The sequence below is a fragment of the Helicoverpa armigera genome, chromosome 25, assembly GCF_030705265.1.
Source record: "Helicoverpa armigera isolate CAAS_96S chromosome 25, ASM3070526v1, whole genome shotgun sequence".
Classification (NCBI taxonomy): Eukaryota; Metazoa; Arthropoda; class Insecta; order Lepidoptera; family Noctuidae; genus Helicoverpa; species Helicoverpa armigera.
Genome location: NC_087144.1, coordinates 1 through 128,385, shown reverse-complemented (window position 1 = coordinate 128,385; position 128,385 = coordinate 1). Strand labels below are relative to the sequence as shown.

Here is a 128,385-nt window from a genome sequence, read left to right as displayed (position 1 = left end):
AGGTATCAGGATCAGTACTGACCTCTGAAGAGCTACATAGTTAATAGCAGAACTAAACTGCAAGTATTACAAAATAACCCGGAAATTAGATCATAACTTTATTAAACAAAGTTGCAATGTTTCCTTCTCTTATACATAGTCATATACATACATACAAACTAAACACAAAGTAGACCGCACAAAATTTTTCTAGCCTGAACTTCTATTATAGGAAAATACTGAGAATTGTAGAGCATTTGATAGTGCTTACTCACTCACGTTGATCCTAATTTAATTGCCTGAAATGTCTTCCTGAAAGAAGATCTCTTATCTCTCTTATCTCTTGTGAAATAATAAGGGTAGGTCTTTCGATAACTAGTTACCAATGTTTAACTAACTTTTTCAGTGGCATGTAAGGCCTATATTTCCCCGTAAATTCCCCGTTAGCTTACCTGAAAATAATTTGGAAGAAAAACAACATGAATGAAAAAAATTTAAACACTGAATAGAACATTTTGAGATTATGATACCAGGGTTTCATGATGTCGCATAACATACCAGAAACCTTGCAAGAAGTGGCTATATCTCCTAGCACCAGGCCATCATCATGCAAGCAGCGATAAGTCAAATTGGTTCACAGCCTGTAAAACCAACCGGTATAGATTAAGTTTTATTTTTATTGCGAATTGTTTTATTGGCTGGCATCTCATTACACTGCTCGCTACTTGTCAAAATTTTATTGCTATCGATCTAGTTTTTCAATCGGGAAAATACAAGAATTTAAATCGAAATATATGTAAATCAAGATAATGGCTGTTATGCGCTATTTGCATAAGCCTTGAAATTTTCAGTACATTTTACAGCCTCGGTTCTAACTTTACAGACATCCAAGAGTATTAGAAATGAGGACAGACATTCTACGATTTGGAGTGAGGTTGTCCTTCCATACTGAAAGCGGTTAACTATATTAGAAGTTGATAGATGAAAATATCAGCTAAAACTGAAAGTGATGCAGACGGGTTAGTTTCCGTCTAACCGCACGTTGTCGTATAACTGGGCCAGTTAAAAATACCGGCTAACATTCCCGTCTCAGTTAGCGCGCCGCTTTTGCCAAATGGTTAACCCTGATCGGTTCAGGGTGTAGAATGTAGCGTCGTTGGTCATCTGGCGACCTTTTGTCGAGAGGGCGAGTTGTGGACCACCTCGTATGTTATGCTCTCCTGGTACTTGTGGGTCTATGATGTGCTGGCCATGTATGTTGGGATTTATTTGAATAAAAAGACTTCTTCTGATTCTTCTTTTTCTGAAGATTATTAGAAAATCACATTCTATGCATGCTTTCCATATTTATACAGGTATTACATTAGCACTTCATTTTGGAAATACTTTCTAAATTTTTATAAAAAAGATCTAAAATGATTTTATGACGCGAGATTGTTTATTGCTTAGGCTGGCGGCTTAATGTAATTTAGGCACAAATATAACCGCAAAAACTGAGTTTCACTTTAATCTCCAACACGTGAATTGTCTGTACCTTTTACATTTTTTTCTGTGTGTGTAGACTGTGTAGGCTGGTCCACGGTAAGATAGTAGGCCCTGGGCAATTTTCCCATAGTTTTGTGAGCAAAATCAGCCGGTCATCTAAACGGCCATTACATATAATAATATGATATAATGTCAATAATATAATGGAGCTGTTATAAGTATTACGATCGGCACGGTTGTGCACGCGTAACGTCCGGCCTCATGCCCACTAGGGCTGACAACAAGTGAAATTGTGTATTGCAAGGGAGAACATTTTTACTTCCTGAAACTACTGAAGGGTCCAATATTAGCGTGTATTATTTACACACTTTTTTAGCTTTGCAGAGGTTATTTACTCACAAGAGTTCTTTTGAAGACAGAGTTCAAAATTATATTTGAAGAATCTCTTTTAGTATTTTAAAAGACCAAATTAAAATTATTTTTATACTAACTAGTGTTAAAATATAGTTCAAAATGGAGTCGCCAATACATATAGGCAGTAAGATTTTATAAAGGATAAACTTCCCTGTAATGCCAGCCCTACCTGACGCGACGGTGCAAGTGCAGTGCGTATTTATATCGGCCCAAATTCTAAAGTGGGATGCGTTTGTGGGCCAGCCCTGCGTATCCCTCGTATACATCTCTCCGCCTTATGTACTCCTGGTACCTGGCGACCATTTATCGATAGATTGCTACGATTCGAGTCGTATCTATCGATTGCTCGGTTCTTTCGAATTGAAAGAACCAATTGAGTTGAAATTCGATAATAACAAACATTACTTGATTGCACATGATTAATTTTTCTACCGATCGATAGATTGTTCTACTTGAAGGCTTCCCTTATTGATAAGATGACTTATTTCTGGCAGAGATTACACTATGTTCGCAGTTTCTAAGATAGGTTTATTAAGACATCATTTATAAGGTATAAAACCAGGTACCTCATTCATGTCAAGAGTAGATAGAATGATGAAGTGAGCGACGTTTCAGTAGGTCACGCAACAGGAAGGCTCATAGCACCCGGAAGACGAACAGCCTTGCTTCTACATTAATTGTAATAACGCCCTATAAATTATTGAATGCTGCTAAAACAATGGAAACTACAGTTTTTTTCCTACGTTCGTCACGCGATGCAAATGTCGTTGTAAGGTTAACTAGAAAAATATGGAAATAATAAACGGAGTTTCTGTGTTGTAGTGCATCTTCGTGCTGAACCGTGCCATGCTTTTTAGTTCCAGTCCGAAATCATCAAGTTGTATGGGATATTTTTTGGTTCAAAAATCATTCAATGCTGTATGTAACAAGTTTTTCCAAACAAATTCTCCAGGTTTCAACTACAATAAAGGAAGAGTTAATGTTAGTTGGAAAGTTTTTCTTCTGTGCTAGGAAAATCGTGGAAAAATCACTACTCATACTTGTTTAGTATAATATTTTCAGTAGGCTGTATGGAAATGGTTTTTGTGACCTTTTCTTAATCCTATATTTTGACCACAGAAGTCATTAGCCTCAAACAGACGTTTTATTTAATACATTCGGAGTGGCTCCACAGTGCTGACGTGAGCCACAGGTGTCGGCCCTACGATATCGTCGATGTTGGCAATCCGCGGAAATCGCTGCTCTTGCGCATCATTTGACACCAAACGTCGGTCGGTGTCAACTTACGAGACAATCGATTGGAGTTAGTATTTTTTGGTTTTAATGTCAATATAAATATTTAATTAGAAACTTTTTTGTTAAAATAGAATTGTGAATACAGTGATTCTCCATTTTGGTAACTTGGGGTTACCATTGTTATTCATTCTTTTTAACATATTTATAACATACCACTTATATTTCTCCATCGCACTTTTATGCCATTATCATCATACGGCTGTGCGAAGGCCTTTTCTAATGTGACCCTTATCAGTCACCCTTAATAATTGTCAACTTGACGTATCCAACTGCTATCCTACCCTATATAGCTGTCACAAGACGGTCTACAGTTTGCTGGACATAAGTTCTGCACTTCACAAAGAAAACTAAATGCGCAGAAATGGAAATACGTAGACAGATACTTACCTTGTATAGATACGCGTAATCAATTAGTCAACATACAAGAAAGTATCGCTTTCTATAATTACGAGTGGCTCTAATTGACAGTATAAATAAATGTCTGTCAAGGTGATCAGGGAGCGCAGTATTTCGGGAGCAGTCTACTGCCAACAGTTGACGCCAGGTGTGCCGCCAATGTTGGCCCAACGTTGCATAAGACTGATGATTGGGATCCCCGCCCATATGGCCTGGACTGCGGTGACACATTGACGGTTTGAACACCAGGAGAGCTTGAGGATTCGTAACCCTGTTTGTCCTAGGTATGATGAAGGTCTTGCTGTCCTAAAGCCAGCCACTTCTCAAGTCGTCATCATAGATTCATAGAGTAAGTATACCTTATAAGTTTCATTCCTGTAAAGGAAAACGGCTAGAGGAAACATGGAAGTTTTTGCAAACTTGAGCAAGTAATCAGTACTCTTGTATCCATTATGCGTACATTGATAATTCCGTCTAACTAATAGGAGGACAAAAAGTTTAACTCATTTAAGATACTACTATAAAGAAAAGTTATATTAACGTATACTCCAAAACTACAGGACATTCCACAGGTAGCAATCTGAAGTTTTTTTTTTATCAATTAATGAATCTTGACCTACCTTGGATGATCACATTTATCAGGCTGCCACGCCTTTATTTACAAATATAGAATAGAAAATTATCCCCCAACCCGCGGCCAATATTGGCCAGCCTATTGGCGTGTTGGGCCAGCCTGCAATTGGCACCGGATATGCCAAGGCATTCGACACATCTAGACAGGTCTTATTCATTGCTGAGCTATGCACACTATTGCAGTCCAAGCTGACTTGGGACACAATTGATTTATGGATATAATAGTTCCTATTAGTTTTAGGGTACTTACGCTAGTTTCCTAGTTTCGAAGATTACTTGAGAATAGACCCGTTGTGGTCAAGAAATCTTCTGGGTTGATCCACAGTCAGAATTTAAAATTTTGGCTCTCACAGTTTTTTTTCTTTTCGGTCTTTTTAACAGTTCATCCTTCCTTAATTGCAATGCCTACATAGAAAAGAAGACAATACTTACTAACACATTTTGATACCACATAACCGGCTGTGCAGAGCCGACGGTTGGATCACCTGTTGAATCTGCTTTCCTTGCAGATAGGGGTCGTCAATGTGAAGGTATTGTATAGTCACTGTATATAATATTCTATGCAGGTTGTTCAGAGGGGTTTTTAGGAACAACGTTGCTGAAGTAATAAAGAACAGTCACATGCGAAATATTTAACTAAATCATTTCACGGTGACTGTACAAGATAGGGTTGTCAAAGAAAGAAAACGAATATTTTTCTATTAAATAGGTATATATTAAATTTAATTGCACCTATAACATCGAAGTTACGTGGTTTTATAACCACTAGCATTATTGTCAGAGAAATATACCAAGGCCTCATTCCTTCCAAATAGGACTTTAAAGCGACATGTACAGTAGGATCCAAATCATATACATATTCGAAAATCATTCCAAAATTATATAAAAAATATTCGTTATTTGTTGATAGAAATATAACTTGTAAAATATATTCAACTCTGTACTTCTGTTTGTGCAATAATTGCTTGCATTGATATCATATTTACATTTCTATCGACATATAACATTGTCGGGCACAATAACAAAATATTAAGGAAAAACAATAGTCTTTGGCTCTAGAAGTATAGAAAGATTTGATCATGTAGCACCATCTGGACGAGACGTAGAAAAAAACTTTAAAAATAAAAACAACATTTTTTTTAACATCAAGCATAAGAAAACAAGTGAAACTAGCGGCCCTCCGCGCGCCCACTGCGAGCTGTCGTACTTACGAACTGAAGCCAATGTCTAGTACATATAGTTTCTTAATTTACACAAGTATTTGAAAGATATTTCGTGCATAGGCTTATTTTACATTTATTTTAAATAAAAGCAGGTAAAAACGGGACGGACTATAGTGTATCATGACGTCTACACACAACATTCTTACCTACAACATATAAATATACATTTTGTAAAAATAATTGTGAAAAATAAATATATTATTCAAAATTGTTATAATAAATAGGTTGGTTTTGCAAAATTTTATGAAAAGTTAGTTTAAAAAAATACGCATGTGTATAGAAATAGCGATTATATTAAAATACGGTTTAATAAAATATGAAATGTACAAACTTGACGTGTGTAGATGCCATTTCTCTTATATTCATTATTACATGTAGGATTCAATCTGGTAACTATCTGTTTCGAGACCCGTTTGACAATGACTGCCATCCCCGACCTCAGCTAAAATCACATTACAAAATATCCGTTTACTTAGTTCGCTGCGTGAGGGTTGGCACTCAGTGTTGTTGTTTGCGTTTGTCGTATAATTAGTATACTGTGAGCAGCAGCCTGTAACCCGTGCTTGTAGCTACCGTTAAACAATATTAAGTAGCGCAACATTTACATCAATAAGTATGTTAACATAAATAACTCCTTGTACTTGCCTCCAGGCGACGCCGTCGTAGATCATGATTTTATCATTTAAACATCACTTAAACTTAAAGTAAGTAGACAAGAAACATATCTAACAAAAAAGAAGTTAAAGGTACTTTAATAGGAATAAAAATTTTAGACTCAACAAATAATATTAACCCAAAGAAACATTAAACCTAAACGCTTAGCGCTACGCCTACTACACATTATGTACACATTAAATATTTTAATAAGAAAAATAGTTGTTTTTCTCAACAATCAATAAAATTTAGCGTCAGAACAGGCGAATACGAACCAACAGTAACCAGTACTCAGCTAGCACAGCGCAGTACTCGCCTGTCCCGAGCACGCGCTCAAGGAGTTATGGAAAACAATTACAATTATGTATAACTATATATTTGATTACTCATTCAAAATTATATACAACCAATTTACATTAAAACTCTATACTATTCTATATATTACAGTAAACTATCATAATTGTTAACGAAACGTAAGAAAAACATCAAATAATTATTGTCTTCAAGGTATACAATCTGATCAGTCGTATTTGTATGAGTTTAATGAATGTCTTCAGATGTCGTTCACCTCCAGGGCACCAAATGTGTAGGATAAGGAATAACCACAGTTAACAAGTTAATATTCATGCGTGAAATCAACAGGATTTTTTAACATCCTTCACATTTCATGAACATTTTTTGGAAACGACATCTTCATTAATGGGGTGTCATGTTAACAGAAGTCGATGAAAAGTGATGGAATATCATGACAATGAACAAACGAAAACTATGATGCAGCCTTTAAGTAAACTTAGACTTTACTGTAATGATTTTAGAGTACATTTTCGAGACAACAATGGCAGTGATCGTGTTCGCTGAGCGCCCCTGCCTACGTTTGAGATCACTTCTTGGCGGCCGGGACGCGCCACTAACGTCAGATGATAGGTATTGCACGTAAGACTATAACAACACGTAAGCACATAGATATACTATACTTCAATAAATAATAAAACATTTTAAATTATACACGTAAACAAGTTCCACTGACAACCCTACCGGCGGTACTGTTGTCAAAAAATCTCCAGCGGCAAAAGTCACCGCGATACAAAACTCGTATTTATTTGAAAACTTTCCACAAAAATAAAGTTAAAACCGTAAGTTAATTAAATATTTAGGTGTACGCGTTACGCCACGAGTCGACTGTATCTAGTACAATCGTATGCATCTATGTTTTGTTACGTATTCTTCTAATCTTACGTTATTTAGCTTAAAATCTAAACTATCCGTGTATATTTATAAAAAAGTAAACTGTAAAAATCACATAGTAATTCTGCTAACTAAACTTAGTAAATAGAGGCGTCACATTTTTGTTAAGTTTAGTTAATGCACAGTATCACACGGGCCGGTTTGCCGATTTTTACACCATCTGCAACAAACAGAAAGAAACACATTAGTACAAAATACAAATAATTATGTAAGGAAAGTATCTCTTTTAAATAAACGTATAATTTTCCTCATAGGTCGAAAAAATCTGTCCAATCACGTTTCAACCTGAAGTATAGACTCCTAACCCAAAAACAACTTTCAATGTTCACATGACCGCAACCAAATCGTTTAAAAACGGTTTCATGGTCCAGACAAGTGTGCCACCACTTGAGAAGCATTGCATCACCACGGAAGCTTGCCGACCGACTTTCACAGGTTATGCAACGCCAAATTCAGCTTACATAAGACCCCAAGACCCAATGTCCCACTAATATTGTTACGTCACACTCATTTTTGAAGTTGAATGTTAGTAGAAAGTGGGACGTGCGAAATGTCAACACTAATAACACTATTCAACATTGGCACGGATTCTTGTAGATCATCATCACTCCGGATCATCATTATGTGGTATTGTTCTGACTTGGGTGACAGCACTATGGAATCTACCAAAAACATCAACTCTTATGCGAGTATAAGGACAGAAGGACCAACAAAATTAAACAAGGACCATAATAATTAAATTGTGTATGCCAACCCTATCTTTGTCGAAACTAGCTCGAATGGGATAGAAAGCTCGAATTTCATTGTTTCGTGATGTTAATAGACAGGGCTGATACTTGGTCTTTATGACTCACAAAGATAAGAACTTCATAAGAGTGTCAAGCACCCAGTGTAAAAAAGAAAGAAAGATAGAAATAAGTTTTTCTAGAGGATGTATAGCTTTGCCTCAAGCAATTTCCTTCTCCAAAATGGTAAAAGGTTCGTTCGCTAAGATAGAATAGGTGTTCGACATTTTCGTACACCAGGCAACGGCTCGGTTACTTAATATTGTAAACTAGGCAACGGATGAGCATCGACTCGAGGAAGCTTATGTCATAGGAAAAGGTTACCGACGTTCACAACTGCTATAACTTATATATAACTAATGTAGGTAAGCCTATATACAATATATTCTACAGAGCGATTATTACCTAACTGACCTTCAGTGCAGTTACTGAGTTTTCATACTTTTCATTTTCAACACACACGTGGAAAGTTAATGGAACATTATGCATTATTTGTATGTGTTCCTCAGTACTTTACATAGAATATACTATTATTTACTTTATAACATTTAAAGTAGAACAAGAAGTAAAGCAATCAATTCTGGATCACTTGGATGGATGGACCATCGGTGCAGTCGATTTAAATCTCATAGGAAATCTCATTAATGGAAAAGACGTGTCACAGACAACTGCTCTTAGAATTTAGAATTCATTATGGTTACATGTAGGCACCAACGGATGTTTTAAATTCTTATAGTAAGTGACCATATATTTAGTTAGTTGACCTATTGAACAAACTGCGTCTTATTTATTAACATTAAATATTGTCTCTTCATTAAAGAATTCCACACGAAGTACCAGGAACACAAAGAGCCCAACAGTTCAATTCGATCATAAAAAGATTAAAGCAATCAAAAGTCAAAGTAGCAAGTAGTACCGTGGTATCCCGCGCCGGCGAGTGCATTACCCGATGCGTTTCGGCGGCCGGGTCGTTGACCTCACTGTGTGATTTTTTTATGATACTAGCTTGGGACTCATGTGACCTCGGAAATAGATTGTGAGTTTTTTGTGTTTGGTGAAGTCGTGAAGTGCGCCAGTGTGTGTGACGCACACATCAATTAATTTAGGTCGACATAGTACTGTATTTAGTTGCTCCTGGTTAGACTGAATGTCGGCGTTGCAAGTTAAATAGGTTGATTCACTAAATAGATGCAAACATATTGAATTTTCAGTTACCTAGTTAGTAGCCCTGAGTCTCGACATAATAAAATATTTACCGAATGTCGACGATAGTTGCTGAAAAACGGCAGACATGCAAATATTTTATCCTCCTTATCATTCGCATAAGCTTACCAGGATAACATACACCAGAACATGTACACCCCATAGAACAATCAGTGACAGCTTCTTTTTAAGTGAATTAAGTAGAAAGTATCCCATAGACCAAAGATAAAACTTCTAGTAGTACCTACTTAAGTATAGAAAATCCGGGAACTAGTTATCAAACACATCATCGTGACATGTTTCCCCGGTACTCCCACAAGCCGAGTAGAATGGTAAGCAGCAGATAACATCTGGCTTGCTTTCAACTACAGCATATTAACAACACTACTACTACTCGATATAAAACTAGTTTCAAAACAAACAAAACGAAAATGGTTATATTTACTACTAAGCGATTACAAAGAACGAGAATTATTTTTGATGTCAATGCATTCAACTCCATAACGTAGAATAAATAAGGTAAGCGATAGAAATGGAGGTGGTAATGTGCATAGAGTGATCAAGTCTGCGGATCAAAGGACCAAATAAGTTTTTTGTTTAAGTGAAGTTTAGGTACTAATAACATAAATTATTTAATGCTTCAGTAGGAAAGGACTGGCCTAAACTGAAACAGGAAGGAAAGTTAAGTCAATCTCAACGTTTAATGTTAAAGATAAGTAGCACATGCGCGTGAAATAAATCGAATGCAGCGGCGATCTGAATCAACGAGAAAGAATATTACATAGGATAAATGCAGTTTTACTAGAACATCATAAACAAAAGGAGCACAAGATGCATGCATTTCAGAAAGTAAACAAACAAGCATGCGACGCTACGAGTCTTACAGCACATTACGTTACTTATACAATAATGACATTGGGTGCGCGCGCGCATTCGCGTGACGCTTCCTACATCCAGTTCGATGCAAGTGCGATGCACGCTGACGTAACAGAATCCCAAATGTGGGCCAAATTAATAAAAAAACATGGCCCCGCCCACTCCGGTAGCTCACGCACACGAACCCGCAGTGAAAGTGCGTCCGACCGGCGCTTGCGCAGCTCAAACCGAGCCGATTGTCATTTTGAATGCGGCCGGCCACGCGGACGCACGCTCGTTATGATTTGAGAGGTCAATGTTTTGGGGGAACAAAAGTATGCTGCTCAAATTATATAAGTAATTGCTGTTTTATAATCTTTGTTACCTAACGCATTTGAATTGGTTAAAATATCGAAACTTGATCATTCGAATCTATTTTTAAATAAACATGACAAGAAAAAAATAACTAAAAACACTTGAACAAAATACTACGATACAAACATAGTGATTCATAAATAAACAATGTATGTACATGATCTTCTGCTATCCAATGACAAATTCCTTAAAATCATTGATAACATATCGTTGAATGGAACAAAAACAGCGCATATCAAATCAACTGCATATCTTAGTACGTAACGTGTACTGTCCACTGATGCATTTCTAACTACGGCGTTTGACCTTTTATATAAGAATAGCAAAGCATAATACATTCTGTGTAAACAGACCTCATATGAGAAATACCTTCAGAAAAGCAGGAAAATTGCAAAAAAAGGAAACTCTGAAAACGCAAAAGATACCAAATTTTAAGTCAAACAAACCGCTTTTAAAAGAATTGAATCGACAGATACAAGTAAGAGTAATCTAAAGATAGTACCGAAGATAAACGGATGGAATTCTCACACTCTGACTAATACAACACAATATTTGCCTCTTGGAATGTGTTGGACAATACTTTACAATGACTTTTAAAAAATTGGTGTTCTGCCGACAAGTACGAATGACCACTACTCACTCACTACACACATACGAAAAGCATAGTAAACAAACACAGAAGTAGGTATTCATACAGTATCTGAGTACCAGGGCGTCATAGCTAAGAACAGACTAGTTCATGTGAGAACAAATAAGCAGGTGAGTAGTTAGCCTCTATTACGCATGCCATATCATCGCTTCTGCTATTAGATATCTCATATCATTTATACACTCCTAGTACCTAGAGGTTCGCTATGATAAAGTTTTTTTTCTATGTATAACTATTTTGTAGACCGGTCCTTCTAGTCGCAATCTACTTGTACGTTACTGAACCCAAATATCTATCGGCGATCTATCAGATATGTTTGTTTGTTTGTTTAGTGATTTGATAAGGAATGTGTGTCATTATTATCTGCGTGCCCTAAATACTCAACTAGCTATGAATGAGTGCGTACTTACAATTGTAGTAAAGGTTTTCAATTTGTTGACACAGCGAATACTTCTTAAGATAGTTGGTGTCTTACATATAAAAGGCTAACAAGTACCAGTTCAATTGTATTAAAATTTATTAACCCTTAGTTACAAAATAAATGAAATAAATAACACAATGTTGACGAAACTAACAACCCCTTTTCAATATAATTGCAGTAACAATCACCGAATAAAATCAAAAATAGGAACACTGAAACTTTCATACGTAAATAAACAAAAGTGAAAACTCAAAGAGAATTAAAGTTTAACAGAACTGTTTGTGATGAAGTTACCTCACAGGAATGATCTAATAATGTTACAGTTTTGCCCACCTGTCCTCAACTTCCTCAAGCTTGCCGTAATTCGGCATTTGTTGCCCAAACTCGGAACAAATTGAAAAGCCTATTGTTTCCAAAACATTAAAAAATAATAATATCTTAAACGTGCACCTTCGACCCCTCGGTCCCACAGCGAGGAACATGTGACTCGCAGGAGCGGAGCGTGGTGCGCCCAAACAAAGCCACGTGACTCGAAATGTGCAAAAAAACGTGGCTCGAGGGGAGAAAATTCTTTTGGGCAGCCCACAAAGAGAAGCCCAGCAAAGAGTTTGCGAGCAAAAAGCTAAAATTTCAAAACATTTGTGCCCTTGTTGATTTCATTTCGTAAATACTGGATTATTCGAGAATTATTTGCGTATTTTTGTTGATTTATTATGTGGGATCGATTGCTTATATAGGATTAATAGGATTTTCTCGGCGTTACCGGAACACATTTCACTTTAGCAATATAGGTCTTTGTTTATTTTTCGGAAGACTTTCGATCTGATCTTGCATTATTAAATAAACAGGATGGAAAAAATAAAACTAATTCCTTAGTTCCTACCTAGTTCTTCCAGGTAGATGATCAAAGAGCTTAAATTTGCTCAAGCATCCAAAAAGCATACCCTCTAAAGAAAGCGGTTACGAAATACTGAGTCCAGAACAACAATAACAGTTAGGGGGAAGGAAGGCGGGTCGGCTCACGTGACCAGTGCTCGGGAACTCCTCAAAGGAATCGTGTGACGCGAACAGGTGGGCGAATGTTACGACCTTTTGTAAGCTCAGCTCGCTTTGTTTTAGCGACCAGCTGCATGGGGGCAAAAGGAACAAGCAAAAATATAAAGAGTAGCTCGTAGGAACCGTTTCAAGTAATTTTTTTTAGGGAGCTCGGTCATAAATGTGAATTTAAAGTAAGAAATATTGCAACTGTACTAATTTGCAGTAAATTGCAGTTTGTAATAAGAAGAATTCTTCTTTAGAAGAAGGTTAGCTCATAAGGAAAAATCTCGTAACGTCGAGACTTGATCAATATTTCCAGTTTCCTCGTAGCTGAAAGTCACCGCTGAACCCACGTGAATACTTGCAAACTCGACTGCGTAAGGTTTTACTTACCTAACATTTTTTCTCGATTCGTTTCAACTGTTTATGTTTTGCGGAAACTTCTATCGATTTTCGCTTACAAAATTCTACGTAATATTTTAATAGCAAAACTAGTTGGTTCAGTTCCGGAATACTGAGGAACACTTAAAATTCCTAAGACTTCGAAATAAATCTAAGGATCTAAGTATCTCAGGAAGTAGCCTTTAAAAAATGGTTTAAAATCTAGTTACATCAATTTTTGACAAAAGAGCTAAGAAAGGTAAAAAAACAATCCTGAACACTGAAGCAACGATGATAAAAAGCCCATCAGGCCTATTGTAAGCGCTGATTACATGACACAGGCATGTACTGGGAAGCGGCCAGTTGATAGCCTATCGCATTCAATCTCGCGACCTATTTTACTACATTAAGTGGCCTTGAAAGGGCTCGGAGTCAATTGCTTTTCCACCACGGCATATGAACTCTCTTTGACTGTAAAATAAAATAAGTATCTGCACGAAACTACACTGGTCTATTTTATTATCTACTTCAACAACACAAACTGATAACTTGACAAGGAATTTTCTCAGTAAAAACACGTGGCCAGCAGCGGGTCGGCCATTTATCTGGAGATTTTAGTTACCAGGCTTGCAGCAATGTAAAGAAGGTATACCTAAAGGTTGGAGAAGTACAATAAGAGTTTTTAGGTTACAGATGTGGGTCACATTGAAATTGTAATTACGCTTTGTTGTTTTATCATCGTGAACTATTTTAACTATGACAATGATATTTAATTAATAGGGCCATTGAAATTCGCGTGTGACGGAATTATTTCATACTGTAACTAATATTATCGTCCTTCCTGTTCCTTATCAGTGGTTCATTGAAGCGTGGAATGTATAATTAGTCGTGAATCATCTTGTTTTAACATTGTTCACTTGGACTTATTGATTTTACTTTAATAGGATTTCCCATAGTAAAATCTCTGTTTTCCCTAAGGTGTTCATGAATGGAGTATTGACTAATTTATTTTGCTGTAGTGTAATGGGAGCTATGTATTACATTGAATAACTAAAAATATTTCTGGCTGCTTAACCCAATTCTATCTTACTCTTTACGTTTTGTTTGGAAGCTAGGACCAGATGCTAAGCTCTGAGATTAAAGCTCCTATATCCAATGTACTCCTGATACAATTAACAGGTTAGAGACCAAGCTTTTAATGTCTAGTATCTTTATTTCCTCTTCTGATCTACTTAAAGCTAAAACTTCAAATTGGTAATTTTGCCAAAATTCAAATTGTTAATTTTAGGAAAAGAAGTAGGCAAGTTCGGCAAATTAAAGGCGTATACAAATATAATCGTATAGTGCGCGTCACAGATTTCCCCGGACATTGCCGAAAACTTTCCAACATGGCGGCCGCTCCTGCGCCTGAGTGACGCGTCATGCAATACCTGAACCACGACGCTACAATATATTTTTATCCGATTTGAATTTTTGTGATTTATTTTTGTGGTCAATTAAGTTACTGTTGTGTTTCTGCAAAGTAGGACAGTGTTAATTAGAGTACAAAGATTTATTGTTTGAATATTAATTGTTTCGTTCGTATAAATTGATTGTAAGCTAAACAATACATTTCTGAATAAACAGACAATGTAAAGACAGTGAATTTGACACTATTCTTGTTAGACGTCAAAGTAAATTTAATTCGAGAATAAGATATTACTCAGTCGTGGTAAGTCGTAGGCGATACTCGTAAACCAACCGCTTGTCAATATCTTATACATCCGATAACATAACCTACTAACATATAGAAACTGAAATCAATATTAGTCATTTCAAGTGAACCTATGAACCTTAAAAATGGTGTCAAAAACGTTTTGTTTATGCTTGATTTGAGGGAAAAATATCCATTAATAATAGAAAAACAATGAAAACAAATAAAGGCAACATTCTCTTGCATGACATAAGTCGTTCGTCGATCGTTTGACACACATACGGCGGGTTGCGCAAAGCGGCGCGCGCGCCGGTTGGCACCGCGGGGCTCTGTTCTGCTTAGCCATTTTGTAAGTTGCAAACGGATGTCTGGTGGATTCTAGAATCTAAATTGGCTTGAAAAAATCATAACTTGACAGCCCATAGTCATGTTAAAAGTTATTGCAAGTTTATATTGGTAAATTAAGTTGTCGTTACACGTAATTTAGCTACTGCGGAGAACATAACTTATAGATGAAAAGACCATTCAAAACTACATCTTATATTAGCCCAAGAATAAGTTGGTGCATGATGATTCTTTACAGCATAACATCATCCAAAAACACAAAAGGCATATTAACGAAAAAAAGTGAAAGTGAAGCGAGCTCACGCACACACGCACAGCGCACGCCCACATGCGCAGCGCGTTAATCTCCCGTTGATTCATCGCGGTGTAGGCAGTAGGCTGGCTGCTCACAAATATTATATGTCAATGCAAATGTTCGAATCTGTTCGTCTAATCAACCCAACATTATGTGAGAAAATCCATTACTGAGCTACTGTAAGCCGAGGAAATCCAAGCTTTTAAGTTGGTGTTTGTTAATCACTATAATAATTAATTAATTGTGCTTGTTGACTTTATTTAATTATTCAAATTACGTACTTTCTGATCTCAGGTCCATTTTATTCCGCACATTTCAATTTATGGAAACATTCAAAATAAGATTCCAGATTTTTTATACTCCAGCACAGTTATGATGACAATCGAAATTTATTCAATGGTCACATTTTGGAAATCGTGAACATCAAAAATCAAAACTAAATACGAAAGCGATATCTTGAATGCATAGTCGAAAGTAGAGCTTGTTGAGATTCGCCCACGCAAATGTTTTTATATTACAACTGAGTGATATTTCGGCAATACTCAGTGTTTACAAGATGTTTTGCTCGTTGCCGACCTACCACAACAATTCTGTTATTAAACTCGCGAAACATAAACCTTCACTTTAATTACGTGAATCTTGCTTTGGAACTTCTTGACTGGTTTATGCTTTTAGAGCTTTCAAGGATTCCTGTCCAAAATTGAAGAATTTACTTAAAGACTGTCGAGGTCTATCCAAATGCACCCGTTATAGGAAAGTGAAAACAGCAAAAATACTACGTGGAAGGTCATTATTGTCTAAAGCACTAGGAATACATAAATCATCATAAGTTGAAGAAAGTGCCTCTAGAACTTATCCGATGATCTTTTAACATCGTTAACTGAAATATGTGGGTCAGCAACATAAAATACCATTGAATATTTGAAACTGAAAATGTGAACTTTTGAACTTAATAAAGGATCAAAGGCCATGCACAGAAAAGAAGGCTTCGTAGCGAATCGAGCCATGTACCAGGAGCGCACAACGACAACAGAGTTTCGCCGACACCGGAGGGAAACCGGTTCGCCGAAATTTTACACGGAGTTTATCAAGTAGAAGCTACGTAATTAGCGTCTACGCCTGAACTCTGCTACTAGTGTTCAGTTTCTAAATTTCAAATACATTGAAAACCTCGCGAACTATTGTTCCATAAGCGTGCAAACATAAAATAGTTAAAATCAACAAGTCAAACCGACGGAAGCCGTTAAGTAGGGCACGAGAGGCGAAAATTTCAACTTTGACAGCCCAAAAAGTGACTTAATTTGTCGGCGATAAGGTAGAGTTTCCTGCGGCGATGACGCATCGGTGAAAACGAAAGTCGCCGTCAGACAACGTTTTGCACAAACGAATTTGAATACTAAATATTTCGATCCGGCAAAAAGAGTTATGCTCCTTTTCCAAGAGGCCTGCTGACTACTGTTCACGCTGCTTCACTATATCCTGAACACACATGCTGGTGAGATTCCTTCTTCCTATTACTTCCTGAATTTCAAGGACAAAGATCACTTATCAAAGCAATGTAAACTAAATAAAACTATGATGTGTGTTCTCTTTATAGGTATAAATAAAGGCACTGAAACACGTAAACTCACAAAAAACATTAGAACCTTCGACTTTTAAATGTTGTCCTTTAAATCTTGCAATGTGATGGCTTAAATAAAATCGGATCAATTAAAAAAAATCCTTAAGTTTATCAGCCTCAAGGGATAAAAATGTCGGTTTTAGTTCAGTTAAACTTAAGTGAAACTATACGATAGCAACAAAAATAGCAAACGCGACGGTGAGAAGCAAACAAACAAATGTATTTAGTAACCTAGATAGTTTGTTAGCAACCGCATGCATTAACTACGACGCTCTCAGATACACGGCTTTTGTCCACTTCTTGTAACAAACACAAATTCGTTTGCTCACTGTTTTAAGAGTAGGCTATCCCTTTTAATGACGATTTTTTGCCTGATCTTACTAAGCATGATGTAAAATGCCTCAAATATTGAATAAAGTGAGTAAAACAAAAGGTACTGGTGATCTATAATTAGCCGGCAATTAGGCTTATTCACACAAAACACATAATCGGCACACTCTTGACGTCACTCAGGCACAACGCGGTCAATATTAGAAAATCGTTAATTAAGCACATCTAGCACAGAAATAATGTCAACTTTACATTACATAAATATTAAACATTTCAATATAAGTTTTAAACAGTCATTAAGGTTTAACTAAAGTACCTATTGAAAATCTTACAGGAAAACTTACTAAAGGTCAGAAAGAAAATTATTAATATTGCAAGATAATTATAAACTCGTTAATTACGTAACATTTAGGTACTAACTTTTATTAGAATTCTAAACACCTGCTGTGTTAGATCGAAAAAGATCCCTTGGGGATACTAAGCGACTTTTTAATATACTGTAAAATTGCCGAAAGATAAGCATTACATTAATAAAAATCTTCTTGCTTTTTGAACTTTTGGTACACAACATAAAACAGGTTTTAGTGCAGTTAGTACCCAAGTATAATGCCTAAGTACCAGGACAATATAGGCAGCAAGGAACTGAAGTTAGAATTCAAATTGGCTAGAACCGGAATACATTAAAATTCGTATAATTTACAATGTTAATGTTAAAAGCCAAAGGTCTCCGTGGCAGCAGCTTATGATAAATTAATTATTGATATCTGTATCGCGTATGCTACACAATTACCATATTTTGAAGAAAATTGAGTAATCAAAATATTTTATTTTTTGGAATATTTTTTTCTTAATTAGATTAGGGAGTTATCAGCGATGGTGTCAAAGATCACCTAATTCTAGTTCTCAAAAAAGGCAGTCCTAAGCATGATTAGAATAAGTGAGACTGTTATTGTACAGTTTCAGTCCGTATTTGAGCATTGGCTATTTTTACATTATCTTTGAGCAAACAAACGTAACTTTCCTCGGCTTTAGTTGAGTTTCCGCAGTTATCTGAAAGCAATCATTCGGCCATTGCCATTTAAGTAAAGATAATCTTTTTTGCAAATATTCACGTTATCATTTATGTAATACCGCGAAACTTATCTATGTAGGGTTAAGGCCACTTCTGAAGGAAGTGCGATTATTTTTGTATCAGCTACCGATTACGGATACTATGTACCTACGTCAATTTATTATGTTTTGTGCACGGTCATACACGACGATATTTTGTTAAACGATTGAGCATTCCTTATATGTCGAGGAAAATACTTTTTCTACTATCTCTGCCAAGCCAACTAAAATTTCAAGAGATAGCAAACCTCTGCCGAATGGCCGGAGTTTTGCGAAGTGTGGTTATACAGGGTGTTCATTATGTCTCACACTGATAATCATCTAATGGACGTATATCGTAACCCAATCACATACACTGACATATGGTCGCTTCGAAAGTGACAGTAACTTCATTTGGTTAGCAAAGCGCGTACTACACAACGTACAAGTTAATATTCAACCTTAATCCATTATAATAAGAACCAAAATAAATAATTAAAAGGGCGCGTGATTTTCATCACATCGTAAGATTGGAAAAATAAACACTCGAAGTGGGTCGCGCGGTCCTTTCACAAAATGAATGCGGTCCTTTTTCTCTCTATGCAGTTAGATAAGGATGCAAACTTTTCTCTTGAACCTTTCATCATTTTTGACAATATTCTAACTAAATAGAAGTATCTGAGGGCACGGCAGTGCCCCAGCCAAGTTTTGAATTTTCTTAATTCCAGTTTAGTCATTTCAGCAACAATTTTATTAACTTTGATAGTATTCTGTCAGACATGAATACTAAGTCTGCATGAATGGATCTGGCAACACCAACGTAAACTGGCTACCGTTAGGAAACATACCAGGCTGTCATAAATTTTATAGAGATTTGAATCCAGCACGGTACTGCAAAAGCCAGAGATCGTAATCTGCAGTAAAGTTCAAAGACGTCTTCTAAGAAGTGATGCGACCCTAGTACCTCATGATACGAATATTATGCAAGAGACAAGTTGATCCGCCGCTGTAAATAAATGTGAACTGAGCCACGTCTTTGATATCCATAAGCTAATGCTAAACATAACTTTCTCAATGATTCAGATGAAACGTGAGCTTATTATTGAAAATCACGTGCAACCTAACGTAACAATAGTAAACGAACTATAATAACTTGAGTTTTGAAAAAACATTATGCTTCAGGAACACGTGACCAGAAAATCTTACTAATACGAGTTTACTCTTACTTCATCATAACATCCTGACTCGAAGGACCTACCTACTTATGATTTTAAGAGAGTTTTCTCAAAAAAGTAGAAATGTGTGCTAATCTTGGAATAAATGCAATCAAAATAACAAAATAAAACTATTTACCTGTAAAAAAAAAAAAAAAAAAAATCAAAATAATGAATGGCTTCTTTCTTCATTTGACATACTTTAACGAGTAATCAATCAATCGATTTCAAGTGAGACGCATGTCGGAACATCGTTTATGTACATCGTAGTCGGCGCTACTTATCGGTCAACTCAAGGAAAAAACTTAACTGAGAGACGATTAGCAATCTATCACTTAGGCTTGCACCACACGGGACATTATTGCAACACAAACATGCTACTGTACCATCACTTGGTACACTGATAGAAAACAACGCAAAACATAAGTTACTAACAGACTTTAAGTACAATGTGCTTGAAATAGCCAAGAATTAACTTCACGATAATATGCAAACACTTAGGTAAAACTAGGCCATCCCAATTCACTTTAACCAAAACCAATAGTGTGGGCCAAAAAGCCAAAAGTCATAATTAACCACTAACTCACAGTGTAATAAGGATAGATGATAAGTCAAATTACACTATCGAAGAAAGTCAGCTAGGACACAAATACAAGATAGAATATAGAAAGAAAAACAATAACACAAAATGAAAGCTGAAATATCAAAAACAACAAGAATAGTCCCGATAAAACAATAATAAAAGAAAATAACATAATACAAGTCAACACAGCGTGCGTTTCAGTTCCACAGACGGCGATGCCCCAAATTCAGCCGGTTTACAATCAAACACTCCAACTGAACGACAACTCTCAACTACTACAATAAACAAATTGCGTAACGAACTCATAAAATACAAGAAACCTTTTTCCTTTCCACCGTGTGATTTATGAGTTTCCATGCTCGCACCAAAATAATCACAGAACACAACACAGCACGATGCAGGCGCACTATGAGTACTCACCTATAATGGTCAAAGTGAGTGATCAGGCGCTTGCGGCGCGCCCAGCTGCAGCATGGAGCGGCACAGCTCCGTGATCTCCGGGTGGTTCAGGTTGATCAGATGCACGTACATCTGCTTGTGCAGGCTCAGCTCGCCTGACACCGCCTCCAGCCTCTTCAGCAACACCTCCTTCTCTCTCAGGAGCGTCTTCACCTTCTCCTCCACCTCTCGGGAGCGCACTTTTGCTTTCTCACGCGACTTCCTCACCGCTATGTTATTTCGCTCGCGTCGCCTTCTGTACTCGTCTGTACCTTTGTCCAGCACTTTCCCAGATGAGCGCCTCACTGGAGCAGGCTTGTGTTTGAGTAGCGGCGGGAGGAGAGGAGCTCCCAGAGGAGGTAGCGGCGTGAATCCCCCGCCGTAGGGTCCACTGACGCCGACGGTCGGCTGAGGGTTGTACTGGCCGGTGTACTGCGCACAGGTCACGGATCGCCTGTAGTCGTGGGGCTCGGGCGGCTCCTCCTTGATGGGGGGCGCCTGGTCGTGGCCCTGGCTGGGCTGCACGGGGGCGTAGGACGCGCCCGAGTGCACCGGCTGCGGCATGTACGCCAGCGTCGTGCGGTTGTACCGCGGCTGCGGCGACTTGCCGCCAGGAAGTATCTCCTGGAAGAGGGCCATGCTCTCCTCACTTCGGAACTGGTCCTCGATGAGGTGCTGTAAGTCCAAACTGATTTCCTGTCCATTGAGCTCGTCTAAGTCTGGCGGAGGGAAGGTCTGTCGCTTGTCTTCTACCGTCTTCTTGAGGTCTGGCTGCGGAGGAGGCGGTGGCGCTGCGGCCGCGTCGTACATCTGCGGGGACTCCATCCCGCCGCCCGGGCCTATGACGGGCCCAGCGGCGCCGGTAGCCCGTGGCTCCACTTCAAAGCACTGAGAAGCCGTCACTAAAGCACATGCACCGTGGTATCGCGTGCGCGTGTCGCGGCGTGTGGCGGGCGCGAGTGACGCGTGCGGGCGCGGCGGGCGTCGGGCGCGGACTGGCCGGCGCGCCGCCCGCGCACGCCTCGCAAGGTTGCCCGGAAGGAAGCGCTGAAGCCGCGCTCTAAGTTCGCGGTAAAAGTTTCGCGCTGCCTACCCCGATAACTTAACGCGTGCGCTAAGGTTTTATTTTTAGAGTTTTTGTGTCAAGCTTGGACTGGTGGTAGTAGAGTTCGTGTATTAAATAACAACAATATTGCTGCTACTCCACATGACGCTGGGATTTATTTTTGGTTTTATAAAATGTTTGAAAATCTAAGCATGTGCTTTCTAAGTAGATACCAAGATAATAAATTACTGATTGCAGAATAAAAAATGTACTGAATTAATTTGATAATGGCATTGTTTTTTTTTTTAAATAAAAAAAAAACAATGGTATTTACGAGGTACACTTGTCATTTCATTATAACATTATAGATATTCTAATAGCTGCCGTGATTACCGCAGAGTCATTCATTAGTTAAACGCTTGCGCTTATTAGATGTCCGTTAAGTAATCGTATAATTACTGTTGTGCTTCTATCATAATTAGCTGGATAGCTTAATGAATACTATTAGAAAGTCGTAAGTTTTTGAGGTGAATAAAACATAATTTAAGATTTTTTGTGAGCAGGCTTCACTCTATCATTTAAAATAAAATTCCTAAAGAGATAGCAACAATTTAAAAATCATTAAGCATAAAAACATCGATCGAGAATATTGGCGGATTGTATTGATTCTTCGAACAAGCGATATGGAGCAACGAACCAAATTGTACTTGAATTGTTACTTTATTTTTAAACTCTTTATTTTAGCTTTACAAGTTCAAATGCTTATCAAATAAAAGTTAAGAATCCTTTATTTGTAATTCCGTAAGAAATTCGTCAGTTGTTGTGTTGTTGTCTTGTTCGGCTTCTTTTTAATTTTAGGTATGATACAGTTTGTTGTAGGCGGAGAATAAGCACAAGGGTCGCACTCTTATTGTGAAACTTTTTGATTTTAATATTATGTTTGGTCAGTTTTGTATGTACAGGTCGCTCTTATTTATCTTTTCATTTGTTGCACGTCGAAATCTATGTCAAATGTATTTTTTTTAAAGGAAGCATTACTGATTTTGTGAATTAATATATGCACTTTTGGCAGATTTTGACAACTAAGACATTTTTTTTTTTCAATGTGAATGTCTTCTTTGCCACAGAGTTTAACTGTAAACTGTAGATATCCTCCTTGTATTATGTATGCAGTGACTACAGCTGAGTCTAAACTAATATTACAAATACTGAGACTGAAGACTCCGGAGCTACTGAAGCGATTTGATTAAATATTTAACTGCTAGAAAGCTACACTATCCCTGGATGATAGACAGGCATTATTTTATACGGAAAAAGTAAAAAGTTCCCCCAGATCACGGGTAAAACCGCGGGAACGCTAAATGCATATCATGTTCATAACATCATCGTGATAGACCTTTTTTTGTTTTCTGTTTACCAGCTATCAAAACAATAACTTAAAGTTAGCAGTAAGTCAAGTTAGAACTAAGTAGGTCGGTAATGAATAATCAGAAATTGTATAAAATATTGTGTCATCATAATTTTTTCTCCCATTTCTTGTATCCTGACCAAAAATAAGAGATACCGAAACATTATGCGAAACAAATGTCGTGGCTTCGGAACATACAGTAGTGGAACTGCATGGCGCCGTCAAGCGGTTCTTCATAGACATAAAGACAATACAAATAGCTGACGGCCAACTTTCAGGAATGAAGAGGCATTAAAAGCAGAAGATGCGAAACAAGTTTGTTACCTATTTCGCAGATCTAATTTTCTATGTGAGTAAACCATACTGAAAAACTAATTAAAATTAAAGACTATTAAAAACTAATCACATCTAGGACCCCACCCCTCATTGCTCGTGTGGTATCATCGCTCAACAATCGATAGTCCACGTAGTATCGATTGTGACATCTCGATGCAGCATCGATTGCCGATGGCCAGTGATAGCGCGTTCGTGCCGATAGCGTGCGGCTGATCTTCCTCACGTGGACGAGCGCACATGTGCAGCGATTACCAGAACCGTGATAACTGACAGCCCAGTGACGAAATTCCACTGAATGTTAATTAGTTATCTGTTGCTTGTGGTATCTTAGGAACTTAAGTTTTCTTAAGTAAGGAATTATGATTATTGATTAATGCTCAATCCTTCTTCGTGTGAGAGGCGACCTGTGCCTAGCATCATCCTCCAGTCTAACCGGATCTAGGCCTGTGCCCATCAGTGGGACGATAAAAAGGCTGTAACAAAGTAAAGAATTTACTTCTTAGCGTTAGTCATTCATTCCCATAAGAATGTGCTATGTTATTTACAAACGACAATATCTTTTATGTAAATTGATTGAAGTAATACCTAGACTATTAATGTCACGCTATTTATTTCAATGTAATGCAAACATGCGTAATTTGGTCATATTGTTGCTATCGTGTCTACCCAGCTAGCTTATATTTTTACTAGATTAGCCATTGGACAGTGCTGCTCCGTTGGGACTTCCCCTCGTGAAGTTTATCAGACGCAGGCACTATGATAAGGGTGATCTGATCAGTGGTTACACTTAGCTGACGGAATGTTGGCGTACGTAATGTCGCGGGTAGACCATCACTTCACTACAGTTGTGATCGGCGGCTTTCCCTCCTACGATACAGATTACTAAATAGTTGCCACTGCTAAAAATTAAGTCCTAACAAAAACTCATTTATTCAAAGCAGGCTTAAAATCTCCCAAAAATGCTCGCCCTTCACTTCCTGTGTGTTTCAGCTGGGAAGAAGAAATGGTGGAACAAACTCCCCAGCAACAGAATTCTGTCTGTATTGGTTGAAGAACCATGATGAAACAGAATAGGTAAAGGAGCCAAGTATACTTTATGTTGTAGTTCTTTTATCTACGCCTCCTTCCCATCAAAGCTTGATGGACAGACAGAATTATTTCATTACATAAATAATTAAAATACCATAATACATGGATTGACGTTGACAAAGTGACTCAGTACAAAATGCTGACACTCACATACAAACCGACATCCGATGTAGTTCGCGAAATATTGCTTATTAAGCGATCATTTTCTGGTAGGTATTACGATCGGGTTACAAATATAGGTATTTTTCCATATATTTATTATAATTACCTACGTCTGCAGTTAAAAAACTTTTTTTTGGTAAGTAACTGTTTGGGCACTATTTCTATCTTGGGCATCAACATTGTGACTATTGACATGAATTTATGTCCATACAGGGTCCATCTCCCCGAGACCAACTTTCGAAGCCGTGCACCAGGTTCTGACATCTTACTAGAACCTGTAAATCAAATCATTTATTTGTAGTACACAGGTAAATAGGTCTTAAACCTTCGACCGCAACTTCAATCAGAAATACTATGTTTTTAGATGCAAGCTGCATTTAGAAAAATGCCTACATGTGTAGGTATTTGGATATAAATAGTTTGTTGTAGTAGTTCGTGCTAAACGTGCTGTAATATGTCATCACGTGTGAGGTTATCGTTCACACTGCGCGACCGGCGCCGGCGCAGCGCGAGCGCAGCGACTGCGGTAAAAACACCAGTGCTCAGTGGGCCATTGTCTCACACTGCACAGCGGGGTAACACAATCACTGCTCTGCTGGAGAAAAACTCTTCACTTAGTACCCTTGGACTAGTGCCAACAACTGAGAACTGTATGTATCGGAGTGAGGATTTGATGGAGAAAAATATTTATAACTTTGTAGTGGCTTTTCTGATGTTACAGGTCAATTAACCACACTGCACGAGTAATGCAGGGTGTTAGCCTCACAGCGAGTATTGGGGCATTACTTCTGGCCTAATAAAGCTCTAATAATTAATCGGTTAATCTGGATAACATTGCCTTACAAACTCAACACTCGTGCTTATACAACGCCACAGCCAAACTTTGCTGCACTTTGCTCCTGAGGTCAAAGTACTATTGTTCTGCTGCCCCCTCTTACTTTCGGAGGCATTCGCAAATAACATTCTTACTTAGATCTAAAATGGTTATAATGTCAAGAAAAGTTTTCCTTTTAACCAATAAATAAGTGCCTTACAACCATAAATATATGCAGATCTAGGGGGCGGCTACAGACGAGCTGGAGTGTTGAAATGACAAATGACATGAAATGCCAGGATGCAGGTGTCATGGATACAAAGTGCAGGAGAGTGATAAAGAAAACTAAACCCACAACCATGGGAGATATATAGCTGGAAAAGAAGAAGCCTTATAACCATAGTAAATGTGAACCAAAGTTCTTACTACGAAGTTAAAGCTAGCAAACTGTACGAAGGCATTAGACATGATTCTGCGCGGCATGTTGGTAGTACTCGGCGGAGCCCTAGTAACAGTGCCCCTCCACCCGCCACCCCGGCGGTGGGGGTAGTGAGCGGCGCGACGTGACGCAACCCTGCGCCAGCGCTATGTACTGCGCTCACCGAGGAGTGGCCTACTGACGAGTAGTGCCACAAGCTGCAGAATTTCTTGAAGAATCATCAACTACAGCTCTTGTAAACACTGCCCTGAAGGGGTCTATCAGTGACTGTGTTACCATCAAAATGTATGAACGGAACTTGTGCAAAAATATGACCATAGAGCAGCAGAGTTATACCTCTAATTATGATGAGAGCTGTCATGTTACTTACACCTAGACAGTCGTGAAGTCATTTGACAGCAAAGTTATTTGACGAGAGGTACACATAGGTATTTCATAGAGTCTATAATTAGTAATGACATTTTGCTTCAAAAGTCATAAACGAAACTGCAACTGTTATGACTTTAAGTAGATTGTAGATCTCTTGTTATATGCCAATAAGAACCAATAGCTCTATTTTTTTTGTAGCTATACCCGACAGCTTAACAACAAAATATACAACGGGTAAATACGTAGACTATTTATTATTGAAATCAAACACAACACTTTTCATTATTTGCAAGTTAGTGACCTGCAGAGTCAGCGTGAACAATACAACGTTATAAGCAGTTCATATAGCTGATGTCGATAAATATTGCACATCATCATGTTAACTACGTCTTTGGAATAATTATTTATGTTTGATCATCAATATTTAAGCATTGTTTTATTTTATGTATTTAGTTTTAAGTTTATATGTCCCTCTTCCTTTTACTTAAAACAGGTCAAGGGTATATGATTATGTTCAGCACATTATGCCAAATTAATCAACCTATAGTCGATAGTTTGTAGTATCAAGAAATTTATCATAATGTAAATCACCCTGTATTTTATAGGCAAAAACAAAAGAAAGGGTGAAGTACAAAATCATCGCAAAATATTTGCAAATATAGTATCAACGGCCAATGGTACTTGTGCGAATGTCTCAGTGAGTGGATAAGTAGGCGAGCGACAGCAGAAAGTGGTCGAGTGACGCAACCGCGCCGGTAACCCAGTCACCGTGCCTTACCAGACGGCAACCACCGCGCCAGGGGGGGAGCCCATCCGAGGCTGCGAGCTGAGGATGAGGTCCTACAGGATATCGTAGGAATGGAAGAAGGCAGAAGACTCATTCTCCACGTTCAAACTTTTAAGTTAGGGACTAATTGTAAGCTTGGCAAGTTGATCCTCCCCGTGTGGGCTGTTACATGGCTCGGCATTATATATTATTTTCTATGCCTTTTTGTTTCATAAGTAGGCTGTACGGTGAATACATTTATCTTGGGAACCTCTCGTGACCGTACGCGGGAAACCTGATGGAGTTCATCAGAAAGAGGTTAAGGAAAAACAAGGTACCAACTTAGATGGTACACGTATCGTTTCACGGATGCAATTATTTCTTCAGATCTTAGGAAATCATATCCAGGACTATATAAGCTTTGGCTGTTAAGTTACCCCCTATTGCAGCAAGTAGTGATGGGTCTAATAGCATCCATGTGACTTAAATCACGTTCAACTGTTGGAAAAGTTCCGCAAACGGGCATCCGTGATATTATATTACTTCTATGAAAGTGTGACTCAAGGGCATGACTTGAATTTGAGAAAGATGACGAATGAAAATCTCTCTCACAAATGTGTCCTACCCAAAATGTATTTCAGAGAATATTTCATATCTTAGCAATATAGTTTTGACGATAAACAGCACAAAAGTGCAAAAACGCAAAAAGGTTTCCTAATAGCTCCATCTCCGTTCATCGTTGATGCGGTGCTAGTTGTCACCTCCGCGTGCAGTGCGTACGTGACCTTTGACATCTAGTGCACATACCTCCGACACATCATGCCCTCTTGGTATAACTGCTAACTCTTTATATTGAAAAGGCGCTTTGTGGCCCAGAAAGAAAGTTCACCCAAGTTATTTCTTGTAGTAAATCGAAAATCCACACAATGTAAAGCTGCATACATAAAGTTTTGACTTTTGAAAGATTGAAAGTGTGGCAAACTCACAAACAATGCATATAACATTTTGACGAACACGAATGGGTTATTTATCCTGAAAAATATAAATTCTTGTGTCGTGAGTTTGATCATGTCCTTAGGATATATTTAACTTAAAAGCGGATCATAACTGTTTGAGCGATGAATCTGAGCCTAAACGGATACCACGACACGTCAGCAAGTTGTGTAATCGCCAGAAATTATAGAAAGTGCTCCTGCTCGGGGTTTTTACCAATTTTTTGGGACGTGACATATAAATAATTACAGTGCATGGACGGTGATTTTTAACAGAGTTTAATTTTCTGCTTCAACACATAGGTAACAAAAACTTGTCAAGTCTTCTTTAAACCAAATAATCCATTTTTGTTTCTTTGTATCGCTTCATTAAATAAATGCAAAAAGTAGTAAGATTCCTAAGAAATGGCGAAACTAAAGAATTGTTCCAATTACTTTAGGTGCACTGAAAGAAAACTGAAAGTCTATTTTTAGTCAAAAATGTTAACTAACGATGCAAACAAAAACTTGACAGGAGCAAAAACCTAAGTAAGACATCGAAATAGTTTTAGACAAAAAGAACTTGAATGTAGGTAACCACGTCGAGTACTAGGGCGTCATGAGTCGAACGGCGTTACGCAACCGGCCCACTCTCACTTTCGCGAGCTGAGGCCGCGCCGAGCTTTGTGCCGCCTCGCCGGGCCTAACATCATCTACTGCGACCTACTGCTGCGCGCTGATTGCCTGGTATTTTGCTCACCTGCCAATAATAATACAAAAAAAAGTTTGAGAGTCAGCAACTCTTCATCACAGTAAAGTTATAATATAAAAAGTAAAGTTATTATTGAAAGCAGTTAGGATCATTCAGTTATTAACTTATTAGCACTTCAAGGTAGGCTGTTTAAAAATAAATAGTTGTGATTTATAGCATGCGCCTTAGTATGATCAGTGAACTAATTAATTACATATACTAACTCAACAGCAGAGATTAAATTATTCTCCATGAAATCCCAATAACACTATGATTAGATTATTCCAAACTCAACAAATTACCTTCGTACTAATTTGAAATATCAATTAATAACTGTCTAAATTAGCCTTTCTGTGTGTGGATTAGTTTATTGGTCATTTACTTTAATTCAAATAAATTGATATCTTCTATTAAATGTCAACTTTACAATGATTAACTTAAGTCAATATGGCGAGAGGTATAACTTAAATGTTAACGGCTGCTCAGAGCTCGTTCAGTTTTACTTACCAACATACTGAATTAAACTTATGATTAACTCTTACTTTAAACAACATCTTCAACCTTTTAAATGTCATTGATCCCTTCTTATTAACTAAAAATATATTTTTTTTCCAACTACTTCGGTAAGAAATGTATCATAACCAATTAAACCAGAATTTCGTCCTGCAAATTATAAACAAAGAAATGATATCAAATCCCCTTGTATCCAAATCTAGAAGGCACAAACAATACATAGGCAACACGATTCGTTTGAGCGAAAGTGTGTCATATGCCCACGCCGCCGCCCGAGGTGGAGGGGTGGAGGAGGGAGGTGGTATTTCCCACTGCTGTCATCACACGATCAATTAAACATATCAAAATAATACATAGGGCTTGTCCTAATGTCCTGTACTAGTTCCTGAAGAGGTTTTAGCTTTTGAGTCTGATGTTGAGCAATTTCATCTGAATAACTTACCTATTGATGGTGCTAAGTAAGACATAGTATACGATAAAGGCTCTGAAAGATGCAGAATAACCATCCTGTACGTCTATAGGCAAGTAAACATTAAACATTATTAGTTATTTGAAGAAGATGTCAACTGAATATGAATTCTTCTGCTACGTAAAGGTGATAGTAACAATAGATGCAATCAAGACTAAAGTTCGTGAAGTTATATCTTAACTGTTATTGTGTTGTTTGAGGCACTCCCTCTCACAGGAACATCTAAGTATGTAACTAAATGAACTTGAAAGCATGGTCACGTTGCCTTATATTGTACCGCATAATGCTGAGATAGCTCTAGCTTTTGATATTGGCAAGAACTCTGAAATAACCCATAATACTTGGAGATAAATAAATACTGCATAAGTGTATTTCAAAGAAAAGAAAAGCGGTCATCAATATAAACGTCGGCATCTGAATCAGCTTATAAGGACAGGTCGCGACGTGACCGAGTAGAAAGCGCACATTGCATAACGTTGACAAATACTTTTCCATTAACCAACTACGACTTAATTGCAGATAAGCCCAAACCCTTATCTATTGTATTATTTTCTGCAAAAACACTAAAAACGTCATGAATATCTCCTGTACTACGACTCGAGCTGAAACCTTATGAAAGAAGAGGCGAAAGTGTCGTTACAACAGCAGTCTTCAAATTCCAAACAATGTTATGTTCCGTCGTAAGTTTTTCAAAAAGTGTATTTATAGATTCGAACTTCCAGGAATTCTTGTGGTTAATGGTCACATTTCTCATACATCTGATGACTTTAAAAGATATACCTGCCTACGAGTGGAGTGCCAAACTCTCGATGCCTATTATATCGATTTCTCGCCTCACACTGAAAAGTATCGAGTGACATCGTTTTGCGCGACAAGCCAGCCTACCCAATTAAGTCATACACCTACATCTCTGCCCACACGCGGAGCGAGCTTCATTCATTCATAGCTCCCTGGTGATTTGTGGATCATTCATATTCACATTGTTAATGCCAAGCATTTCCTAGAACAAGAGTATAATAGGTAGAGAGTTCTTTTTATGGGAGCTGTTTGACTGTTTCTCTATGTGGGTTCTTAAAAAGCGTATCTCTGTTTGGGTTTGGGTTTGATGTGGAAGCTTTATGTCTCAACAGAGATGTTAATTATTTCCACGTGCCTTTCAAACACATACACGCTTAATCTAAATAGGTGTCATGAAAGAGACTGGAGAGGACAGAGCCTAAACTCTAAGAACGGTCACATGAATATCATCACCACAGGATACAGGGCACAAGATATATATAACAAACTGTCGATGTAACCTCCTAAACAGTGGTAGGTACACAAACAAAAAAACGAAATCAAAGTAAGTCATACGAGTTCATCCAGCAGACGACAGCATTAGCATACAATATACGTATGTGAGGGATAATTAGTTGGTCAACGCCGAACACACTGACCCGGCGGCGCCATTGTCAGCGACCTTGCTACCATTACTGTGCTCTATATGTGTTAACACGTACTCCAGACGATAGCACTCCTGCGCCCTTCTACCAGCCTGGTACCGCGAAGATAACATTTCTACCCCTTTGCATCTTTAAGGAAATCTAAAAACGAAACACCTATTGTACCACGTTCTCTTTATTATATTTAGCGCTTCGTTATATCTACATACTTATGATTGAGAAAGTTTAGTATACCTTAAATATCAGAGCCTAACTCTTTATTTATCTCAGTCCAAATGAATCTCTACTACCTCAACTCACTAACGCGTTTCTAGTATCAACCATATAATACTACTGCGTCTAAAAAAATCATAACAACAACAAAATGTATTTCTTGATACAAATAAACAGACGCCTCACACAAGAAAATTCGCTGCGTTTGTGTTATCAGACGCACACATGCGCAGCGAAGGGTATGTGACCTAAAAAATGTAACGAAAAGATGCAAACAATCTTTTTAAGTTTTTATAGCAGAGTCGGATTAGGCAGGCTCGGATATGTCAGGTGCATCCGAACGATCTGCGGTTATTCATCAATTTTTAATATGGTGCTTTTACCGTCAGTAAACTGCTATGCCATGCTACAAGGCTGGACGATAGTTTATTAACTGTTGCCTCTCGCATACGTCAACGGTCAAACTTATTTGGGAAGAACTTCCTCAAACATCAACATCGCTTCTTCAAGAAAAGCATTTTTGAGCTGAAGTCGTTAGTAGAAACATCGCACGTCGTCAAACAGAAAATCCAAACATGTAGTAAATAAAGGACATTCAACCAGGAAGGCGAAGTCAAATGGCATGTTTAAAATGCGCATAACTCACTGAATATCGATAAAAATCTTGTAAGCCGGCCCTGCGTCTTTCTATTAGTATCTGCTCGACCTATTTAAGGGATTGCAACAGAGGGCCGCGCACACAGGCGCACTCGCGTGTGTGGTCTAGTGGTAGCATCGACCTGTGTCTGTGTGAGTAGATAGTGCGTACACGCAGAAGCGAGCTGTCTTTTTGTTATAATTCTTAAATTATTTTAATCACTTGATAAGGTTCTAGTTCATTTTAATTTGATTGTTTTTGTTATGCCGGTAATTTATTTCGTTCCTGATATGCATACAACGTGTTGATGTGGTCAGCTTTCCGGATTCTTCTTCTAGATTTCACTCTGGGTTCGATTTTAATCTGGGAGCTGGTACACTACTGCTTACATCTCGTTTCGCGGTTGCATCTAAACCTTCTCCAGCCGGAGAGGCAGCACCTCGTTGACTCTGTAAAGTTGGTTGGATAAATAAGCAATAGCCATTAAGCTGAATTCGACTTGAACCAATCTCTAATATTTCAGTTTCTCTCTATGATTCGGTAATAATACATGAATGGATCGCATGTTTTTGTAAAAAAGGTTCTACCATCGCTCCAAAAAATAGACCACAAACGAAGTTCCTGCTAGCACTGAAGAAGAAATAAAGCAAATAATATGTTGTAGAAAAAAATATGATAATCTGTACCAGGGTATCATAACTGAGTGATTGTTTACATAATGTTTGTTTACGTGTAATTACTTACAACTATGTGAACTATGAGTCAGCGCGTCGCCTGCGCCACACTGCAAGCTATAAGCGAGTTACATTTGGTACTTCGGAGACCAATTTAATGTTAGGGTAGGTACATAAACGCCACTGAAACCCTATATGAAGAGTGAAATCCTGAAAAACGGACCGTCATAATGGGCCTTCTTTCTTCTATCTGGTAAAGCAACTTAGCTGCTTTATCTATAGATTGTAAATGTCCTTAGGTAATGACATAAATGTACCTCTTCATCGTGTATCTCTGTCGTTTGTTTTTTGTACCTATATATTTTATGTTATTGTGATTTAAATATTCTTAAGAAATATTTTATAGCTTTAAGTGTAACGACAACCTAATCCGCAGGCTCTGAGAAAATGATTTTTTCTTCCATAAAAGGTGGCGCAGTAATTACGTCATTAGACATACGTTAATTAAAGCGATCGAGTGATCACACGCTAATTACCCGCACTTGTAAATGTCGAGTCGGCTGTATGCCTACAGCTAGTGTATATGCTACTAGCCGTTTTCCCGCGGTTTCACCCGCGTCCCGTGGTAACTACTGCCCGTACCGGGATAAAATATGGGGTTACTCGTGGATAATATAGCTTTCGAAAGGTGAAAGAATTTTTAAAACTTGTCCAGTAGTTTTTGAGCCTATTCATTACAACCAAACAAACAAAGTTTTCCTCTTTATAATATTAGTATAGAAGTATAGATATACATTGTTCTATATTGTACCTTCATTTCTTCATTGTATTCATCCTTCTGTTGGGACTCGAGTTATCCCGGAAGATACTGTAGGAACGAGTGTAGAGACCTGTGTAGTTAGACAATGGTCATATTAGGTATTTCGTCCTGATTCCGATATATTAAGCCTCATTCATGTTGCATATTAAACAAAAACCCCCAATTTGAGCATCTTCTCACGTAAGAGTTGTATTTACTTGCAAATGAAGTCTGCATATGTATGAATGACAATCTAAATACGAAAGTGAGAACGATTCGTTTTACACCCATTATAGTATTATTTAGACACAATCTTAAACATTCAGAAACCTGTGTGCCTTCCAGACAATTTTCAACGAATCCAGAAAGCCTGACTGGTACTTTGTGGGAACTAGCAATCAAGGAGACAACTGCAACTGCTTCAAAGAACTGGATAACGTCCACATTACCTCAATGTCCACGAGCCCCTATCTTCGTCAGAGTTGAGGACGCAAAGGAACTCCAGCTATGAGGGGTAGTTCTCCAAAGTAAGTTCCTAAATGGAGAACTTCGTGCAATCCGATGTAGTTGCCTGCCGGAGCCATCGTGTTCGGTGAGGTCTTGTGTCAGGCGGTACCACGGGCCTCACTAGTCACCCCATCAAGAGAAGACTCACTGCTAACTGCTATCTACCTAGCTAGCTGTGTATCGTAGAGCAGTGACAGTGAGTATGTATATGAGATGCTAATACAAAGGGCGCCTCCACTGTTAGCATTGTGGACCAAAGTTGAGGAGTTACTGTGTCAACTACATTTACTACTTATGTTAATTAGTGAATCACCTACTATTTGTTTTATTGTTTTCATGGATTTTTCCGCTGTCTTGTGTTCACGCGAGATGCTTTATTTCGTTTAGTTTTATATTTCGAATTGTTGACATCATTAACAAAAAAATATGTAGGGGAATATAAGCGAAAAATTATACGTAATTGGTCAATAACCAAAATAAGTTTCCTTAAAAATGCCCAAATAATGATTAAACCATATCCAGGATTATACAATAGAATCTTATAAAAATAATAGCCATTTAACCGAATCTAAAGGTCAATCAAACAATTATTCAGAAACATTATAAAAAATCACTTAAACAAAGATTACCAAACGAGTTGACGTTTTCCCGCAAAACGTCATGCACAGCAGCACGAATATTTCGCAAACTTTGCTAAATCGATTCAGAGATGAAAAGAATCGATTACAGAATCAGATCGACTTATATAACGGCTAATTTGCCAATAAAACTCTTATAAAACCTTATATAATTGAATAAAAACTAGACCACAAGTACAGGTAGCAACTATTTGCAAAAACATTCTACTTCAATGCACTCAGTATTTTATTTTGGCGACTGTTCGTGTGGAAAAGCTAAGAGTTTAACCGAATATTGATATTTAATTCAATGAATTGAAGATACTTTTATGAAACGGACGAACTTTTTCAGCAGTTATTAGAGAGTATTTTTGTAACGGATTCCAATTGAAATAAGCACAAATGAACCGTGGGAAATTGATATTTTTACCGACAAGAGGATTTGAGCGTTGAAAACACATTGTAATTGAACCTCGGTGAAATTTTATTCGTTACCTGTTTTTTTCTTGTGTTTGTATTTGTCTGAGGTAGAAGGAGGAAATTTTCATGATAAATTTTCAAAGTAAACAGTTCTTTTAAGAAAACTGAAGTTTATGCCGTCGGTTAACTTGGACTTAAATTAAGAAGAACACAACTTAAATAAAATTAAGAAGAACTTTAATTGATTTAAAAATAGATCATTGGAAATTCTCGGCAGCAATCGATATTGCTAACTGCACTTGAGTATAACTATGTAGGTACTTGTAGGTCCAAAAACTTTGCCAATTTCGAAATTCTCAGTGAAAAAACAGTAAGTTTAGTAACAGGTAGATATTCTGAAAGCGTAACGCTTCAGCAGCCGCCGCTCAGCTGTGACAGTTCAGCTGTCACATCACCTCGTGAACGTGAATATAACTGTTTCATGACATTATGTAAAACATTGACATCATGTTTTACATAATTGAGACCTTAGCTCTCAGCACGTAACTATTTACCTGTAGCTAGCTGAAAATATGCAATATGTTTTTACCTATGACTTGAAAGTGGTGAATTTCAATGTGACCATCCGAGAGTACGAAACTTGAACTTATTATAGCCCGCTGGATACGAATTAACTCGAGACTCGAGACATCACACACAATGTATATCAATATTATTGTATATATATACACATGTTAGCTAATACCTAATGTCTAATGACTTGAGAGCCACAATATACAAGCCATAAGCTTAATTTCTGGCTCAACTGAGTTAACTCTATGTAAAAGTAACCTTTATGCATTCAACAGCTTTAGTTTCCGTTAGTATCATTAGTTAGTACTCTTAGTAGGTAATGGGCTGCCTAAGATTCAGAAACATTGATAAATTGTCCTAAGTAAAAAAATATATGTTATTATGTGCTACAACTAAGGTGTGTTTGCGAATGTCATAAGGACAATAGTAGGCACATTTCCCGCATCTTCTGCGCTCCTGGTCACCTCCGTGACGCAACAATCAGTTATTTTAATCGTTCAATTAGATACCTCGTAATCGTTGCTTACTTGTGTTGTTATCCAATGCATAGAATTTAATTAATTAATAAATGCTCAGTTCCTAATGACCCCCAACAATAGATCATTACCTAAAATTAATTGAATAATGTTCACAATTAGTCATCATGTCCTTAATTTATTCAAATAAAAGACATTGTTTTCTCGATTCGAGACCACCCCACGATTGAGTTAAAGTAGTTCAGCGCCATCTCTCGTTGAATAGCAAAACTAGTTGTACAAGAGCGCCATCTATCACGGAATAGTCAAGACGCAACTCAAGTCACATTTAACTGGTTTTAAGTCGCTCATGTTTAAGCAATTTCGTATAATAAAATCGTTTGATTTGTTTGCATTTAATTTGAAATGAAAACAAGTTACGTTTGTATATTAATAATACAGAATATACACTGTTCAGGCGCAGAACGCCTTCAAGAAAGTTAATAGCAACGAGTTGCGCTCAGTCGTAATATCAATGTTCTGCGAAGGCGTTTTCTTATTCTCATACAAAATGAAATGTCATCGGGCACTTGCCCTTGACACATTGTACGTGCAACATCTCGTTTTTTTTTAAATTAAATGTATATTTGGAACATTCGGGACTTTGATTGGCACCAGTATATCCTCTAAAGATATAACATACACAGCTAGGTTGACGTAGTTCAGAAGATACTGGATAGATGGCGCAGTTAACAAGTTATAGTATAGTAAAAATGAAATAACAACAATTTTTAATATTTTTTATCAGCTTCCACTAATATAAGCAACAAACCTCTCGCCGCTGTCACTGCCTTCGTCGTCCGTCGCCCTCTGAGGGAACATCTCCGTCTCGCGGTCATTTAACATAACTTCGTGCAGCGCCAATGTTCTCAGCAGTTTGTCGGACTCGCTGCCGTCTCCTTCCTCAATAATCCTGTCGTTTATCATATTCGTTAGATTGATTTCATCGATTGTTTTGTCGTCTAGGTTACTGGCATTTGTGTCGTAATCGTTAATCCTTCTCGTGTGGAACCCCGCCTCTTTGAGTTTCTTTTTGGCTAATTCTATGAATGTCGGAGACTTGAGAGTTTCTCGCAGCCAACTCTTTATCTTATTCTTCTTGTCTTCTACTCGCGCCTTGAATCTGTAAGAGTAACGCTGGGCATGAGGCACGTTATTGAAAGGGACTAGATATTATGTCCTTAATTTAATAACATTATTGTAACTTTATTGACGTGAGACTTGGCCTTTTATTTTGATAATTTTAGTACGTCGTATTGCAGTTATTGTGTATTTTGAATACTTAGTTAAGTACCTAGACCTAAACAGATATCAGAATACATCAAAAACCATGTAAATACGCCCGAAGGTCACTCACTTCTGCAGCTCCTTCTCTCGCTGGCGGGCTTTGAGGATCTTGGGCTGCAGCTCGGGCACGGAGCTGGCCTCGTTGCGGGTGATGGTCTCCTCCACCCACTCCGTGATCTCGGAGACGCGCGAGTAGACGCCGGGCGAGCGCGGGTCGCCGCACTGCTTGCCGCCGAACGACACCACGCCCAGCAGCACGCCGTCGCGCACCGCCGGCCCGCCCGAGTCGTGCTAGCGGGACATACGGTTTATATGACCCTATGTTTGGCAGTGTACTAGTATATTATAATGCATGTGTCGTTGTTACATTGCAGGCATCCTTCCCGCCGGTGGCGTAGCCGGCGCACAGCATGCGCGGCGTGATGTAGAAGCGGTAGGACTTCTGGCAGTCCTCCAGCCGCATCACCGGCACCGGCACGAAGCGCACGCGCTCCGGGATGTGCCCGTAGCCCGACTCCTGTCAACAGGAAACATCCTATGTTTTATACATCCTTTTCTATACTACAGAAACTTGCATAAATATGGGCATTTGCCTTTAACTACGCCTAGCTTGGAATACGCGGTGTTGTCATATCCAATAGGTTTTCTCAGAACAATTGAGCAAGTCATATTACAATCAACTGTTTTAACGAATATTTAACAATACCTAGTTAGCTATTAAATGTTTGAGTTGCCCTAAAAAATGAACGATATTTTCGTTTCTACGTTTCTTTTCCTCACAAAGATAGGATCGTTAGAGAATGACAAATGTTAACATTGTTTGTGATGTGAGAAGTATTGAATAAATAAATATTACTGACGTCGGTGCTGCCCCAGCCGGTGACGATGAGGATGTCGCCGTCCTGCATCATGTAGTCCTTGGAGGGCAGGTTGAGCACGGCGATGTTGCGTCCGATGGGCATCGGCCGGTCCAGCCGCAGCAGCGAGTAGTCGAAGTCCGCGTTGCCGGGCACGTACTCGTGCGGGAAGAACACCTGCACAATATCACTCACTTCACTATAAACTATAGTAGCTATGCTTAGAATCACTACTGAACAATACTTATGGGTTTTTTTCTAGTTTGTTTAGTGTTTATATTTCATTGTAAGTACCTTATTGACCCGTGCCTGGTAGCCGCCTCGATTGTGAAACGAGCTGCCGGCTCTGATGATAAACGGCTGAAGTTTGCGCTTGTCTCCGTCGAAGGCCCTGTAAATCAATCAAAATTAAAACCTACAACAGGGGTGCTACTTTAACAGTTTTGTGTAACGATTGACAAAGATTGGGTTAAGCTATGACAGATGTTATGATGTACTCACGACTCGAGGCAGTGTCCGGCGGTGAGCACCCACTGCTCGTCGATGATGGAGCCGCCGCACCAGTGCTTGGCGTTGCGCGAGATGGCCACGTTGTAGGGGTACATGCTGATGCTGGTCTCCATGCCGCCCACGATGCGCCGCACCGCGTACGACCGGAACGCCCAAGCTATGTGACGCTCATCATTCTCAGGGAATACTAGGACAACATCAAATGCAAAGAGTTCACGAGTCCCTACTCAAGCATTTGGCAAGTGATATGTACAGTGCAGTCAAGAAAAGTGCTAGGAGATAAATCTCATAACGAACACATAGGTACAGTACACGAAACGATTTCAAAATGCATAAAAAATCACGACATAATCGTGTTTAACAAGAATTTATATATTTTATTCTCCTGGTACCTTCCATTACTTTAAAATCATTGTTCAAAAAGGGGCAAAGAGCAAATTTAGGAAATACTTGTTTAGTATTATTGAGCGTTACTCACATGTCTGAGTGGCGTTGGACTCGCTCCCTCGCCGCAAGATCAGCTCATGCACAAGGGATGCGTTCGAGTCAGACACTGTCGGTAAGGCCGACACAAACACGTGAGTAACCGGAAACAATAATAAACAAGGATTTCATGCTAATCATTCTTAATAATAATGTCAAACTTTGACTATGATCCATTGTAATTAGTTATCTCATTAGTGTCATCATATTTCAAGAGCAGCTTTAGAATAGCAAGCAAGTGCCACTGTGCTCACTCAGTATGCGAGTGACTGTGGTAGTCGCTAAGCGTTCTGCAGTCTATGTTATATAAACTGTTTGGAAGCTACTTATGAACGAGTCCATTATTTGGCTTATAAGCTGCTTTGAACTCTGCAGACATGTAGTCAAATACAATAAGTAACTGTTTCTTTGTAGCGTGTTTAATTTAATATATTTAGGGTTTGCCTAGTTCTGGCTAAATATATTTAAATATGTGTATCACACACACAGCAGGCACATATTGTAAGTGTTGTAACGAACCTGTATAATCTCCTCTGTCCTCGCGCGCCACTTTGAATCTCGTGGACGTCTCGTCATTATTAAACTTATATTTTTCTTCTAACAGTGCTTTGATATCTTCGTCATCGTCACGATCGTCGTTCTGTCGTAGACTAGTTTGCTGCACTGAGTAGGGTTGTTCGCTGTAGATGTTGACGCCGTCGACCGAGTCATCGTCTCTGCCGAGCACCAGCTCATCCTCCATGGAGATATCGGTCGCAGCTGCAGGCACCACATTGTTCAACACTATTGCAATAAGAATACTTTCAACTATGTCTACGTTAAAGCGTTTAATCATTTTGGCTTCATCTTAAATTTATATTCCAAGTTCGTGATTTCTGATTGTAATTAGTTTCTGCTTTCTTCGATAACATGTTTTATGTGTGCATTTTATGATTGCGTCGTAAAGACCGATGGGATTTCTTAAGAAGTTATGAATTTTCCCTTTTGTACTGATGGGTATCGCTTATTGCAGTCTTTGTGCAGATTTTAATTAATCATTTTCTTCCGATCTTTGAAGATTTCTATTTCAACATCGAAGACTTGTGTTTGTAATCACTAACAAATGAATACAGCTTCAGTGAGGATAATCTAGACGTTAGTAATTGAAACGCATAAAACATGCCAGTAAAGGCGAACGTTCAATCAAGTGAATAATAAAAACTAAAGTTATATAAACACAACGTGAGCGAATGCCTGCATTTCTTCAGCTGTATACTGATTACTGATGTTATAAACGCTGAGTGTTCGCTTGTTGTTTTATTATTTAATGCCTTGTGTATGTGTGTTTATGTATTATTATATTTCCGAAGTGTTCCGTTATGCTAGGGTCATTATAAGTGTTACTGCAGACTGGTCTGATCCAGGCAATTGCCAACAAATTCACAGGAACAATATTTTCGATTGACATTTTATCATTTGATTTACATTTGTTTTGATTTGACTTCCTAACTATTGAGTAAATGAGCAAGTTAACGTTATTGTGAAAATTCATCAGCTACTTAAAACATTGCTACTTAAAATCTTGTAGGTATTGGACATACAATTATACCGTGACTACTATTTATTTTCGTTGAGGTCCGGAAGGTAATCAATACATAATTGAATAATTAAGGAACAGGCGAGTTGAACGTCCTTAACGATAAAAGATTGTTCCACTACGCCTACAATCAATATCTATAGTTTATTTATTTCATAAGCTACTATTTTTGTACCAGGCGAGCATGACTGGAGAGGGATATTGATTTGTTGATGGTGTTAGAGTAAAAACTTCTAATTTCATTATGAATGTGCCATATTAGACATTTTAAAACATTTCGTCAATATGTGCTGTATTACTTTTATACTTAACGCTGACTGAACGAGAGTCGAGCTACGCAAGAACTAAGATAAACTTTCTAAAGAGGTCTTACACTCGTCGTGCTCAACAAAGCAATTCATACATAAACGGCTTGACAAATGTCAGCGTGACTCGTGTCACTTGTGTTTACATTTTTGTAGAATTATTGAAATGAATAGCAGTTCTATGCCCAGCACCATCGCCCTCGTCATAGCCTTCTCTCTGCTCATCAACGAAATCCATATAGTGTTCGACTGTTAGTATCCGTGCTGTTAAACTGTGCGTCTAGTTACCGCCGTAGTTCAGAATTATATATGCTATGCTTACTGGAAGTCCTCTCAGTCTATCCTTGTGTAGTGTGAACAGAGATGTAAGATAGGATCAGTTAGGATGTTGTTACGATAGTCTGAAACGGCTTCGTGCATACATACTTGATTACCTGCCTGTACGATTACTGGTGGAATACAGGAACTCAAAATCTTCTCCGCAATAGAGTTGGTGATTACATAAAAGCCGAGAGCAGTAACAACTTAGAAGACTTGCAGTGACGATGTATTGTTTCAGCCAATGTACTCCGCAACAAGTACTTCACGTCGAACCTGGTGTGCTTGCTCAGCGTGTGCCTGATCTTCCGCGAGGTCAACCTCTTCCCCTCGAAGCTAAGGAGGAAATACAACGTGCTGTGTCTACTGCTCGAAGTAAGTCTTAGCCACGTTCAAATCTTTAAGCGTTTCTTTGTAACTAACTGCCTTGAACCTTGATCAGTTATAAGATCTTGCTGATATTAGAGTAGTAGCTCTTTAAGAAGGGCACATGTTGGTGCAGGTGCCGTTGTCGATAGTGTTGTTGGAAGCATTCCTGTTCTACATATGGCGGAGTGTCCAGGAGTACCTGGTGCTTAACGCGGACCGCATCCTGGTGCACCTGGCGGAGGAGTGGGGGCTGGAGTGGCTGGTGTGCCACCTGTGCTGCGGCCACGCCAGCTGCTGCAGCGTGTTCGCAGACGTCGCGCTCAAGCTGCTCAGCTACGCCATCCTGTTCACTGTGTGCTGCGTCATCGTCAACAGATGATATTGTCACATGATTATATTACGTATTCACAAGCATATACAGCTATTATTGATAATAGACTCCCATTTCAGGATAAAGGCAGAACATGTTTTGGAGGCTGTGTGTTGTTAGGGAAAATTGTTAAAATCTTACCACCGCATCAGATATGCCTTTGTTTTGTAATACAAAACATCCAAATTAATACCCGAAAATAAAAATGTTATGATACGGATATTCACAGTACCCGCGTATGAACATTCCGCGCAGATAGCTCGGGGAGCTTCAAAAAGAGCGTGATTACACAATTTTGATATTTAAACTGCGCTCGTTAGCTCCACAGAATATATTTTGATACTGTCTCAAAGCTGAATAATTTCCAACTTCAATGGTTGACTCGTCTCGCTTACAAATCGGGTTCGGCTCGTATCGCCGTGCGTAACAGACGTGTCCACGAGGGCTAGTAGTGCAAACCAGTGAATATAGACCTCCGCGCTTACGGCATTTACGTGTGACTCTCGTGTCTACGGTTCCTGGTCAGCAGTGTTTTCGAGGCATCCAGCGACATTGACCTCTCGCTTATGGACGCTAACCCGGGCGGTCGGTGTCTCGCACGATTGGTTTGAACAGTTGCTCCGGTATTAAGGTATTCAAAACTGCTGCCTCTTTCGCACCTGCACAATCGGACTATAAGGTGCTCCCCTAGCGGATTAAGAGTGAAATAGCAATAACACAGCAATGTATGCGCCTGCGCCGGCTACGAAAGTGTGATACTACAAACGCTGCTGTTTCTGCGCTTCGCTTTGGCTTCTAACTTTGGCTAGTAACTACTTTGCATTTAGCTTGAACTATACATTTTTCAATATGTCTGTTACTCGCACGCCTCCATCGTCTATGAATCAAGCTCAGTCGGAACCAAATATAAGTCAATCTCCTTCTTTGACGGGCTTAAATAATGTCAACATCACAAATCGCGCCAGCAAAAGATATCGCCATACTGACTCTTCGGATGACGAACAACCGGGCGTTGCTGCAGATATAAAAGAAATATTAAAAGCCTGGAAGGACGAGCAGGAAGCCAATCTAAACCGTGTCCTAAATGAACAAAGTGTTCATATGTCGAAGCTCTCTACTGACTTAGCTGAGTTAAAAATCCAAAATCTCTCTATTCAAAAATCAAATCTTGAGATAGAAAAATCCCTAACATTCATGAACCAGCAGTACGAGGATATGAAGAAGCAGATTGAATGTCTTCAAAAAGAAAGGAAAGAATACTTGCATACCATTCAAGAACTCGAAAAGCAAGTCACTGACCTTCGGCAGACCTCCCGTGGCTCCTCTATAGAGATTCGTAACGTACCTTCCTCTGAGCGAGAGTCCACCACTGACCTCTCACAGATTGTGCAGAACCTTGGCAAAGTGCTTGGCGCCCCTATCACCAGTGTACGCGACATCTATCGGATTCCAGGCAAACAAGGAAACATTAAACCGATAGTTGTTGAACTAACCTCGGTACAAGATAAGGAGAAGATGCTTACCTCTGCAAAAAGTTACAACAAATCTCGCTCACGTGAAGATCGTCTAAGCACCAGCCTGATTGGCTGTCCAGGGAAATCCCAACCTATATACGTAGCAGAATATCTGCCGAGTTCAGCCAAGAGGCTATTTTACTTAGCAAGAGAATTTGCTAAGTTAAATAAATACGAGTTCTGTTGGACCGCTAATGGCAAAGTTTTCCTCCGCAAAGAACACGGCGCAAGACACATTATAGTTCAATCTGAACAATTCCTCCTAGATCTCCAAAAACAACAATGACTTCTCAAGAAAAATAATCTACCGATGTGTGCTTTATGTTACCATCATATTATTTCAGTTATCTTAGTTTTTATAATTTTTCTACCATGTTTTTTAGTAACTATATATACTGTTAAAATTTCAAACATATATACACAACCCACTCAGTAACTCACATAGCTTATAAACTTTTTAATTTACTCTCACTCGCGCGTGTTAGTATTTATTTTAACTCAGTTCTTACCCGTATCCTTCCTATAGCCGGAAGCCAAATCTACAACTTTGCACATTTATTATTAACTTTACACAAATTCCACATAAGTAACCAATATCTCTCTACCCCTTGCCCACTATTGTCTGAATATTTTAGTACATATATAAATGGCTACCGTTCTTGAATTAAACTCAGAGCTAGATACACTCGACAGCTCGAATTCATACTTATGTGAACCAGATCAATGCGGTTTGTTTTTAGAATATTCTGGTGATAATTCTTTAACAGTTCTCCAACTAAACATTCGCTCCGTAGGAAAAAACTTTGACCAACTCAGAATTCTCCTCTCTCAAATTAATGTCTCATGTGACATTATAGTATTAACAGAGTGTTGGCTAAAGAAAAACCCTAACATTCCACCTTTGGAAGGGTACACCTTATACTCAACAACTGAGCCTCCAAATCAAAATGCGGGGGTTATAATGTATATTAAATCCTCCATCACGCATACCGTAGCTGAACCAAATTTACAATTTGCAGACTGTCTTTCGTGTGTCATTGATAACAAGACCGCAATAGTAGCAATATATAGGTCTCCTTCCTGCTCCAAGCGAGAACAATTTGATTCCTTTCTTGACAGTTTAAATACCCTTTTAATTACATTAAAATCATACAATAACATTTCAATTGTTGGAGATCTCAACATTGATATTAAACCTCATAATAATGATGCTTTCTCAAATGACTACTTAATACTAAATGCTACACATGCTTTGTCCCCAACTCATGCCTTTCTTACTAGAGAAGACAAGTGCTATGACCACGTACTACTAAAAACAAAATTACCTTCCACTACACTTGTTATTGAATCACATATTACTGACCACAAGCCTACAATTCTTAATCTTAAATTCAAAAATATTACCCGCAATGATACTCGTTCTAAGAATATTATTGATATGGAGAGTATTCAGAAAGAAATCTCCAATACCGACTTCTCGCATATTCTTTTCATTGAAGACGTGAACGTTGCAGCGGATACATTAACAAAAATCCTATCAAACATTACCGCTAAACACACAAAATCAACCTTGGTCCCCAACAAAAACAGAATTTTAAAACCCTGGATCACCCCAGGTTTAATTCGCTGCATAAGAAATAGAGATCGTCTTCATATTAAACATAGGAAATCCCCTAACAACCAGATTGTCAAAACCACATATACCCGGTACCGTAATTTTTGTAATTCCCTTCTACGTAAACTTAAAAGAATATATGAAAAAAACGAACTACTTAAAAATAAGAATAACTTAAAAGCTATGTGGAGAACCATTAAAAAAATCACACACACTGAAAAACCTCGCAACTCTCCCTTAGAACTATTGAAGTTAACTGGCAACATTCAATCCTCATTAAATTCAGTAAATAAATACTTCGTCGAGATAGGCAAAACCCTCGCCACAAGAATACGCCCATCCGACAATGATATTGCCACATATTTCAATCAAATGCCGACCAGGAACTCAATGGTGCTTCTTGATGCAGATGATGCTGAAGTGGAATCTATTCTCATGAGCCTGCGATCTGATTCAGCTATTGGATGGGACGGAATTCCATGTTCGGTACTAAAATCTAATCGTCATGTCCTTATCCCCGTGTTAACCCACATCTGCAATACGGCGTTTCACACAGGCGTTTTTCCCAATGCCTTCAAAAAGGCATTACTCCACCCAATCCACAAAAGCGGTGATAAGGGCAACGTTACTAATTATAGGCCCATCTCAGTCTTAACGTCCCTGTCTAAGATACTTGAAAAGCTCCTCAATAAGCGGCTTACAAACTTTTTAATAAAAAATAAGGTACTATCAGACCGACAATATGGTTTTCGCTCAGGCATCTCTACGGAGGACGCGGTTGTGGATCTTGTTACGCATATTACCACTAAGCTGGATCAGGAACAAAAATGTCTTGGCATCTTTTTAGACCTTCAAAAGGCTTTCGACACCGTCGATGTGCCTACACTTCTGAATAAGCTCCCTAATCTCGGTATTAGAGGGGTTGCTTACGACATTTTCTGTGACTACCTCTCTAACCGTCGACAAAGCGTTACAATCAGCGGCCACACTAGTGCTGAGATTCCCATAGAATACGGCGTTCCGCAGGGATCAATCATCGGACCAACCCTCTTTCTGCTGTATATTAACCAGCTATGTAATATTTCCTTGCCTCACTGCAAAATTTTTACTTATGCGGATGATACCGCCATAGTGGTACATGGCTCGGATTGGTCAGATATCAAATCTAAAGCAGAACAAAACCTGACGATAATTAATAGCTGGTTGTCTCAGAATCTCCTAACACTCAATCAGTCTAAAACCTATTTCATTCCCTTTTCCATTCGAAACAGCACACAACCACCGTCTGATTATAAACTATTTATCCATTCTTGTCGTAATCCCAATGATAAATGCAACTGCCTTCCCATAACTCAAAAACAATTTATTAAATATCTTGGTATTTATATTGACCGAAACCTAAATTGGTATCCCCAAATAGAGGCTCTAACTACTAGAGTAAGGCGATTAATCCATCTTTTTAAAACCCTCAGACAATCAGCCGATCCTGAAACCCTAAACCTGGTCTACTCTTCTCTATGTCAATCTGTTCTAAATTATTGTGTAACAGCATGGGGATGTGCGGCAAAGACTAGACTGATCAAGGTCGAAAGAGCACAAAGAGCTGTGCTCAAAGTTATGCACTACAAGCCTCTAAGGTTTCCTACTTTTGAACTTTACTCTCTGGCTTCTGTTGTCACAGTAAGGCAACTCTTTGTGCTCAGAGCTATCCTACGTCTACATACTAAGTTGCCACCGCCTGATGCTTCCAAACGGAAACCCCACAGGGCCTGTGTAGTCCCCCGTCACAAAACTGTCTTTGCCTCTCGACAATTTTATATCTCTGGCTCTATTATTTATAACAAAATTAATAAAATCTTAAACATTATCAAATTAAATAAACATGAGGTTAAAAAAAGACTCACTACATGGCTTCTAAAACAGAATTACGAAGACACTGAAAAATTATTACCCAACAATAAGTAACACACCACACTAACATTCATAAAAACACACACAACTTTTTCATAACACTCATAACACTCACTCACTTTAAATCTTTTATTGCTTGCATTTGTCACAAACAGTATTTCAAACATGTATATATATAGTTACATGCTCCTTCTGTTTTCTTGTAATTTTACTTTTAATCTACTAGCCTTAGCTTTTGTTTTCTTAAGTTAAAAATACGGTCGAACACTGACTTCCAAAATACAGGTCTGCCTAGTTTGGAAATCAGGGTTTAACAAGTAATTTGTACTACCAATTCTGTACCTTAGTTCTAGACAAAAGCAATGTACAAATCCATTGGTGTTCAATAAAGAATTATTATTATTATTAATTATTATTATTAAATGGCTGACTAATTTCGCGCTCACCTACCAACATTACACGAAATATTGAAATCAGAAATTGCAACTTTAAAAATTGCGTTTTTTTATCATGTCTCACAGATTTAGTTATAAACATGGACTTGGATTTAGAGAATAGATTATCCGACTACCACAAAAAATATAAATTGTCTATAGATTTGTGTAAAAACGTGTGTTAACGGAATTGAACTAATTATAACATGGGTACGCAGGGACACTGCTCTAATCGCTTTGGTAAAACAGCGTTTATTTCCTGAGTCCCCAATTACACCGCTGCGTTAATAATTCCAGGCTTTTACTTTAGCCGACTGGAGACACATTATGTATGGTCTCACCATACTTCACATTATTATTTTCCCCTTTTCACAATAAAAGCTTCATGTTTGTTGCATGTGTGGTTACACAGTAGCGGCTAACCATAGTGGAGCGGAAATTAACTGTGTTTGCTCGGGGCTGGGCGAGCCGCGACAATTAGCATTATCAATTATCATGGACGACAGTCGCTGTTCAAACTACCCCTTCCGTCGATATGCTCTCCTAGTACCCGGCTCCGGTGACGTTTATGGGTTGCAAATTAAAGTAGATACGATGTTGATTATACTCAATTATACCTATCATACTCTATGACAATTATAAATTTAAAACAACGTCGTTGAAAAAAGCCTATCTAGATTACTTTACTGAATTGGAATTAAAAGGGTGTAATTATCAAGGTTTTCGTAACCAAGAGAAATTGTCAGGTGTGATCTCCGCCTTACACGAACGCTGTGTGAAGCGAGCCGTGCTCCAGTCACAACAATTAAAAAAACTAAATCGATGTCGTCCATCAAACGACTTTCTAAAACAACCGATCAAACCTATATGGGTCACTTTGCTTTTGCACACCTCTCAATTTAATCACGACTTTAAATGCGCAGGAATACAGTTCAATTCGCAATGGAGGGTTCACAAATTGTATTTGTTCCCACAGCATCCAATGTAAAGCGACAAAGATGGGTTGCCTCTGTCACTGAGGTAATTGTATAAGTCTGAGTGACAACGTATATTGGACGGATAATAGAAGCTTTTTGCTTTGTAACGTTGTACGTTATATTTTGAATATTTAAAAATACTAGACTTGCTATATCTCGGCCGCGCGCCGCGAGCCGTGAGCCGTTGACGGGTGACGGAAACCGGTTCGGCGAACTATCCCTCCTATGAGGCGACGCGAGCAGAGCCGGCGGTCAATCGCGAGACGGGCACTAGCACGACGCCGCGAGCCGATACAGTCTACTACTACTACTGGTCTATGTACATTTTTAACTCGCGATTTTATTGCAAATAATTTAATCTTTAATAAACTATTGTGCTTTTAAAATAACTTTTAAAGTCAGTGTATACCCCAGATCGGGTGAGTGTTGCAAAATATTGCTTATTATGTGCATCTAGAAAAGTTATACGTGAGTACGTAACGTGTCGTAGGATGACTTGCTAATTTCATTGTGCACTCATTATGTTATTTCATGCTACGACCACGCCTTTGTTGCTGTTCTTGTGGAATATTATAACCTGTGTATTGCCATAACGCTTTTAAAAAAAATATCATGTGGTATTTGACCTTACATGACCGGTGCACTTAGACCGTGTCATGAGGGCCACGCCCTACAATTATTTTTCCATATCTTCCTTTTAAATAATTTCTTATAGTGTCTACCTATTTATTAATTTCATTAACTTCATTTAAACTAGTGCTGTGCTTTGTAAATCATGCAAATACTTACCTTCATCACTTGCATTCAGATTACATTTTGTTAGCTGTAATTATGATTTGTCACGCTGCCTAGGCTGCCTCATCTCGATGCTATCTAGTGCTTGATCACTGCTTTCCATCTAGTTAGGTAGTGAGTAAGTGGAAATCGGGATGTTGCAGTCGTGGCTGGAATATAACCGGACCGTAACTAAGACGGAACATAACGGACATTCCAGGGTTCAAGTACCTGACTACCTCCAGTGCACCTACCGTAGTGCACCTACCCTAAGTGCACCTACCTACGCACCTGTCTACCTACGTGCCTGTGTCTACCTACGTGCCTGTGTCTACCTACGTGCCGCGCCTATCTACGTGTCCTGCATCTACCTGCGCGTCCGGCATCTACTAGCGCGCTGCACACTTACCCCGCCTGACCGCTGCCGAGCTGCCTGACTATACAGGGTAGTAGTGTTCTTTAGCGGGCCAGAACTTAACGCGAGCTCGATTATTCTAAACCCACTCCCAGCTCTGCCGATCTTTTTGTGTAATATAGACTATACAAATTTTCTAAATTACTCTTTTTATTTTTCTACCTATTAGTCTACCTACCACTAACCTAAACGTTACAGTGGCGCCCAATAAAGGTAGAATATATCGAGCCGTGTTTAGTTCTTGTTTGCTAAGCATTTTGTAGTTGTCCTGGTGTTGGTTGTCTGTCAGTGTGTTGAATTTAATCACAGCCTACCAAATGTGAATCTACCCACATATTAAAAAAAAAAAAAAAAAATTCTCTCTAATATTTAAATTTAACCGTCCAATTTTACTTGACCTACCGTCAATATTTTTCTACCCCCAAATTTTAGTTTTTTCTTCACATTTAAATTCAAAGTTTACATACCTTAAATATATTTTCACATATGGTTAGACTGACCACAAACGTGCTGATTTTGCATCTTTATTTTTTTTGTCCTTATTTTGCAACACACTCCTAACTGCGGTTTTAATTTTCTATCATGTCTTACCCTATTAAGTTTTTATCGCTACAAAAAGCTGAACTAGACTATGAAGTTACTGTTCGTGGTGGTACTGGGGGAGATTCGGTTAGCGAACTTCGGAAACGGATAGTTAAATTACCTCCTATAGTACAAATTACAAACTTATAATTTTAATCGTACCTATCTATTCCAAACACTATAATCACTACACTAAACCTAAAATTACTTCTAATAGAACCCTACACGAAATATACAATTTAAGCGTTAATGAAATGGTACATAAAGTATTTTAAACTATTAAATTAATTAACTATAAAGAATAACTTAAACTAATTTTATCAGGATGTTACTACGGCTAGGTAAAATAATTAAAATTGTTAATACTTAAACTTCGTTGATTATGGCTAAATATATTTAATTTTAAACAAATTTTAAAAAATCACCTAAAACTAAATGCACTAATACATAATATAAACTAAACTAAATAATAAAAACTAAACTTAATAATATAAAACTAATAAACTACAAAGAATAATTTCTTAGTTCAACTAAAATTCTATAACTGTAATTAAAATTATATAACAATTAAAAAAAAAAAAAAAAACTAAAACTAAATGCACTAAATATAACTAAAACATATACATAATATAAACTAAACTAAATAATATAAACTAAAAAACTGAATTAAATAATATAAACTAAAAAACTAAACTAAATAACGTAAACTACACCCACTTACTACTACTACCCATAACTATTGCTTTTCTATTTTTCAATTATTGGCCTACCCCAATAGTTTATATGATGATGGTCTACCCCATACATCGTATTACTATCATATTAAATATATTATGACTATCGGCCCTACACCGATGGTTATAAACGAACTTGATCGTGGTTCTACCCCATAGATCCCTTCTGTATGCTAAAGGCCCTACACCTTTGGTATTCTACGGAGCGGTGCAACTCCTTAAATAAGCCTTTGCAAGAGCGGTTGATTACTCTATAAGTAAGCCTTAAAATCACAAATATAACTTATGTATTTATCCTTTCTAATATTCAATCTATCAATAATAGTTATGTGTAGTTAGTAATCGCTCGATTTCTACCTTATCCTCTTCCAGCCATGACTGAACTGGGTGAGTGTTCTGTGCACTATAGGCAGAATACTCAGGTCGAAAGGACGCTGACGCACAGATGTCTAGTGTGATGTCGGCTATTTAATGTAAGGAAGAATGGAAGGTGAGGGATGATTACATTATGAATGAAGACGAATGAAAGAGAAACTCAGATCAGTTGTTAGCAAGAGCGAAAGCAGCGGATTTTTCCTAGGAAAAATCCTACGCTAAAAAGGGGGGTACTGTAACGTTGTACGTTATATTTTGAATATTTAAAAATACTAGACTTGCTATATCTCGGCCGCGCGCCGCGAGCCGTGAGCCGTTGACGGGTGACGGAAACCGGTTCGGCGAACTATCCCTCCTATGAGGCGACGCGAGCAGAGCCGGCGGTCAATCGCGAGACGGGCACTAGCACGACGCCGCGAGCCGATACAGTCTACTACTACTACTGGTCTATGTACATTTTTAACTCGCGATTTTATTGCAAATAATTTAATCTTTAATAAACTATTGTGCTTTTAAAATAACTTTTAAAGTCAGTGTATACCCCAGATCGGGTGAGTGTTGCAAAATATTGCTTATTATGTGCATCTAGAAAAGTTATACGTGAGTACGTAACGTGTCGTAGGATGACTTGCTAATTTCATTGTGCACTCATTATGTTATTTCATGCTACGACCACGCCTTTGTTGCTGTTCTTGTGGAATATTATAACCTGTGTATTGCCATAACGCTTTTAAAAAAAATATCATGTGGTATTTGACCTTACATGACCGGTGCACTTAGACCGTGTCATGAGGGCCACGCCCTACAATTATTTTTCCATATCTTCCTTTTAAATAATTTCTTATAGTGTCTACCTATTTATTAATTTCATTAACTTCATTTAAACTAGTGCTGTGCTTTGTAAATCATGCAAATACTTACCTTCATCACTTGCATTCAGATTACATTTTGTTAGCTGTAATTATGATTTGTCACGCTGCCTAGGCTGCCTCATCTCGATGCTATCTAGTGCTTGATCACTGCTTTCCATCTAGTTAGGTAGTGAGTAAGTGGAAATCGGGATGTTGCAGTCGTGGCTGGAATATAACCGGACCGTAACTAAGACGGAACATAACGGACATTCCAGGGTTCAAGTACCTGACTACCTCCAGTGCACCTACCGTAGTGCACCTACCCTAAGTGCACCTACCTACGCACCTGTCTACCTACGTGCCTGTGTCTACCTACGTGCCTGTGTCTACCTACGTGCCGCGCCTATCTACGTGTCCTGCATCTACCTGCGCGTCCGGCATCTACTAGCGCGCTGCACACTTACCCCGCCTGACCGCTGCCGAGCTGCCTGACTATACAGGGTAGTAGTGTTCTTTAGCGGGCCAGAACTTAACGCGAGCTCGATTATTCTAAACCCACTCCCAGCTCTGCCGATCTTTTTGTGTAATATAGACTATACAAATTTTCTAAATTACTCTTTTTATTTTTCTACCTATTAGTCTACCTACCACTAACCTAAACGTTACAGCTTCGACCGCCAGTGTTGCTCGTGTTTGAAAGTTTACCTTTGCTTTGGTAAATTCAACTTTGCATTTTATTTTGTGAAGTACTGAAGTTAGAGCCATATTTTTTGGGTAATATTATCCTAGTAAAGAAGAGAGAACATTGGCACAGCTATGTACAAAACTACCCAACGTCCATCATTTAGTAATTGACGGGGTTTGTAATCGTCTCTGGTAAATTCATTTTTCAAATGAAAATACTTGGTTATTAACTGACGCTATTTATTTTCTAGACGAGCCATTTCCCGTAGTTTTCTATTTCACATACAGATACTTGCATTTACTGACGTTACACATGACGTTATAACCATGTTAGTGACAAGTGAAGTGTAGTAGTGAGTAGTGAGTGAGTGGTGAAGTGTTAGAGCTATGAATATTGTAGTGTGTGCGGGCGCGAGTGGCAACACCGCGCGATAACTGTTGCTGGGCGGCAAGTGGCTCCCGCCCGCCGCGGCTCACAAGCACAGAGCTGATAATACCAGTTTTAAAAACATTTTCATTTTCTTCGAGATTCAAAAATGTTTGACTCGTGGAATGCGATAGCTTTTAGACATCACATTAGCACTTAAACAGTATTTTTTGTAAATTAAATAATTATTTTTGTTGGTTAGGATCATAAGATATACAATAATATCAAGGGCAGGCAGAGATGTATAGAAATGTTAAAAGATGGAGGGAACTGTGACACTCTTTAAATACTGTTTACAAGAGCATGACTTTTAGTTTCGTCATTTACGAAAAGTACCGGTTATTAACTACCAATGAAATGACAGTTTGTGATCAATCAATCAATCGTTAATCTAGCAGCTAATTCCTGGTTAGAAGAGGCAACCAGTACGTCAAGGGTACACGCACAAACACACTGTACAAACATCTCGTAGGGTTGAATATAGAGGGGTGGGTGGTCGCAGCTCTGTGAGCGCGCGTCGAGGCGCCGCGAGCGCGCAGTGTGCGGCCGAGCGAGCGCGCGCCACCACGCGTACCAGGGCTGCACAGCGCGCGGGAGATGCACAGGTACGACGCACTCGATACAAGCCCTACACACATGTTTACTTCACTACATACTCATTACAAGTACTAGGCGCACATAACTTGATAAGGTTGCGTTAATAATACTTTTTATAAGAAACGTGATCTTGACGAATGTCTTCTCAAGAGGAGATGAAAATTATGTTATACTTGTGTGTTTCAGACGTCTTTGTGATATTTAAGGCTATTAGTTTTCTTCTTAGAAAATGAAACAGAGCATTTGGTATCCAGAATTTTAATTTGAGAAAATTCTCGGCATTTTAATCTATCTATATGAGAATGTAAATGCAAATACAATATCGATACAAATATTGCACAGAAGTTACATTGCGATATTTGAGTAAAACACCGCTATTGTTTACTGAGATATGAAATATAACACAACCTTTAACCTTTCCGTTGAACGCGAGCAACTGATCGTAAACTATTTGAGGCGTGTTGATCTAAGAGCGTATAACTTACCTGCGTTACTACTGCCGCGTGGAGTGCCGCGCGACTTAATTAATACATTAGAATACGCGTGTCGATACAGCCGGTGTAATCGAGTTGTCACAATGTACACAAGTTGTTGGTAAATACGCCGGAGCGCTCCTCAACGACGTCCGCCACTATTAACGTGATTATCCGTCGGTTGAGAGGCCTGTTCAAGTGCTCACCCAGACAACGACAATCCCGGGAAATTGCATTTTAATTCTAATTCCGTCAGTAATTCCAGCGAAACTGGTAAATTAGCCGCACTCGGGAAATTGAAAATGTTGACTAAATCACGTTTCAGTAATGAGTTAACTTTTTAACACATTTTAAATGATTTGAAGGCAATCCTCGCAGCGCTCTCGAACGATGAAATTCTACATTAAATGGATGTTTGAAACGAAATTATTCTGTAAACTTGTTGGAAGGGAACGTGATTTACATTGGGTACACAAGCAGTGCGCCAACGCAGTTACTCAGCGTTTAAATACATTTTAATGAAAATGAATTTTCCGGCGATACTCCGCAAGCTGAGGAATGCTTTGATAATATTCATCGCACAACTCAAGCACATACACTTTATACAAACATATTGGAACTTGTTTGTGGCAAAAAAGGAGACCTGTTTCTGGAAAGTTTTACATGTTTGAACTAGCTGAATATACCAGGAAGTCGTTATCGTCGATTGATTTACCTACATACATATATCTAATAGGTGTTATTTAGTGAAACCTTTAGTGAAACATACCCCACGTTTGTGGAGGCGAGAAGAAAAGTAAATCTATGCTTACACATATAAAGACAATTTTTGTACCTAAAAAGCTCCGAAAGTAGGTACTAAACCAATTTGAAAAAATATTTTCTCTGTTGGAAAGCTAAACTCTTCCCGAGTAACAAAGGCAAAATTTTATCCCGGTTTGGGCAGTAATTCCCACTGGACGCGGGTGAAACCGCGAGAAAACGGCTAGTGTAATACATATAATTTTGTTTCTAGTACGTATTTATGTTGCTACATTATTGTATTTCGGCAACAAAGTGGCTTACAATTAATTTGTATGATATATGTGAGTCATCCGGTTCCGATGCGAACTTAAACAATAACTGCACACACCGCTGAATACCAACATTGTACCCGTTACAGCATTTGAATCTATAATACAATTCAGAATTTACGAAAATGAAACAAAAGCAAAAGCTTTGTCGAGAATAGCTCATACAAAGTAAATCGCCTTAACGTATCAATAGTTTTTACTGACTTGAAGACATTTACCTGCGGCACTAGTATACACAAAACATATTACAGGTACGTGTTACTGTTTTTTGGTCGCTTACAAATGCAGATGTATATCGTTGTAACAGCGACGTGTCAGACCGCCTGACCGTCTGACCGTCAGACCGTCAGACCCATGTCTCGGTGACAGCGCGATGTTTTGTGCTAAACACGTGACTATCGCAAACGTTAGCTCTGTTCAACCCTTACTTATTTAGAATTCAGATTCCGGCGCCAACAGTATTGTGGAGCATTATAATTTCTGTCTCAGAGGGGAATAATTACGGCTTCTTATAATGAGAATCGTATTTCATAGATAAAAATAAACACAATGAATATTCATATTTTTCGTTGTATATTTTCAAATAATTACGCCGTCTGCTCGGGTTTCGTACGGAGAAGGCACAAAGCCTCCGGAGGCTATTGATAGATATATTCCCTTCAGTATCGGATGTTCCGAGTGGCATTGTGCGACACCCGCGCACTACACGACACACGAACACAATGATATTTCAATAGAGGGATGTTTGACGGACAATAATACCATCCGCTCCTAAATTGGTATGGACTATAAATAAAGTTCTTTGATTACAAGTAGGTAGGTATATATCTTTTGCATAATTAAATGTTTATTAAATTATAAAACTAGCGTGAAACATAGAATACCCAAATATGAAACACCTGGAAGTAGTACCGACGCTACTCTTAAGTTTATAGCTCTTGTCTGGTGTTACCGCCAGTAACGTGTCTCACGGGGGCCGCTATGGGAAATAACACACTAATTAACTTAGGGGGATAAAGTCTTACAAAGTAAGTGTTGAAAATTATACAATTAAATATACATACATACAACAATTTGTTGTATAACTACAACTTTGTAATCATAGGGAAACTCGATCACTCTTTTGAGTTAATAACGCTGTTTTGTCGAAGGACAATTTTTAATTAACATGTAACAACCACAATGCGGTAATTATGCAAAAGTAAATGAAACTATTGAGCACTGTAAGTAAGGCTAGTGGAATGTAAAGCTAAATAAGTGAGTATTGACACAGACACGGCGCGGCGCTCTCGCGGGACACATACGCGCTTCAACACCATGTAAATACTCACATAGTGCTGACCGCGTACTAGTCACGCGTCGCGGGTACACCCGACACATTCACATGTTTAACTTGCCTCATGAAGTGTAGGTTTCTAAATGCAGCATTACCTACTCAAATTCGACAAGAACTTCTTAAAGTAAGCTCATGCAAACAAGCTGACCAACAAACTCCAGTTGTATTTATTAGTAGTGGCGTATAATATAATAATATCGTGCGCTCTCACGCGCCGGGTACGCACATGGCCTTCGAGAAGGACGCCATCGCTGTAAGGTCTCCGCGTGTCCTTCTCACAGCAGCGCGCTCTACTGTGAGCAACGCCTTGACTGAGGGATGGTTTATAAAATTATTACTCATAAAATAAATAAAGTTCTTAAGATTTATTTAGCATTACCTAATTATTTCTTATTTATCCATGATGCCGAACATCGTTTGTGACTTGAAGCTTGTTTCACTCTTTCTGGGCTGGGAAGGTATATTATATTAGCAAGCAGGTTAATAAGTAATTACGTCGAACGGCATTCATTAACGAGGTAATTTATCGTGACACTTTAATAAAATTGATCGAGCAGCTCGCGACGACTTCTGTTGAGCATTACGTGTAAACACACTGCAAACGAAATCTTTGCTTAAAATATAACAAATGTTGTGTTTTATAAATAGAAAATGATAAATCATTCTGCAAGGATTCAGTAAAAGGTTCCGGAGGTAAAGATGACTGTCTCGTAGCAAAGTGGCTACGCGCTACGCCGAACGCGTAGCGCGTAGCGGCACGTTCCCGGCGCTACGCTAATAGCAAACATACGTGACACGTAAATACATTAGTTACTTGTTCGTCGGGCTTTGCCGTACATTGCCGTACATTCAAACAAATCGCGCAAATAATATAAACTAATTCCCTTTTGACGTGAATGTAACGTAAGAATTTCCTCTCGGAACACTATAATGTGCGGAATTCTGAACTTTTGAAGCTACTGCAAGAATAACACTTAAAAGCGGTAATCGGAATCTAGAACATAGTCACAATTCCTCAGAACTATTACAGTAACAGTAAGAGGGTATGTCTGTGCGCCGCGAGTGGACAATAAACATAAAGTAGGGGAGCTCGTAACACGTATAGTATACAGCTCAAAGTCAAACGTACAATACAGCCTGATGCTTGAGTGTTGAGTGAGGTTTTACAAAAGCTTGGAGCCGCCGAGCGCACAATGCGCTGAGTGCGCGTCGGATATCGGCGACAAGTTGCCGCGCGTCCGATGCAGGCGCCGCGCAACAATCACGCATCTTTACAGAGCATTATATCATCTCCTTCACAATGCCATTACACCTCTCTCCGGCCGCTAAGAGCCTCCACCGTCCCCGCGAGTCGGAGGGCGGGAACTCAATCTCAGATAACGTGGATGTAATTTGAAACACGTGCCGTAGATAAGTAGGTACCTACGTAACGTTTGCGACAATTTTTTGGAAATAAATCTCGCGTGAAGCGGGTTTTTTATTCATCGGACAATGTCGAGTGACAAACAAAGGCGTACAATATGTATCTGTCACAGAATGGTTGGAAATAATGATTGAGAACTAAGCGCGCTTACGATTTGCCTGTTCTAAATTCAGAAGCAGCTATACGCTCATGTTTGTGTACAATATACATATTTGACATGTTATTAAATAAAGTGCAATTTCACTTGAAATGGGAAGTAATTGGCAGTTGGTCGTATACTTAATGCTTTAATATCAATTAGCGAAATAGTGGTTCGTACTCAATTAGCGGCGAGGTGACGAGTGTAATGCAATTACCGACCACGACTAACTCGCGGCTGTCATCGCCATTACACGACATGACCTTGTCAACTTAATGAGTAACTACATATGTACCGAACCGAACATTAGTTCAGCTACACGATGTAACGTTGTAACTCTCAACAAGTATGCACGCTTAGCTCAACCAGACGCGATAGGAACATCAAGTATCGTGTGTTTTTGTGAGCCTTCACTTATAGCTTCAAAAATGTTGAAAGCTTAAAACTGACCTCCAAAATACCGGGTAGAACTATTTCTCTCATAAATGTTAATGTAACGAAATGTATCACAAACCCAGTGGGTTCGCTTCTGCGCCGATAAGCATCTATTGAATCGGCTATCGCTGGAGCGTTCGGCTCCTTTTCCTACTCACTCCCTGATCTAGGAGTACACTATATATGTATAGCGCGACTGTACTCGACGCGAGTCACGGTCGCGCGGTGTGTGGGGTTCGATTCCCACGCGGGTCGCCTGTGTGCTTAGTGCTTAGCCTACATGCACGACCGTGTTTGTACATACGTATGTTTGGATTACGTTTGTTTGTCCACACAAATGGAAACATAAATTCCAATTCCAATCTTCTGTACCATTTACTTTGTAATTGTTTGCATTCTGGTAAATATTTCAGGCAGCTAGAAAACCTGCTAGTTCCATATAATATTGTAGGGACACTTTTATGACTAACTACACAAACTTACTTAAATTACAAACTACAAGTAAAATTTAAAACTAAAATGAGCTACACAGGTAATTGTTTAAAACATTCTGTCAAAGGGCAGGAACTCAAAAAACTGAGCACAAAGCATTCTCGGTGTTTCACAAAAAGCTTTTGAGTACTGTTGCGGTTTCATGCTCGCCTGGTAGCGGTCACATGTGGCGGACGATGAAATACCTCGCAACTACTTACAAAACACAAACATGATGAGGTTTCTGGAGGGTACTGACAGTGGAACGTACATAGTCAAAGTCAAAGTCAAAGTCAAAGCTCTTTATTCTGTGAACATAGGTAGGTTACAAGGTGGTAGTAAATATAATGTTTCACTATGCCCTGCTCGTAGAGCGTACAGATATACTTAGTAGGTACCTAATACTAGGTAAAATCTAAATGGTTATTTACATTATCTTTGTAATATGTTGAGTAAACAATAACAAATCTTACTAAAACTATAATAAATCCAACTAAACTTTTAATGACTCTACTAAACTTATAATAACTCTACTAAACTAATAATAAAACATAACAAAAAAATTAACTAAAACTATCATCTAAATATTCCGAAATTGAATAATAAGCCTTATCAATTAAAAATGCTTGCAATTTTTTCTTAAAATCATTTAAATCTAAAGTTTTCAAAATTTTTACAGGTAACTTATTATATATTCTGGTAGACATGCTAAAAAAACTTTTATCAAAAAGCGCGGTTTTATGAGGTAACGAACTAATTTTTAGCGCATTTCGCCTGGATTGCGGTTTTGCGAACATCTTATTATTAGTTTTAACAAAAATAGCTACCTCATAAATATATAAACAAGGAAATGTCATTATTTTTAAATTCTGGAAATGAGGCTTACAAGAGTCTGGTACATATATATTTGCTATAGCACGAACACATTTTTTTTGTGCTTTGAATATATAATCTGCACTAGTGGCATTACCCCAAAATATGACACCATATTTAAGAGTAGATGCCACATAGGCATGATATGCTGTTAGTACAACAGATGGATCCACTACCCTGGCTAATTTGAATAAGGCATATGAATACTGATTTAACTTTTTACAAACTGTATCGATGTGCGTCTGCCATTTCATGTCGTTATCAATCCAAATTCCCAAAAATTTGGTACTGTTCACCTCTTCAATTTCTGTCCCTTTGTATTCTATTTTTAGGGAATGTTGCACTTGTGGATAAGTGACAATTTTAGTTTTGTTTAAATTAATAACTAAATTATTTTTCCTTAGCCATTCTATTAATAATTTGAGGGTAGTGTTGATAGCGGCCTCTAACGACTTTAGTTCTTTATCTGTGAAAATGACTGTACTGTCATCAGCAAAAAGAATCATTGGATGTTCAATTGATTTTGGGAAGTCGTTAATGTAGATAAGAAAAAGAAGCGGCCCTAATACGCTTCCTTGAGGTACACCAGAATGCACTTTCCTATAATCTGAAGAGTAATTTTTTACTGTTTTGCTAATTGGACATATGCTATCTATTTCTACTCTTTGATATCTGTCGGTCAAGTACGATTTTAATAATTTGTGGACATTGCCTCTAACTCCATAGTTATATAATTTGTCAAGGAGGGTTTGGTGATGGACATAATCGAATGCTTTAGTCATGTCCATGTATAGTGTAGCAGTAGGTGTTCGATTGTCTATATTGCAATATAATGGTTTTAAAAGATCATGAATAGCCATATTGATTGATTTGTTCCTTCTGAAACCTTTTTGCTCTTGTGTAAATAGATTATGTTTTTCGAAATACGTGTTGATTGCATTATAAATAATTTTTTCTATAATTTTTGAAAATATTGGGAGTAAAGACACCGGTCTATAGCATGCGACGTTTTGTTTGTCATCTTTTTTAAAAAGCGGTTTGATGACAGATTTTTTAAGTTTACTAGGGAAAACGCCGTGTTCAACGCACAAGTTTATGATATGACAAAGAATTGGACTAATGATGTGCGCTACCGATTTTATTGCTAAGGTTGTAATGTTGTCATAACCAGAACTTTTGGTATTTTTTAAAGATTTAATAAGCAAAAATATATCGTGTGGAATTACAGGGGTCATGAATAAAGAGTGTGATGTATTGTGTCTGCTACTACTGTCAATTTTATCATTTTGTGTTGTTTCAGAAAAAGATTTTATTTTATTGTTATCATCAACATTTACCGTGTTGATAAAAAAGTTATTAAATTCGTTAGCAATGTTACTGGGGTCAGTTATTATTTGTTCATTTACTTTAATTTGTGTAATATATTCTTTTGGGAAATTGGCTTTATTTGCATTAATTATTCTCCACGTAGCCTTTGATTTATTGTCTGCGTTTAATATATAATAATTATTCTGGCACTTTTGAGTAAGTTTTATAATCTTTTTTAGGCGTGCACTGTAGTTTTTAAGAATTTGCTTTTTACTTTCTGAAGGATTGGCTCGATAATCCCAAAGTAGATTTCTCTTATTTTTACAACATTTACCTATTCCTTTGGACAACCACCTTGTTGTCTTAACACATGTATTTTTTATTTTTATGACAGGAAAGCAAAGATCATAGAATAGCTTAAAATATTCAAAAAACTTGTCAAAGGCAAATTCTGGATCATTTGAATCAAATACCTCCTGAAACTTAAGGCTTTGTAAACATTCCTTAAATTTTGATAAATTTTCCTCACTATAATCTCTTCTTGTTGTATACCAATATCTGAGTGTACAAGTTTTTTTGACGGGACACGTCAATATCTGAGCAGTGTGGTCTGACATACCAAGATCAATTACTTCGCATTTACTACCTCTTACATTATTAAATATATTATCTATACATGTTTTACTGCTTGGGCGAGTTATTTCACGTAAACCTATTTTCATATTAAAGCTATCAATTAAATGTTCAAATCTTAAAGAAATAGGGTTTCTCTTTAACAAGTCAATATTAAAATCACCACATAAGATAATTTTTTTAGATTTCCATTTTTGTACTAAATACATTATTGCATTAAGAGTGTTAAAAAATATACCAATTTTTTCTTGGGTATACTTTGGTGTTCTATATATACAAATAATAATTAAATTATGTTCAGTCAGTTCTATAGCTGAACACTCGGTTTCATTACAAACACTTAGATTGCATATATCTTGTAATACTTTATATTTATGAATCTTCTTTATAAGTATACAGGATCCACCATTTCTATTTTCTCTGGCAAAGTATGCACCTAAATTAAAGTTTGGTAAAGTTACATGCACATAGTCTAATTTGTTCATGTTGTGCTCTGTTAAGCAAATTACATCCACATTTTTTGCACATTTATCTAGTTCTTGTAGATTTACACATAATATGTCTGACTTGCTAAGGAACCCATTAATATTTTGATGCATTACTCGTATCTTATTGTAAACGAAAAAACTCTTTGTGATTGCTAGAACTCATCTGTGTATCCAAATCAATTTTATCAAATGAATTTGATTCATTTAGCTGTAAAGTAGAATGTTTAGATTGTTCGTAACACTTATTTAAGCTTGTTATGTAGTTTTTTAATTTATTGAAAATAATATATATACCTGTGTTGTTTATTTTATTTGAATACTTTGAAAACATATCATAAGTATATTTTAAATGTTTGTTAGTATCAAAGGTGAACGCAAATTCATATGATTGGTTACTTAGGTACAGATGGTGGTTAAACGCTTCAATTCTCTTATTAAATAAATATACATTGGTACCAAGTTTAAAATTAGGGGAACATATTATAACATTAGTATGAGTTATTTTTTCTAATTTATTTTTAATGTATTCTACTAGTTTTTTGTAGTTAAAAGACATTTCAAAGTCTTTTGTACCTAACAAAACAATACAGTAATCTTGTAAAGAATAGTTGACAAGTTTTAAATCTAGATTTACAAACAGTTCGGTTATTCCTGTATTTGGAAAACAATAATGAATTATTTTAGAATGCATGAAAGTATTTTCAGCTGTTTTCAGTATGTTGTTTACATTGTTATCACTTATAATGCAAATTTTATTAAAAGTTGTACTACTGCTATGATTATACAAAGGTGTCGATGAATTCACCAAACTAGTGGTGCCATCTGGTATCGGGCTACAAAACTGCGACAAAGTATTTACTTGGTCATTATTTTTTTGTTGCAAAAGTTGTCGTTTGCTTCTCTCTATAGATGGCGTGTTGTTGAACAAACTCGGCGTATTGGTACTCGAATCCATAGTAACACGAGCATTACTTTCATTGCTTTTTAGCGTTGTTTGGTTCTGTAGCTCCGAGTTTCGAGCAGCTGCAGTTGTAGTATTTACCTGAGTTATTTGAGGGGAATTAGGTATAGTCGCGCCCTCTGCTGTCGTTAAGTCCTGGCCGATCGCTAATTTGTTGGGTTCGATGATAGTGTCATCATCAGTGATTGATGTATCCGAACAGCTGGAGTTACCTTTTGAAAAGATTGGCGATGACGTTCTAATATTTTGCCCTTTTTTCTTTTTAGGTCTTTTTTTAGTACTTTGTTTTTTTGCATGGTTAGTTTCTGGACGTAATTTCATTGATTCATTGTTATTTGTTTGTAGCATGTTTTCTTTCAATTTATTAATTTCTTCATGGGCATTCGTTAATTCTTTTCTTAGTTGTAGTATTTCTTGCTTTAGGTCTTCTATGTCACATCTATAGCGAATTGACGAGTGCAGATCCAGATCTATCGCATTAGGTGTTTCTATTTCCGAAGTTGTTGATCCAAAGGAGAGATCAAGTGAGTCATTAGTAAGCGTTCTGTGACGACGAAGAGTAACGTATTCGTTAGTAGATTTCGTAGGTGTTCGTTGAAGAGGCATTTTTGTCAATAAAATGCAATAAATTAACGAATAAAAAAAATCAAAGTTTCAACTTGTCCAATTCTTTAAAGAAAACTTGTAGTAAATACATGCAATCATACAAAAACCAAAAAAAGTAAGCAAAAAGCTGCATGCGTCGGGTGGATTCGATCCAGTAGCCACTTTGGACACTATTTGGCTGTGCGCCTAATCCAACGCGCCACCCTGTCACTAGCAATGTGTTCGAATTATCGGTACAGGTTGTAGGCGTAAAGATCGTTGAAGCGTTAAAGCGTCGTTTGATAATTTGAATTGGCTTGCAGAAAGCGTTTTTTTTTTTTTTCACTTATTAATGTCTGTTTACTTACAGTTATTTGTTCACTGGCTTCAATTATGTTTAGTTTAACTTTAATTACATACAATATTGCTGGATTTTGTACTAATTTGTCCTAGAAGTTTGTTTTTATCTGAATCACTTCACTGTATGATGCTTTCGGTTAAAAAAGTTACTTACACATGCCACTTTTGTCTGCAAACACTGTCACTGTATATTTGAACACTTTCCGTCTTATTTATGTGGTTTACAACTTGTTATACAGGCTTTTACTATTTTTAATGAATTTTTTTTTACGGAGCTTATGTTTACTTGGCGAATAGCGCCATCTATTAATACATATTAAGAGGTTTTAATTATTCGGTACTTCACTAACGATTTAGTTCAATATCATTGTCACAAACGCATCGTAATATAAATTATAAGACAATAAATGTGAAATACAAATTGCTATTCGCGGTAAAAATACTTGAAGCTCGCTCAAATGTCAACAGCATTTATCAGTCCCGCGGCGCTGATCAATTCTGATAGTCTAATGGTAATATTGATGTCTCCCCGGTGAATATCAATTCACTTTTAATGTGACAGCGACGAATGCTTGCATAACAACGCACCTACATTTTATAATAACAATTTCCTGTATGTATTTTTTTTCCGTCGCACGTCGTATCGGGCGACCCAGCTTGACACCAAATATGCGGGTAAAAAGTTTTCACTTTTCCTGCGGGAAATGTCACGAATCCATACAATAACAAGATTGAATGGAAACGCCCTCCAACCCTTTAGGCATCCATATTGCAATAAATTATTCAGTCAATGCCAAACCCTTTGACATAAAAAGATTCCGTTTGACAAGGCTCTCGACTCGAGTACCAGGCGACCAGAGCGCTGTAGGAGTTGAGTGCCAGTATTAAGGCCGGAAAATCTTCGACGCTTTCCTGACACGTTGGAAATTGAGCTGCTCTTTTATAATGTCATCGTTGATTTTCATAACTCTATTAAATTGTGCAGGCTAAATAAATAACAGTTTTTAAGATGCCGTATTTAAAATGTGATAGGTTCGTCTATCTCTCAGTGAGCTGTAACTCATGAACAATATTATGCTAGTGGAAACTAAAAAACTTGGTCAAGTGCTCGTTAATAAATGTTTCAGTATCATTGTGGGCTTCTTGACAGTACACGATATAATGTTTAGTGTTCGCTTACACCTACGTACGCATAAAACTATATGAAAGAATAATAAGTATTTGTCTTTCTGAGTAAATACATGACTCGTCAAAAATGCTGACCAAACAGGTTATTCAAAGGTCACAGGGTTACGGCGTAACAGTTTTGACACCAGAAATATGTCGTGTTGATATGGGTTACTATTTTGGTTTTATCCGTGCTCTGTCCTTTCTCGTCACTTACATCTAGAGGTAAATGTTTATATTTAAGCCAAGTTTTTAAGGTACTATCGTTTTATTATTTCCTACATTTTATAAACTAGACTATAATAGATCAAAGTAATAGTATAGTGCTTGACTGTGTAACCCGAGCGCCGGCAGATTGAGGGAGATTCCCTACAATCTGCAACAATAAACAACACCCTTCCAGTTCGCGCTTCCGAACTGTCGGGTGGAATTTCTTGCAATTTATAGCTTCCTGGTAGCAATAACAGCTAAAATAAATCTTTCAGTCTTACTTAATTATTTATTCCATCTCTTTGGAAATATTGCTTCACACAAAAAGTCATTTTACTCCCTTATGTACTCTCCCCATGTATTCTCTTATGTACTCCCTTATATACTCTCCCCATATACTCCCTTATCTACTCTCCTCACGTACTCCCTTATGTACTCTCCCCATGTAGTCCCTTATGTACTCTCCCCATGTACTCCCTTATGTTCTCTCCCCATGTACTCTCCCCATGTACTCCCTTATGTACTCTTCCCATGTACTCCCTTATGTACTCTCCCCATGTACTCTCTTATGTACTCTCCCCATGTACTCCCTTATGTACTCTTCCCATGTACTCCCTTATGTACTCTCCCCATATACCCATGTACTCTCCTCACTCCATGTACTCCCCTTCCCTTATATACTCTCCTCACGTACTCCCTTATGTACTCTCCCCATGTACTCTCTTATGTACTCTTCCCATGTACTCCTTTATGTTCTCTCCCCATGTACTTCTTTATGTTCTCTCCCCATATACTCCCTTATGTACTCTCCCCATGTACTCCCTTATATACTCTCCCCATGTACTCCTTTATGTACTCTCCCCATGCCCTTATGTACTCTCCCCATGTCGTCCCTTATGTGCTCTCCCCATGTAGTCCCTTATGTACTCTCCCCATGTACTCTCTTATGTACTCTCCTCACGTACTCCCTTATGTACTCTCCCCATGTACTCTCTTATGTACTCCTTTATGTTTTCTCCCCATGTACTTCCTTATGTTCTCTCCCCATATACTCCCTTATGTACTCTCCTCACGTACTCCCTTATGTACTCTCCCCATGTAGTCCCTTATGTACTCTCCCCATGTACTCTCCTCACGTACTCCTTTATGTTCTCTCCCCATGTACTTCCTTATGTTCTCTCCCCATATACTCCCTTATGTACTCTCCCCATGTACTCCCGCTATGTACTCGCCTTTCCTCATTTTCTTAGAATTTTCATCTCAATAATGACTAATCTGTCTTCTTTCACAAGAGTTCAAGATCTAGATTGGAGTAAGTGAACGTGTAAAGCCCGCCTTATAATCCAGGACGCTATCAATTTAAAGCGGTCAATGAGTGCACGCGATCAATCTTCCGCCGGTTCACTCCGACTGTAGACAGCATCAGACTGTAGACAGCTCACAGCGGAGACTCCACACTGTCACAATCATTTATTACATCGAGGAAGCATCGTCTTTTGTCTTATTGTCACCAGGCTTCCATTCCACTTCCATTCTTAATAGACGCGACTGAATGACAGACGTCTTATTCTAACGAAGGCTTCCACATTATGGCAATGCAAATCTAAGCAGTGTTGAGCGATTTTGTCCTATGTTCAGTACAGGCAACATGTTTTTAAGGCAATCATAATATATTATCGTAGGTTTGTCGAGGTTGGTGTCAGCCGGTCCCGCTGTGCTGCTCGAGCAGGCAGCAAGTGGTCGCCACTGCTGGTGAACACGTTAATCCCCGCGTTAAGTCTGTCTCGCGGCTCCTGGCGACTCGCCAGCACCAAGTGATTTATTCAGACACGAGTATAATCCATTCAATTGCGGAATATCTCGCCGCCATCCTTTAGCTTAAATTATACAGCCATTAATAAAGCATGCACATTTCATTGAAACTGCACTGTCATAGTGATCGATGGTGGCTGCTTCTTAATTAATTGATTTCGGTCTTACTTTTCTCTCATCTTAATTCTACAGGAGGTCAGAGTGTCTATGACAGTCGTAAACTGAAGGGTCAGGGAACCAGAATTACAGATAAAAATATTGGTCGGTGCGGCCTCTCCCGCGCCCAGGTAGAGCATACTTCAGTTTTATTTCATGCATATATTCAGCAAATGGTCTACTTATGTTTCACTTGGTGCTTTTTACGCGAGAGAGTAAAAACACACCATCTTTCACTTTCGCGCTGGTAGTGAACCTACTCGCAATGTTACAGGATCCTTCAAGTGCGTAAAATATAATATTTTATCAGGTTGCTATTGAAAGAGAAAAGACAAACATACGTATACCAGTGTATAAGAATGACTCCCTAATATGTGAAGGACAAACGTAAAACTCATATCCATAGATGAGGTCAGTAAAATGGCTCATTACACTATTAAAATGCCATTTCGTACATATGTAGGTGTCATCTACCGAATGTGAAATGGCTCGACTACGCGGTGCTATGTCTCGTTAGTCAGCCAGTTCGTATTTTTTATTATTTATCAACTTTGAGTACACAACACTACTTGAATCGTTTTAGTTGGAATGGTCAAGCAATACTGTGTTCATTTTCTTGGTGTACAATAAAGAATAATCTATCTATACTTGATAGTAGTTATTTTAGTTAATTACAGAAGTCACCTGAGACCTGAGAATGAACTGCAAAATCCACATTTACCTTTGAAATCCAGCTCATTGTAGAGCAGGTACTTTTTGGGTTTTATTCAGGTCATGTTATTATTGAATCCAATATGGCTGATATCAATAATATTTTCAATGATCTTATATTGCATCTTGTATTACCCTCAACCCTTTGTGACAAGTAACGAGCGACACATTGTGTCGGAGTTCCCGCGCGTCTCCCTCGCGCCTCTTCAATCAGTCACAGCATGAAACATGGAAGCAGACCGCTGTCTCGTAGCTTCACTCACATACTGAACCAACTTCTTAAAACTACATTGTACGGTCTCCTATGTGTTCAAATGTTGTCAGCTTTATCATTAAAGCTTAGCACACCCAGCGAGGCAGATAGTTTACTTTACCTCTACGACTAGTAAAGAGTTAGTAAACCTGTTAGTATGAACAAGGAAATGATCCATACTGAGTTCGTAATAGTTGCATCCGCTGTGTTTACCTACAAGTTGTGAACCAACACAACCTCGTTTTGTGTACAGAGGAGTTAGGTGGGGTCCACATACACATTCAACGTGACCACAACAACTATTATATGATCTAGAAGTATTTTCTGCAAGTAAACATCTCAGACGTATTGTAATTACGATGCAGTGCATCATGCCGCGATGTCACGCGTCCTTGGCTGCCAACCGACCGACCGTCAACATTACCAACAGACAAGTTCACCAGTGATCTAATGAAAACCTGGACAAACACTGATCACCCCCTTACTTATAAAATCTCGTTTATAACGTTTATAAGTAAGGGGTGAATGTTCAGTAAAATTATACCTCGGACATTCGCAAGAGCTTTTGTTTCAGACACAAACACGCCTAGACAAGCAAATAACTACATAATGAATGGCCCGTCAGTTTGTACGCGCAACATGTTGTGTGGGTACCAGGCCATCATAAACCCTGTGGGACTAATAATTCAATGTGACACAAGTACACAACATTCAGCAAGACGTCTGTAGTCAAAGCATCAGATAGGGCCCGATGCGGTTACAAGTGGCTTTCAAATATGCTCACAAACAACGAGCCCTGTAGGTCAGTTTGTTTTTTCATTAGTAATGAATTGAGAATCAAGGGTGGGTTGCACTAGCTAACCAAAAACAACCGTCAAAACGCTGATTTGATCACTTGGCTTCAATTTGACAGCCGATTTTTATTTGTTCACTCTAATCGGTTTATTTCATTTGGAAATGGAAAACAATAAATAATAGTCATAAGTACTGTTAACGAAACTTTAGTCACCTATCTGTACAGTGATACACCTCGCGAACTAACTGTCCGGTGCACAATAAGCGAACTGAGCTCGTACATTGCAGCGTTTTATAAAGTTTTTGGTAAATAAATGATGTTAGTTTAGCGACGGTGGCAGCGACGCCCGGGGTCAACTTGTTCAGCTATATCTCACCAGTGCACTGTTGTTGGCGTCGGGACATCGGCGCACTTTTACTTTGCCTACAAATTAAACTACGCCACTACTGGCTGTTTGTTATTTACTTTTTTTTAGAACTAATAAACTGCAAGTAAAGTAAAACGATTAGCCTTCCTCATATGGTAACATCAAAATAGAAGAAAAACCTTTAAAGTAAATAGAACATTAAATACTTTTGGAACTAAGTACAAACATTGCAACAATGAGACACTGTGACGTAATGTTTCTGTAAAAATAACGCGAACTTCCCGCTTCTTAAGTATTAAACTTTAAGATTTATTAGTGCGGAAATACAATCTTGAAACTTTTATTAAAATGTTTACCAAAATAGTTCCAAGTGTAGCAACTAGCCAACTTTATAACAAAGAACATAGCATTTCAAGAACAATTACATTTTCGGAATCCCTACCGAACAATTTAATTTTCTAGCAATCAGGAGTCAATAGAAGATCAGACAAATGGCCATAACACGGTATGCGCAACGGTAAATAACAGATATCTTTAAAAGGAAATTACATTTTAAGATTCCAATTTCATGATAGCAGCCCAATAGCTGGCGATTTACAAGATAAACCACAGCATATAATATTCCCTCCGACTAAGTGGACGATTGGAAAGCTTTTATTAATTCTCTTTAAAACAGTGCTTCTTTTTCACGTGGACCAAGAGCAACGTATGTCTTTCACCAAAAGTTACTCCTTGAACTTTTATTTGCCAAATGGAACATACAACCAGGTCACCGCGTACAGACATATGAGAGACAAACAAAAAGAAATGAAGACCGACATTTGAATGGATATTTTGTAAACTTCAAAGAAGTTTTAATCTGTGGCCGAGGAAACTAATGAATGACAGCGGGGACCGGGGGTGTCAGGCGGCTGTTACGCAACTTCACAATATCCCGCGCGCCGGCACCAGGGCCGCAGACACATGCAGGAGCTCGCGCAGAAGTGCCAGCACCATGCGCTACGGACTCGCTACTCCTCACTTCCCCTTTCATTTTACTGGAAACTATAAGTCATTGACTCAAAGTGATCGTCTTACACATGGGTTTATGCTCTGACTATCTAGGTATATTCCCAGCACAATATTGAAGTTGTTAAGGAATCCGATGCTTTTGTTAGACTTCGGATCGATGTGAACCTACTGTGTCATGCTGGCGTGTGGTGCTGTTGATAAATACGTCGTCCCAGCGCGCCCACATTGTTGAGACGAGTTGCGAACTACTTGGACACAGTGCGAGGCACGGCTAATTGTTCAGTGTTCACGTTATCTCGGCGTTCATTACTCTTGCAGAACTGCTGCGACGAGGTGTCGGGACTAATTTGCGTGCCTGACTATGATGTGCAAAGTTGTGTCATGTGGATACTGTCATAATAACAAAACATAACGCGATGTCATCTTCCTTCCCGAGGGGTTCCCTAGAGTCTCGTCGTGTGTGTTGCTCTTATGTGTTGTGTCTCCATCGTCACCAGGAATCAATCAATACCCAGTGACGGAGCGTAATGAGCAAATCCAATAAACACGTCTATATAAAACAGTAAACTAATAAAATTCAGTCAAGTCCCCGCGCGTGGCATGCAATAGCTGTCAGTCAACTCCGAATGTGTTCGCAACAGTAGGTGTCTCATGTCCGTCCCTGATATTCGTAGCGTCACCACGCGACGTTTCTGCTCTCCTGGTAATTAATGTGTATAAATAAATACTTTTGTAAACGAATAAGCTCCGAAAGTTATGTATAGGCAATTATTTTCTTTGCATTTTATTTTCGTAGTACACATTTTTATCCGGTATCGTCGTCGTGAAGTACGTTTGATGGCGGTGGGCCGGCGGGCGGCGGGCGGTGGGTGCCTCTCGTAAAGCGGGTAAAGTGCTAAGTTACCGTTCCCTCGCTCCACAACTATACAAGTTTGTAATGGCGGCTGTCGACGCGATGCCCGGTCAGATGAGATGAGCCACTACATCTACGAACTTGTAACACACTATCAAGCAAGTACCGATTGTTTAGTGAACGTCGCTATGTGTGCAAACTGTCAACAAAACAAACACATGTCTATTACTAGCCACGTCACATTCATTTCAACTATCAAGTAAGTCAAGGTCAGCATGTAAATACTTTAAATCTAAGTATGTATTATTTTAGGACATATCAAGTAGTACAATTATTTAGGTCATACAGAATTATATGCCTCATCCACCTTATAAAAATGTAGGTAGTATGTAAAGGTTTAGCAACATATAAAGTTGTTGGCTAAGTAATGCGGGTAACACATTCGAAAGTCAAGTCACGTTCAAATCAAACGCTCGTGTACTAGCCCCGCGCCCCGGCGGGAGCAGCCAGGTACATATCCCAGCACTAAGCAAGTACTGACAGAACAATGAGTTTTAGCGTTACGTTACAATAGTAATGACGTGCGGAACTGAGCATTGTCTTTGTACTGGTGTCAGAGGACGGCGACACATAATCGCTCTGAGGTGCTCCAGGTACGAGTCCATGGGCTTGTCCGGTTCGAAGTATACCGATGCCGCTGCGATTTCCCAGGCTCGGGTCCGCTAGCGAACCTTCTGCGCGGCACTTCACTGTGAGCGACATAAAGCGTACGTGCGGCCAGTGCGATGCCCACGCTCACTCATTATATTACCCAGAATTATGTATAACCCACGTATTAACAAAGAAAATGAAATACGTAGGTAGGTATTACATACATTACATACTCAGTTGCTCTGTAAGACGCTGACCACTCATTCATTAGTAAGAGATTAACATAAATATACTTACTGGGTTTTTAATCTGAGTTAAGAAAATTACGTACTGTTCCTATATTGATTTACTCAATCTAGAAAGACACAAAAGATGCAATAAATGGTAATTGTAACAGAGCGACAGATAAATTGTTACAATTCGTTACAATAAACGCAAGAATGCTAGAAACGCGAGTGCGAGTCAGCTAAGCAGTTTACTGTTAGATGAAGTTTTCCCGAACAAATATAAAGAACAGGTTTTACCGATGTACAAATAAGTTATATCTATATCCAATGGCGAATCTTGTCTTTTGTTCCAGTCGTACACTATAACAAAATTGTACTACAGCTGTGCGCTACGCTCGTAGCCACCGGTCGTAGCAGCTCGTAGCGCGTAGCACGTGACTACGTAGATTGCGCTAGGGCGTGCAGTCACATCGGCTTGCTAATAGCATGCACAATTAATGCGCAATGTATTACGTGCGGCACATACCTAGCGCGTGTCTGATCGCACTTACCGATGCCGTCTGTGGAGGAATTCTAATGTGTATCCCCACCACGGGACTAATACGTCTTCAAAATTATTGCACGAATCCTACTTTTACGTTGGGACAATATTTTTGCTTTTTATCGCGGTTCTGGGTTAAGTATTACAAAGGTTAAGTATTAAAAATTATTAGTAATTCCAAAATTATTCTGATCATACACAAACGTCTTACATAAGATTTTATCAGAAGTCTTGAGAAATGTCGGTAGGTACGGTATCGGCAGTCTCGCCTCGTCTCAAACAAATCGCAGCGTGCGAGTGTACGCGACGGTCCGAGGGCACGCTACAATGCTCTGTCCCTATAATGTAGAACGTAAATCACAATGTCTGGACAAAAAAGACTTTACTTTCTATTAGTAAAAGAAAATAAAAAGAAAAGTAGCTTGTAATATTTCTGAAACCCTCTTCCTCCCAACATCTAATATTATGTTACCCCCTTACTTATAAAATCTCTAATCACCTTCTAAGCAACATTTTAACTAATCACTACTTAAAGTCTTAAGTAGTGATTAAATGTTAGTTAAGACATGCTTAAGCAACGTTTATAAGTAAGAATTTTCTTAAACAGCCCTTAAGTATTACTTATATTTAATTGACGTTTATAAGTAAGGGGTTTAATTTGCAAGGGATACTTATCCGTAAGCTTTTACAGCGCTCAAAATAAGAGCTTTTACAAAGATTCGAGCCTACAACAGTAGGTACTCGTAGACACAAATAGTAAGTGCAATGTTAGCAGTTGTGCAGTCTGCACACAACACGCTGCATACATCTGTATATGTATGTCTACTACTTAAATACTTCATCTCTCTCAGATTGTCAACTAGCTCCGATAAAGGCCAAGGGCGTGGGGGGGGGAGCGCGGCGCGGGGGCGGGGAGGGGGGGACGGGATCAGCCGAGGTTTCTCATTCAGCGCGTAACAATACCAGTGATAATTAGTGCATGAATACCTATCAACATTACTGGGAAACTATTATAAGTGATGTATTATTCGTATTGTTGTCATTTCCGTATTCATTTACAACGGAACACACGCGACTCCTTGCTTGAGGTGATCATCCTCATCGGCTCGTTTATCCCGGTGTACATCTTGAAGTTATTCTTCCTAAGATTACGCTTGTCCGAGCTAGATTGACCCCGCAACCTCTGTTGCCATAAGAAAAGCCTGAAGATATAGATTAAGTTTAACGCAGATGACAGCAGTGTCGTTATACACAGAAATAAAAATCAGACAGCGAACTGTAGCGACTCGTGTCTACTGAAACGTGATAACATTTGTCCGTGCGCACAGTTCAGTTCGTTGTTCTGTGTAACATTTGAGTTGGTATTACCTGCTTCCCGTTGTCGAGTACACGCTAACAGTGGAGCACAAAGTAAGGCATCAGGCGATACTTGTAAATAACGGCAATCGCTTAATGTGCACCGTCACGAACACCCACTACTATTATAGCACTAATCGCTCGCGACACAAGCCGCGACACCGAGCACGCACTACATGGATATTTCACCACACCACACGGAACTCTCGTGGACTGACACACTAGACAATTTCCCATACTTTACAAATTAAATTACCGAACAGTACACGTTAGAGGAAGTTAAAACTATTAAGTGTTTGTCCAAATCTTAAACTGAAACTATGCGACGAAATGTTACATTACACACAGAATTAGCGGAAGGCGCTAACAGTCGTCGTGTGCGCTGTGGTGTCTGTCACCTGTGTCCCGCGCGGCGCGAGCTATACATATCACTCGCTGGGTTATTGATTTCTCCATCGATATTCGAATCATGTCTCAACCGTGTTTGTGTCCAACTGACTATTATATTTCCGTTTTAGAATGTTATTAATATCTAATTATAGGTATCATAATTAAAAGTAATTATATATGACAATTATGTAGAAACGATAAGGTGTAATGCTGTCAACTTTATTTTTATATTATGTTTACTTATATTAGATTAGAACACATGTTTCCTTAGTAATATGTGCGGGGCGTGTAATCAGAACATAATATAAAGTATGCTACTTGAAACTATTTATTGAAACAGGGGTCTTCGTATAAGTACAGTGAAATAATTAAAGTCCGACCACCCAAAACAAAAATGTGAAAGACTGCCAAGTTCGATGAAATGGGAATACTTCGCCTATAAAAGAAGTGAGATCTGAATAAGTACCAAGTTCCATACACATACCTTAGTTAAAAATAATTACTTTTTAATGATGTTACTTGGCAAGTTTTCACACACCTTGTTATAAACCTACTAAACGCAATGAATCAAGTATTTAATTTTCTATTAAAACTTGCCAAGTAACATCATTAAAAAGTAACTATTTTTAACTAAGGTATGTGTATGGAACTTGGTACTTATTCAGATCTCACTTCTTTTATAGGCGAAGTATTCCCATTTCATCGAACTTGGCAGTCTTTCACATTTTTGTTTTGGGTGGGATTTCATTTATTTTTGTAAGGTTGTTTATTTTATTGTTTTCTTATTATTATGTTTTGAATATGCACTATGCTTCTTACAAAGAAATAAACTAGATTAACTAAATGGCCTAGATTTACCAACTGACTGACATGACATGTTATCATATATTATGTTCGTGGATCAAAGTTACACATTCGTTATTTTCGAAAGTGACTCACACTTGGCCGTTTTCAGATTTTTACTTTACTTTGACTAAATACAAACCTTTGTAACGAATTTCAGATCGGTACGACCATTCGAAGATATATTATATAAATATAGATAAATTTAGTTCGTTTTAGTTCCTTAGGGGTATGAATACCTTCATTATTTTGAAACCGACTCACGCTTGGCCATTTTCAGATTTTTTCCTTTACCTTGACATAAAGACCTACCTCCATGCCAAATTTCAAGTCAATACGACTATTGGAAGTGGTCTAGGTTTTTGATGAGTGAGTCAGTCAGTCAGTCAGTGAGTGTATAGTAAAAATAGCGATTTTCTGACGTCAATATCTCAAGACCTACAATAGGTATATTAATGAAATTTTGTATTTTAGATAAGTGAGAGGGTCTCAACAGATACTAGAAATTTGATATGCGTAAATAAAATAGATTTTGAGTTATAGGGGGGTCGAATTTGGCCCGAAATGGTTCGTGTAATACATATAACCCACGGCCGGTGTGTCGCTTTTTTTGCTCGAACTTGGCGGACACACTGCCGTGTGTCTAGATTGAAATAAGTTAGTTGTGCACGTAGCGAGCGGTCGCAAAGGCCCCAGTAAACAAACCCAGCAATAAACTCCTTAAGTTGTTCCCCGGCCGGTGAGCGCGATCCGATTGCCTTTCCAACTTCAGATTGAGAAACTTAGAGCCACTTAACAACAGTAAATAATACAAAGTAGGCCGTTATTGCTTGCGATGTCGGCCCCTTGACCATCGCACCGAAACGCCTCCTCAAACTTATGACGTCCTGGTCACTTTGAAGTGGCTACCTATAGCTTGTCAACTACAGATAAACTATTTCTTTTATCTGAGGACACTACATAGATTTTATTTAAATTCCGAAACAAATAAATACTAAGAATATTATTTATGTATCTTTATTATTTTATAATCCTTATTTCACGACGAGCACAGCTAGCGGTAGTTGGAAACATTGTTGTAGAACTCAAAACGTATAATCGCATATCTGTAAGCGGCAGATTGCTGAGCGTTTGCGCTAATTCCCGGCAGCGCGGCTATCTGCTAGTTACGCGAGTTAGTGGCTGCTAGTTGCCGCTCAACCCGACACCAAATACCTGCAATATTTCCACGGTACATTTCCTCTTATAACTATTAAAGATTCATAAAAGAGCTACTTCATAATATGAATTGCATTACCATTAACATAACCGTTACGCGTTGCACAAAAATGAGCTTCAAGAACTATCTAAGAACTTCTCTTTAACTATTACATACAAGTATGTATAAGGTGAAGTTTAGTTAGATTTCTAGCGTTAGTAGTGTGAACAAACCCTAAAAGATAATAAGATAATGTTACTACCGCAAGCCACTTAATATTGCATTAACCTCTCATTCATAACTTAGTGGATAATGGCACAAATCCTTTTTCCGATACAGATACTCGGCAAATGAGACGCTCAGCACTAACGCGACTGTATGAGCGGCAATCCTGTTCTATGTGCTCACACGGACAATCATACTGGTCTGCCCGGGTTCTGCTTATATGTATGTAAAGTCGTATTCCATTCCATTGAGTTTTTACAATGATCTTCATAAAATGAGTAGTACCTGCGTCCGGCTTGAAAATTTTAACAAAAGCTTTGAGATCGTTCCGTGTGAGAAACCCGCGCTGGGATTACTTTTAAATTTAATACACGTATATTAAGTTAACAGCGACGTTCAAATACCAGGAGTTCATAATGTACAAACAAGTCACCAGCACTTATTACTTTGGGATATACTTTGAGTATTGATTGATAGTCCGTCAGCTGTCACACGCGCCGCACGTTACCTCTCAGGAACTAGCGACTAATATAACGCGCCGATACGAAAACTTCACAAATAGGTTTTCTCTCTATATGATATATTGATGTGCGGATTAGATAGCGCGTGGTTTATAGCCAATGTTTGTCAGTTCGCTTGTGTTGTGTGGATGTAAGTAATGGCCGCTCGGGATTTAAATGGCGAACTTTTTAAGGGGCAATTTGGTCGGAATCAGTAGCTCTCGATCTCACTCCCCGTGAGACATTGACGAAGGATTCATTAAATAACTAAATTGAACCTCCTCCTTTTCTGAAACTCGGTAAAAGAGTCAAAACCCGCTAAAATAAACAAAGAAAGCGTATTACTCAGTTTGTTTGTCACGACTTATATTATAAAAACAAAAAACAGTTTTCATAAAACAGTTCTAAGAAGGTTGACATAAATACCTATATTTTTTTTCTGAACATAGCAGTTCCCGCGGGACACAATGAAATATTGTGGTAGCAAGTTTTTCAATTAGCTCGCTCAAATATGTGTCAAGGTCGGCTGTAACGAGTAGGACATGAGTAGTTGCTAAGCACATAGTGATGCGGCTCATGCTGTCTGTACGTACTCGGTGAGCATGTTTCACAGGTGTAGGTACATTTTTCAGCGTGTTATAAAAAAGGGCTATCGAAGGCTTCAGGCCATTGTTCACATGTTCTCGGCATCGCCTGCTGCAGCCACTACACAGTAAGAGGCTTACAGCACAGCTGTCATTCGCGCGCAGATGGACCCGAGCTCGGAGCGGAACGTTATAGATACTTATTTTCACGTTTTGTGCGCTCGCTGCCTAATTGCTCAATCGCTGACAGCTCGTGGTTCAGGCCAGTTCAGGCCGAACATTTGCTGGAGTAGAAGTTTAACAATTAATTAACCGCTTTTACGGAATAATAAATATTGTGTAAGGACCTCATAAGCTACGAGTATTTCCTACTTAGTTCTAGTAAAATGTTGTCTTTGTTTGTAACTGTACAGATTTTCGATAAATATAAATTCTTCAGTAATAACAATTACAGACACGGCATATCGGGCACAATTCCAATTTAAAGTTGGGCTTAAAGTTTTAGCTCCAAAAACACGTGAGACCATTTGTCATCGCGCGGGAGCGGAGTTTATCAGCAAACGTAGGTACAACGTACAGATATAATGTGCTTGTTTGCTCACGATACACACATACTGTTTATGAGCTCCTTGGAGCGATGAAAAGTTTTTTTATTGTGTATTCTCAAAAAACAAACATACCCACACAACGACACACCATTTCGTTGATAAATATGTAGTTATAATGATAATGTTGCGATTAGTCTAAACTCGTGACTCCATAACAGTAGCATGCATGAGACACCGCCTCTTGGTAAATATTTATAAAATATTGCACTTCCTCAAATATCCTTCATACCCATGTCACGCCGATGCGACTTGGTTGCCATTCTGACACTGATTTTGAATATATTTTCTATTTTAAATACGCAGAGGCTGATTACATTACTGAACAAAGTATGCACTGATAAATAATTTTATCTCTGCTGCCATTAGTTAAGCGTACATCTGAAATGGAAGATTGCCAAATATAAACTAGCTCGGTTCAGCAATTAGCTCAATTGATATACGACGCTGTTTGTCGCCGAGGTGACTCGTCACGCAGGTAGCTTCTCATGTTTCAGGTTTTAGTCAAGACTGGATTATTTTGATGTCAAATGTTTAAAGTACCGTAACTGATGAGAGTTGCGAGTACTCATGAACATGCACTTGAACTCTTTTTCATGAACTTGAAGTCTAGTCTGTTACGCTAAAGTTTTCGCAAGCGTATAGACACAGAGACCAGGGAAACTATAGGGGGAGCGAAAATGGATATGAAAAAATGTATGGCGCGGCCTGAAGCGCCAATACATTTTTTCATAGCAACGCGCATCTCAACGGGTCGCGGTTCATCGTTCTAGGCGTCAAGAAATGACGTACATTTTTTATGGAGATACCTACGTTAAAAATTCTTATTCTTATTCTTTATTGCACACTTAACAATACATAATAAAAATAATAAAGACAGTTTATGTACAATGGCGAGCTTAACCCAGAATTGGGTTCTCTTACAGCCAACCTTAAAGCCATGGAGAGATTTGATAGTGGTTGGGTAGATTAAAAAGTGCACAACAAACATTGACAACTAAGCAAAAATATCAAATAACAATATACTAAACATATATATGTAGTAAAACTACACAATACATAGACATAATACATATAAAATATATATACATATATATATATATATGTTACCGTAAGATTACAAACATCGTTAGATTACAATCTATCTCGAGAGATTGCAAACTGTCGAATTATTGTGAACCGTAACATCTGATTGCAATTTAACGCATTATTTTTCGCTATATTATAATCTATCGATGAGAAATTGTCAAATTGTCAACTGTCCGAAAGCTCTCTCTGATTGGTCAGTCTTTTTGTAAGATCGACCAATCACGACCAGCCGTTCTGTTCCCATGGAGTTCCCGTAGAGTTAGGAATGAAATAGAGGTGTCAGTTAAATAAAATAAATGCTCTTCAAAAATTCTTCAAGTATTAAATTTATATAAAAATAACTCTTATAAAAACACAGTAAGGTATTTTGTCTTCAAATACAAACTAATATTTAAAAATAAAATAAAAGGGGTGCTAATTAAACAGGCTTCTTTTTAATATCATTATTCGCCCCCAAAAATGTATGTTGCCTTCTAAATTACTAAGTCAGCCACAATTAATAAAGCGTCGAGCATCTAAATAATACTATCTTAGCCACGAGTTATCTTCCACTCTAAATACAACTCAGCATGGTGGTTATTTTTTTGCATCTAAATTTGTAGCATGCATTCTAACAGTAAACTTCTTAAATACTATTAAATGACATCATAAAAATATTTATTTACCTTCTAATTTTTTTACTCGTACCTACTGAGTTTTTTGTTTAAAATATAACACATCCCATATTAATTGACCCAGCATGGAAGTAAGCATGCAACATGCAGCAAGCATAACTTCTGTCACGGCTCCGGCGCTGCGGGGTTCCGGCGGTCCCATGCGAGCTTATCGTCGCAGATGGTTTTCACGCTCACCACCGCAGCTTCGGCTTGCTGGCCGGCTCCGCCGGCCAGCTTCAGCCGCGGCGGCGAGCGCTGAAACTACCTGCGCCTCAGCTCGCAGGCCGCCTCGCCCCTCCGCGCCTACGCGGTTTTGAATTGCACTCTAGGGGTAGGGCAGACAAGACTACGTGGAGTCGGTTTTGCAGCGATTCGTTTTCGTCACTAACTTCAATTTTTAATACAATTTTTAATTGTGTGTAATTTGAGTCTTAAAAATTAAGTACAATTTTTGATTTTATAAAAAATTAAACCGTCACTTATTTTTGCACGTCAAAGAGCTGTGACACCGGGAGTAGCAAAGAACATTTTCTTTTTTGACGTTCTACCAATCAGCGCGCAAGATGCATTCCGTTCTACGCCAGTTGACAATTTGACCGCTCTACATCGCTCTCGATCTTACAAAAAGACTGACCAATCAGGGAGAGCTTTCGGACAGTTGACAATTTGACAATTTCTCATCGATAGATTATAATATAGCGAAAAATAATGCGTTAAATTGCAATCAGATGTTACGGTTTACAATAATTCGACAGTTTACAATCCCTCGAGATAGATTGTAATCTAACGGTGTTTGTAATCTTACGGTGACATATACATGGGCCAAAGGACGAGATTCCAGGCCGTAATAAATAAAGCATGATTGAAACGATGGAGTTTCTTGCCAGTTCTTCTCCATGAGACCAACTCTTTGGAACCGTGCACCTAACTTTGACGTTTCGAAAGAGCTTTAATAGGCCTATTTGAAATAAAAAAAATTGAGTTTGAGTTTGAGTTATGTCATGTACTGCAATTTCAACAAGAATGTCTTATTTTTTTTATTTTTTAACCGGTGCTTTTTAAGACTTCAAATTATCATCATAATTCTAGTTTTTATTTATTAGGGCTATCTTGTAATATACTTTCTCTGGGCGTTACTGGGGCACAGATGGGCATGGTCCTTTTCGATTGCTACGTGAAAGTTTTCAATAAACATCATATTCCAAAGTCAAAGGAATTACGTTATCTGGCGCGTATTTCCCGCGGGACGGCGATATCGACAGTCGATAAAGTCTCATAAGTAATGCAGGCACTTCGGCCGCCGAAGTTGTAACATGTCAGTCGCGGCACTCTCTGCTCGTCAGTTGTTCGCTAGATCAGCTCTTGTGTTGTATGGTGCCCTGGTACACAGGTATACGCTAATGCTATGTTTATATGACTATCTGACTAGTTGGACGCGTCGCAGCTGCGAGTGCTGACTGCACTATCAGTGACGTCACGCGGCCGTCGCTCAGCATGTTATCGCGCCTTACATTATGCATGAGCCTAAGCCCACCACAGCTATTTTAAGTATTTACTTTAAACTTATATTTATGAGCACATTTTAGGGTTGTTTGCGAGCCCGTGCAGGCACCGTGGCCTGGCAACTAGTTTCTTTTGGCAAATAATGATTACAGGTGAGGTGACCATATATAGATATAAGATAATAATTTATTATGAAAGTAACCGTCTCAACCTAGCCCCTACTGTATGGTAACGTAGACAGGGGATCGGATCAAGAGGACTACATAAGATGATAAGTTTTAGGGTTGACGATTTTCATTCCGAAGAACTAAATTCAGGAACTTGTTCATTGTGAAGAATCAATCTGTAGTAGTAGACAGCCAGCAGCCAAGCGCGCTGTGACAGCCGGAGCGCCGCACCACTTGGCGCACGTAATTAGCGGCTCACCGAACAACTGACGCTCGGCCGAGCACCGCCCGGTATTGACGAACACCGTCTGACGTGACTGTCGGCCTCCGTCCACTGAGCAGCTCCACCGCCGCACGTGACGTGACTAGAAGATGAGTCTCTGATTTTGTCCCTCATTTAGGGATTGAGTTTGGTTTTCTTCTTTCAAAGCGTTCCTAAAAAGAAAATTAAGCGCCTTCCGAGTGGTTTCGCCTTTGTCCTGCGGGGACACAACATGTCAATATTGATGTGATTTCCGTCAAGGGGCCAGTCACCAACCTGGCTTTATCGATGTTTTTTTCTGAAAACTTTGTTCACACTACTAACAATACGAACTATTTTATATATCAATAGGTAAAAATGGCGCTGCTGATAAACTTAAGAAACATGAGCACTGGTTAGTGTAACACTGCATAATGTCAATATTGTTGCAAAAGAAAAGTGAAACGTAATGTCGCACATTATGTTCTCTAAAACCAGCTCTTAGTGTCCAATTACATGCAACCCAATTGTAGCGCAGAGTGCGTCCCGCGGGCCGCTCGCCCGGGCCCCCGGGCCCCCGGGCCCCGCCGCCACACGCAATACATTACAATTAACATACACAAATAGAGGCGAGTGTTAATCTTGTAATTGTGACGGAGCATTAGTCCGGCGGCGCGTATTGCGATCAGTGTGGTGATGCCATAGGTACAACTTTGTACTTCATTACATTAAAAAAGTATATTGACGTCAGTTCATGACTTTGTCGTATATTTTAAACTTGTATAATAATTCAACAAAGGTGTTTAAAATCAAATAGGTTGAATTATTCATCGTTTTATATAGTTTTGCGGCGGTGTTCGCTACTTACCCAATTTAGTGCACATTGTCGGCGAGTGTAGGTGGGTAGTATAAGGCTAAATATAGCGCAGCACGCGACGCCAGTGCCTGTAGCCGCCGCAGCGCAGCCCCCGAGCGCACGGTAGCGCACCGCGGCCACCGCGGGAGACACGACACAGCACGGACAACTAGATGAACGAAACGCTCGCTGACCATACACCCGTAACCCGATCCTCCACTCCCGGGTGAGTTAATAAGTGTCAACATCACGCTATTTATTTAGAAAGGGTTAAATTGATCTCGGGTAATAAATTCAGGCTAACAGTTAGGTAATCCCGATTTACGAAGATTTATCGCTGCTCTGGGGAAGATTGGGTGAATCTGTACTCTCGCGGTTCATGCGGCCTTGGTACTTTAGGCTTATTATCATAGCTTTGAGAATGTTTTATTGTCCAGCTCTAAAATTAAGTTTCCAATTAAAAAAAAGGAATCTCTTTTCCTAGAAAGCGCAATAAACATGTGCTAGGCTGCATCTGATGCATAATAATGAATGCAGGCATGTAGCGTGATCGTGCAACATGCGCCGATGCAGTGGGTTGCATGTCGGTACTCCTCGCCCGGCGCACGGCTCCACACAAATAATGTTTGTGCTGTAGATTGACTGTATGCCTGCCTTATCCGGCCTTAGCCAGCTGCATTATAGTGCACAAGTATCCTTCACTCTCATATCCTGAAGTCACGGCCCGAGAGAGTAAGTACATATGAAATAATAATGAGTGCACTTGTGTCTGCGCAAATTGCACTTGTGCACTTTCATATGTCCTGCGGAGTTGGCTGATCTCCTTATATGAGAACAGCCAGCGTAGCCACAGATTATATAATAGTTACTACGTAACAGATAAATCACTCCATACAAAAAAGTCCATACCTACTGTTATAAGCACCTACAAGTTCCCAAACTACCTACAAATTCATAGCTGCATTAGAAAATAAACCTTAAAAACTCCAGCGCTCGATTGTTACTTCAATGCGATAGCGCACAGTTCAGTGACCGCGACCGTGCCGATAGCGAGCGTAGGGTTGCCTCTTACAATTAAATAGGGAACAAAGTTACGCTTATTTGTAACTGACTTCCCGAATCAATGGAGGTGCCCAACTACTTTTCGAGCACAGAACACGCAAGTATTCTATACTTACCTATGACCCCTGGCACAACACCGCTGACCGCTGATACATACCTACTTACCCAAAATTGGTTTCTGCGCAGCGATATATGCAATGTTCCAAGCCACCATTTAGTTGGACGAGAACTATACCTACTAATACTCGAAATATTTTTAGCTACAAAACTCGGTAATCATTGCATGTATAACTAAGTATGAGGTATAAGTATCTATAATTTAAGTATCTAAAGTAAGTCGCTTATTTTTAAAATGACAAAGAAGATAAGTATTTTTACTTAAAAAAATAGATACCTATGTATGAATATTCTTCTTTCTCCTGCCCTGTTCCCAAATATTACTTGGGGTCGGCGCAATATGTCATTTTCTTCCATTTTCCCCTGTCACTCGTCATACTGACACTCACTCCCTTCCTATTCATATCATCTTTCAGGCAATCCATCCATCTTTTCTTAGGTCTTCCTCTTCCTCTCCATCCATCTACATTCATACTTAGCACACACTTTGTTGCATGCGTATCATCCCTCCTCATTACATGTCCATACCACGACAATCTTCTACTTCTCATCTTTTCTGTAACTGGCGCTACTTTCAGACTTCCTCTAATGTAATCATTCCTCACTTTATCCATTCTTGTAACACCACACATCCATCTCAGCATTCTCATTTCTGTTACATGCACTCTCTTCTCGTCCCTCTTTTTCAATGCCCAACACTCCGATCCATACAGGACGACAGGTCTAATGACGGATTTGTAAATTTTGCCCTTCAGTTTGAGGGGCATCCGCGGGTCACAAATAGCGCTAGTTACCTGTCGCCACTTCATCCATCCAGTATTGATCCGATGCGTAACGTCCTTGTTCACCTCACCGTCACTTTGGACGAGTGAACCAAGGTACCGGAAGTCGGAGCAAACTGGTAGGGGCATGCCGGCTAGGGTTATGGTCATGGGTCCCGAAATACCGCCAAAATCACAATGAAGGTATTCGGTTTTACTCCTGCTCACCTTTAAACCCACTGTCTCCAGTCTCAGCCGCCATGCCTCCAGTCTACTCTGGACCTCTGGCCCACTCTCCCCCACCAGAACAATGTCATCGGCGAAAAGCATACACCAGGGTGCCTCCTCCCGTATATCTGCCGTAAGCGCGTCCATTACAAGCAGGAAGAGATACGGGCTGAGGGCCGACCCCTGATGTAAGCCAACACCTACACTGAAGCTGGTGGTAGTGCCCGCTGCGGACCGGACTTCTGTACGGCATCTGCCGTACATCGCTCGGATCAACTGCACATACTTCCCTGGTATACCTTTCTCCTCAAGGGCCCACCACAAAACCTCACGAGGCACCCGGTCATATGCCTTCTCGAGGTCAACGAACACCATATGCAAGTTTTGTGTGCACCCTGTACTTTTCGCACAATTGGCGAATACAGAATATAGCGTCCGTTGTACTCCGACCAGGCATAAAACCGAATTGATTTCGTGCGATATCACTCTCTTCTCTCAGCCTCCTTTCAATAACTTTCTCCCACACTTTCATACTATGTGACATTAGCTTTATTCCTCTATAGTTGTTGCAATTCAACACATCACCCTTGTTCTTAAAAATGGGCACCAGGAAACTATTGCACCACTCGTCTGGTATAGTTTCCTCTTGCAACAACTTATTGAAGAATAAAGCCAGCCATTTCCATCCATCCATCTTTAATAATTTCCACACTTCCACTGGTATTCCATCTGGCCCTATCGCTTTTCCATTTTTCATTCCATTCACTGCTAATCTGACCTCATCCTCACATACATTTCTTACAAGGCCCTCGTTCACCGCTTTATGATGGAGCACACCGCTCCACTCATTTTCTTCATTCATCAGTCTTTCAAAATATTCCTTCCACCTACCTTTAATCTCCACATCATTCGAAAGGACCGTTCCGTCTCCATTCTTTACACACCTTATCTGGCATACATCTCTTGTCATTTTCTCCCTAGATTTAACCAATCGGTAAAAGTCATTTTGACCAGCTGGGCTATCTAGGGAGTCATACATCCTCTCGTGCGCTTTTGCCCTTGAAACAGCCACAATCTTCTTTGCTTTCTTCTTACATTCATCATATTCAGCCTTTTTTCGTGCTTTTTCACTATCATCATTGTCTTCCGTCCGCTGCCATTCCTTGAATTTCATCTTCTTTTCCTACCTATATTCATACATAGGTATAAAAATATTTTATACCTATGTATGAATATATGTATGAACATACATAGGTATAAAATATTTTTCTAAATGCCTATACATATATAATAGGAAACCTTTATATTTTCCTAAAATAGTCACATATACACCTACACAAATCAAAATAGTTCTTCAGTTTATTAGATAATTTTAAAAAGCAAATAAAAAATAAACAATAATGTTCACAAATAAAAATAATAAACATAAAACACGCGCGTCGCGAGCGGCTGTCGAAAGCCCTGTGCCGCGTGGGGCTACCGGTAACCCAGCGAGCGGTAGGCATTTATCGCGCGCAAGTACGTCGAGTGACAGAGGCCTGGCGTAGCCGATAATCGGCTCCGAGGACATCGTCACATCATATAATGTAGTATACATGGCATGTACCGGACGGGGCGTGGGAGCGCGGGCAGCTGGCGCCGCGTGTCGCGTGAGCTGCACTGTTGGCTCCGCTCGCCTTCACTCCAGTGAGTGGCAATACACGGACTGCCGTGTATTGCCGTTTTATTGCAACTCATTGAAATCGGGAGTGTAATACTGCCAACATTTTTTAACCAACAAACAATGTAATAATTTTTTTTTAACCAACATATTATAATCTATACTAATATTATAAAGCTGAAGAGTTTGTTTGTTTGTTTATGTGAACGCGCTAATCTTAGGAACTACTGGTCCGATTTGAAAATTTCTTTCATTGTTAGATAGCCCATTTATCGAGGAAGGCTATAGACTACTTCCTTTCTATCCCGGTACGGGAAGTAGTTCCCACGGGATGCAGGTGAAACCGCTGGCAGAAGCTAGTTATTAATATTTCAGCAAACTGGATAAAAGGCGTAAGACGTTATTTTCATAACAAGTGCACGCTTTTTAGACTAATGAGTAGGGAAAGAGTTAATTGAATACATTTCAGCAAGTACCTAAGGTTTAATTAAAAAGGCGAATGAGGAAGAGGAAGAGCCTGATTGAACAGTCATTACACTCCATTACCCGGTCGTCAAGTAACCCTCCGGCGACCGTCGCGTCGCGCGGGATACTCTCACTCGCCTTCCAATGATCACTACGATAAACGGACGATCGATATAAGTAGGTATTATATTTTATATTTACAAGCTGTTTTAGGACTAAATAACTGACACCTCTCACAGCTTCACAATTCTAAACACTTTCCTCAATTTAATTTTACGAGTATGTTTAATTTCGTATTTTCATATTAGAGTGATTGCCTTTATATCCAACATAAAATCTCGTGTCAATAAAATACAATGCAACATCACACATGAAACATTTGAGCGTAGTATGCAATAAAATATTATTATGACGGTTATGGAGGAGTCAAGTGACCTCCCTTACATAAAGACAGTGGCGATTGCCGAAAACAACATTATTTACAGTCGACTGCGGCACAACAGTAAACTGTGTCGGTTCCAGTGTGCTATACTGGCGCCTTGAGGGATCTACGTCATGCGACACACACACGTCTTATTTTTAATTGACAATACTAGTTGCGTCATGGAGAAGATAAGACTATGGCTCCTTAAGTGCCCCCGCGTCCGAGGCTCACTTCACTCGTGCAGTATGTCAGTGAGTCGGCCAGATTGCTTTCATTTGATGGCCGCTGTAATAAGCAGACGTGACGCTCGAGTGCTCACTCACCACAGTTTACTGCTATTAGATACTGCGCTTTGTGCCACCACCGAGCTTTATGTTTAATTATAGTTGTATTTCAAGTCCAACTGCCTTAAATATATATAATTGATATGATATAATCAAAAGCTGTTAAGTAACACTTTAGGGAGGAAACAACATAGAATGGTTTATTTGGGATGTTGTATTAGTGCAGTAGGACGGAATTTTATGTTTTTTTTTTACTTGGTGATGGATCAGACTTGACAAAACTAAAAACTAGCGAGCCAATTATTCGAAGCTAGTCTATCCTCCAACCTTTACTTCAAGATAACTCTTTACGAAGCTTTCCCTCGCTATAGGTCGTTCACAGTAATGGTCCTCCTGTCTATATTTCCTACTTATTACGATTCTAACATGACTCGTTGAGTTTTGTGATCAAGTTCTTTGGAAAATAATATTCTCAATTGAATCGAATTTGTGCATCAGAGCGTACCAGGCAATCATGATTGCGAAGTGATTGCAGAATATGTTCGGAATGAGCAAGATATGCTCGGAAACGTTGAGCTTTCCATATCCGCTGCGTCGCAGGCGGAAATCATTGAGCGTCGGTGGAGCCAATTGCCGGCGCCCGATCTAATAAACTGCCTCCACTGAAGGTTTCTATTTCATTTCAGCTCGAGCTGGACTCGACAGACGGACAGCGGAGACCAGGCAGAAACGTGGGCTTTATCAGACGAAGAGTTGCAATACGTCGATCTATGATTGATAGATATTCTCTATTATATTGAGCTCAGAAAGCAAGACATCGTTTATGTTAATCGGCTCAATCAATAGCAAATGATGTAGAATTTAGTTCGGTTCAATATGTTTGCGTTGTCATTTCCATCGGCTACAGCAAACACGTGATTGCTGCACTCTTATCTACCTATCTATGTATATTGTATATACAGGGAGAACAACAACTAAGAAGCTGTCTGCTTGTTAGACATAAGAGGGTCCTATTCTGGATGTAAATAAAACCCGGGAACTTGATTTTACGTGTGTATACTTGCAAAAAACTTGAAAATACATGGAGCTGACGTGAACAGCCTAAAAAGTGACGGTGAATGAATATAATAAAAAATAACCCACTTCCTCATCTCTCCTTCTTCGTGTCCCTTCCCACACTACGAGCCGCTATGATGGATCGTTCACTGTTCGTGCTGTGAGACTGTGGAATTCCCTTCCACATTCGATACGCGAAAGCCCATCGTTGGGTGCATTCAAGAGACGAGTAAAGGAGTACTATTTATCGACATGAATGACATTTATATTCGTATGTATATGTTACCGTAAGATTACAAATATCGTTAGATTACAATCTATCTCGAGAGATTGTAAACTGTCGAATTATTGTGAACCGTAACATCTGATTGCAATTTAACGCATTATTTTTCGCTATATTATAATCTTTCGATGAGAAATTGTCGAATTGTCAACTGTCCGAAAGCTTTCTCTGATTGGTCAGTCTTTTTGTTTTTTTAACTCGTACCCACTGAGTTTTTTGTTTAAAATATAACACATCCCATATTAATTGACCCAGCATGGAAGTAAGCATGCAACATGCAGCAAGAATGACTTCTGTCACGGCTCCGGCGCTGCGGGGCTCCGGCGGTCCCATACGAGCTTATCGTCGCAGATGGTTTTCACGCTCACCACCGCAGCTTCGGCTTGCTGGCCGGCTCTGCCGGCCAGCCTCAGCCGCGGCGGCGAGCGCTGAAACTACCTGCGCCTCAGCTCGCAGGCCGCCTCGCCTCTCCGCGCCTACGCGGTTTTGAATTGCACTCTAGGGGTAGAGCAAACAAGACTACGTGGAGTCGGTTTTGCAGCGATTCGTTTTCGTCACTAACTTCAATTTTTAATACAATGTTTTTAATTGAAGGTTATAAATGGCAATGTAAAAAAGGTAATTTTGGCCTCAGACAATTTAAATTGGACAATAATTATAAAAAAAAAGTTAAAAAAAAACAATTACTTTGTCTTGTAACACAAATTAAAATTAAAAACATAAAAACCTCAAACGTAAATTAAAATAATGTTACTTTGAGTCTTAAAAATTAAGTACAATTTTTTTATAAAAAATAATGCGTTAAATTGCAATCAGATGTTACGGTTCACAATAATTCGACAGTTTACAATCTCTCGAGATAGATTGTAATCTAACGATATTTGTAATTTTACGGTAACATATATATTCAAATAACTGACATGTTTATCTGATAACATACAATTAAATCATGAAGTCATGATAATCATGAAGTTCCTAGTGAAAAACTAATAGCAATACTGTCTATAAACGATAAAATGTATAAAAACCAGTAGGAAGTTATCATGTTTAATGTCCAATATCTTTTGAATCAGTGCTTTATATAATATTAAATCTAGATATCTTACAAATATGGCTATAAAGCTATCGTATGACATAGAACTGGAATTTGGGCATTGCATGGCATTGCTGACTTTTGACTCCATACTAATATGGGCATGATCCTTTCTGCTTTAGACCTTGAAAAATACAGTTATTCTAATGTTTTATTTGCAATATGTGCGGAATACTTACATCTACCTATTCTATCTATTGCGGTAGAATTAAATTAGGACACCAAACCATACCAACGATCAAACACCACGAAAAACTAGATCCAATGATGATTACACGTATAAGTATGTACTACAAACCCAAGCGATGTCAACACCCTGTTCATCTTAACATTTGTTTCCAAAAAGTGGTTGTTCTTGTAGCAAGACTGACTTAGTGGAAACAGCTATAATTGAAGCTTGAAGGTTAATAAAATGATAAGTTTAATCGTGGACAAGCACAGAGCTGACTAGAAATAAACATCTCCCCCCCCTTTGGCGCATCGCCACGCGCTATTTATACGAGCAGCCCGCACTGGCTGCACTCCGCCGCACTCCGCCCGCGCCGGACGAATATAGCCGTAACCTGCACCCGCCTGCACCTGCAGGTGTCTCTGCAGGTAGTGTCATAGCTTACATACTCGCCGTCTAGAGCAACTCACGACACTCTCCACTTGCTGGAGCACCGCAAGTGTTACTGAGTCGATCAAATCCTAATAAAATGACATCGGTTCGGTCGACCAGCACGCAGTAGTCACCAGAGCCCTCATCGAATTATCATGTTCGCGCTAGAACAGAAGTGCAACTTACAACTTCAGTTAACAGATAGATCATAAATTAACGTTATCAAAGTAAAACTTGCAATCGCAGGAACAATGAAATCCATGAAGATTATAATTTCAGTTGCCACGAAATGAGTATAATGCATGAGTGAGTACGCACAACAAATGAGTGGCATAGCGCATTTCCTCGCGTCGAGTGGCTTCTGCGTAAAGTGCTCCAACACTCGGCTCCTGTAATCACGAGCGCTGAGCGCGGCTCGAGGACTCTCACTGCTAAACAGCAGCTCGAGGGAGACACTCAGCCTCAACGAGGAAACACCCCAACATCACTCAAAAATATCACTGTAATCAATCACGCCGCAACCTCGTTAAATATAACCAACCATTTGAGACAAGTGCCTCTTGATAGCGTGTTCTGTCACCAGAGAAGGACGTTTGCTATAATGGTATCCTGTACCTCATACACTCAAACTTATATTTATGTACATGTAAGTTCACAATCACTAGGTAACCATTACTTATAACACTATTATCTAATTTATGCGGATGGATATCGCATGTTTATTTCCTCGATAAAAAATCTAAGACATATAGAATTGATCGTTACGATTGTTAACTTATTATCATATATGTATATAGTATCGTTTAATACAGACATGTAGAGATAGGAACACATAACTAGTAGAAGGTAGGTAGGTAGGGCGTCTCGCGATCAATCCGCTCAGGCGGGACGCTACGGAAAAAGATCCCTTTATAAGTTAAGTTAGGGTCCGGAGCTGTAAACGTAATAAACTTTCAAGGTTGCTTTTTCTTTAAGATTCGGGGTGCGGTCCCAAAGCCGAACATTTCATCTTCTGTCTAACTCGTATACCCGAAACTTAATACTTATGGGACTTTGTTATTGTACTCGCATTCACTTGACTTTATGTCGCGTCAGGCGGAACAGTGCAGCTCGCGCCGCACTCGCGGGCTCTTTCATCACATGCATCGTATAGACGTACCGACCATACATATCCCTTCGCTGTCAACCTCATGCGACTTATACTAAACACCTGACTTTTAAATAGAAGTTGTGACCAACTCTAATGCTGCGGAAATCATAACACCCGCAACCCGTCATGTTGCTAACACTGGGACGGTCATTAGGGACCGACGGAGCATTAACTTCCTGACTCAGCGAAATTCATTTATTGAGAGAATTCTCTAAAGCCAGTCAAATTAGTCTACGCCTTCCTTGCCATTGAAAAGATTCTAATCAACATTCCGAATCGCTACACTAATTTCACTAAAAGATAATCCAACGAAACATCAACAAGTCAAAATACTCCGATTTTTTTTTCTCTTTACGTAGCAGGAAGGTATAAGCCAGGTAATAAATAATGTTATGCGAGCGAGTCCTTCCTGCCGCCAGCGCTGCGCCGCTGCTATTAGCATACGAATGTACCGCGTTGTTGCAGGAACCGCATCGAGAGGAGCGCGTCCAAGCGCTGGCGCGGCTCCGTGCGCCGCCTGGTGGCCGCCGCCGTCTGTGAGTGCTCGCTTTGTTGTTATGTACGACACGCCGATATAACATGTTGAAATCTTTTTTAGAATTCAGTTATGTTCAGTTTCAAGAAAAAGCGTAACAAAGTGCTCATGTAAGTTGTAAATGAAATGATTTCCTATAGAGTTGTAAAATGGTTGTGTAGACAACCTGTCGTGCTTCACGCACGGGTGCAGCACGGGCTGGGTGTCGGGCGTGCTGGGCAGCGAGGCGCTGGCGGGCGGCGCGTGGCTGGCGGCGCTGCCGTGCCTCGTGGCGCTGCCCGCCGCGCCCTTCTTCGCCGTGCTGGCGGACGCGCGCGGCCGCAAGGCGGGCGCGCTCTGCGTCTGCGCGTGCTTCCTGGCGAGCTGGGCGCTGGCGTGGTCGGGCGCGCGCGGCGTGTGGGCGGCGCGCGTGGCGGCGGGCGCGGGCGGCGCGGGCGCGCTGGCGCTGGCGCCGCTCTACTGCGCCGAGATCGCGCCGCGCGCCACGGGCCTGGCCGCCATGCCGGCGCTGGCCACCAGCTGCGGCATCGTGTGCGCGTACGCGGCGGGCGGGGCGCTGGGCGCGCGCGCGCTGGCGCTGGCGCTGGCGGCGCCGCCCGCGCTGCTGCTCGTGGCGCTGCTGTGGCTGCCCGAGACGCCCTCCTACCTCATCAGCGTCGGCCGCATACAGGTGCCTAACGCTTGTCACTGCTGCTAACCAAAATGCTCTCTAGGGTGACATTCGTGCGCAAAATGATTGCATTAGGTTGTGAACGTTTTCAGGACGCAGCTAAAGTAATGTGCTGGTTCGAGGGCTCGGACTTCCGCGAGGACCTGACAGACGTGATCGAGCAGCAGGAGGTGAAGATCCGCACGTCGGAGTGGTGCGGGCGGCGCGAGCTGCGCCGGCGCGAGTCCGACACATTCACGCCCATGCTGGCGCGCGCCCCGCCCGCGCAGAGACAGGAGCGCTCCGCCTGCAAGCAGCTCTGTCGGTACCCGCCACTGTATGTATGTGTAGTGCTGCTGAGCGCGGCGTGGTGACGCGTGCGTGTGTGTGCAGTCGGGTCGCGGCGGTCGCGGCGCGCGCTGGCGTCGTGCGCGGTGGTGCTGAGCGCGGCGGCGGGCAGCGGCGCCGGCGCCGTCTCCAGCTTCGCGGCCGCCGTGCTGCGCCACTCCGCGCACCCGGTGCCCACGCTCAACCTCACCGCCTACAACTACACCATGTACAACGGGTGAGTGCCGTTTACACCGCCCGCCTACTCCATGCTTACTCAATACTCGCGTTGTTGAATGTTTCGTCGTGTTTGCAGCACTGCTCCTCGCTCGCTGTTCGAGCCGTCGGAAGCCGGCTCCATACTGTGCGGCGCGGCGCTGGTGCTGGGAGCCGCCGTCGCTACCGTGTCTGTCGACAAACTTGGCAGAAAGGTACCACTTTCGAAGACTGATGAGAATGAAACTGCGACCAGTTTAGGATTTGTCTTTCTGTTTCTAGATGCTGTTGCTGTGGTCGTGTTCAGGTATAACGTGCTGCCTCGCAATCCTGGGCGCGTACTGCGACCCCAACCTTCGCCTGCACTCCTGGTACTCTCACCGCTTGTGGCCTTACAAACGAACGCACAATCTGAAGGAGAAGGATCTGCAACTGACAGACAACTTCACAGATAATGTGCATCCACAATGGAAAAACTACACCACTGATGTAACGAGGTACAGGGTATCCGCGGAGAACGACACTGTGCCCGGCGAGTTCAGCGTGCACAACGTGTCGGACGTGTCGGACGCGTTGGACGTGTCGGACGTGTCGGACGCGTCGGGCGGCAAGCTGTGGACGCCGGTGGCGCTCATGTCGCTCGTGCTCTTCCTCTACAACATTGGATTGGGTTCTGTGCCTTATGTACTTATATCTGAATTGTTTGCCATCAACGTGAGTTTTTTTACTATTTACTTAAACTTAAGGGTTGTATATGCTTGGTTATATTTGAAGTAATATTAATATTGTCAGGTGAGAAGCCTCGCATCCAGTCTGCTGATATCGTGGACGTGGCTGAGCAGCTTCCTGCTGCTGCGGTACTACGGCTCGCTCGCCGTGCTGGTGGGGCTGCACGGCACCTACTACATCTGCGCCTCCGTCACGCTGCTGGGCGCCTTGTACATCTTCTTCATCATTCCCGAGACCAAGGGGAAGGCGCAGGAACAGATCGATGAAGACCTCGATGGACCACTGCTGGTGCTTAGGAGGAGACGGAAGGATCGCGATCAGCGATGACAGAGGTTGCCTAAGATTTTCACAGTGTTCTCATTGTTGTAAGCTGCGGTTGTTCATGATTCCCTGGTAGGGACTATAGACTTTGCCAAACGTTAATTCTCGCTCAAAATTGACTGTAGCGATGTAAAACATATCGAGATAAGAGTGTTCTGGGTAACGTAGGAATATTATTAGCAGATCGATGATCGATACCGTGGCAACCATTAAACAGTGAAATATTTTCTTATGTATAAAGTACCTGGATGTTGACAAAGTTTGCGAGAGTAACAACCGATTACTGACATCTCCGAGCTTGTGGCGGTAGTGTTGAGCACGCTGAAAGTGACCACAGCTATATTCTATGGTTTTCTCAATTGATCATAGCAATATTTTTGATAGATACTTAACACTAGGTAACAGAAAGGTGAAAGAATCTTGCACTTTTTAGAGTTCACGGAACTAAATAGTTTGTTCGGAAATACTTAAATATTCCTGTGTGCTGAGGAGGTATATTTCTAAAAGGAACATTTACCACATTTAGAGCTTATTGCAGTTCAAGAGTTGTCGTCATCAGCAGGAGGCTGTGTGAGCGCGCCGCACTCCACTCGCAACACTACAGTTGTGTTTACTGCGCAATCAGCATCTAGCTACTGCAATGATCCATGAGTGTGGGATACAATCAAATAGTTACATTAAGTATTTTAAATAGCATGCATGTAACAAAGTACAATCAGCTCACCTTTCTGTTGCACTTTGTATACAAGCCCCAAAATTATACATTTAGTAAATAAGTAGCTAAGTGTCTGGGCATTGTTGTGTGTGCACCAATCTTAATGAAGTACCAGGCGCCCATAATGAGGGTAGAGGTGTCGCTCAGGAGTGGACACAGAAGCCGCAGCGATTTGCTGCACCCATACTGTGCTGCTGCACGAGTACTGTGCCAGCACCAGCAATGTGTTGTGTGATGTGGCCTGTCGATAAGTGAACTAACTCATACTTAGCCGTTACTGTGACATACCTGTGTGTTGCTCACACAAAGTCAATATATTGTAAAATATCGTGTGATAATATTTTTAGATTAGTTTGTTTCTGATAATATGTAGTTGTACGGCGCTGTTGGGAAAATGAGTTGGAAGAAACAAAAGTATTGAGTTTATTTTTCATAAGTTAATAATTTTTTTTTTTTTCATCCCACTATCTCGGAAAGAGTAGTTTTACCCTTTGATATCTGAGCGCAAAAGCCGTTTATAACTATTATTGTCGATAAATCCTTAAAAATAGGGCTAATCTCACTTTATTTAAATGTCATCAATGTTTTCATCAATCATCCTCAATTTATTTTTTGAACCAATGAAATGTAAAGTTGTACCCCAGTGGCCACGCCATTTGAAATATCACTCGCTTCATGTAGATGTCGTTCTATACATTGATACATACAACCGGCACACAACATAACGATGCAAAGCTACAAGTTATGAGGCAACATAGCTTCGCAATGTCACGTGTAGTGATGACTGTTTTAGTTAGTATAGTGGTATAACATCAAAAAATTACTATTAACTCAATTGTATTAACCCTTTTTGGATTCCGAACATTTGACACGAACTGCATTCACGTTCATTGTCACTTGTATTGTGTTGTTACCATGTGCACAGTGGAAGCACTCGGCCGCAGTAGGATTACTATTAGTCTCACGGTGTTACATTACCTACTTACCTAATTGTTGAGGTGAGCGCGTGTGTGCTGCGCACTGACGCGCGGCGCACGTGTTGCCGAGCTGACGCGCGCTCACTCGCGCTCACGTGCGGCGGCCGTTTGACAGAGCTCATTGTTTCATGCTCGTATGTACTCGTTTTTGTTCCGATATTGAGTGCGCCCAACTATGTTAAGTGTTGATACATGCACAAACATCTGTACAGATCCTATACATATACAATATACACTACATTATTATGTACTTATAGCTCAAAGTATTTAGATTCAAGTTCATCGTTGAACATGATTTTTAGCCAAATTTTATCGAAAAATAAAATATAAAATATTTGTGGAATTGAGTGTTGATATTATAAAACATTTATGTACTAAGTTTTGTATGGGAGAATTAATAAATGGCTTTAAATGTGTGTTCGCTTTCATTTTTAACAAAATCCTGCTAGTTGACCGCGTCACGTGCGCGTGCCTGCGTCTGCTCGCATTCATACATGTTGACACTTACTCCTTTTGATATAAACGCAAAAGTTTGTAGTAATTTCGGTTAAGAAGACATGAAAATATTATTACGTGTATGTTTGTAACTCTTTCTCGTAAAAACTACAGAGTGGTTTTTAATGAATTTGCATTAATATTATGTATGAGCGATTTCTATAATATATCAGAACCAATACGTAATTTTAATGGGAGAGGATGACACATTGCGCCGACCCCAAATAAAGTTGGGAACAGGGCAGGTGGAAGAAGAAGAAGACGTAATTTTTGACTCGTATGGAAATGGTTTACTAAAAGTTTGGTTTTTTAAAGATACGAGCAAATAAAATACCTAACAAATGTTCATTTCCAAACTCCAGGTGACTCTTAGGTGTATACAGAAGGTCTTTGATAGTACAAAACAAGATTTTGTGTCGAATACAAGCTATTCCCAACAAATTTTCATGAAAATCGCGATTTAAAGAATATGACCTTGAGACAAAGTTTACCTGCCCTGTACACACCGGGTGGGTGGGCGGGGCATTTTTTGACGTTTCGTAAAAGATATCGAAACGGGAGTGGTGTCAAAAGAAGCGTCTCGGCGAGAGCTATCCAATGGTATATAATTGAGAGTAAGTATAGAACAAAATTTCAAAGATTTAGTCGAAAAACTGATTTTACCTAAAAGTGTCAAAAATAAACACAGAATAACGTTTGGTTTGCCGAAATTGGTAGGCAAAATTCGCACTCAATAGGCCCGATAAGAAAGCACATGTTTTGTCACATATATCTATCACAAATTAACTATCAGAGTGAAAGTAACTCGATTTTATGACACATAAGCTTACAAAAATAAAATGAAGTGAAACATAATGTTAAATACATAATCGCAATATGCGGTTCTCTACAGTGGTCTTACCTTCTTACAAACAAACTAATGAAATCTAAAATGTGACGTTCTGCTACTGGAACCTCAAGAAATAAGTCCTAACGTCCAAAAACCAAACATATTGCAAAGTTATGGACTTCCAGCAATCTAATTTTGTACAACGTATAATATTCGACACAACTTAAAATACATACCTAACCATACATACATAACCATAGGGAAACCTAACTTTGAGCAAACTAACGAAGCGAAACCTAACAGAGCGAAACCTAACTTTGAGTAACCTAACCAAGCGAAACCTAACTTTGAGTAATCTATCCTAGAGAAACCTAGCTTTGAGCAATATAATATAGTGAAACCTAACTTTAAGCAAACTAACGAAGCGAAACCTAACAGAGCGAAACCTAACATTGAGTAACCTAACCAAGCGAAACCTAACTTTGAGTAACCTATCCTAGCGAAACCTAGCTTTGAGCAATATAATATAGTGAAACCTAACTTTAAGCAAACTAACGAAGCGAAACCTAACAGAGCGAAACCTAACATTGAGTAACCTAACTTAGCGAAACCTAACTTTGAGTAACCTATCCTAGCGAAACCTAGCTTTGAGCAATATAATATAGTGAAACCTAACTTTAAGCAAACTAACGAAGCGAAACCTAACAGAGCGAAACCTAACATTGAGTAACCTAACTTAGCGAAACCTAACTTTGAGTAACCTATCCTAGCGAAACCTAGCTTTGAGCAATATAATATAGTGAAACCTAACTTTAAGCAAACTAACGAAGCGAAACCTAACAGAGCGAAACCTAACTTTGAGTAACCTATCCTAGCGAATCCTAGCTTTGAGAAACCCAACATACTATGTTCCCTATTAGGGAAACCAAACTTTGAGCAACCTAACGTAGTAAAACAGGTATTAAATAGGTGAAGTTTTGTAGACTGAGTGAAGTTATGTATAATGGGTGAAGTTGTGTACAATGGGTGAAGTTGAGTACTATTTGTGAAGTTGTGTAGACTGGGTGAAGTTATGTACAAAACACATCGGGACCACAGTAACACAAACACGGTTTGCTCAGGGTTAGGTTAGGTTTGCTCAGGGTTAGGTTAGGTTTGCTCAGGGTTAGGTTGGCTCAGGGTTAGGTTAGGTTTTAGGTTAGGTTTGCTCAGGGTTAGGTTAGGTTTGCTCAGGGTTAGGTTAGGTTTGCTCAGGGTTAGGTTAGGTTTGCTCAGGGTTAGGTTAGGTTTGCTCAGGGTTAGGTTAGGTTTGCTCAGGGTTAGGTTAGGTTTGCTCAGGGTTAGGTTAGGTTTGCTCAGGGTTAGGTTAGGTTTGCTCAGGGTTAGGTTAGGTTTGCTCAGGGTTAGGTTAGGTTTGCTCAGGGTTAGGTTAGGTTTGCTCAGGGTTAGGTTAGGTTTGCTCAGGGTTAGGTTAGGTTTGCTCAGGGTTAGGTTAGGTTTGCTCAGGGTTAGGTTAGGTTTGCTCAGGGTTAGGTTAGGTTTGCTCAGGGTTAGGTTAGGTTTGCTCAGGGTTAGGTTAGGTTTGCTCAGGGTTAGGTTAGGTTTGCTCAGGGTTAGGTTAGGTTTGCTCAGGGTTAGGTTAGGTTTGCTCAGGGTTAGGTTAGGTTTGCTCAGGGTTAGGTTAGGTTAGGTTAGGTTAGGTTAGGTTTTTTCTGCTTTTCCCCGTTCATGAGAACAACGGGACCTTATTATTCTAGTTTTACTCTTTCATACTAGTTCTCGCATTTATGCCTCTCGCACTTTCAAGCGTCATACCTCCTTTCATGCATCATCTTTTTCACTCTGCCGGGTGGGATTCCCGCTAATTTGCCCTACTTCTATTTATAACAACAGGGAAAATAATTTTTTCAAGGGGCTTTATTTACTTAAATTTTTACCAAGTATAGGAAATCACAAATGTTTCTTAACTTTACTATCAATTTGTTTAAGTACTATGTTGTTGTTTAGATTACATTAGTTTGATTCTGACGCTCTAGATATACATTTTTCTTTCTTAATTTATCTTATCTCTACTGACATTGTTTTTTACTAAGTATTACAATTACAAACTACAGATTAACAATACAATTTATTTCTTATGACTATGCTCTTATATCTAAAAGTAGAAACTTTTCCATCTTTCCATCTTATTCTATTTAACTTATTTTTAAACAATATACTTTTAATATAACATTTTAGATATAGATTTACAATTTTGTAAGGGCTTACATGATTTATTTATTGTTTTTCTGTTTTTTAAACCTTTCTACTCACTAATTAAACCTTATTTATTACTTGCTGCTATATCAGTGGCAATAATATATATATACATACTTTATATATATTTATTGTCATATTTTCTTTTCCAGTATCTAATTATTTCTTGGTATTTTAATTGTTTTGTTGGGTGCGGTTTGATGTTGTGTGTGTTGTTATTGATATGCTTGTATATAGTCATTATATAGTTAACATATCTGTGTATATATGTTTTTTGTTCTCCGGTTTCCATAGTTTTGTTCTTACCTCCTAAGTGTTCTCGGTTTTTGTACTCCCGGTTTGAGTTATTGCATGTCTTGTCTGTGTATGTGTTTCGTGCTGTAGTGTGTGTTACGCACCCCACATTTAGTGAGTCAATGGTAAGCAGTGTTTGCGCGGGCCAGGTAATCCCATTTTTGACGTACTGGGCACTGTGCGCTGAATGCATTATGGTCGGTTTTCTGCTGCCTAGAGTGCGAGCAGTTGCAGCACTGCGGTTCGTTTCCTGCGATGTAGTCTGCGCATTTCTCGCGCAGATGCGGTCCGCCGCAGTGGCTGCATCTGTCCACACTTTCGGTGCAAAATTTCCGGCCATGACCGTAGGCGAGGCACTTAGTGCATTGGATGAGAGGAGACTGGTCCTCCACCCTGATCCTTTGCAGGTCAAGGTAGAGGGCTCCGGACTCCGTCATCCTCTGCCATACTATTGGTCTTACCTGGACCACGACGTGGGCTGTTCTGGGGTTTTTTGTCCTTTTTTTATATTTTATTTCAATTTCTTTATCGGTTTGTTCAAGTCCCCTGAAAATGTTTTCATTTTGTGAGTGTAGCGCCTTAACCATTTCTTCATCATCACTGTCTAAAAAGACATCTTTCAGGACGACTAGAGGGTTTTTATTTTTCATTGGTACTACTGTTAGTCCCTCACCCTGACTTTCTAGCCTGTGCTTGACTTTTTCTAGGTCCTCCACTGTGTCACATCCTAGAATAACGGTCTGATTTTTGGCCTTTCTGACCTTATTTATTCTTAGACCAGTGGTCCTGGCATCAACCGCCTTTTTCACTCTGGCGAGTACCTCATCAGCAGTCTCCAGATTGCCTTCGGAGGTGACCGCCATCGAATGAAGTGCTGGCCGGTATACTTGATTGGACGCTGCTACGCTGGCGTAAGTCCTGGGATTGGGACTCTGACACGTGACCGTCCCTGTGGCAACCTGGTTGATTTGCTCTTTGGCTATCGCAACATCACCGGCGATTTCATCGAGCTTATTGCCGAGGGTATGTTGAGAGCGGCCCATGACTCTGACATCGTCGGTCGTGGTATCAACAGCCGCTCTAACCTCGTCAATTTTGTCGATGATTTTGTCGATGATGTCAGCGCCACCATCGTCGCGGAGAGCAGTTTGCTCTTCAAAAGCTGCGGTCATTTTTGACTCAAGGAGGTTGAGTCGTGTCTCCAAGTTGGTTTCAACCTCATCAAGGCGCATCAGAACGTCTTGGTCGTTTCCTGCTAAGGTCCCTTTTGTGTGCGGTTGTGTTTTTGTCCCTGCTTCCAGACATGTCATTCTCTTGCTGAGCTCGTAGAGGACCCGCTGGCCTCTGTCCGAATGAATCTCCAGGTAGCTTTTGATATCTTTACGCATTTGCGGATATTCGCGGACTTTCGATGGAATATCCTCGAAAGTTTTCATTAACTCCTGGAGGAGTTTGTCGCTTGTCATAGCCGCGTAATTGTCCTGGAGTTTCTTATACGCCTCCATGTTGTCCAGGGACCTTCTACTCCGCTCGGGTCTGCGGATGAATGTTTTGGCAGCGTCCTGCACTGCGGGTGGTCCACCAGAGGGGCTAGGTGTGGCATTCTTGGAAGTGCCCGACGTTGTAGGAGTGCGATACATTATTAGTTTGCTTGTGTATGTGTGTATTTGTGGTGTAGTGTGTGTTGTGTTGTATGTGTTTGGCAAAGGCCTTGCGAGGGAAACGGGGAAAATTGTCAAGTTACAAATTGACCCTGTATAGGGGGGTCTGTTCTGGTTTTGTATACAATTGTAAAATAAATATTTTATCTAAAACTAAGTTTTAGGTAGATTCCTAGTTCTACCTAGGTCTATCTTAAAAACTACAGTGAGGTCCCTCGCCCCTTATTTGCGTCAACAAACTACGTGAAAAAATTTACTCTTAGTTTTAGAGGGGGGGGTGGGGTCAAATTGAGGGGGTGAGCCTTAACTATTTTAAATTACTGCGTTATCTAAAGTACAAAACAGCCGGATTTAATTAAGTTTGAAATTGGAAGGGGGGGTACAAAGAAGGAGGGTTCTGAGAGATTGAGATGAAGGAGTAACAAGAGGGAAGCTGTACGAGGAAAACCGCACGTCTCTACGACTCCTGGTTCCCGAGATATCGCGTGTTTTATAAAACCAAGATGGCCGGCCAAAATGGCCGCCAAGTTTTGCACTTCAATATCTCTGGAACGAAGCGTCTCTCAGGAACGTGCGATGGCTCGTTGTTCTTCCCTCCGCCCTCTCTATATGAATCAAGGCCTAATATAAGGGCCCAAAAGTCAAATGTTATAGCCGTAGGGAGGGGATAGAGGGGATGCAGAAAGCTAGGGGAAGGTCAGCAAAAGAAACCGCAAGTCCGTACGACGTTCGGAACCGAAGTTATCGCGATATGAAAGTTTGGGCGGAACTGGGCGGGACTCCACCGCCCTCGCGACAATTTCCGCCCCAAATTTCAATCGCAGATTCCTCGAGTTCTAAGCGTCCCACAGACTCGCGCTTTAGCTTGCTGAAAAGGTCTTTGAAAGGGTTATGTAATGGATGGGGAAGAATATTTTTTGGCTCAACCCCCGATTTGATTTTTACAAAAAACCATGAATTTTGCACGGAAAAGTGCTTAAAAATATAAAAAATTTAACTAAAAATCTCCAAAAAATTTGCTGCTATTCTAGAAAATATTCCAAATTTTTTGCGATACCTATTTAATTGCTAGGGGTTGTAATTAGCAACCCTCGTGTAACCCCCAATATTTTAAAATTTTATATCTTAAAAACTAATGAAGATAATTTTATGAAATTTGGATATGTTATAAAACTCAATTAATACTATCTATAGCAATTTTAAAAACTGGGGGTCGTCGCGACAAAATCAAAGTTATAATTTTTTGAATATATGCAAAATTTTCAAAATTGAATATCTCTTAAACTAGGGCACCTATCTTCAAGCTTGAAGCGGCAGATGAAAGCTCCCAGCAAGGTCTTTTGAGATGGCTGGATTGTGTCCTCCCAAATTCTGTAGATGCGTGGCTCGGTGACCACGTGGTTTTTGTTTTTGCCGTGTATTTCCGCCCTGGTGGGCGGAAAAAATCGACAAAGTAATGCAGGATGTAGAACTCGTTGTCAGCTTCAAGACGGCACCAAAAAAGGGGTATGTCACCGCGGTAAATCGGGCAGCGTTATTTTTTAAAGGTAAAATTTTTAGCTAATTTCCACTTTTTTGCACTTTGCACTCGAACGGCTGCACCGATTTTCACCACACTTTCACCCGCGCGTAGGCCTGATTTTTCCGCACAGTTTGGTATGCAACACGATATGTTACGCGAGAAAAATACCACTGGTAGCGATTTTTGAAGGGAATTTTTGCGCGGAGCTTCGCCTGTACACGTGTTCTCGCGGCGGGGGGTGTCCGCGTGACTGGTTAGGTTAGGTTAGGTTAGGTTAGGTTGGGGTGCCTGTCAGAAAACCTCCCCGTGTGCTCGGCAACTGCTGGTCCCTGTGGACACGTCCTAAGGGAAGAGCAGTCACCGGGCCGGTGCACCCTGGGCACGGACAATAATCTCTTCGCGGGGGGTGGGATAGAGGAGATTGTTGTCCGTGGCTAATTTCGACAGGAGCGGAGGAGTCGCTCCCGAGGGCTCCCTATCTGCACTCTGCAGCAGCAGAGTGCACGACTAGGGAGCGAGGTGGGTAGATCGCGGGCCGTTGTACAGTCCGCGGTCTACGGGTCTCCGCGGCGTGCTCGTCGTGGTGACCGAGGTGGAAGGCCGCAGGTTGCTCCTCAACCTGCGGTATTAGCATCCGTGGCGAGGTGCTGAGCCACGGTGCCAAGGGTTAAGTTAGTTTTAAGTTAGTTTAAAACAAAAATACAAAATATATTAGGTTTAGTCTTAGGTTAGTGTCCTAGTTGTAGATACCGAGCAGCGGGCGGTGTATCCTGCACCGGAGGCATCCGCTGGCCTCGGGGACTAAATACCCCAAAAGAGTGGCCGCATCGCCTTGGGAAGCGATGTGTACCACCCATATCGTAAATGGAAATGTCAGATATAGAGTGTGTCTTGTCTTGCGATCCGGCTGACGCCCGGCGCTCGCAGGTATCCGGGCCTGCGAGTGTTAAATTGGTTACCGAAGGACGCGCAGGGTAGGCGACCAGGCCCCTGTAGCGGATGTGGCTACTGGAAGCACCGATTCTATGTCATGTGACCCGGCTGACAACCGGCGCTCACAGGTATCCGGGCCTGTGAGTGTGAAATTGGCGACCGACGGACGCGCAGGGTAGGCGACCAGGCCCTGCTGCTGATAGTGCTACTGGAAGCACCAATCTTGGCACGGTCTTGAGCCAGGGGCTGCAGACCGTGCAGTGTGGTCCTGTCCGACGGGAGTCGCGCGGAACTGCCTCCAGATTTTGGAGGAAGCGTCCGCGCGATGAAGTCTCGACCGAGATGGGTCGATAGGCCTATCCTCAAGCGAGGAGGACCTATCGGCCCCAAAGTGCCGACAGCTCGGCGGGGCCGAAACCGGCACCAACAGGAGGGGGGGCCTCTTTGCGGCCGCCGAGGGATTCGCGGGGGCGGTTTCTGCGCTCCGCTACTCCGGCGGCCAGCGAAGAGAGTGATGTTGGGGTCAGGAGCGAGGACCCTGGCGGCGTGAGCTGTGTTTCCCTAGGAAGCACGAAAGCAGAGCTCAACGCCGCCAAAAGAGAGCAGCGGAGGGCGGTCGCGGTCGATGAGGTGACAGAGATGGCCCGACGCGCCCGCGAGCGACGTGCCGCTTTGGCGGCTTCAGGGAGATGTCGGCGGTGGCGTTAAGCCAACAAGTGTTGGGCGGCGTGGATGTCGTCCTGAAGGTTGCCACGCAGTCCGGCAACCTGAAGGGCACATTCACCCGCGCCCTCAAGGAGGCAGCCGCCGACATCAAGGAGGCGGTTGGAGACCTCCTCAACCGAACGGCCTCAGACGAGGTCACTAAGTTGCAGGAGGAGAACAGCCGCCTCCGAAGAGATCTGGAGGATCTCCGGCGGCAAGTGGCTGCGCTGAGCGAGCAGCAGCAGCCACAATCTGCCGCCGTCGCCACTCCGCCCATGGCGACTCCCACTCCCGCACCGGGACCGACAAGCGCGCACACCGACGATGAGGTCGAGCGCATTGTTCGGCTCTGCATGCTCCAGTGCGGGAGCATGATGAACGCTCGCATCGAGGCCATCTCTCGGCGCCTTCCGCAGGAGCCAATCCTCCGGCCGACATTAGCGGCGGACAAACGGAGGACGGAGGAGCCGCCGAGACCTGCGCCTCAAAGGGGAAGCCCGTGGAGGGTGTTGAAAAGCCCGTGGAGGGAACCCCGTCGAGTGTTCAGCCCACGACTGCCGGGTCCAAGGGTGAGACCTGGGCGAAAGTCGTGGGCCGCAAGAAGGCCCGCAAAGCCGCCAAAAAGGCCGCGGCACCAGCAGCAGCGCGCGCCGCAGTTGCGCAGCCTGCGCGACGGACTGCCAAAGACCGGCGGTCGCAATGCGCCGGCGATACGTGCGCCTCGTTCTGAGGCTGTTACGCTAACGCTCCAGCCCGGAGCTGCGGAGCGCGGCGTTACGTACCAGTCGGTGATTGCCGAGGCCAAGGCCAAGATAAAATTGGCAGATCTTGGCCTCCAGTCCGTCACCCTCAGGCAGGCTGCCACGGGTGCGCGGCTGTTTGAGGTGGCTGGTGCTGCGAGCGACAGCGTCGAGAAGGCGGACGCTCTGGCCGCCAAAATGAAGGAGGTCCTCAACCCAGAGGACGTCCGGGTCTCCAGGCCAATGAAACCGCAGAAGTGCGGATTGCTGGCCTGGACGACTCCGTGACCTCTGAGGAGGTGGCGGCGGCCGTTGCTCGTGGCGGAGAGTGTCCGCCGGACAAGGTGCGGGCCGGCGACATACGCGTTGACGCTACCGGACTCGGCGTAGTCTGGGTTCGGTGCCCTGTAGCGTCGGCGAAAAGATCGCCGATAGTGGCAGATTGCTGGTTGGCTGGGTTGCAGCGAGGGTGAAACTCCTGCAGCCCCGGGCTTTGCGGTGCTTCCGGTGCCTGGAGAAGGGGCACGTCCGGGCAAAATGCACCGCCGAGATTGACCGCAGCGACCTCTGTTATCGTTGCGGTCAGCCCGGCCACAAGGCGGCCCAGTGTTCCGCGGCGCCAAACTGCTGCTTGTGTTCGGCTGTGGGGAAGCCAGCGGGACACAAAGTGGGCGGAGGGGCCTGTGGCGCGCCTGCCAGCAAGGCCAAGAAAAAGAAGAGGAGCTCTAAGCCTGCCGGGGAAACCTCGCCACCCCCGCAGGCCAGTAGCTCCGCGGCCGACTCCCGGCCCAGGACCGTTGCCGTGGGAATGGAGTGTCAATAATAGGGCACCTCCATTTCCTCCAGGGCAACATCAACCACTGTGCCAGAGCTCAGGATCTTCTCCTCCAGAGCATGGCAGAGTGGTCGATTGACGTGGCTGTGGTCGCCGAGCCGTACTTCATCCCCGCCCGTGACAACTGGCTGGGGTGCGCTGACGGTTTGGTGGCCATTATTGGCGGGACTCTGACCGACCCGTCTCGGGGCCGTGGCTGGGTTGCTGCGGTCTCGGGCGGCATCGTCATTGTGGGGCGTATTTCTCCCCAACAAGAGTCTCGCCGACTTCGAGGGTTTCCTTGTCGAGTTGGGCGCCGTCGTAGGCCGCCATCACCCTCGCCCCGTTCTGGTGCTCGGGGATCTCAACGCCAAGTCATCGGCGTGGGGATCTCCGGTCACTGACCCTCGGGGCGAGGTGCTGGAAGAGTGGGCGGTGACGACCGGTCTGGTCGTCCTGAATCGGGGCTCGGAATACACGTGCGTGCGGCAGCGGGGCGGGTCGATAGTGGACGTCTCGTTCGCTAGCCCCTCTGTCGCCAGCCGAGTCCGCGACTGGCGTGTCGCCGTGGAGGTGGAGACGCTGTCGGACCACAGGTATATCCGGTTCGACGTCTCTGCCCAGACCGCGAGCGGCCGCCATCCAACAGCCCCGATCAACGACGGCCCGCGCTGGGCGCTTAAGTGCATCGACAAGGAACTGCTCGAGGAAGCTGCCTTAGTCCAGTCCTGGATTTGGGAGTCGGCGACGGACGGCCCCGTCGACGTCGAAGCGGTGGCGCTGCGGTTTCGCGGGGCGATGACGCAGATCTGCGACGCGTCCATGCCCCGCGTCCGCCAACAGTCCGCAAGGCGCCAGGTGTACTGGTGGACCGCCGAGATTGCGCAGTTGCGCATCGCGTGCGTTGCGGCTCGCCGCCAGTACACACGATACCGGAGACGACGTCGACGGGTTTCCCGAGGAGGACGCGCTGTATGAGGTGTACAGCGCGTCCAAGGAGACTCTGTGGCTGGCCATCGGCGATTCTAAGTCGCGTGCCAGGGAGGAGCTGCTGGGGTCCCTGGATCGGGATCCGTGGGGCCGCCTACCGTTGGGTACGGGGCAAGCTGCGTGCATGGGCGCCTCCACTGGTGCAGAGCATGCAGCCCCAGCTGCTAGGGCGGTCGTATTGGCGCTCTTCCCTGAGCGAGCGGGACACGTTCCCCCGACGATGGCTTCACCCTCGGCCACAGACTCTCCCGAAGAGGAGAGCACCGATGTCCCCGAGGTGACGCAAGCAGAGACGAGAGCGGCCGTGTCGCGGCTCCGGGCTAAGAACACGGCGCCCGGACCCGACGGAGTTCCTGGCCGAGCTCTCGTCCTGGCTCTGAAGGAGCTAGAGCCCCAGCTGAGAGGGCTCTTCACGGCATGTCTCGAGCAGGGTCAGTTTCCCAGTGTGTGGAAGGAGGGAGGCTGGTCCTGCTCAGGAAGGAGGGCGCCCGCGGACTCGCCGTCCGCGTACCGGCCCATAGTGCTGCTCGACGAGGCGGGCAAACTCTTTGAGCGTGTCATCGCAGATCGCCTCGTCAGCCACTTGTGCAGAGAGGGGCCGGACCTGGACGACAACCAGTTTGGTTTTCGTCGCGGGCGCTCCACCGTAGACGCCATAATGCGCGTGAGAGCCCTGGCGGAGGAGACGGTGTCCCGGGGTGGGGTGGTGTTGGCGGTGTCTTTAGACATCTCCAACGCGTTCAACACCCTGCCCTGGAGCTGTATTCGGGAGGCACTGAGATATCACCGCGTGCCTCCCTACCTCCGTCGCACAGTAGGGGCCTACCTAGAAGGTAGATGCGTCACATATCGGGGACATGACGGTGCCGGTCGGCACCTCATGACGTGCGGTGTTCCACAGGGATCGGTGCTGGGGCCGCTCCTGTGGAACATCGGTTACGATTGGGTGCTGAGAGGCGAACTCCCGTCGGGCGCCGACTTGACGTGTTATGCGGACGACACGCTTGTCACTGCCCGGGGGAGCTCGCACAGGGAAGCAGCGTTGATAGCCACGGCTGCGGTGTCACAGGTGGTGAACCGCATCCGGCGCCTGGGCCTGGAGGTGGCCCTCAACAAGTCGGAGGCCATGGTGTTTCATGGCCCCCGACGCGCGCCGCCGTCGGGATCACACATCGTGGTCGGTGGAGCCCGGATAGCTGTCGAGTCCACCATGAAGTATCTGGGATTGGTGCTCGACAGCCGATGGAATTCGGCCCCACTTCCGGCGGCTGGTGCCCAAGCTGATGGGTGCAGCGGGCGCGCTGTCAACGTTGCTTCCTAACATGGGGCCGAGCGCCGCCTGTAGGCGGTTGTACGTGGGAATCGTGCGGTCCATGGCCCTATATGGGGCCCCTGTGTGGGCGATGGACCTGGCGGCCAGCACTCTAGCCATTCTGCGCAGACCGCAGAGGGCGATGGCCGTCAGAGTCGTCCGCGGGTATCGCACGATTTCCTACGAGGCGGCTTGCGTCCTGGCCGGATCCCCGCCCTGGGACCTAGAGGCTAAAGTACTCGCGTCGCTGTATCGGTGGCGCGAGGAAGAGCGGGCACGGGACTCGAGGCCGGTGCAGCGGCAGATAGCGCAGCGCCGAGCAGAGCTCCGTCAGGTCTTGGTGGCGGAATGGCGGCAGAGGCTTCTGCGCCCTACCGCCGGCCTCGCCACCGTCGAGGCGATCCGGCCAGTGCTCGACGACTGGCTCGGGAGAAGGCACGGCTCCCTGTCGTTCAGGGTGACGCAGGTGCTGTCGGGGCACGGCTGCTTCGGCAAGTACCTGTGTCGCATAGGCAGGAGCCGGACGCTCGGTGCCACCACTGCGTCCATGGCGGGAGGACACGGCGCAACACACGTTCGTTCAGTGTGTTGCTTGGGAGGAGCAGCGCCGTGTCCTCACAAATGAAGTAGGAGGCGATCTGTCGCTGCCGGCCGTGGTACGGAAGATGGTCGGCAGCGCAGAGTCGTGGGACGCAGTGGTGTCCTTCTGCGAGGACGTGATGTCGCAGAAGGAAGCTGCGGAACGGGAGAGGAGATTTCAACTGCCGATCCCGCCCGCAGCAGGCGCTCCGGGCGCCGGAGGAGGGCAGACAACGCCCTCTTCCGCCCCCCATGAACGGGTCCAGGGGCGAAGGACTTGGGGAAGTCCCCGCCCCCTATTCAACGGACCCGAGGCGGAGGCGCGCGCGGGTGTCGACGCGCGCCTCTGAGGCGTTGCACGGGGGAGTTTAACACCTCACCCCCCCGTGCCCGAGGCGAGGCCCGCAAGGCGGGCCAGCACCAGTGCGGGGCTGCGGAAGAATTTGGATTCCCGCGGCCCCGCGCCCACGTGTAAGGAGGACACAGGGGTTTTAGCCGGTAAGAGTCCGGCACACCCTCCGCCTCTCCCAGGCGGAGGAAGTCCATGAGGATTTCCCCGAGAAAAAAAAAAAAAAAGGTTAGGTTAGGTTAGGTTAGGTTAGGTTACGGCTGCGGTGTCACAGGTGGTGAACCGCATCCGGCGCCTGGGCCTGGAGGTGGCCCTCAACAAGTCGGAGGCCATGGTGTTTCATGGCCCCCGACGCGCGCCGCCGTCGGGATCACACATCGTGGTCGGTGGAGCCCGGATAGCTGTCGAGTCCACCATGAAGTATCTGGGATTGGTGCTCGACAGCCGATGGTTCGGCCCCACTTCCGGCGGCTGGTGCCCAAGCTGATGGGTGCAGCGGGCGCGCTGTCAACGTTGCTTCCTAACATGGGGGGCCCGAGCGCCGCCTGTAGGCGGTTGTACGTGGGAATCGTGCGGTCCATGGCCCTATATGGGGCCCCTGTGTGGGCGATGGACCTGGCGGCCAGCACTCTAGCCATTCTGCGCAGACCGCAGAGGGCGATGGCCGTCAGAGTCGTCCGCGGGTATCGCACGATTTCCTACGAGGCGGCTTGCGTCCTGGCCGGATCCCCGCCCTGGGACCTAGAGGCTAAAGTACTCGCGTCGCTGTATCGGTGGCGCGAGGAAGAGCGGGCACGGGACTCGAGGCCGGTGCAGCGGCAGATAGCGCAGCGCCGAGCAGAGCTCCGTCAGGTCTTGGTGGCGGAATGGCGGCAGAGGCTTCTGCGCCCTACCGCCGGCCTCGCCACCGTCGAGGCGATCCGGCCAGTGCTCGACGACTGGCTCGGGAGAAGGCACGGCTCTCTGTCGTTCAGGGTGACGCAGGTGCTGTCGGGGCACGGCTGCTTCGGCAAGTACCTGTGTCGCATAGGCAGGAGCCGGACGCTCGGTGCCACCACTGCGTCCATGGCGGGGAGGACACGGCGCAACACACGTTCGTTCAGTGTGTTGCTTGGGAGGAGCAGCGCCGTGTCCTCACAAATGAAGTAGGAGGCGATCTGTCGCTGCCGGCCGTGGTACGGAAGATGGTCGGCAGCGCAGAGTCGTGGGACGCAGTGGTGTCCTTCTGCGAGGACGTGATGTCGCAGAAGGAAGCTGCGGAACGGGAGGGAGATTTCAACTGCCGATCCCGCCCGCAGCAGGCGCTCCGGGCGCCGGAGGAGGGCAGACAACGCCCTCTTCCGCCCCCCATGAACGGGTCCAGGGGCGAAGGACTTGGGGAAGTCCCCGCCCCCTATTCAACGGACCCGAGGCGGAGGCGCGCGCGGGTGTCGACGCGCGCCTCTGAGGCGTTGCACGGGGGAGTTTAACACCTCACCCCCCCGTGCCCGAGGCGAGGCCCGCAAGGCGGGCCAGCACCAGTGCGGGGCTGCGGAAGAATTTGGATTCCCGCGGCCCCGCGCCCACGTGTAAGGAGGACACAGGGGTTTTAGCCGGTAAGAGTCCGGCACACCCTCCGCCTCTCCCAGGCGGAGGAAGTCCATGAGGATTTCCCCGAGAAAAAAAAAAAAGGTTAGGTTAGGTTAGGTTAGGTTAGGTTTACTCGCGTCGCTGTATCGGTGGCGCGAGGAAGAGCGGGCACGGGACTCGAGGCCGGTGCAGCGGCAGATAGCGCAGCGCCGAGCAGAGCTCCGTCAGGTCTTGGTGGCGGAATGGCGGCAGAGGCTTCTGCGCCCTACCGCCGGCCTCGCCACCGTCGAGGCGATCCGGCCAGTGCTCGACGACTGGCTCGGGAGAAGGCACGGCTCCCTGTCGTTCAGGGTGACGCAGGTGCTGTCGGGGCACGGCTGCTTCGGCAAGTACCTGTGTCGCATAGGCAGGGAGCCGGACGCTCGGTGCCACCACTGCGTCCATGGCGGGGAGGACACGGCGCAACACACGTTCGTTCAGTGTGTTGCTTGGGAGGAGCAGCGCCGTGTCCTCACAAATGAAGTAGGAGGCGATCTGTCGCTGCCGGCCGTGGTACGGAAGATGGTCGGCAGCGCAGAGTCGTGGGACGCAGTGGTGTCCTTCTGCGAGGACGTGATGTCGCAGAAGGAAGCTGCGGAACGGGAGAGGAGATTTCAACTGCCGATCCCGCCCGCAGCAGGCGCTCCGGGCGCCGGAGGAGGGCAGACAACGCCCTTCCGCCCCCATGAACGGGTCCAGGGGCGAAGGACTTGGGGAAGTCCCGCCCCTATTCAACGGACCCGAGGCGGAGGCGCGCGCGGTGTCGACGCGCGCCTCTGAGGCGTTGCACGGGGGAGTTTAACACCTCACCCCCCCGTGCCCGAGGCGAGGCCCGCAAGGCGGGCCAGCACCAGTGCGGGGCTGCGGAAGAATTTGGATTCCCGCGGCCCCGCGCCCACGTGTAAGGAGGACACAGGGGGGTTTTAGCCGGTAAGAGTCCGGCACACCCCTCCGCCTCTCCCCAGGCGGAGGAAGTCCATGAGGATTTCCCCCCGAGAAAAAAAAAAAAAAAGGTTAGGTTAGGTTAGGTTATCGGTTACGATTGGGTGCTGAGAGGCGAACTCCCGTCGGGCGCCGACTTGACGTGTTATGCGGACGACACGCTTGTCACTGCCCGGGGGAGCTCGCACAGGGAAGCAGCGTTGATAGCCACGGCTGCGGTGTCACAGGTGGTGAACCGCATCCGGCGCCTGGGCCTGGAGGTGGCCCTCAACAAGTCGGAGGCCATGGTGTTTCATGGCCCCCGACGCGCGCCGCCGTCGGGATCACACATCGTGGTCGGTGGAGCCCGGATAGCTGTCGAGTCCACCATGAAGTATCTGGGATTGGTGCTCGACAGCCGATGGGAATTCGGCCCCCACTTCCGGCGGCTGGTGCCCAAGCTGATGGGTGCAGCGGGCGCGCTGTCAACGTTGCTTCCTAACATGGGGGGCCCGAGCGCCGCCTGTAGGCGGTTGTACGTGGGAATCGTGCGGTCCATGGCCCTATATGGGGCCCCTGTGTGGGCGATGGACCTGGCGGCCAGCACTCTAGCCATTCTGCGCAGACCGCAGAGGGCGATGGCCGTCAGAGTCGTCCGCGGGTATCGCACGATTTCCTACGAGGCGGCTTGCGTCCTGGCCGGATCCCCGCCCTGGGACCTAGAGGCTAAAGTACTCGCGTCGCTGTATCGGTGGCGCGAGGAAGAGCGGCACGGGACTCGAGGCCGGTGCAGCGGCAGATAGCGCAGCGCCGAGCAGAGCTCCGTCAGGTCTTGGTGGCGGAATGGCGGCAGAGGCTTCTGCGCCCTACCGCCGGCCTCGCCACCGTCGAGGCGATCCGGCCAGTGCTCGACGACTGGCTCGGGAGAAGGCACGGCTCCCTGTCGTTCAGGGTGACGCAGGTGCTGTCGGGGCACGGCTGCTTCGGCAAGTACCTGTGTCGCATAGGCAGGAGCCGGACGCTCGGTGCCACCACTGCGTCCATGGCGGGAGGACACGGCGCAACACACGTTCGTTCAGTGTGTTGCTTGGGAGGAGCAGCGCCGTGTCCTCACAAATGAAGTAGGAGGCGATCTGTCGCTGCCGGCCGTGGTACGGAAGATGGTCGGCAGCGCAGAGTCGTGGGACGCAGTGGTGTCCTTCTGCGAGGACGTGATGTCGCAGAAGGAAGCTGCGGAACGGGAGAGGGAGATTTCAACTGCCGATCCCGCCCGCAGCAGGCGCTCCGGGCGCCGGAGGAGGGCAGACAACGCCCTCTTCCGCCCCCCATGAACGGGTCCAGGGGCGAAGGACTTGGGAAGTCCCCGCCCCTATTCAACGGACCCGAGGCGGAGGCGCGCGCGGGTGTCGACGCGCGCCTCTGAGGCGTTGCACGGGGGAGTTTAACACCTCACCCCCCCGTGCCCGAGGCGAGGCCCGCAAGGCGGGCCAGCACCAGTGCGGGGCTGCGGAAGAATTTGGATTCCCGCGGCCCCGCGCCCACGTGTAAGGAGGACACAGGGGGGTTTTAGCCGGTAAGAGTCCGGCACACCCCTCCGCCTCTCCCCAGGCGGAGGAAGTCCATGAGGATTTCCCCCCGGGAAAAAAAAAAAAAAGGTTAGGTTAGGTTAGGTTGGTTAGGTTGCTGCGGAAGAATTTGGATTCCCGCGGCCCCGCGCCCAAAGGAGGACACAGGGGTTTTAGCCGGTAGAGTCCGGCACACCCCTCCGCCTCTCCCCAGGCGGAGGAAGTCCAGGATTAGGGTTAGGTTAGGTTAGGTTAGGTTAGGTTCAGAGAGGGGCCGGACCTGGACGACAACCAGTTTGGTTTTCGTCGCGGGCGCTCCACCGTAGACGCCATAATGCGCGTGAGAGCCCTGGCGGAGGAGACGGTGTCCCAGGGTGGGGTGGTGTTGGCGGTGTCTTTAGACATCTCCAACGCGTTCAACACCCTGCCCTGGAGCTGTATTCGGGAGGCACTGAGATATCACCGCGTGCCTCCCTACCTCCGTCGCACAGTAGGGGCCTACCTAGAAGGTAGATGCGTCACATATCGGGGACATGACGGTGCCGGTCGGCACCTCATGACGTGCGGTGTTCCACAGGGATCGGTGCTGGGGCCGCTCCTGTGGAACATCGGTTACGATTGGGTGCTGAGAGGCGAACTCCCGTCGGGCGCCGACTTGACGTGTTATGCGGACGACACGCTTGTCACTGCCCGGGGAGCTCGCACAGGAAGCAGCGTTGATAGCCACGGCTGCGGTGTCACAGGTGGTGAACCGCATCCGGCGCCTGGGCCTGGAGGTGGCCCTCAACAAGTCGGAGGCCATGGTGTTTCATGGCCCCCGACGCGCGCCGCCGTCGGGATCACACATCGTGGTCGGTGGAGCCCGGATAGCTGTCGAGTCCACCATGAAGTATCTGGGATTGGTGCTCGACAGCCGATGGGAATTCGGCCCCACTTCCGGCGGCTGGTGCCCAAGCTGATGGGTGCAGCGGGCGCGCTGTCAACGTTGCTTCCTAACATGGGGGCCCGAGCGCCGCCTGTAGGCGGTTGTACGTGGGAATCGTGCGGTCCATGGCCTATATGGGGCCCCTGTGGGCGATGGACCTGGCGGCCAGCACTCTAGCCATTCTGCGCAGACCGCAGAGGGCGATGGCCGTCAGAGTCGTCCGCGGGTATCGCACGATTTCCTACGAGGCGGCTTGCGTCCTGGCCGGATCCCCGCCCTGGGACCTAGAGGCTAAAGTACTCGCGTCGCTGTATCGGTGGCGCGAGGAAGAGCGGGCACGGGACTCGAGGCCGGTGCAGCGGCAGATAGCGCAGCGCCGAGCAGAGCTCCGTCAGGTCTTGGTGGCGGAATGGCGGCAGAGGCTTCTGCGCCCTACCGCCGGCCTCGCCACCGTCGAGGCGATCCGGCCAGTGCTCGACGACTGGCTCGGGAGAAGGCACGGCTCCCTGTCGTTCAGGGTGACGCAGGTGCTGTCGGGGCACGGCTGCTTCGGCAAGTACCTGTGTCGCATAGGCAGGGAGCCGGACGCTCGGTGCCACCACTGCGTCCATGGCGGGGAGGACACGGCGCAACACACGTTCGTTCAGTGTGTTGCTTGGGAGGAGCAGCGCCGTGTCCTCACAAATGAAGTAGGAGGCGATCTGTCGCTGCCGGCCGTGGTACGGAAGATGGTCGGCAGCGCAGAGTCGTGGGACGCAGTGGTGTCCTTCTGCGAGGACGTGATGTCGCAGAAGGAAGCTGCGGAACGGGAGAGGGAGATTTCAACTGCCGATCCCGCCCGCAGCAGGCGCTCCGGGCGCCGGAGGAGGGCAGACAACGCCCTCTTCCGCCCCCATGAACGGGTCCAGGGGCGAAGGACTTGGGGAAGTCCCGCCCCTATTCAACGGACCCGAGGCGGAGGCGCGCGCGGGTGTCGACGCGCGCCTCTGAGGCGTTGCACGGGGGGGAGTTTAACACCTCACCCCCCCGTGCCCGAGGCGAGGCCCGCAAGGCGGGCCAGCACCAGTGCGGGGCTGCGGAAGAATTTGGATTCCCGCGGCCCCGCGCCCACGTGTAAGGAGGACACAGGGGGGTTTTAGCCGGTAAGAGTCCGGCACACCCCTCCGCCTCTCCCCAGGCGGAGGAAGTCCATGAGGATTTCCCCCCGAGAAAAAAAAAAAGGTTAGGTTAGGTTAGGTTAGGTTAGGTTAGGTTAGGTTTTTTGGCAGGAGGGAAATCCTCATGGACACCCCGAGGGGTAGTGCCGGACTCTTACCGGCTAAAACCCACTCCTGCCGTCCCTTTTTCCCCTGACGTGGTCAGAGACCTGTTTAGACTTGTTTCTTTTGTTATAACTTGATTAATTTTTTGATGATACGTGGAATCTAGATCGTTTTAAATATATATTTGTATATAATAAATATTCGTATATATTTAAATGGTTGTTTCTATTTTTTAAAGTAGTTCATGTGTTTTCTATATCATATAATCTCAGTATTTATACCTAATAAGATCTGTTTTGTATATAATACATTGTCATTTTTGTGTATAGTTGTATATGGTACAGTATTATTATTTGTATATATTTAATTATAATTATTTGTATATAGTTGTATAAATTAAATTATAGGTATTTGTGTATAATTGTAAAGTTTAATATTTGTGTATAATTGTAAAAATTGAATTATAAATATTTGTGTATAGTTGTAAAAATTTAAATTATAAATATTTGGGTATAATTGTCTAAAGTAAATGTTAAATATTTGTGTATATATATATATATGAATTAAATTGTCGATCTTTTTGTATACCCCATGCTTACCAGGCCATATTACTTCTAATAAGGTGGAAGCATGGGTCAGGCTTCTTTATTCCTACGTATGATTTTATTGGCAATTGTTTCGGCATACTCTAGAAATTTTTCTCGTACTTTTTGTTTGTTCATTATGTGGCTAATATTTTGCAGGCTCAGCTCTATATCTAACTCCTGTTCCAGTGTCCACCGTTCCCGCGCGAAGATAGGGCATTCCAGGATGATGTGGGGGACAGACTCGATTGCACTGGGGTCGCAGATGCACGATGGGTTCTCCTTACACTTAAAGCGGTGCAAGTATTCGGAGAACCCGCCGTGCCCCGTTAGCACTTGTGTTATTACCCCACGTGGCAGAATTTTTCTGACGATCCTGTACGCGTCCGCAGCGTCTGGCAAGAAGATCTTTGTGACCCCCGCTGTCACTCCGTTTCCGTATCTCCGATTCCATTCGCCCAGCGACTCCAATCGGATCTGCCGCTTGACGAATGAAACCGGGCAGAGGTCGTAATCTGGCCTGGTTTTGTTCTTTAATGCCGCTTCCTTGGCCAGGTGGTCGGCGCGCTCATTTCCCTCCAGTCCAGCGTGTGCCTTTACCCAGAACAAGGATGTAACTTTGCCCTGGGATAAAGCCACACTGAGGTTCGCCCTTGCTTCCACTGCCAGGGCGTGGAGGGCACTCTGGTTGGTGACCGTTTGCAGGGCTGCCTTCGAGTCGCTGTATATGCCAAAAGTGCCCTCCCGGCGCCGCAGTATTTGCCTAGTGGCTACGCATATGGCCAGGAGTTCTGCCTGGTAGACAGTACAGCAGGACGGCAGACTGAGTTTCGAGGACTTGATCTCGGCCTCTCTATCCCAAAGGGAGAGTGCTGCTCCGACCTTGCCCTCGATCTTGCTGCCGTCTGTAAAGAACCGTATGTCCTGGCTGTTGTGGGACTCCACATGAGACTGATCTACCAAGCTCACGAACCCCATGGCCGTATGTTTCGCCGGGTGTGGCGTGTCTGCGAACGCCACCACCCGTTCCACCTCACGACCGGCCAGCGAAGTTACTCCCTTTTTCTTTTCATAGAGCGCGGCTGCTTCTTGAATCCTAAGGTCGAGCGGGAGCAACCCCGCCAGCACAAGTGCCGAATGCAGTGAAACGGTGCGGTACGCTCCGCACAGCTTCTGAGCGAACCCTCGCTGGACCGAATTAAGGAGTTTCTGCACACCGACTTTCCTGGCTGCTGGCGCCCAGGCGCTGGCCGCGTACAGAATAACCGGTTCCACCGCCGCCGTGTAGATGCTGCGGATCACCTCGGGGTGTAGACCCCAGCTCACCTTTGCCGCCCTGGCCAACTGTTTGTAGATATTAATAGCCTTCTTACAAACATTTGCGACGTGCGTGTTGAAGGTGAGCTTGTGATCCACAGTGAGCCCCAGTATCTTTATTTCCTCTGACATGCCAATGGCGACCCCGCCCATGCTCAGGAGGGGGACATCGTACTTTAGCTTCCTGGTTACGACCATGGCGCATGTTTTGTGTGGCGCAAACTTCAGCTTATTTCTGATGCCCCACCCCCGAACATACTCGAGGGCGGCATTGGCACGTCTTTGGATTTCGAGTGCTGTATCCCCGCTGAAAATGAGGACGACGTCGTCAGCGAAAGCCTGACAGTAGTCGCCTCGCTGTTCAAGACCTTTTAGCAGGGGATCCAGCACCAGGTTCCAAAGGATTGGGCCTCCAATAGACCCCTGCACACATCCCTTGTTCGTGTCCCGGCGGCACTCCGCTCCGGCGTACCTGACCCGGACACACCTGTCGTTGAGGTAGCTGTCTATCATTCTTCTTATGTTCACCGGGCACTTTTCCTCAGCCAGTCTGGTCCTGATGGCCGGCCACCATGCGCTGTCGAAGGCTCCCTCTATATCAAGAGAGACAACAGTGATCAGCTTTTTGTCGTTTAATTTTTCCTTGATGTGTTGGATCATGGTGTAGAGGGAGTCTTCGGTGCTTTTTTGTGGCATGAAGCCAAACTGGCGAGTACTAAGCCGCGGGACTAGGTGCCATTTGAGACGAGCTACCATCAACTTTTCCAGGATTTTGCCCAGGACAGGTAATAAGCCGATGGGTCGGTAAGATTTGGGGGCGGTGTAGGTGTCTTTCCCTGGCTTCCGGAGGATCACCACTGTGGCCTCCTTCCAGGCTCCGGGGAAGTGTCCCTGCTCCAGACATTTATTGGCCAGGGCGAGGAAGATCCCCGGATCGCGGAAGATGGCTTGAGCGCAGATATCGGCGGTGAGACCATCCGCCCCGGGTGCCTTTTTTGGGTTGAAGCTATCCACCGCCGTTTTCAGTTCCAGTAGCGTGAACGGTGGGTCATGGTGCTCATCATGCGACCACACGTTCGAACGATCGGCATCTTCACGAGTACGGCGGTGGTCCTCGGTTTCGCCCTCTTCCGAGTCCACGGGGTAGAAGGTCTCCGCCAGGAGCCGCGCTGAGTTTTCTGGGCTCAATGGCAGTCCGTCCTTGACCAGGGGTACATCCTCACATCTTTTTGTGGTGCGACCGATAACCCTATAGATCCCCTCCCATACCCCCTCCCTATCTTGTTTCTCGCAGAACCCCTTCCAACTTTGCACTTGTGCTTTCATTGCCTCGTGTTCATATTTTTCTTTTGCTTGCAGGTACTCATCAACGACCTTTTGTCTCCGGATCTTCGCAGCACAGCGTATACGGCGTCTCCTAGTGTTGACCTCGTTTTTCATCTCGACGAGCTCGGTTGACCACCACGGTATGTTGACTAAACTGTTATTTTTAATTTTTGGTATGGTTTCCTGACTTGTTTTAATTATTATGTTGATGTAATTTTGAATTGATTGATCTAAAGATTGTGTGTTGTTAATTTTGTTTATTTCTATACTATTAATTTGATACTCTTCTTCCAATTGGGCCAATTTCTCACGAAATTGACTCCAATTGGCTTTTTTGGTGTTATAAATTCTTGTTTGCCTATTAATGTTAATACCTTTTGATTTTTGTAATTTAATTTTGAACACAATACCGTTGTGGTCCGAGCTCGTGATGCCGCTCTCGACTCTCCAGTCTTCAATTAGACCAAGGAGTCCCTCCGAGCAGGCTGTGAGGTCAACAAAGCTGGTGAACTGCTTTCCTCCTCTGAAGGTGTCGAAGGTCGGAGTATTGCCGGTGTTGAGTACCTGCAAGCCCATGTCCTCGAAGCTGCCAGCTACTTCTTCCCCCCTGCTGTCGATGATTGAGCTACCCCACCAGGTGCTCTTTGCGTTCGCATCGCCCCCGACTATAATATCTAGGTGACCCATTTCCTCTCGGATCCGCCTTAGTTGCTCCAAGTATGGCTCTATGGGCTGGTCCGGTTCAAAGTAGAACGAGACTACCGCAATCTCCCAGGCGCGGGTACGGATCCTTACCACCGTGATGTTGTTGGTGGTAAGTTCTGGACACTGTAGCACGTCTAGGTCGTGATTGAAGACGGCTATTGCCGACTTTACAGTTCCTTCTCCTTGGTCGGCGCTCTGGAAGATTCTCACTCCGTGATAGTCTCGCATCTTCCGGATCCCACCCACATACGGCTCCTGGAGCAACGCCAGAGCAACTTTCCTGTCGCCGGCCTCTATGAGCAGTTCTTGCGTGGCTAGGTTCTTCCTCTGGAGGTTGGTTTGGATTACTGAGTACTCTGGGTCAGGTCGGGGTCGAATAGCTGGCTGGCTGATTCCGGGTGCGGTAGGCTCAACCTTAGCAGTAGGCGACTGACAGACGGGATAATGCATCCCACTTCACCCGGACGGGGCACTCGCTGTCGAAGGCGTTATGGTCGATCTTGGGCATTTTTGCCAGAAGGCAGTTGCGGCATTTGGGAGGTTCGGCTGCTTGCCTTAAGGGGCAGTCCGCTCGGAGGTGGAGGTCTCCGCAATGAATGCAGACATCGGCTGTTTCCGTGCACATCTTCCGGGTATGACCATAGCGCAGGCAGCGCGTGCACTGCACCAGAGGTGACTGGTCCAGTACACGCACCCTCTGCAGGTCGATGTGCAGTCTTCCCGCCGATGTCAGCCTCTGCCATAACGCTGGGGACACCTGCAGAATGATGTGGCACGTGTGGGGATTTCTCGTCCTGCGACGGTATTTGATGCCCATTCTAGCATCCTCTGCAGGTACGTCCCCAATCAGGTGGTGATTTTGGCATTTTATTGCCTGGATGACCTCCTCGTCCGAGTGACAGGAGAGGACGTCCTTGATGATTATGAGCGGGTCCTTGTTCTTCACTTCTTCCACCATCAGGTTACCCGCTCTCTTGATCCTCTCCGTCGCCCTAGTCATTTCCTCCCGGGATCCAAAGCCCACAACCACCTTCCGGTCCCTTGCCTTCCTCAGCCGTTCGACCCTCGTGCCCTCATTTTTTGCATCGACCGCCGTCCTCAGCTTCTCGATGACCACTTCACCGGTGTCTTGATCGCTGGTGGATGACACGATCACCGAGTGCAGTGGCTCTCGGAATTGTATTTTTGAGGTTGCGGCGATCTCTGCGAACGTCGGTCCCTGGCCAGCCACGTAGCGTGGTGCCTCTTTAAGTTGTTCCGACAGAGCCTGCGTGTGCTGTTTGCAGTCCTCCAGGGCCCGGTTGTGGCTCTGGAGCGAATCCATGAGCTGATTCACAAGCTCTGTCGGAAATTCCTGGCGAGGAGTCTGTTGAGGTGGGATGGATTCCGTTGTGTTTTCCAACTCGGCACTTGTTTCCTTATCTGCCCCTGCCTCCTTGACGAGGTGGTAGAGTCTCTCGGCTGCCTTGGTGATCTCATAGGCGATTTCCTTTTTTAAGTTACGAGAGCTCACCACCTGCATTTTCACTTTTGAGAGGCAGGCTTTGGCTTCGGTCATCCTGTTCATGTACCGAGTTGGCTGTGTCGTTTGAGAAGGTGGCGATGACAGGATTATTGTTTGCTCTGGCCGTGACTCTTGTGGGAGGATTGTTTTGGGCCTGAGCTTAGGTGGAGATCTTTTCGGGGACTTTGGCTGAGGCGAAGGTGTTTTCTGAGGGCGGGCCTCGCTGACTATCTCAGCCTCCCGCTCTTCAGGACTGTGACATACTGATGGTCCTGCCTCAGCTACTATTGAGCTTCCCGATTCCGACCTCTCTACTCTGGCCTTGAGCTTCTTCGCCACTGGAGTTCTCATGCCGAACATGGTCAGGGGAAGGGTAAATACAATGAATTAAATCCCTGTAAAGGGGGGATAGGTCAGATAAATAAAAGAAAGTAATAATGTAAATCAATATTCGTCAGCAATAGTCATAAAGTATATATTATAATAATAAGTCATAAATTGTGGTAATAAACCAGGTCTATATTTTGCAAAATTTGATTTTTAAATATATTCTAAAGCTAGGTGCAGCGGTCAAAAGACTCGTTGCACGGCGTTAAGTAATATTTTGTCAGGGGGTTGGTCCCCAGTCAATTTGTGAGGTTGAGAGCCACTAAATAAATGATAACTTTTTCCTGCTTAGATTGGCCCTAAAACCTGCACAAAAAGTCGATTTATTCGAGTTTAGGAGCCCCGATTACACCAAAATTAGTATTTTCCGAAAGGGAGTATGGCTTGAATGCCAAATCCGTCAAAAAATATTTTTCGAGAAATTTGTCCCAAAGTCCTTCCCTTTCCTATAGTAAATTTATCACGCTCTTACTTGCGACTAAAGGGCGGGTGGGTGGGGCATTTTTTGACGTTTGGTGCGGCGTAGAGGGACGTGCGATACGTCAAAAGACGCGTCTCGGCGAGCCCTAGCCAGCTGTCCAGAAACTAGAATAGGCTTTCCTAGAAATTTTGAAAATTTTGCTAGAAAAACTGTAAAATTTAGTGTTTTTTAATAGAAAATATTTAATTTCGACGTCCAAACCTACCCAAAATCGTGCAAAATGCAGTCAGGAAGACAGGTCGGAGTGGTAAGTATTTAATAAAATTTTTACAATGAAAAAATCTAGTCAGAATTTTGATAAATAATTAATTTTGTGTTTTTTACAGGTCGAGAAGGGTGGGGTGTCAAAATCGGGTCACACCGCTTCGATGTCGCGTTTGAAGGGTTATCGCGTGCTTACAAGCCTGTTGTAGCTATTATACGCAAAAACCGCATCAAAATCGGTCTCCTTTGAAAAAGTTATCAGGAGTACTAGTGTTTTATAGGGCCTTAGGTGGATTTCGGGCGTCTACTATTTGTATGGAAACGGATGTTTCGCGAATTTTGACGTTTGGTGCGGCGTAGAGGGACGTGCGATACGTCAAAAGACGCGTCTCGGCGAGCCCTAGCCAGCTGTCCAGAAACTAGAATAGGCTTTCCTAGAAATTTTGAAAATTTTGCTAGAAAACTGTAAAATTTAGTGTTTTTAATAGAAAATATTTAATTTCGACGTCCAAACCTACCCAAAATCGTGCAAAATGCAGTCAGGAAGACAGGTCGGAGTGGTAAGTATTTAATAAAATTTTTACAATGAAAAATCTAGTCAGAATTTTGATAAATAATTAATTTTGTGTTTTTTACAGGTCGAGAAGGGTGGGGGTGTCAAAAAATCGGGTCACACCGCTTCGATGTCGCGTTTGAAGGGTTATCGCGTGCTTACAAGCCTGTTGTAGCTATTATACGCAAAAAACCGCATCAAAATCGGTCTCCTTTGAAAAGTTATCAGGAGTACTAGTGTTTTTATAGGGCCTTAGGTGGATTTCGGGCGTCTACTATTTGTATGGAAACGGATGTTTCGCGAATTTTTTGACGTTTGGTGCGGCGTAGAGGGACGTGCGATACGTCAAAAGACGCGTCTCGGCGAGCCCTAGCCAGCTGTCCAGAAACTAGAATAGGCTTTCCTAGAAATTTTGAAAATTTTGCTAGAAAAACTGTAAAATTTAGTGTTTTTTAATAGAAAATATTTAATTTCGACGTCCAAACCTACCCAAAATCGTGCAAAATGCAGTCAGGAAGACAGGTCGGAGTGGTAAGTATTTAATAAAATTTTTACAATGAAAAAATCTAGTCAGAATTTTGATAAATAATTAATTTTGTGTTTTTTACAGGTCGAGAAGGGTGGGGTGTCAAAAATCGGGTCACACCGCTTCGATGTCGCGTTTGAAGGGTTATCGCGTGCTTACAAGCCTGTTGTAGCTATTATACGCAAAAAACCGCATCAAAATCGGTCTCCTTTTGAAAAAGTTATCGGTTAGGTTAGGTTAGGTTAGGTTAGGTTAGGTTAGGTTAGGTTAGGTTAGGTTAGGTTAGGTTAGGTTAGGTTAGGTTAGGTTAGGTTAGGTTAGGTTAGGTTAGGTTAGGTTAGGTTAGGTTAGGTTAGGTTAGGTTAGGTTAGGTTAGGTTAGGTTAGGTTAGGCCAGGTTAGGCCAGGTTAGGTTAGGTTAGGTTAGGTTAGGTTGGAGGTTAGGCCAGGCCAGGTTAGGCCAGGCCAGGCCAGGCCAGGCCAGGCCAGGCCAGGCCAGGCCAGGCCAGGCCAGGCCAGGCCAGGCCAGGCCAGGCCAGGCCAGGCCAGGCCAGGCCAGGCCAGGCCAGGCCAGGCCAGGCCAGGCCAGGCCAGGCCAGGCCAGGCCAGGCCAGGCCAGGCCAGGCCAGGCCAGGCCAGGCCAGGCCAGGCCAGGCCAGGCCAGGCCAGGCCAGGCCAGGCCAGGCCAGGCCAGGCCAGGCCAGGCCAGGCCAGGCCAGGCCAGGCCAGGCCAGGCCAGGCCAGGCCAGGCCAGGCCAGGCCAGGCCAGGCCAGGCCAGGCCAGGCCAGGCCAGGCCAGGCCAGGCCAGGCCAGGCCAGGCCAGGCCAGGCCAGGCCAGGCCAGGCCAGGCCAGGCCAGGCCAGGCCAGGCCAGGCCAGGCCAGGCCAGGCCAGGCCAGGCCAGGCCAGGCCAGGCCAGGCCAGGCCAGGCCAGGCCAGGCCAGGCCAGGCCAGGCCAGGCCAGGCCAGGCCAGGCCAGGCCAGGCCAGGCCAGGCCAGGCCAGGCCAGGCCAGGCCAGGCCAGGCCAGGCCAGGCCAGGCCAGGCCAGGCCAGGCCAGGCCAGGCCAGGCCAGGCCAGGCCAGGCCAGGCCAGGCCAGGCCAGGCCAGGCCAGGCCAGGCCAGGCCAGGCCAGGCCAGGCCAGGCCAGGCCAGGCCAGGCCAGGCCAGGCCAGGCCAGGCCAGGCCAGGCCAGGCCAGGCCAGGCCAGGCCAGGCCAGGCCAGGCCAGGCCAGGCCAGGCCAGGCCAGGCCAGGCCAGGCCAGGCCAGGCCAGGCCAGGCCAGGCCAGGCCAGGCCAGGCCAGGCCAGGCCAGGCCAGGCCAGGCCAGGCCAGGCCAGGCCAGGCCAGGCCAGGCCAGGCCAGGCCAGGCCAGGCCAGGCCAGGCCAGGCCAGGCCAGGCCAGGCCAGGCCAGGCCAGGCCAGGCCAGGCCAGGCCAGGCCAGGCCAGGCCAGGCCAGGCCAGGCCAGGCCAGGCCAGGCCAGGCCAGGCCAGGCCAGGCCAGGCCAGGCCAGGGGCCAGGCCAGGCCAGGCCAGGCCAGGCCAGGCCAGGCCAGGCCAGGCCAGGCCAGGCCAGGCCAGGCCAGGCCAGGCCAGGCCAGGCCAGGCCAGGCCAGGCCAGGCCAGGCCAGGCCAGGCCAGGCCAGGCCAGGCCAGGCCAGGCCAGGCCAGGCCAGGCCAGGCCAGGCCAGGCCAGGCCAGGCCAGGCCAGGCCAGGCCAGGCCAGGCCAGGCCAGGCCAGGCCAGGCCAGGCCAGGCCAGGCCAGGCCAGGCCAGGCCAGGCCAGGCCAGGCCAGGCCAGGCCAGGCCAGGCCAGGCCAGGCCAGGCCAGGCCAGGCCAGGCCAGGCCAGGCCAGGCCAGGCCAGGCCAGGCCAGGCCAGGCCAGGCCAGGCCAGGCCAGGCCAGGCCAGGCCAGGCCAGGCCAGGCCAGGCCAGGCCAGGCCAGGCCAGGCCAGGCCAGGCCAGGCCAGGCCAGGCCAGGCCAGGCCAGGCCAGGCCAGGCCAGGCCAGGCCAGGCCAGGCCAGGCCAGGCCAGGCCAGGCCAGGCCAGGCCAGGCCAGGCCAGGCCAGGCCAGGCCAGGCCAGGCCAGGCCAGGCCAGGCCAGGCCAGGCCAGGCCAGGCCAGGCCAGGCCAGGCCAGGCCAGGCCAGGCCAGGCCAGGCCAGGCCAGGCCAGGCCAGGCCAGGCCAGGCCAGGCCAGGCCAGGCCAGGCCAGGCCAGGCCAGGCCAGGCCAGGCCAGGCCAGGCCAGGCCAGGCCAGGCCAGGCCAGGCCAGGCCAGGCCAGGCCAGGCCAGGCCAGGCCAGGCCAGGCCAGGCCAGGCCAGGCCAGGCCAGGCCAGGCCAGGCCAGGCCAGGCCAGGCCAGGCCAGGCCAGGCCAGGCCAGGCCAGGCCAGGCCAGGCCAGGCCAGGCCAGGCCAGGCCAGGCCAGGCCAGGCCAGGCCAGGCCAGGCCAGGCCAGGCCAGGCCAGGCCAGGCCAGGCCAGGCCAGGCCAGGCCAGGCCAGGCCAGGCCAGGCCAGGCCAGGCCAGGCCAGGCCAGGCCAGGCCAGGCCAGGCCAGGCCAGGCCAGGCCAGGCCAGGCCAGGCCAGGCCAGGCCAGGCCAGGCCAGGCCAGGCCAGGCCAGGCCAGGCCAGGCCAGGCCAGGCCAGGCCAGGCCAGGCCAGGCCAGGCCAGGCCAGGCCAGGCCAGGCCAGGCCAGGCCAGGCCAGGCCAGGCCAGGCCAGGCCAGGCCAGGCCAGGCCAGGCCAGGCCAGGCCAGGCCAGGCCAGGCCAGGCCAGGCCAGGCCAGGCCAGGCCAGGCCAGGCCAGGCCAGGCCAGGCCAGGCCAGGCCAGGCCAGGCCAGGCCAGGCCAGGCCAGGCCAGGCCAGGCCAGGCCAGGCCAGGCCAGGCCAGGCCAGGCCAGGCCAGGCCAGGCCAGGCCAGGCCAGGCCAGGCCAGGCCAGGCCAGGCCAGGCCAGGCCAGGCCAGGCCAGGCCAGGCCAGGCCAGGCCAGGCCAGGCCAGGCCAGGCCAGGCCAGGCCAGGCCAGGCCAGGCCAGGCCAGGCCAGGCCAGGCCAGGCCAGGCCAGGCCAGGCCAGGCCAGGCCAGGCCAGGCCAGGCCAGGCCAGGCCAGGCCAGGCCAGGCCAGGCCAGGCCAGGCCAGGCCAGGCCAGGCCAGGCCAGGCCAGGCCAGGCCAGGCCAGGCCAGGCCAGGCCAGGCCAGGCCAGGCCAGGCCAGGCCAGGCCAGGCCAGGCCAGGCCAGGCCAGGCCAGGCCAGGCCAGGCCAGGCCAGGCCAGGCCAGGCCAGGCCAGGCCAGGCCAGGCCAGGCCAGGCCAGGCCAGGCCAGGCCAGGCCAGGCCAGGCCAGGCCAGGCCAGGCCAGGCCAGGCCAGGCCAGGCCAGGCCAGGCCAGGCCAGGCCAGGCCAGGCCAGGCCAGGCCAGGCCAGGCCAGGCCAGGCCAGGCCAGGCCAGGCCAGGCCAGGCCAGGCCAGGCCAGGCCAGGCCAGGCCAGGCCAGGCCAGGCCAGGCTCAGGCCAGGCCAGCCAGGCTGTGGGCCAGGCCAGGCCAGGCCAGGCCAGGCCAGGCCAGGCCAGGCCAGGCCAGGCCAGGCCAGGCCAGGCCAGGCCAGGCCAGGCCAGGCCAGGCTCAGGCCAGGCCAGGCCAGGCCAGGCCAGGCCAGGCCAGGCCAGGCCAGGCCAGGCCAGGCCAGGCCAGGCCAGGCCAGGCCAGGCCAGGCCAGGG

General features: G+C 43.4%; 5 protein-coding genes and 1 long non-coding RNA gene across 9 annotated transcripts; 3 read left to right on the top strand and 3 right to left on the bottom strand.

The window, feature by feature from the left end:
- Positions 1 to 4,896: 4,896 nt before the first annotated feature.
- Positions 4,897 to 21,609, bottom strand: LOC110374940 (CCAAT/enhancer-binding protein). Its single transcript, XM_021332878.3, has 2 exons — positions 20,623 to 21,609; positions 4,897 to 7,485 (listed from the first exon to the last, which is right to left on the bottom strand). The coding sequence occupies exon 1, from the start codon at positions 21,463 to 21,465 to the stop codon at positions 20,632 to 20,634; it is 834 nt and encodes a 277-aa protein (XP_021188553.1). The 5' UTR covers positions 21,466 to 21,609; the 3' UTR covers positions 4,897 to 7,485; positions 20,623 to 20,631.
- A 15,269-nt stretch (positions 21,610 to 36,878) lies between these two features.
- LOC110374970 (prostasin) lies at positions 36,879 to 40,581 on the bottom strand. 4 transcript variants are annotated; one of them, XM_021332915.3, is made up of 8 exons: positions 39,826 to 40,581; positions 39,302 to 39,376; positions 38,815 to 39,010; positions 38,608 to 38,704; positions 38,317 to 38,490; positions 37,824 to 37,973; positions 37,527 to 37,747; positions 36,879 to 37,292 (listed from the first exon to the last, which is right to left on the bottom strand). In XM_021332915.3, exons 1-8 carry the CDS (start codon positions 40,139 to 40,141, stop codon positions 36,914 to 36,916), a joined length of 1,608 nt encoding a protein of 535 aa, XP_021188590.3. In that variant the 5' UTR covers positions 40,142 to 40,581; the 3' UTR covers positions 36,879 to 36,913. The 4 variants fall into 4 exon arrangements, with proteins under 4 accessions (XP_021188590.3, XP_021188591.3, XP_021188593.3 ...); XM_021332916.3 differs by having other exon boundaries at positions 38,815 to 38,980; XM_021332918.3 differs by lacking the exon at positions 39,302 to 39,376 and having other exon boundaries at positions 36,880 to 37,292; positions 38,815 to 38,980.
- A 710-nt stretch (positions 40,582 to 41,291) lies between these two features.
- Positions 41,292 to 42,286, top strand: LOC110374971 (uncharacterized). Its single transcript, XM_021332919.3, has 3 exons — positions 41,292 to 41,438; positions 41,747 to 41,880; positions 42,008 to 42,286. Exons 1-3 carry the CDS (start codon positions 41,354 to 41,356, stop codon positions 42,251 to 42,253), a joined length of 465 nt encoding a protein of 154 aa, XP_021188594.3. The 5' UTR covers positions 41,292 to 41,353; the 3' UTR covers positions 42,254 to 42,286.
- Positions 42,287 to 48,787: 6,501 nt separating this feature from the next.
- LOC126055959 (uncharacterized) lies at positions 48,788 to 53,088 on the top strand. The gene is made up of 3 exons (XR_010277776.1): positions 48,788 to 49,114; positions 49,690 to 49,915; positions 52,702 to 53,088. It is a non-coding gene; the product is annotated as an uncharacterized LOC126055959 (long non-coding RNA).
- Positions 53,089 to 54,021: 933 nt separating this feature from the next.
- LOC110374948 (uncharacterized) lies at positions 54,022 to 97,714 on the top strand. The gene is made up of 8 exons (XM_049845567.2): positions 54,022 to 54,142; positions 93,310 to 93,380; positions 93,541 to 94,049; positions 94,142 to 94,349; positions 94,422 to 94,593; positions 94,672 to 94,786; positions 94,854 to 95,285; positions 95,364 to 97,714. Exons 1-8 carry the CDS (start codon positions 54,135 to 54,137, stop codon positions 95,625 to 95,627), a joined length of 1,779 nt encoding a protein of 592 aa, XP_049701524.2. The 5' UTR covers positions 54,022 to 54,134; the 3' UTR covers positions 95,628 to 97,714.
- Positions 97,715 to 117,708: 19,994 nt separating this feature from the next.
- On the bottom strand, positions 117,709 to 122,869 carry LOC135118773 (uncharacterized). The gene is made up of 2 exons (XM_064041641.1): positions 121,466 to 122,869; positions 117,709 to 121,332 (listed from the first exon to the last, which is right to left on the bottom strand). The coding sequence occupies exons 1-2, from the start codon at positions 122,867 to 122,869 to the stop codon at positions 117,709 to 117,711; spliced, it is 5,028 nt and encodes a 1,675-aa protein (XP_063897711.1).
- Positions 122,870 to 128,385: the final 5,516 nt, after the last annotated feature.

Excerpts from the sequence above, each read along its gene's own strand:
- LOC110374940 (XM_021332878.3), bottom strand. The coding sequence starts at position 21,465 with ATGGAGTCCCCGCAGATGTACGACGCGGCCGCAGCGCCACCGCCTCCT.
- LOC110374970 (XM_021332915.3), bottom strand. The coding sequence starts at position 40,141 with ATGATTAAACGCTTTAACGTAGACATAGTTGAAAGTATTCTTATTGCA. Across the intron at positions 39,011-39,301 it reads GTCCAACGCCACTCAGACAT|TATTCCCTGAGAATGATGAG; the intron begins GTGAGTAACGCT and ends ATGTTGTCCTAG. Across the intron at positions 38,491-38,607 it reads ACCAGGCACGGGTCAATAAG|GTGTTCTTCCCGCACGAGTA; the intron begins GTACTTACAATG and ends GATATTGTGCAG.
- LOC110374948 (XM_049845567.2), top strand. Across the intron at positions 94,050-94,141 it reads TCAGCGTCGGCCGCATACAG|GACGCAGCTAAAGTAATGTG; the intron begins GTGCCTAACGCT and ends GAACGTTTTCAG. Across the intron at positions 94,787-94,853 it reads TCGACAAACTTGGCAGAAAG|ATGCTGTTGCTGTGGTCGTG; the intron begins GTACCACTTTCG and ends TTCTGTTTCTAG.
- LOC110374971 (XM_021332919.3), top strand. The coding sequence starts at position 41,354 with ATGAATAGCAGTTCTATGCCCAGCACCATCGCCCTCGTCATAGCCTTC. Across the intron at positions 41,439-41,746 it reads AATCCATATAGTGTTCGACT|CCAATGTACTCCGCAACAAG; the intron begins GTTAGTATCCGT and ends GTATTGTTTCAG. Across the intron at positions 41,881-42,007 it reads TGCTGTGTCTACTGCTCGAA|GTGCCGTTGTCGATAGTGTT; the intron begins GTAAGTCTTAGC and ends ATGTTGGTGCAG.
- LOC135118773 (XM_064041641.1), bottom strand. The coding sequence starts at position 122,869 with ATGTTCGGCATGAGAACTCCAGTGGCGAAGAAGCTCAAGGCCAGAGTA. Across the intron at positions 121,333-121,465 it reads ACAGCGAGTGCCCCGTCCGG|AGGAAGAACCTAGCCACGCA; the intron begins GTGAAGTGGGAT and ends ACCAACCTCCAG.